This window comes from Elgaria multicarinata, chromosome 3 (assembly GCF_023053635.1).
Source record: "Elgaria multicarinata webbii isolate HBS135686 ecotype San Diego chromosome 3, rElgMul1.1.pri, whole genome shotgun sequence".
Lineage (NCBI taxonomy): Eukaryota > Metazoa > Chordata > Lepidosauria > Squamata > Anguidae > Elgaria > Elgaria multicarinata.
The window spans coordinates 107,655,688-107,799,866 of NC_086173.1; the positions used below are offsets into that span (position 1 = coordinate 107,655,688).

The 144,179-nt window shown below is 40.0% G+C and overlaps 1 protein-coding gene across 1 annotated transcript; it reads left to right on the top strand.

The window, feature by feature from the left end:
- Window positions 1–1,455: 1,455 nt before the first annotated feature.
- Window positions 1,456–119,366, top strand: SLC6A11 (solute carrier family 6 member 11). Its single transcript, XM_063121220.1, has 15 exons — window positions 1,456–1,630; window positions 2,024–2,256; window positions 7,288–7,422; window positions 9,324–9,464; window positions 11,290–11,380; window positions 33,777–33,909; window positions 59,992–60,126; window positions 101,166–101,269; window positions 106,251–106,375; window positions 109,372–109,484; window positions 110,652–110,789; window positions 114,579–114,681; window positions 115,244–115,344; window positions 116,413–116,583; window positions 119,044–119,366. The coding sequence occupies exons 2-15, from the start codon at window positions 2,037–2,039 to the stop codon at window positions 119,191–119,193; spliced, it is 1,860 nt and encodes a 619-aa protein (XP_062977290.1). The 5' UTR covers window positions 1,456–1,630; window positions 2,024–2,036; the 3' UTR covers window positions 119,194–119,366.
- The last annotated feature ends 24,813 nt before the right edge of the window (window positions 119,367–144,179 follow it).

Here is a 144,179-nt window from a genome sequence, read left to right on the forward strand (position 1 = left end):
CCCACCCCCTATAGGCACAGTGCTCCTGAGGAGCTCTGTGCCCCGTGTGCAGGTCCCGGCTCCTCACAAGGAACCAGGACAATCTGTGGTGCCCAGCCACACATTCCATGGTCTTGGCCTCATCCCAGGACCGTGGGAAAAACCAGGCTCAAAGAGTAGGGCGAGATCCCTGGGCAAGGGAGGGATCATCCCTCCCTGATCCCGGGATCCCCTGTGCATCATGTGGACGCACAGGAACAATCCCCTTAAAGTAGGCCACTGAAATTGCTGGGACTTAAGTTAATAATGCCTAACGTATGTCCCACTGACTTCAATGGATCTATGCTAAAATTAGTCCCACTGATTTCAGCTAGTCTACTTTAAGTATGACTATGTGTGGATCCAACCTAAAGTATCTCACCATAGTGGGGAAGACTGACCGGGTTCCTGCTCAGTACAGGTATTATCAGTTTACAGCCCTGGATGTCTCTTCTTAAGGTCCTGCAAAGAACAGCTGTTTCCTCCTCTTGCTTATCCCCCTCCCATCCCCAGTGGCACAGCATGGGAGATTGAGTTCACTGGATAGCGTCCTCACCACTTACTTGCCTAGGTGAGCAAGTAAAAGGATGAGGTGACTGCACCATCCATGAACAACCCTGTATGCCCAGGGGCTGAGTTCGGATGACATGCTAATCACCGTATGCCTGTGCAGTTGCTGGTGAACATGGGTGGGAGGGTGCTGTTGCACTAGAGTCCTGCTTGTGGATTCCTGGCCACTGTGTGAACAGAATGCTGAACTAGATGGACCATTGGTCTTATCCAGCATGGTTCTTACGTTCTTCTTCTAGAAGTTTCAATAAAGCAAGCTGCTCTCTCTCCTGTGTCTTTCTAGCCAAAGGTAGAAAGGACACAACACTTACCTCCTTATGTGGGGCGGTTGCGGGGAGGCGTCCTAGCAGGGGCAGGCATAAAGAGGAAAGATGGTCGTTTACTGTCTAATTGCTTCTCCTCACCCCTCGACTGGTGTTTGCTTTTCTTTGCCAACAACCGCGGCAGCAGTCAGCCTCCCTTTCCAAGCACGTGGCGCGTGTGGTTGGTTTAGGCAGGCCTGCTAGAGGTGGGCATGGAATGGGGTAGGTATGGGAGGTGGGTGTGCGGGGGAGGCTTCTGCTGCTCCTCAGCCAGGAGCGTTTATTAGGAGGTGGAGCCCCGGCTCGCGCTGTTCTCCCGGCACCCAAGCAGGGAGCAGGGAAGGCGGGAGAGCTGGTGGGACAGGCTGAGGTGGGCTGAGCGAGGGGGCGGGTGCTCGAAGCTGCCTTCAGCAAAGGCTGAGCAGTTGCAAATCCCCCTGAGCCGTGCGTGGCTAGCTCGGGAGCAACCCAGCAGCCTTTCCGGCCAGGCAGCAACAGCGGGCAGGGAGCAGACCAGGCGTCCCTGCCTATCACGAACGAGCCTTCCTTCTCGCTGCTGTTGCTGTTGCCGCCTCCGCCGTGGGCGCTCGCCTCGCCTCGCGTCTCCTCGGCTCCCCCTTCCCCACTCTTCAGTGCAACGAGGACGAACAGCGGCAGCTCCAAGGGCCGGTTCTCGAGGCGAGACTAGCACCAGCACCGAGCTCTTCCCTCCCTCAACCGCAGCGCAGGCAGAGTCCTGGGTGAGTAGCAGCTGTTGGAAGCACCCGGCCTCCTTCTCGCCGGTGGAAAGATGCAGGAGGCTGCAGGGCAGCGCCTGGCGTCCCTGACAGCCGGGTTTGCAGAGCTGACGTTCTTGGTCTGCCGAGGGATTTTGAGAAAAAGAAACAGTGCCATGCTGCCTGTCTCTATTTCTGTTTCTAACTAACTAAATAATCGACTTATAATTCAACGAAATAAGCCCAGGCAGCAGCGGCGTTGCAAAGTTTGCATCTTATGCACTTGTAGACCTTTTATGAAACACAGGAGATACAAAGCAAAACGACTTGTTGTCAAAGTAGAGAGGAATGTCTAAACATTCATATATCTTCCTTACTATCTCTCCTCCCGTTTTTTGTGTGTATATTTTCTTTCAGGCTGGAAAGAGTCATGACAGCTGAAAAGACTATTCCTATCATCAACGGCAAGCCAGAGGATGCTCTGGACCCTGAAGCCTCAAGTACCAACTTGGTCCACAGCAATGATAAGAAAGTGCATGAAAGAGGCCACTGGAACAATAAGATTGAATTTGTGCTCTCTGTGGCTGGGGAGATTATTGGGTTGGGAAATGTGTGGCGATTCCCATATCTCTGCTACAAAAATGGAGGCGGTAAGATGGCATCTTGTATTCATAGCTTGCACGTGCTGTGTAACCTGCCAACAACTCCAAAAGGTTGCAATTTCCTTAACGTGAAAAAAGATATTGGTATGTTGGTATGGTAGCATTCAGGCAGGGTGTGTATGATCTGCAAGTCACTCAGTCTGTGATATGAAATTCAACGCTGTCAGAAATATTGACTGCAGCAGAGTCAGGTGTATATGTAGACACAGGTACATGGGCTTAATTAGACTGGAAAATATAGTGAACATAGATTCATGGCATATCTTTGAAAGTTTGTTTTTCATCTTTTAATTGTAGAAATGAGTTTTAGCTTTCAACCAGATCCTTTGTCCTAGAGCTTGCCACTAAGGAACATGATAGATTTTAGAGAAAACCCAGAAGAAAATCTATGTTAGTCTGTTCTAGTAATAAGATTTCAAAGAAGAATGCATTTATTGTGGAAGGAGCTTTTGTAGACAAGACCATATTTCGCCAGATGGATGGTAGACAATGAAGGAAGATGTAATATTGACTGTAGGGGTATGTGTATCTGTGTGATACATTTGTAATCCAGCATTTACACACACAAAGTAATCTAATGCAGAAACCCCTGCACCTATTTCATTCACCAAGAAGCCCCTGCCTATGCCTAGAAGTCCAATTCTGTCCATAAGCAAAAACATTATAGCCCTTTGTTCAATTCCCTACATAGGTCAGAGGGCAGACATATGAAGCCTTGGATTTCTAAAGCAATCTTTGCTTCAGATCTGAGGTGAAGTTGGTTATGCCCTAAGGAATCTGAGGGGAATTGACCCACTTTCTAAAATTCTGGAATGGGATCCAAATCAAATCTTGTCTTTGGTGCATGCACTTAATTTATAAAAACCTGTGGATGACCATCCACTTTAAATGGCTTTAAAAGTGATTATATCATAGGTTACTAGCCATGACAGTAATCAGATATTTAACCATCAGCCATACTTCAACACAGAATTAAGTGTGCATATAAGCTGATTCCCTATTTTAGCTTGTGGCCATAACATTAATAGAAAGGAAACCACTGAATGCTTGAGACACTCAGCATGAAATGATAGTTCCATCTTGCTTTGTTTATTGGAGTCAAAGGTCAGGACACATGTGAGGATCTGTTGGATTTTCCAGTTTATTTCCTCTTTGAACAGTAAACATTAAAGCCATGCCGTGTTAAATAATAATAATAATAATAATAAATACTTTGGAAGCTGTTTCAATAGTGTTTTGCTGTGTGGGCACTGCTGTTGGAGAACGATAAGTCAAAGCTGTCTTGGGTGTGCAGAACTAGTTGCATGATTCTTTGGACCTTGTCCAGGATACTGAACTAGATGGACTACTGCACTATCATAGCATGGCAGTGCTTAATGATTAATGGAAAGAGGAAGTAAGAGTGGGTTATAGGCCAATGAAGGGACCTATTGTTACAAATTCTAAATAATAGTACATAGAGTTGTGAGGCAAGATTAAACGTAACTCAGGAAAGAAAGCAACATCCTTAGATTATGAAATACAAATATTCTAGGTGTTATTTATCGTTAGCTAGCATCACATGCATGGGATGTTTGACAGTTATGAATAAATGTGTCTTGCATGATATAGCTTCAGTAGAAATATCAATCAAAAGAAAAGACATGCTGTAGACATTTAGTATACCCACTCAAAAGTCCCTCAAACTGATTCTATATGCACATTTGTGAGAAAAGTCCAATGAATACAGGAGGAACCTTCTAAGCAAGAATAATTAAGACTTGATCTTTAAAGCATGCAACTAGCTCCATGTGTCTGAGGGGAGAGTTGGATTCTTTTCTGAAGAGCATCTTCCCATGCCATATGGTAATTAGGTTGTGATATGGCAGAAGAGTCCTGCTCTTGAAGAGGCAGGGGATAGTCAAAACTTTCACCAGGTGTGTTTAAGCTGGGCTTTCCTAACCTGGTTCCCTCCAGATGTTTTTGACTACAGCTCCCTGTATTCCTAATCATTGGTCATGCTGGCTGGGGTTGATGGGAATTCCAATAAATCTGGATGGTACCAAGTTGGGGAAGGCTACTTTAAGCCCTCAGGTGTAGTTATGTTGCCTTTTTCTATACTTGGAAAGTTTTGGATACTGCCAAAATAGATGGGATTTGGACTTATAAAACAACATGAAGAAAACAGTGTGTTAGGTAGCCTTATACAAAAGCAGGACAGAAAGTGCCATTCTTTACATTTGTTTTTTGTGCCAACAGTGCTAGAATCGTTCTTGTTGAGAATCAGCAAGATGAATTTGGCTTATTTGGTTTCCTACATTTCTAAAACGTGCAGTGAATTGGTGCATTTGTGTTTCTATATTGCCTTCTGTTGCTACACAGTAGCAGAAAAACTAGATGAAATGAACTCTTCTGTTCTAACAATGATTCTTGTTGATTACTGATTGATTATTCCTTGTGCTGTTTTTATAAGTTAGTGAAGAACCTGAATAAGGCATTTTTATGCTAGATGACCAACCAAATCCCCCCACCCCTAAGTTTAGATTTATCTGGGTAAAATAAGAAGTTAAAATTCAAACAAAGAAAGTTTCTAGTATTTAATTGACTTGCTAAGCATACGTTTCAGTGATTAATGCAATGTTAGATTTATTCAGATTTTTTTCCAGTGTTAATAATACTTCCTCAAAAATTATGAATGGATAATTTGTCATTTTATTAGCATACACATAATTAAAGAAATAAACTCTGTTCCCATTGTTTAAATCAGGGCATTAAAAAAAGCTTGATTTGAGGAATTGACACATTACACTTTTGGGGGGACATAGAGGAACATCCTTTTTGATATAAAGCCTGATCCTGAGTAGTTTTAGGAATGCAATCTTTGTAAAATAATGTAGAACAGACTTGAAAAATGAACAGGTTATACAACATTGTTTTGATGAGAGCAGTTGGATGAGCTTTTAAGTGATTCTGGAAAGCAGAATTTACCCTGATCAGATGTTCTTAATTGTGAAAAATGACATACTTGAGAAGATGGCACTTCCATGAACTTCACCATTGTGATAAACTCATTTTTTTTCTGTTCTTTGGGTTCTAAAACCCCCATATCTCCATTCATGGTCTTATTCTCTTTGTAGATTATACTCCCTTTCAGATTGTCAAGAAGCCCTTTTAGGGTACAACCCTATGCATGTTTAGGCAGAAAAATGTCCTACAGCTTACAGCATCTCCCAGCAAGCATGTAGGACTTTTGTAGGACTTTTTTATGTCTAACATGCATAGGATTGCACTCTTATTGCTTTATTTTCCTTTATTTGCATACTTATTCCTTTATTTTATGATGAGGTAGCTTTTCTTCATCTAGAATAGAACCAGAATGCTATATTTTGAGAAATCTTGAAACAGTGTGTTTCAGTAGGTGGTCAATGGAAGTTATTACAGAAGTATAGCCAAGAGTAAAAGGGATTTGTGAGTAAAGATCTCATCTATGATTTTGCCTTACACTTATTTATTTATTTATTTATTACATTTCTATACCGCCCAATAGCCGGAGTATCTTACACTGCAAGATTTGCAAAATTAAACTGCTGGTCCAAATGTATTTTTCTAAAGGAAGTGTACTTAAATGTTATTACCTATTCCAATATATGGTATATTGGGCCATGGTCATCATGGCCAAATGGGCCATGGTCATCATGGGATCTTCCATACTCCAATTTTACATTCTTTGTAGTACTGAAGTGTGGAAGCTTTCAAATTGATGGCTTGTATCTATGAAGTAAAGGCTGCAATCCTATACACACATATTCAAAAGTACACCCTGTTGAGCTCAATGAAGCTTGCTCCCAGCAAAGTGTGTATAGGATTGCACCTTAAAACCCAGTTTACACCTTACACCAGCAATTCCTGGGTTGTTTAATCCAAAAATTGTGGGGACAAAGCAGAGTGCATGAACTGCATGTTCATAATATCTGCTTTTAATTAACAACCCAGCAACACCCTGTTTCTAGGTTGTTTTGTGACATGCAAACCAAGAACCTCTGGATTGCATATGGGTTAAACAACCCAGGATTAACTGGGTTGTGAACTGGGCCTAAATACTTAGTTTACCTTAGTTATTTATTTAAAATTATTTTTAGGTTGCTTTTAAGGATGAAACCCTCTCAAGGCAGTGTACAAGATAAAACAAGCAATACAGAATAACTATCTTCTCACAGGGAGGTCATTTTTAGTGGCATCCGAATGGCCTGTGCAATATGTGTTCTTCTCTAGCTCTGTGTCAATGGCGCATTGATAATGAAACATGAAGACTGCAATCTTATACATACTAAGCAGGAAGTTGAACTTAGTGAGATTTAGTTTTGAATAGACATGTACAGTTTGTGCTGATAACAGACCAGTACAGTTTTATTTATGACATAATAAAGTAGAGTAAGTATTACATGCATTAAAGCTTCATAGAGTCATGAGGCTTTGTCTGTTTATAATGTATGTGGAGTTAGTGCTGATGGCTTTGCTGATGAACAGAAAATGCTGATTTAAAATAATAAAACTTGTCTGATGATTGTATAGTTTCTGGCTGCATCTGTATTTTACTGCTTTATTCTCCATAATATATGCATTCTGTTGCATTATGAATCATTTTAATGCTGATATGTATAAAATTGTTATAACCCACACTTTAAAGATGGATGGTGTGGAAGTCCAAAAATATTATAAATTTAATGGCCAGTTGTAGATTAAAACCAGCCTATCTACCACATAATTCTAAGGTCTAAGGATGAAGTAAAGCAAAATTTTGTCACAAAAATCAATTAATGAAAATTCAAGGCCAAAGGAAAATTACTTTGCATCATTACTTGCATGGACATTCTTTTGTGTCTGCAATGCTACTCATAAGAGACTGTTGTTTGAAGTAAGATAAGAAAGTGGTGCTATACACAGTAGTCTTGTACAATGAATGTATACATGAAATTAAACAATTTATATTTAAGGAACTAGATGTAAACTAAGTAATCCCTATGCTGTATTTCCTTCTAGGTGCTTTTCTCGTACCCTATGTGATTTTCTTCATTTGCTGTGGAATACCAGTGTTTTTCCTGGAAACTGCCTTGGGACAGTTCACTAGCGAAGGAGGCATTACATGCTGGAGAAAAGTTTGTCCATTGTTTGAAGGTACAGTTCTATTTTCCTTTTTCCTTGTTTTCTCTCTCTCTCTCTCTATGTTAGTGTGTGTGTGTGTGTATGTGTGTATATATATATATATGCCTACGTACATGTAGATACATGAAAAAGAGCGTTCATGAGTTTTGAAGATATCTTACAATTTTTTTATTTTACCATTCTACAAATGGAGGTTGTAATTTTTATTTCTACCTCCACCAAAAATAACTAATAATCTAGTTGTCTCTGTATGCACACTTCTCTGACTGGTGCCTTTAATATCCAAACTCCTCATAGTGTTGAGGAGCATGAGCTATAAACTCAGAAATCCCAAGTTCAAACCAACTACATCCATGAACATACTGAATAGGCAAGTCACAGTCTCACCTTCCTCCCAGCCCATCTCTAGTATGAGGATTATCACACTGGTCTATCTTACAGTCAGATTATGTATGAGAACCATTTGAATAATTTAGGGGAAACTACTAGTTAAATGCTTTGTTATTGTTAATTTATCATAGAATATTGAGTTGGAAGGGGCCTATAAGGCCATTGAGTCTAACCCCCTGCTCAATGCAGGAATCCACCTTAAAGCATACCTGACAGATGGCTGTCCAGCTGCCTCTTGAATACCTCTAGTGTGGGAGAGCCCACAACTTCCCTAGGTAATTAGTTCCATTGTTGTACTGTTCTAACAGTCAGGAAGTTTTTCCTGACGTCCAGCTGGAATCTGGATTCCTGTAACTTGAGCCCATTATTCCATTTCCTGCACTTTGGGATGATTAAGTAGAGATCATTGCCTTTCTCTTTGTGACAAACTTTCAAGTACTTGAAGAGTGCTATCATGTCTCCCCTCAGTCTTCTTTTCTCAAGCAAAACATGCCCAGTTCTTTTAGTCTGTCCTCATAGGGCTTTGTTTCCAGACTCCTGATCATCCTTGCTGCCCTCTTCTGAACCCCCTCCACCTTGTCCGCATCCTTCTTGATGGGAGGTGCTCAGAACTGGATGCAGCACTCAAGATGAGGCCTAACCAGTGCAAAATCGAGGGGAACCAGTACTTCTCATGATTTGGAAGCTGTGCTTCTATTAATGCAGCCCAAAATAGCATTCATGTTTTTTGCAGCCACATCACACTGTTTGCTCATATGCAGCTTGTGATTCTTCTCGCTTGTAGTATTGCTGAGCCAATCTTGTAACTCTGCATTTGGTTTCTTTTTCCTAGGTGTAGAACTTGGCTTTATCCTTATTAAATTTTATGCTGTTGTTTTCACCCCAGCGCTCCAGCCTATCAAGATCACTTTCAAGTTTGCTTCTGTCTTCCAGGATATTAGCTATCCCACCCAATTTTGTGTCATCTGCAAATTTGATCAGCGTTCCCTGCACCTCCTCGTCCAAATCATAAATAAAAATGTTGAAGAGCACTGGGCCTAGGACTGAGCCCTGCAGTACCCCACTCATTACCTGCCCCCAGTTTGAGAAGGTACCATTGATAAGCACTCTTAGAGTCTGATTCTGTGGCCAACTGTGGATCCACCTAATAAATCTAATTTAGAATGTGCCCTCCTCTTTCATTGCTGAAAGAAGGTCATGAAAAATCTCTTTCAAAGTGTTTTAACATGCCTGATCCTCCAACACAACTCATACACTTAAAACACTGCGAAGCCCTGGTTCTTTCAGCACCTGCCTTCTTTCATCCCACAACCCAATTTATCATATCTGTTCAAGGAGCCCAGAAAAACAGTACTTCCTTACAGCTTTGATATACATGTTACAATTCTGTTTTCATTTTAATGGTAAGGACTGAAACAAGTAAGGGCTGAGAATCTTAGAATTTGAACCAACAACTAGTGTCTGACTTGGTATTCTTTGTTTCCCTTAAGAGTTAAATTAATCCATGTCTTTGTCCTTTGCAGGTATAGGATATGCTACTCAGGTTATTGAGGCACATTTGAATGTTTACTACATCATCATTTTAGCATGGGCTATCTTCTATCTGTTTAACTGCTTTACTACAGAACTTCCCTGGGCAACCTGTGGGCATGAATGGAATACAGGTAGGGGCACAGTGAAGCTATTGCATTTATAAATACATTGAAAGAACAGCAGAGTAATTCTCTAATTAAATGTTTATGAGGTCAACAATATGATGGTGGAAATTAGCTTATTATTATGATTTGTGGTGCAGTATGGTATTAAACATGGATTCCAGTAATCAATGTTGATTTATGAATGAAAGTTATATATTCAAATCTTGTCTCATAACTTTTTTCTTATCACCATTTAAACATTTAAATAGTGAGTATTATTTTTTTAAATTTTTTACTGTCTTATCCATACATCATTTTTGAAAGTGATATGCAATATGCTCCTTAATTTTTTGCTAATTAAAAATTGGGGTAGTATATATTATTTAGGGTTTTTACCCTTGGTGTCACAGAATCTATTTATTCAGCTATCAGTTTTATGAACATATACCCTGATTCATTGTAAACATTAAGGGAGCTTACACTCTTCCTTTTTAAAACAACAACCAAACCCATCAATAATAAAGCCTGCCAAAATATAACGTTATGTGCCAACCAAAAGTAACATCATGATATTGTGTTTTACTATGCATGTGTTCACTCTTATAAATATTTGGATTATTAAACTTTGTATCTGGATGTTGTGTTAGTGGCCTGGGATTCAGAGAGTCTAGTGCATTTGCACTAAAACAAAGAGCTTCCAATCTTGAATCAGGAAAGGCAGGGGAGAGCAGTTTTTTTTTACTTCTGGTATTTGCCTGTGTACCTAACAGAAGTGTTCTCATGGTTCCCTTATATTTAGAAATGGCTTTTTGTGTAGTGCAGGGAGAAGAGGAGATGGAAAAGCCTTTATGCTTCTGCAAAAGACCCCACACAATACTTTACCAAACATTAATTCACCTGTGAGTTTAGTTATGATGTAAAATATAAACAGATACTCCCCCCCAACCCCGGTAACATTCAAGACCATCGTTGAATTAGTGCATTGTGCTTGAAAGTAGGGTCAGAATATCTTAAGAACGTAAGAAGAGCCATGCTGGATCAGACCCAGGGTCCATCTAGTCCAGCACTCTGTTCACACAGCGGCCATCCAGCTGTCAACAGGAACCAACAAAGCAGGATATGGTGCAACAGCACCATCCCACCCATGTTCCCCAGCAACTGGTGCACACAGGCTTACTGCCTCGGATACTTAAATTATATATGTGTTGTTTTAATCTAATCTAATATCTGTAGCCTTTTAACTTTAGTAAGAATTGTTATCTTCCACCCCCATACTTGGATTCAATTCTGGATTTTTATTCAGATCTTTGATGCATTGGTAAATTAAAAGTCTTGCATCAAGTCCATCAGAGATGATAGGGATTCAGCGTCATTTCTGGCATCTGCTTAGGAACACTTAGCCAATATTGAACACTTTCCAAATAGTATGTGTCAATTCTATTATGGAGAATAGCTTTGATCTCTTTTCCTCATTTTTCTGAAGCCAGAGATAAGTGTGTCAAATAGTAGCTTTCTCAGTTGCCATATTAAGTCTATTGTTAAGTTGCTGATGGTACAAAGTGATTCCCAAGCCCACGATAGGCACTGGGAATTGAACAGCATGCATGTTTTAACTCTCTAATAATCAGAGCAAGTCAAAGTCTATTTCTACTGTGGGTTGGTTATTGCAGTTTCAACAGAACAAACAAAAAGCAATTAGAAAATACATTTCTGCAGGGGACCGGTGAATTTCTTACCAAAATATATAACAAAATCTTGTTTTCAAACCTTTGTAGCCATAATCCTAACAAATTCAAAGTGACTTGAAAGTTTAAGAAAAAAATCACAGCATATTTTTGTTGTTCTTTTACAGAGCGTTGTGTGGAATTTCAAAAAATTAATATGAGCAATTGCACTCAACAATATTTGCAGAATGCCACTTCTCCAGTCATGGAATTTTGGGAGTAAGTATAATCAAACTTTTATTCTAAATTAATGAGGTCATTAATTCTCTTTTAAAACAAAAGTTTGGAGCAAATGTGAATAGCAAGACATCACCCTCTGGAAATGTCAGAATTTCAGTTGGAAGTTGTTTTCACATATAATTAACAAAGGTAATATTGTGGATTTTTCTGTTGTAATAATAGGAAATAACAATTGTTCTTTCCTTTGGGAATGAGTGCTTGCAATACTAAGCCACATGTTCCCAAAGGGAAGAATAATTGTTATTTCCTAATATTATAGAACATATCTCAGTGCATAACCTTTGTGAATTATATGTGAAAATAGCTTCCAACTGAAACTGCAAGCTGGGGAGAGAGAGTAATATATTTTCTTACGAATAACACCAGTAACTGCCTATTTAATAGAAGACAGGAAAATAGAATTTCAGAGATAAGGAAGATGAATGAACACGTTTATACAAGCACGTTTCATGCTTTTGGAGATAGGTAATTATTATTAACCATATTACTTTTAAGCAGATGTGAAAACGACTGTTATTTGACCATAACAATAAATCCTTTCTTTGGATTTCTGAGTATGTATAAATTGAAATCCTGTCTATGTGATTCATTACATCATCATTAATTGTTTTTGTTAAAATGTTTGTTTCACCAACTATAATAATTTGTTAGTTTATTCTGAGAAAAATAAAGTACACCACAATTCCTAAGTTTGGACAAGTTTTTAAAAGACATTTTATTGCTTTATATTTAAAACTATCAACTTATAGTGGCCTAATCATTTTTAGCAGCCTAATTATAAGACAATACAGCTAGGGATAACCGTACTTACTGGCTGGTGCAGCCCTTACATTATTAGGAGTGCACTGCAAGTCCCATTGAAAACAGCGGGGCTTCGTGTTAGTCACAGCTAACTTGTTTCATTGGGACATAGTCATGATAGCTAAAAGCTGAAGTGATTGGATCTAGATCTAATTATAACTAACTGCAATCCCATTGATTTCAATAGGTTTACTCTAAGTATAATAAAACTCATTGTCTTTAACTCGGTACTCATTACTGACTTCATGATCAGGCATTATATGTGCCAGTTGTAAAATAATGTAATTATAACAGTTGGAAGGTACCCAGTGAATCATGGAGACCCATTAAGACAAACACCAATTCAGAATTTTACTTTTTACTTAAAGCATTTAGACATTCTGTTTTGGTATGGCTGGCATATTTTGTTTTGAAGATGGGGTACAGAACTAAAGGCAAATTTGTGAAATGCTCATGTGCAAGGGGATGCCAGGTTGAATTTGATTATTTAAATGTGTTAAACACTTAAAATAGCTAGAAAGAAGAGAGATTTGCTAATTTGAGATACCCTAGTCATCTGGTGTTTTTCTTAAGAAAATGTTGTGTAGCATTACCTTTGCAAATAGTATTTTATTTCGTTTTTTGCACTGGGATTTCATCAGTTCTGATTCACTATAATTATATATACCTCCCATTTCCCAACAAGAAATAGAGAAAGCAGACAAACTAGATACCCAGCCTTTAAAAACTGAAATATTTGGGATATGGCACACTAGTGGTTGCATGTGCAACAGGAAGGGTGAAATATTTCCTACACCTCCCAAAATCTGTTCTCTGAAGTCAGCAGATGGGGTGTTACTTGAGACCCTGTAATTTCACTGAATTATCTGAGGATGTGTTGGAGGACTTTGAGATTGTGACATTTTGGCATTCCCTTCTGAGCCCAAGAGTATTAGTTGTTAGGAAATGGTGTGCATTACAATAAAAATGTTAGTTTTACCCAAGCTTTTTCTGGAGTTTAAGAGCTTTGTTGCCTTTAGTTTGATTTCTGGCTCTGGTTGCATTCTGATAGTATTCTAATTTTTGAAAATGATTATGCTAAAGTGCTGGTTTTGCTTTACTTGATTCACTGACAGTGGTTCAATGTTTTCTTTGTGTTTGTGTTGCTGTGTCATCTATGCTGGCTAAAAAAATTCTCACAAAAGTCTTTTGTAATCTTTTCCTTGTATTTTAAAATCATTAGGAGAGGGATGCACAAGAGTTTTGTTCATGTGTTATTTTATTTCAGGCCATCTGCTGCTATGAATTTTATATGGAGTATTTGCATTTGACAAAAACACAGGGAGGTGAAAGTTACCTCCTCAGGTGTAGAGTAGAGCTTCTGTGTCCTCTTCTGCTACCAGTCTTTGACTATTTACACACCATAGGGGAGGAGCTGCTCTTGTGGCAGGCACATTTTACAGCAGTCTATTGTTTTTCCAACAATTGCTTAGCCATCAGTTTTTTAAGAAAACATTGTGTAGTATTAGCTGTTTTTTTGTTTTGTTTTTAAAATAGCATAGTTGTGTTCACTACTAGCGACATAACCTAGGAAATGGATTAACTGTTAGTGCTTTTGGGACGTGTTGCATTGTTTGCGATGAAGAGATACAACCTGGACAGAACTCTATTTCTATTAACTATATGTTTTGGAGCTGTAATCATTCAGTCCAAACACAGAGCGTAGGCAATGATTCTATTAAATGACAGTAATTATGCTAAGCTAATTTCCTTGTTGTCAGGGCAGTTTATTTGTACTAAATTGCTTGTGAAAATTTGAATAATTGAAGCATTTTTTTTACCCAGAATTATATTTCAGAAGAGGAATAAATTGTGTGTATGAACCACTAAGTCCTGATTTTAAATGATTGATGAGAAATTCAAGCTTTCATTTCAATAAATGTTGGGCAGGTACTCTATGATTCCCCCACCCAACCACCAGTAGTCATGTTGTGCTCAGTAGACATAATTTTGGAAGCAAAGAGATTAAGGTATCACACCTTCACAAGTATCAGCAGCATATGCAGTAGCCACAATTTTTTTTACAAATATTTAAAGAGATAGAGAGGAACCTAAGAGGAACCTGCCAAAATTTATTTTCTACTAAATTAATACAGTTGCCACCTGAAAATAGTATTTACTATTGCTCTTGTTAACAAATCACTGTGCCACTGTTATAAAGGCATACTCTTTGAAGGGCTCGTTGGTGTGCAGAGAGGGAGAGAGGTTCACCTAAATATAGAACACACACAGTTGATTTAAATGTGTGTTTTTTCTAAACTAAAATTAACATTCACTATCATCTTGACATCTGATGGATTTAGAATGCATGGATGCAAATTCAGAGGAAATGAATATTAAACATTTGCATTAGTGGCTTGGAAAAGTACTTTACATTTTAACTTTGATTTAATAAGAGATTAAGGAAGGGAAGTAGAAATTTAGAATGAATAAAACTGTAGATATTTGCATCAGTTCTAACTAACCAAAGAAGATACATGCTTTGGAATTAGTTTCATAAGGAACTGTTCTAGACTAATATTTGTGTGTTGGGTGTGTGGAGATGCTAAGGAAGATTTTTTTATATCTGACATTAGATTGTAGTGTGGGAATGTTTCTGGAAACCTATAGTCCAATTCCGTATACTAGGGCTGTAACTGCGCTTCATTTTAAGTGAACTCATTCCCATATGTTGTGGCATGAAAGTATGAAAAAAAGCCTTTGACACAATGCATCCTGTGCATGCCAAGACTTCCATCTTTGTTTTAAAAAAATGTATGATACATAATCACCCAGTTTTCTTTACTTCTGCTTTTGTGAAATTTCATAAAATCAGAAGAGAAGAATGAGAACTCTGACTACTGTTGACAAATGGTGCTAGATTTTGATAAAGGTGGAGGCACATGAAACTGGAGAAAGTGCCCATTCCCATTCAGGAAGAATTTAATTCACTATCACACTGCACTGTGCATAGACACACATTCCATTATGGCCCACTACAAATAATACTGGTCATGTATGTCATGATATAATAGTAGGTGACACCATATGAGCTCTGCAGGTTGGATAAAGATTGAAATTGGCATCATTTTAATAAGTTACTAAGTTACTAATTCAGGATTTATACCACCTTATTTGCTAAAAATAATAATCCGGGTGGTTTATAACAATGAAAAACAAATATTAAGACATTAAAAACCAAGAACATAAAAACTACACGTTTTAAAAGGCCAATTGAAAACAATGAGTCTTTCCAAAGTCCAAGAGAGTGGAGTCCAATCAGTTCTTAATGACAGTGTTCCGTAGTTTTGTGATGATACAAACTATGCCCCACAAATGGACTTTTGTGGTTAATGGCGTCCACAAAACAGCCTCTGCTTCAGATCCTAATACTCAAGACAGACAGTTCCTTAGATAGCCTTTTAGGATTTTAATGGTTAAAACCGATACCTTGAATTGAGCCCCCCAAAACAGTTGGCAACCAGTGCTGATCTTTCATTACTGGGATGATGTGACCTTGATACCGTGCACCAGTTCATGGCTGAGCCATGGCACTTTATATCAGTTGAAGCTTTCAAATGCTCTTCAGTGGTAGGTGCACATAAAGCACAATGCAATGGTCTAAATGTTACTTAATCAAGGCATGGGTCACTGTTGCCAAGTCAGATTGATTCCGGAAGAGTTGCAGCTGGCAAACCAAATGTAATTGTACAAACACATTCTGTGCTACTACCACCACCTGAAGATCTAGGGATAGCATAGGATCAAGAAGCACTCTCAAGCTATAAACCTGATCCTTCAGAGGAAGCACAGCCCTTCAAAAATAAGTTAAATTCCAGACCAACAGCACCTCCATCTTTTCTGGGTTTAACTTCAACCCTCATCTAGCCCATTATCAAAGCCAGGCAACATTCAAGATTTAGGTGACAAAGAATTGGGTGTCATTGGCATATTGGTGGCACCTTATTCCGAAGTTCCAAATGACATCTCCAGAGGTTTTATGTAGATATTAAACAACATGGGGAACAAAATAAACCCCTGTGGGAAATAGTATCAAAAGCCAGTGAGAAGTCCAAGAAAACTGATAGGCTTGTGCTCTCGCCATCCAGCTTCCACATTTATGCCTGCCTTTTGTCATATAATTCAAGTCTGGTTGTTATATATATACCATGACTTCTTAATGATCTTATATTTTGTATTATAATGCTCTGTATAATATGTTGTTCAGTGTAACACTCCATTATCTACTGACTGACCTACATCTTCAGTTGTGAGCACTTGTTATGGGAGAATCTGTGGCAGGGTAATGTGGGAGTGTCTGGTACCAGCATGACATCTTGCAGGAATTAGGGAGGAACACAACTGGACACATACCATGTTTATAGCTTTCTCTTAGTTACACAAGGAATGAGGGCCAATGGGAATGCCCTGTCTGGATTTGCAAAAGACCAGTGAAGTGTAATCCCCACCCCTCTGCACTGAAGCTTCTTCTCTGATGCGTTGTGATGCTTATATGACAATCAAGGTCAAAGTTTTGTTAAAAATATAGTTGTAGACTTGCATCAGCATATCCAGGCCATGATGTGTATTGATGCTGCCAGTTCTTTGGGTTTTACAAGTGTGATACTGAAAACAGATAAGGTATACATGATGAACAGGATGGGGCTCAAACCCGCTTGACAAGTAAACATTCATACCAGGAAGGGAATCTTCTAGCAAGTGAGAGGGTGCAGCTGAGGGAACCCATTGATGTCATTTCTGCTTGCTGGCTCTGTTTAAGTCTTTTACCATGGCCTGGAAATAGAGCTTACTGCTTCTTAGAAAAGGAATTGGGTAAACGGAGGTGACATGGTGGTGAAGTTATTTCCACCTCAATAGTCTCCTTTGTTAGCTAAGTAACAACCCAGACCTCGGCTAAAGAAGACCTAGTTGTTAGCCTGTCATTCACTGGAGGAGGTGGCATATCCTTCGTGTTTCCAAGTAAACCCAGTGAGAAAAACATTTTTTGTCAAAGGAATAGGCACTATGGTCTGTAGACAGAAAAGGTTAAAAAAAAAAACTTCTCAAAGTCAAAAGGAGTTTTTCCTGCTTCATTCAGGTTGCAAATAACTGCAGGAGACACATTGTTACTAATCCCCACAATCCTATAAAAAGTCATTAGCAAGTTTGGGCCTGATCCTGGTGCACTTAGCACCCACACACTCATTGAGTTCCTCTGCGGACTGGGCCTTTTTTGTGTTTGGTTTGAAGAACATTGTGCTGTGCCAGACTCGTCAGTTTGTGTTCAGTTCACAGAAGGCCGTGTGAAAACATTCTTTCATTTGGATGCACACAAGTTTTTTCTCTGGGTTTTTGCCTTGAAACCATGAGCTTGCCTGATTTTATTTGAAAGCATTTTATGGGGCTGAGCTACCTTCTCTTTGATACTGAGCAAGGTTTTGAATTATAGTAAGTCATTGATAATGTGGATTTCAAATAAGCTGAGAACTCTGTTAGTTCTTACCGCAATGCACACTAGAAATTATTTCACCCAATTTTTTTAAACACAATTTTTCGAATGGAAAAATAGAAGAAAAATATTTTGCAGAACATTCAATGCAAACATTTTAATGCAGAGCCTACATCCTGAAATACTCCATTTTTATGGAATTTCTGAAATACTATTCTTTTCTATTTAGAGTTCCATGGGTTCTGCTATGAAATGAGGAGTGATGACAAGGACTTTGGGCATACAAATCTGGAAATGTTTGCCTTTTGAACACTGTCAAAATTACAAGTTTAAAAAACCTGGGACCTTAAAAAAAATCTAAATCATGTTATGTGATTCAGTGCTGTTTATAACTAAGTAGGTTTTAAAACCTATCCCTTTATTTCTGCAGAGTTTTTCTCTTTGCAGTTCCATGCTCTCAAATATCTATGGAAAGTCTGCAGAGTGGCTGGAATAATGCAGGGCCAAATGTTCCTTCCTAGCTCCATTCTTTTGCTGCAAAAAATGGAGAGGCTCTTCCAAGTTAGCAGTCACAGATTAGTGTAGAGAATTATGCTGAAGTCTTTCTTTTGGTCAAGGTCACTGTGGTGAAAATTCAGCCCAGAAGAGGTCTTTCTTTTGCCACCCTGAAGAAGACACAGAGCTTCCTGAACTCAACTTCTTGTAGCTGACAAAAATGGCTTCAGCTCTCTTGTGGGACTACAGTAGAGGTCGTCTTCTTCTCCTTGCAGATCTTGTCAGCTTTTACTTCTGTGATTGCAGCTCTCTTTCCCTTATCAGCCTTCTTCTCTTCCTCTGGACAGCCACTGCTTGCTTCTACTCGGTTGTCCCCGCTGACATTTTGCAGCTCTCAGATTTGCTCCTGCTTCAGCTTCCTTTCTGGATCCCACTAGCTTATTTCTCTCCCTCTGGCTTTTCTCTGCCATGCTCCAGATCAATTGTCCCAAAAGGATGTTCCCAGGTGTTTAACATTCCTGCCTGACAGTTCTAGAAACCAATCCGGGAATTACTTTACCAGGGTTCTTCTTTTACATCCAAATCAAAGTGTTTTTGGGATGGACGTAGGAAGAACATTTTTCAGAAGTTGTTTCATTTTCTGGGTCATTAGTATAAATTGAACAAGCAAAAAAATATTTTTAAGCCTCAAATACCATTTTTAATTCATAATTCCTTACCCCCCTGCACCTGTCCTTCTGAATTTTTGCAGGAAACTTATCTAAGATCACCTCTATATTTCATGTTCACACAAATTGACCACAAAACCTTAAAAAAATACTTTAAAGGTGCCTAGCTGTTGTGTTCCACCACTTTCCTGGCAGGGCCACACTGGAACTGGATGAGACCTTGGAGGAGGATTTTATCACTGGCCTTAGTGATTTGGGGGGTGAATCAGAGTCAGAAGGTTTCAGTGGTGATCCCAAGACCACTACCTAGGAAGATGGTAGGCCATAAAGTTGGAAGAGGAGGCCATAAAGGAGGCTTTAAGGAGGCCATAAAGTTGGAAGAGCCGAAGTGGCCTGTTTAGTCCACTGCAAACTCACCAGGATCACTCCCAGGATCCTTGGAGCACAGGCAGCAGCTTGTTCAGGTGGAGAGCCAGAGCCCACCTGGCAGCATATCAAATTTCCTTGAGTCCTACTTGTGAGGAGGAAGCATGCATTTGAGCAGGTTCCTAATGACACACCAAGAAGGGTGGGACAACAGCATCACCCTTAAATCTGCTCAGTTAGAGCCTAGCCATTGCTGAAACTACCTTTCTCTTGCTGTGCTCCTTGTTGGACAGCTCCCTTGCTAACTGGAATTTCCTTCTCCTTAGTACACATGACTACTTCTACTAAAGCAGGATTTTGAACCACCTGGCAAGAGATGCTTAGGAATGGTCCCTGCACTTGTTTGTCTGAAATGTGATATGCTTCATCCACTCAGAAGAGGCCACTATGCTTGCAAATTCCATCTAATTCTGAATAAGAATTTGTTGACTTTCCCCTTGTAGTGAAGAAAATGACCATTTGCCTAAAGATCCATCAGACGAACGTTTTATTGTATGCTCGTTGCTAGATATTCATGGATTTTCGCGGGTCCCCCTCATGAAATCGTCTGCCTCCCACGCACCTCCCACTCCTTCTAGCTTTCTTCACGCCACAAAAAAACACCCCAGTAAGTCCAACTTATTTTTAAAGATGGAAGTTGCCACTATCTCTTGCTGTGTGCAGAAGAAGCCCGTGTGATGATGCTCTCAGATTTCAGGTGAAGCATGATGTTAATTCAAGCCACTAAACTGAGGCAACTTTTTATCTGAGGAAATGAGACAGATTCTGAAGTGAATGCTTTTTTTTCTTCTTCTGTGCACAGGTCTTTTATTTAATTGGTTTCTTTAAACAAAAAGGGAATATGTGTCTTTAATGTCATTGTAAAGTGTATTCACTAGGTGGCATGGATTTTAGTTGTTTCTGGGTGGAATCTGGAGTTTTCTGTTTCTGGTGTTGCTTAACAGAAACAAGCTTGTCTAGCTTCCTGACTAGTATGCCCTGTAAGCCTTCCATGAAATTGGTAATCTAAGGATAGCTTTACTTGTGACAAGGCAGTGATGACACAGGATGGTTGTGAAGGATTTGTAAATGCTCTTCTGGATTGATGCAACTTTGAATGTTATGAGTACTTCTTGCAGACTGGACCCAGTCAACCTGGGGAAGAAATGCATTAATATGACTGAACTTACTGAATGGCTGTTAGCTGTGTTACAAGATAGCAAGCCACAACAGGTGCCTGTAAAAATTCCCAAGTCGTCTCTTTCTGGATCTCTTTATTTTCCCTCAAGCCAAAACTGTCAACAACTGTCTGTACTTGGAACTGTATAAAATGAAAATTCTAGCATTGCTAATAAATCTGCTTTCCATGTTTGGATTTCTGACTTCTGGAAAGGTATTAAACACATGCTTTTGAATAATAAGTAAATATAGACATTGGCAAAGCTGAACTCTCCAAATGTACTCTTTAATTTTGGCTGCTCCTGGAAGTATGTTTTGAAAGGAATGATTGTGGTTGCACATCTTTTTATCTTTGAGAGCTTCTCAGCATGTCAGTCTTCCTGTTGTGCAGAAGATTCAACAAATTGGGTGATGAACAACTCTTTTTATGTGTGTTAGATTTTTGAAAGCTGATCCAGCATGGCTTGTATATAGCTATATCCAGATGTTTGTCAAAGCCCAGTTTCCTGGTATGGCATATTTACAAGAAAAAGAAGAGCCTGGCACATAAGAGCTCATTGATTCTGAAATTCAGGCCTTTGCATGCTCCCTTTTGTGTAGAATCAGATAGAAAATTACATTTTAACATCTTTTAATTATTTATAAATATACTACAGTATGACAAGGAGGAGGAAAGTGTCATTTTAATTAGAAATTGAGTTCTTCTTTGGCTTACAGATTTTTCACATATTCAACTTAAAGACATAATACCTTATGGTGGGTGAGGTGAGAAATCACATGTTAATACACTGGTGCAAGTAACACACTAATCATTGTTCTAGGCCTGAATTAGTGGGATTTAAACTTAAGGTTAACTTTTGAAGGGAGCAGTTGTGCTGGAATTGTTATTCCTCCTCCCCTCTCCCTCCCCTCTCCCCTGCAAGTTGCTGCTGCAGGTTAGATTTTCTCTCCCCTTGGAAATGACAAGTGAAAGGAATAGTGGCATATCAGGAGTATTCCGGTGCTACACTGAGTCCATTTCCAGGTCTTGGCTTTGACAATGGAACATGAGAAGAAGAGTGTGAGGCATAATTAGGGCAAGAGATCCCCACTGCCTTGTGACTCTGTGGCTGACGAAATAACCGATGGTGCCCAAAGAAATAACCAATGGTACACTCCACACACAGCACAATAACCAGTGGTGGTTCAAATAACCAACTCTGCACAGCGTTGGTTATTTATGTTGGTTATTTCAGCCAAATAACCAATTGTTGGCTAAAAAACCCTCCCTCCACACAACCCAATAACCCATGGTGGGTTAAATAACCTACCGTTATTGTGTTGTCTGAACCCAGTCTATGATGTTGCTGTTGCAGGAGAGAACTTGTCCTTCCAGAATGGAAAGGAAAAGAAGGCAGCAAGTAATCAGGCATATGCCTCTGTGGCATGGGGACAGCTTCTTGGTCTCAGCTTTTAACACAAGGCCACACCTTTCGAGAGCTCTCAGGACAGACATGGGAGAATCAGGACGTAACACTCTGAAGGTCCACTGTTTTGTACACGTATAACTAAACTGGTTTGGCATGTGCTCAAGAATTATCAACACTCCTGCTGGTACTTCTTCCATTCCTTATGACTGATTTCTAACCACTAAGTCAGTGTAAAGCACTATAACATTTTATTGATTGGTATTTTCCTTTGAATTACTTCTAGTTGGAAGGACAAAAGCACTTTCCATCATCCTTGTAGAGTTTATCTTTTCTGCTGGTAGTTGAAAAACCTTATTTGAACACTCCATCGTCCTTGTTATGCATTTGCTGTTGCTGCTGCTACTAACTGAAGCACAAGTTCTGTTTTTCCAAAATTAGAGTGTGTTAATTAGTACATATCAGAGTACAGCACATTTATTTGGGGGTAAAATTCATTGTTCACAGTAAGACTTACTTCCAAATAAACATGCACGGAACAGGGCTCCACCATATTTTATTAACTCTCTTACTGCTATATATGGGGAACAGCACAAACCAGATGGTAAAACAAGTAGAATTGCAAATGTAATGGTTTATATTTTTCAGATAATACTGTTATTTGAAAAAAAATTAACTCTTAAATTTGCTATTCTACTTATTTTACTGTCTGGTTTTTGTTGTTGCCTATTGAACCATTTTCATTCAAGCTGAGGCATTAAGACAGTTGCTACCTCCATGGTTTTGCAAATTAGGTTACAGCAGTTTTCAATAAAAGTTAAAAGACACTTAAAATGTGTATACCTCTTTTTCTGCTATTGATTGTATACACTGCTGCTAGTTAAAGCATAAAGAAAGGTTATTTGATATAACATCTCTTTTGAGCAATTTACCACGGCATAAGATAGTGTTAAAGCATAATTCCATTTTCTTAAGCAAGTTGTGCAATATATTTTAAAAAGCAGGAGAACATTTTCTGAGGATTAATCAACTAACTAGTTATGCGACCCCCGAGCTGGACTCTCTCTCTCTCTCTCTCTCTCTCTCTCTCTCTCTCTTTCTCTCTCCTCCCTCCCTCCCTCCTTGACTCCTTTTCCTTGTGTGTCATGTCTTTATTAGATTGTAAGCCTGAGGGCAGGGACTGTCTTTTTTCCTAAGTGTAAGCCGCTCTGAGAGCCTTTTTTGGCTGAGGAGCGGGGTATAAGTATGATAAATAAATAAATAAATAAATAAATATTTCCTTAATGTACTTAATACAGTTAAAAATACTAATATTGATACACTTTACTATTATTATACCTGTTCTATGATGTCATTGGCATCATTCACAAGACATATTGGTTATTCTTTGTGCATTTGTATTTAAGTATGTAGTTGTTTAAAGTTGAGCTTGAATATTGCTTAGGTGTTAGAGCTGATTTTGTATGTCCCAAGCACCCCCCTCCCAAACAAAGAGTTATTTCCCTGGGAGAACAATATGGGAATAATGTGAGAACAGTATGAAAGGGGATGTTTCAGAAGTGGTTACTACGGGAAATATTAGAGCATTATTTGTGGCTGCATGAATACTGTTTTTTTTCCAGGGTAATTTGTTCTGTGACCAGTCTGGGGCTGCTGTAAAGTTGCAGCATCAGCTGGAGGCATAATGATGAGCTGAAGGGGATTAGGGTTTGTTGTAAGTGTGGTCTTTTCCTGCCCACGATTCTGCCCTGTTTCAGTTGTTCTGCCAGCATATCTTCACTGCTTCACCATCTTGGAGTTTCACTAGCATATTTGGGTTGTTTGGCCAGCATAGCAGGACTTCTACTGAATCCTATAGCCCTTCATCCAATGCATTTTCAGCATAAAATTGTACCCTGACAGAGCTTGATGAACCCTGAAAGCAGTTCTTCCACCATCTTCCCTAGAAATAACTTTCATATTATGATCTGGATTTGAAAGAAAACATAGAAGTTAAAGTACATAGCTATGAGAAGTGCTTAGAAAATCAAATGTGTGCACACAAAGTTCTCTAAGGAAGGTTCTTATCATATTTCTGCAGAGACGGGGACTCCCCTTGCTCCAATATCATGTGCCAAGACAAATTGAGTCTGCAGTCCTAAAATAGCTTACAGGTTTGCAGGGTGGGGAGTCCATTGAAATAAGTGGAACGTAATTGAACTCAGGTAATTAAAGCTGGGATGCCAATGATGCAGAATGGCATCAGAGTGAGTGAAGTGCCATTTTCAATGAGTTATGAGCTCAGAGAACACTTTGCATTCCTGCAAGTTCAATGAATCTTCAAAAAGGGTGCAGTGAAACAAAGGTTCATTCTCATACTTGACGCTTTTAAATGAAAAATTTAAAACTAGCACACCTTTGCTCTTGCAGAATGCAAGGAGATAGTAGAGATCTTAGCTCTTTTGAGTGCTTCATTCAAATAACTGACAGGGGAAGGTCACAGAAATCTTTGTGAAGTGGTATATCCTTCAGAACTGTACTTAATCCTTTTGCCATATGATTTGCATTAACATCCACCACTGGAAATTGTGCTGGGAATATTCTACCCTGCATTATGGGAATATCTATCTATCTCAGAGTGGCTTTTCAAGCCAAAAGTCATGCATGTTGAATTGGGTTCTATTTGGAATTCCTTATTGCTTGCCTAGGCCCAGCCATACACTTGATCATTAGCAACAGTAAGGGCCAATCTCAACACAACACTATTCACACAATTAGCATGTGGTAGGCTTCAATTCTTTGCCTCCTACCACCATGGTCCTGTTCTGCACTATGCCCTCCATGCCTGCGATGTGCATTGGAAGAACAGATCCCATTAGCACCAATGGTAATTTTCCTCCAATGCAAATACAAGGTTTGGGGTGACTCTTGACCCACATTAGGACAACAGTGTGGGGCAAAAGGATAGTATTTTGATGGGGGAAGTAAACACTGATGAGCACATGCCATCTATCTGTGTTCTTCAAGGAGCTTCCTATATTGCAGATTTAACTGGTAGCCTCTGAAAACCTGGCCTGATGCCAAAGTAAAATTAAGCACTGAATTACTTTCTTGTATTGTTTTAGGTAAAGTTGTGGCCTGGCCAGCTAGAAGGTATGCTATTCTCCTTAAGTATAGGACTACCATGTAGGTAGGATATTCCTCTAGAAAAAGGAATAACTGAGTTTGGAAATGTTGCTAACAGCAGATGGGACCCTACTCCCAAATTTTAAGCACGACATGTAATGTCATTCCTATAATTATTGTATTTCAGATTGAATTTTAATAATAGTCAGTTTACGTCTAATTCATAGTGTTTCTGTAAGCCATTTTTATATTTACAGCTGTGATTTCGTTTAGGAAGGTGTAAATACTGCTTGAGAAGATTTAGTGGACTGCCACCAGATGTGCTTATAGTTTTGACTAAAGTACGTCTTATCACACTGTAGGAAGCACAAAAGAATTTGTTCGATTACATTTTTCAGACTTGTGAAATATTATTGGATAAGCATATTGTTTCAAAACTTCATTTATGACAATGAAGGAAATTGCAGTTTTATAAATATCCAAGTTATCACAGATTAAATTTTCTTTGATACTTCTACTTAAAATCTTGATACATTTTTGGGTAAAGATTTTCAAAGTACGTATATTTACTGGGAATATTGATGTTCCTCATTTGGTCAGTATCTTTTAATAAGCAATTACATATGTTGATAGCTTAGCAGAATGGGATAATAAGCAGGAGTTAACATGGATTTGATGAAAAGAATTCATTCCCTATTGTTCATGTCTCCTACTCTTTGATAAAGTAATTGACATAGTGGATAGTAGGAAAACATTCAAAATTGTGTAGACAATCCAGAAAAAGTTTAATTCAGACAAGACAGCAAAGGGAATGGTGGGAGAGTCTGATTGATCTGGGAGTTTGTGGTTCTCCAGTTTTGGATAGGGTTGCACTCCCATGAAGGATCAAATGCAATGTTGCTAGATATGCTGCTGGATATGGTGTTGCTCTTGAAATCTCAGATGGTAGCTTTACCCAAGAGTGTTATTTGATAAAGTAGATTTTAACCAAAAGCCTGCTCCTTCTGGAAACCTGCATTTTTGCTCACGTTGAGGCTTGACCCCAAAAGCTCTGTATTGCAGCCACATGCAGACTTGGGCTGGTGTAGCAGGGTACATGCAGACCAGGGCTGGCCGCATGCAACATGGCCCCTATTGGATACTACCCTGTGAGCAATATCCAACTGTGTCATTCCGTTAGTGTGCTAGTGGAAACTTGGTTCTGAACTATGCGGAACAAAAGTTATGTTTGCACAAGCAGTTTTTCATAACTCTTGTGCAGCACATGCATTCCCATTGTGCAATCGGTTACGCAACTGCTTGCACACATTGTGCAATTTTTTGTGCAACTGTTGCACAACTGCTCACACAATACATTGCGCAAGTGTAATGGGCAGCTGCTTACACAACAGAAAGATTCAGCAGAGCTCTGCTAGCGCTATTTGAGTTTGCAGACTGTCATCATTGGATACTGTCCTAGTGGTCTTCCTAGCGGGATACAGTGCAGAGTTTTACATATAGAAAAAAAGGGGGGCAAATGTGGATAAGATTAAGGTGGAGTACAAATGGATGGCTAAAGTTTTGATGAAAAATATTTAGGTATTACAGAGGACCAGAAGGATAACATGTTGACAGTAGGTGACTGAAGGCTTTGGCCAATGAACTGAAGCATCTTGTCTAGGATGGCAGGAAGGTTTCTGATTCAGCGGAGCTTTTCTGCTGGCAGAATGGGAAGGAGGCAATCTTTGCTGAATCGCCTTCCCCTTGCATTCTCCTACCCTTGCGGCACTGAAAATAGGCCACAGGTAGATTTAGGTTAAGCAGTTAAAAAAAATCTTCCTTCCTTAAAAAAAAATAGTTTAAATTATAAAATTGTTTAGAGAGGCCCATCTGATTCCAATTGGATTTCACTCCAAATTATTTTTAGTGCTACTTAAGGGTTTGGCTGAAGTGATGCAACAGGCAAAACAACCTGTAGATACTTCATCCACAGATTATTTATAAAACAAAGACACTTTTCACACTGCTATAAAATGGTTAACAGACACAACAGGACTTTCTCAAATAGATTTAATTTGTTCTTCCCTTCTCCAAAGCATGAACAATGCAGTGAGTACTTTGGTACATTCCTTTCCATGAAATGCTGGCAGTGATTAAGCCTCTTGCTATTCAGAAGTGTGTGACAGCCCTACATGTTGTATAGCCTTGTTAAAGAAACCCTTTCCCAAGAAAATTAAGTGTACTCCAAGCCCATGGGAAATGTAATGCTGCGGTTACTTTAGCCAAAATGAATACACTTGAGAAAATAAGGTAAACACACTTTTGAGCCTCTAAAGTGGCAGTCTTATCTATTCAAATAAATATGTTTTTTAAAATAGCAATTTGAAAGAAACTTAGTTTCTCTTATGTTATCAGCATTCTCTGAAAATTATTTACTTAAAAGTGTTTTTTAAACTGCTTTTAAGGGCTATGGCTGTACAAAGTGCCACACAAACAAGAGCACATCAGATACCAGACAGAACAACGAAAGTGGCAAGTGTACAGCATACTTTGGGAAACTGCTTTGAAGATACATGCTGATTATGAATTTTAAAATATTTTTATCGCTACCATCTGAATTCTTTTTTAAAAAGATGCATTAATTTATTAAGACAATGTATCTGTTAATAACAACTGTAAAGTCAGGAAAAGGAAATGAGGAAAGGAATAGGGAGAAGCAAAAGCAATCGTGTAGGAGTAAGAGTCAGTGCGATATAGTAGTTAGCATGTTGGTCTAATATTGGGGAAACCCAGGTTCAAATCTCCATTCAGTCATGAAACTCACAGAGACCTTTGGATAGTCACACACTAAGCCCCACTTACCTTAGAGGGTTGTTGTGACGATAAAATAGGGAGACCATGTATGGTACCTTGAGCTCCTTGGAGGAAAAGTGGTATATAAAAGTAATAAATGCAATTAAAAATAAATAAGGTATTTGAGAGTGAGCTGAGGGCCCCACTTCTTCATTGCAGCTGTTCTACCACTTCAATGTCGGATTGGGCCCAGATTGCCCAAATGGGTAGTATTCTCTTCCTCACTGCCACCATCTCACAATGGTGGGGAATGGACCCTTAGGGGGAGGTGTGAATGGACAACAGGTAGTGCTCTTCCTCCTATTCAATACCACATCACATTGATTTCTGCAGTCAGCAGTGGCCACCTTCATGGCACATGGGCCCTGAGAGATGGAAGACCATATCAGTATCTGACGCTGGGCCTGAATGCCTCTTTGTTGCCTGATTCTCTATTTGTATATAGACTTTAAAAGGCTTATACAGAATCACTCAGTTGTTGTTTTTAATAATCTCGGAGTGGTATCCTTTGGAGCTGTTGTGTAAATGACCCCTCTCATCGATTCCCTTGTGCAAGTGGGACCCACCACTCGGGCAATGGAAATTTATTGCATATTATAGGAAGCCCTGAAATGAGTGCAAATGCTTGTTTCTGAATTGGGACAGATCGCCAGAGCCTACTTATGCGAGCTCCACTGACCATTCCAGAACCAAGTGTTTCTACTCATTTCCAGTTATTCCTGGAAGTACTAAATACATGTTGCGCAAGCAGTGGTTCTTGCTTGCAGAACAGAATCAGTGGGAGCACAGTGCCATGTTGGATGGATACTGTCCAGAGATTCCTTCCCCCACCCTGTATTGATCAGATATAAACAAAAGTATTTGTACAAGACTCCCCACCCAAATAAACCTGCTCTTGTTCACTTTGGTTTATGTAAATGTTGTACCGTAAGCCAAGCAAGCTTTATCCCTGTTCATAAGACACTTTAAACCCTGCTGGTTAAGGCTTTTGATTAAGCAGCAGTGTTTAATATGTCTTGTGTGATGCATTTTGCTAAACCCTGCTCACTCACTAACCACAGTCGGACTATCTGCAACTGAGTTAGTGGCTCTAACCGTGGCTAAAAGTGTTGCGTGCAACAGCATGGCTGGTTGTTAGGGTTAACCTCAGAGAACCACAGTTTCGCTAACCACAGAGCCTGAAGTATTGTCTGAACAAGCCCCAAATCTCTTACATTTCCTTTCAATCTAGCCATTATCCCACTGTTTTGGTACAGTGCATAATCAATCCTCTATGTGTTCTAAGAAGACTGAAAAAGCTAGTTCTTAACATGATATATTTCACATGCTAAAATGTGTGAGCTGCTATTCTTTCTCATTCTTCCATGTATACGTTGCATACAGATTTTATGGCATATTGTGCTTTATGGATTAATGATATGTTCTGTGCTTTGTGCCAATGACGTTATAAGGGCATGGGGAAAGCTTTGGATACCATTTAAAATGCTGATCTTTGAACAGTGATAATTAAAAGATCAATTAAAAATAAAAAGCACCATAAAATGGTGCCCATTGGTGCAGACAGAACATAGCAATATATATACATAGAAAAAAAATGCAACACTCACAATAATGTGGAAAGACAATTGCAGTTCCTCTTGTACCTTACAATGAAGAACAATAGTTAGAAAATGCTTATATCGACCCCAGTGGGCTGGGGGGACTTAATCAAACAATATAGCTACAAAGTGAGATAGTCACAAAGAAAAATGTATCTAAATAAGCTAGATGTTCACATAATTACCAAAACCAGGAGACAGCCCTGGGTGCTGCAGCTCCTGTCATTATGTTCAGTCCTTTGCAAGGACTCCAGGTAACATCTGCACAGCACAACAGCTTCCAATCCTAAGAATACAAAGTCAAAAAGTAGGAAAAATTCTGAGACGAATGTCCCCTCCAAATTTGCTACCCCATTTGAAGGTGGCAAAAATCAGAAGACTGTTTTGTTGATTTTTCATGGGGAATGCACCTCTTCCCCCAATTTGGAGAGCTTGCCATTGGTGGCAGGGCAGAAATGCCATTCTGGCCCTTATTATTATTTTTCACTGTTTGCTGCTGCCTGTGGTGGTGGCAGAAGCAGAGTTCATCAGAAAGTAAAACATCCTACCCAATTCCCCTTGGTTTGGAAGAGCTCATGTGTTATGCAGGTGGCCTAGGGATACAGAGAACAGTGTCTGTAACTTACAGTGCTATTTTGTGCATGTCTACTCAGAAGTAAGTCCCACTGAATTTAATGGGACTTACTCCCAGGTAAGTGTATATAGGATTGCAGCCTTAGTTGCTTTTTACTGTTCTTGGTCATGGTTTGATTAGAAGGGACAGGTTTCAGTGCACTCGCCTTCCCCTTTCCTGCTACCTGAACAAAAATGAGGAGGTAGGGGTGAGCTTGACAGGTGGGTGGGAGCTGGCAACTATCTAATAACACCCAAATAATTTTGATAATGCACTTAACAAAAAGAAAAAAAGATTCCATTATTTACCCCAAACCTCAAAGCTTCACAATCTTTTCTTCTTTTAGTGCAAAGTACATGAATAGATTTGTAAATGTGTTTGTATTTACATCAGCAAAAAGCACATGTGGATGAGAGGAGTTTCCCTATTCCATTCTTTATTGTTTCCCTTGGTTCACTTTGAACAGTGTTCTGCTTTCACTCTGTCAGCCTTCCTCAATGTGGACCTGCACAGACCATGGTCAATGATGGAGGTCATAAGTCAAAGCATCTGGTGGGACCCAGGCTGGGGAAGTTGAACTAGGGGGATTTCTGAAATTCCAAAATAGGGCATACAACAGTTTGCTACAGCTTTCAGTGCTTTTGGTTTATTTGCATATTTTTTCCTCATTTTATTTTTATTTTTGAATGTCCATTTATGCATTGTTAGAACACTGCAAAAAAGCATTCTTAATATGATAATGGAAGTTTTTTGGTGTGTGTGATTTTTAATATGTGCTCATGAAATCGGCACATTAGTAAAGTACCCCATAAAAGAATCTTGTTTTTAATCAGCTTTATGAATTTTATGGAATTTTTGTATTTAATGTTGTTCCCTGCCTCCATCCAGAGGGAAGAGGTGGGTAAGAAATAAATATATTTTGATGTTGATGATGATGATGTGCAGTCACATGAAGTTTGCTTCTTGCAGTGTTCTATCAATGCACTCAAGAGTCCATGCACAGAAGAAAATAAGTCTCAGTGCAACCATTTGATGTTATATGACATTGATAATGCTTTTGGGGGGGGGGGTTGTCAATGCATATTGCAAAGAAGAGGGAGAAAAAAGATATGAAGGAATTGAAACCATAGTAAACTGCACATACACAAAATGTAGAAATTTTTAAAATGGAGAATTCATAATGTATTTATTCCATTTTGGAAACAAAATCAGAACACTAAACTTAGATGAAACTCCAAACTCCAAAATTGGATGAAGGCAATTTTGGAAGCATCCCCAAAGTACCTTTATGGGGTACTTTTTCTTGGCATAGAAAATAACAACAACAACAATGTGAAGAGTTGTAAACAGGCACCTATATCTTATTTATTTCATTGGTTGTTTTTTGACCATCAAGTAATCAGAGTTCTCTGAGGGGTGTACATGTAAATTAAAAATATAAAATACAAAATAATAAACAATAATAAAAACACCATATAAATATATCCCGTTGACACCAGGTCGATCTTTCTTTGCTAGTATTCTTGCTGAGAGTGAAGCGGTGCAACAACCCAGTACCTGTTGGTCCTCTTGCCAGTGACAGGAGTGACACAGGAAGTGACCTTCCCCTCCCCTCTGCAGTCCCAATGACTCAATGATTCAAAGAGTTCTTTCTGGAAGTGTAGGGGGGAGAAATTCCCTATAGCTGCTCCTTTGGCTGGATCCTGGTTGATCTTCCTTTTATGCCAATGTAGGGGGGGGGGGGGAAACGCACCAATAAGCGTGGATGCTAAAAAGAGAGATTAACTCTGGTGCTTGATAAATGTGTTAAAATATTTTATTCTTTAAATCCAAAAATGCTCTGCTCAACATTTCGGATGTATTGTCCTTCGGAGGAGCTATAATAAAATATACAGTTTTTTTTAAATAACAAAACAGGAACAACACCCATGCATTACTGAAACATTTCATGTAGAAACCTCAACTATTCCTACCTACAGATTTTGTAGTTGCCACAAGTCGTGGAGACTAAAGGTTTTTCTAGGGATACTTTTGTCCTTATCCCTCCTCAGGATTACATAATGTACTTTGCTGACCTTAGTACAAAAATTCTACACTTCGAAAATCTAGGCTTTTCTGACTTACCTTATCCATGTTACTTGTACATGTTACTGGGGTGTATAATGATGCAGTGACTGTAATAGTTTATATTCTACACAAGGCATTGCCAGGGGAAAGTAAAATATCTATGGCAAGGTATCAATAGGAGAAGATAGTGATCGCATATAATCAAAAATAAGCCATTTAGTCTCCACGACGTGTGGCAACTACAAAATCTGTAGATAGGAATAGTTGAGGTTTCTACATGAAATGTTTCAGTAATGCATGGGTGTTGTTCCTGTTTTGTTATTTAAAAAAACCTGTATATTTTATTATAGCTCCTACGAAGGACGATACGTCCGAAACGTTGAGCAGAGCATTTTTGGATTTAAAGAATAAAATAGTTTTTAACACATTTATCAAGCACCAGAGTTAATCTCTCTTTTTAGCATCCACACTTATTGGTGCGTTTCCCCCCCCTACATTGGCATAAAAGGAAGATCAACCAGGCTCCAGCCAAAGGAGCAGCTATAGGGAATTTCTCCCCCCTACACTTCCAGAAAGAACTCTTTGAATCATTGAGTCATTGGGACTGCAGAGGGGAGGGGAAGGTCACTTCCTGTGTCACTCCTGTCACTGGCAAGAGGACCAACAGGTACTGGGTTGTTGCACCGCTTCACTCTCAGCAAGAATACTAGCAAAGAAAGATCGGCCTGGTGTCAACGGGATATATTTATATGGTGTTTTTATTATTGTTTATTATTTTGTATTTTATATTTTTAATTTACATGTACACCCCTCAGAGAACTCTGATTACTTGATGGTCAAAAAACAACCAATGAAATAAATAAGATATAGGTGCCTGTTTACAACTCTTCGTTGTAAACTCTTCGTTGAAACGTTGAGCAGAGCATTTTTGGATTTAAAGAATAAAATAGTTTTTAACATGTTTATCAAGCACCCAGAGTTGATCTCTCTTTTTAGCATCCACCCTGATCTTCCTTTTGCCATGGGTTGCTTTCCAGAAGGAGGGAGGGGATGTGATTTCCCAGTGGCTCTTAGTCCTCTGGCCATTGGCAGAGACCAGAGCATGCTTCCTTCTACATCGATAACGACTTTGCTTATTGGATCTCTATGATATTATGTTTCCAGGTCTACTACAGTTTTGCTGATTTTTGTGATGGTTCATTGCCACAGCAGAGTGGACACAGCACAAGGCTTATCTTTCCTTTGCAAGCCTCTTGATTATATCTCAAACTGTTTTGGAAGTGGCTTTATAATTTGGGGAAAAGACAACAAAAGGAGATTTGATAGATGCATGGAGGAAGTGGATAGAGAGGTTTCCCTCCCCCCCTCTCCCTTTCCCATAACTCTAACAATCAGAATCACCCAATGAAATAGATTTGCAAGAGATCTATTCAAAAATACTTCTTCACACAGCCAATAATTAATTTATGGAATTCACTGCCACAGGATTTGGTGATGACCACTAGCTTAAAGAGAGAGGAAAATAGAGAAATTCATGGAAGATGGACTCTCTACTATTGTTTGGCATTTTTAGAGACTGCCTTGTAACACACACAAAATAATGAGAGGGAAGGGATCATTATCAAAGATTCCTGTTTAGCAGCTTGTCAAATTTCTGGCACTTATTTTCTACTCTATGTGTCAAACCTTTTACCATTGTTTGTTATGGTTCTAGCATATTATGGTTATATTTTTCACAGACGCAGAGTGTTGGCCATATCAGATGGAATTGAACACATTGGGAATCTTCGCTGGGAACTGGCACTTTGTCTTCTGGCTGCCTGGACTATCTGCTATTTTTGCATTTGGAAAGGAACAAAGTCAACAGGCAAGGTAAGAGTAATGGTTCTGAATATTTTATGGTATTTAGTCAGAATAATGCTACTTAGTATGGATAAACAGTAACCCTGTCCTGAACATCCAAGTATTCTCTCTCTCTCCTAATTTATGTACTTGTACTCCGTGGGATGGTTTGCATGATCAAACAGCCGACCACAGCTTATTAAAGCCATGATGGACTGTGGCATGCCATTTACGAATATTCAAGCCACAAATGTGGTGTGGTGTGTCATCTGAACCTGGCAGAAGTGGGTTGTGCAAGGGTTAAACAATCCTTACATATCCCACGGCATGTTTTAGGGTTATGCAAGTGTTGTTTAAATCTTCACATTAAATCACGGTAATTGTGCAAACTACGTCAAGGTGAATATGCACTGTAGCGTATGTATATATCCTACAAACCTTTTTTAAATTTTTCAGACTTTTTAATATAAATACAACACTATCAGTTTTTTAATGGGTGGTGCCTATAGGCTACCCATTCAAAAGTTGAAAGTGTTGTAAAGTCCTCAATCCATTGCATTATAGGAGATGAGCATTTATCCTTTTAGATGTCAAAAGGGCACAGAGAATCCATTTATGCTGACCATTTGTTAATTTCCATGAAGCAGGTAAGTAATTTAAAAGGGCTTATACATCAGCGAATATTAAATGCTGTTTCAGTACAAAATTTATCCATATAATAAATTTATCCATATAATTAATCCTCTCCAAAAGAAGCAACTACTGGACATTGACAAAGCATACATTTCAAAGAACTGTTAGCTGTATTGCACCACCAGCAATTAGCCAAATTAGACAATCCCTTATTAAAGAAATGTTCCAGTGTCCAACAGCATGAATGACACAGAAGATCCATAGATGAGATAGATATAGATGCCAAACATTTTGTTCAGAAAACATGCTAAGCCACAGTGGTTAAGCACTTTGAACTAAACTTTATGGCTTAGCATGTCATGTGAACCATTCCTAATCATAGAGGCTACATAACCATGGTTTAAACATGCTCACTAACCATTTGCGGCATAAGAGTTAGTGGCTAATCATGGCTTAGTGTGTTGTCTGAACAGGCCCAAAGTAGTAAGCAGAATGGGACAATCCAATTCCCTCTTCCATTCCTGCTCAAGCCCCTGTGTATCATATTTATTCACCAATAACAAGTATTTATAGGCATGGATTGTGTGTCACTTTGCCTGACCAGCCTCAAGTGCTCCCAACGATGACAGAGACCTAGATACTAACAAAATCTGCTATTGCCTTATAGTATCAAAACTGCTTTTGCCAAAGCCAAACATGCTTATTGCTTTCACACTTTACATTTTAGTTGTGCATTTCTTTAAAAAAAATTTTTCACACAAAATAAAAAACAACACCCTAAATGTTTAAAGCACTAGCAGTCTTGGGCAATTTCATTTCTCTTATACTCTCTCTAAAATGAAAATAATGGAGACATATCATGCAGGGTTAATGTAAGAACTAACATGATAGAATTGTATAAGTTTGTGTAATGCATATTATACACTTGATATTAAGTACTTTATAAATGTATAATGATAATAAATGGGAAGAGACAATCATTTTGGAAGGGAATAACCCCCAAACATAAACAATATAGATGTCATATACATTGCTCAGATTCTTAAGAATTGGTTTATTTCCATGTAGAGATGTAAAATTTCCAGAAATGTTGAAGCCATGTAAAAAAAAACCCTGTTGTATTTTCCCCGAGGGTTTTTTGGGGGGAAATGGAAATTTTGGGAAAATTGAAATAATGCAATATTAGCACTTTTTACAGATTGAAAGCCACTTTGTTACTTTAGGAGCATAAAATGTAATTATGTCCAAGTTGGTTTGGCATAAAATTATTACATTTGGTATATTAAAAGTACAGTGTATTCAAACAATTATTACAAACTGAATTTACTTTTTTACTTTTATTTTTTTGGTAACAAATGGAGCTACAAGCTCCTGAACTGTTAGAAACACTTGAACTGTAAGGAACCTATTTGGTTTTGCCAGTTTATGAGGGGCAGGCAAAAAACAATTTAAAACAACAACAGAAGAAATCACCAACGTTAGTTAAAAAGAAAATTATTTATGTCTCCACTAGTCCTCTGCAGTGTCAAGACATAAAGCACCCATTCCCATAAAAAGAACTGAGAAAAAGCAGAGACCAAGATTCAATGAATATGCATGAAATTTAATCAGACTCATTTTCTGAGCTATTGCTATCACTATCAGTTTCAGTCTCTGCTTCATTGGCAGTGCCCCCTAGAGGCAGAGATGAATCCTGCTCTTGCATTTGAGAGTTGTAGTCTCAGTTTGCAACCTAGGACTTGCTTGTCTTTGGTGCACAGAAATTGTAATAATCTGGTTTTTAGAAATCATTTGGAGAAGTAAATATCTGAATACCTTGTCTTAAATATTTTATTCATCATGCTAAAATAAAACATCCCATAATCCATTTTTCTTCATTTTTTCAATTTTTCCTTTTTTTTTTTTTTTTTGGAAAAAATACCAAAAAAATAGGCTTAAAAAAATATGGGGGGATGACGACAGTCCCCCCCCCCCGATTTTTTCTGGCTTTTTTCCAGGCCTTTCCATGAGAATTAAGATGTATTTAATTAGGGATGGGTAAATCTGTCAGTTTTGCTTCATCCTGCATTCAAATTTTTAAAAATGTAAGTTCTTTCTCTCCCAAGTATGAAGAACTTTGGGATATTCTTATCAAAAAGACACTGAAATGAAATTCTCACCCATCTGTGCCAACCAAATTCAGGAGGTACAACTATTCCTATAGGCACAACTATAGATATATCTATTCCTGCAGCTATGGAGAGGATCATGTTATACATGCCTGATATGTAATTATTAAAGATGGGGAGTCTGTCAGAAAAAAGATGTGGCAACCCTAATTGAGCACTAACATGGTTGAAAACGTATGGATTCACACTCAAAGCCCTAAGCTTGAATAGATAAATATGAGTTTTGGGTTCTCCCGCATTCATTTTTTAAAAAGAAAATCACTGGTTCTCTTTGTCCCAAATATGGAGAACTTTGTGAAAGTTGGTAAATTCTGATCAAAACTGAATTGAAATGAAATCCTCACCCATCCCTAATATTTATATAAAAGCTAGTTTTCAAGGTTCCAACACACTAATAATACGGTATGTAGAGGGTGGCTAGACATTTTCAATGGCTCCCATGCATTCCACGGAATAGATTGTCATTTGGGACAGAACCAAATGTGTCGGAGAACCTGCCCTGAATAAGGACCAAATTTAGTGCAAGTGGTGCCTACAAGTCACACACCCTTACTTTCTCATATGTAAATGTGTATATATAGCATGTTGTGGTGGGGCAGTAACCAATGCCTCTGATTCAGGGTGCACAAACTTATATTAGCTGGGACCCCATAAGAATCTCTGTCATATGCAGGCCTTCTGACTTCACGGATCCTGCCTTTTAGGATTTATATCATAAAAATGCTATTATGGCTGCAAAATTCACATTAGAATGCATTTGAAAATATGTTGAAAAATAGGGGGAAAGGTATTATTATAGTTTTGATCTTTAAAGTGCTTGTAATGGAAGACATGTTCTTCAGTGGAGAGTCTTCAAGGAAAAGCTAAAAGGAAATATTGAAAGTACTAAAGCTAGGAGTGTGTAGATTGGTGTGATTAAGAGCAGTAGAAATTAAACAGGAATTTTCTGCTACTACTTGAAAGATATACATTAAGGAGGATTGCTTTCTGTTTATCTACCAGGGCATTACAACCACTCATGGGATTAAATGGAATATATTGACTGTCAGGGGAGAAAAACATGCTCACATAGTGAGGTGTGTTGGATTGAAAAATAATCCAGGAAGGTGAAGTTGAAGTATATAAAAAACTTATTTTATTTTATTTAAAATACCTCAATGCTGCGTTTCAGGGCAGAAGCCTTATAACTTATTTCAACAAACCTTCTAAATTCTGTTGTTGTGATGAATTGTACACTGGGAGAGAGAAGGCTTAAATAACCCTTGGGCAAGGAATGTCACATGTCTACATTTGTATTATTTTTCTCCTGCACTCACCAAGCTCAGTTCATCACTTTTGTCCATTTTTTTCTTTCAAAAGCAGTTTCAGACTGAAAAATGAACAAAGTGAAACTGACCTATTTTTGAGAGAGGAAAGCTACATTCAAAATGTACCTTGTGCCAAACTGCTTAATATTTCTGGAAAAGAAAGCTCTTTCCAAATAAAGGAAGGAGAAGTGTTTTAGATACAGTTTTGATAAATATTTACATGTCGAGGGCAGCTAAGAATATAGGAAGGTCCTTTATACCAAGTTAGACCACTGGTCCATCCAGCTTAGTATTGAGCTTTTCTACATAAGGCTGTTAATCAGCTGTTAATTCACTTTTTCTCCACGAAAAAGACAAATAATTGGGTTCTAGAACAAATTAAGCCAGAACTCTCACTAGAAGCAAAAAATGCTGAAACTCTCCTAACTTTGGACACATAATGAGAAGAAATGACTCATTCGAAAAAGCAACAATGCCAGGGAAAGCAGAAGTTAGAAGGAGAAGAGAAAGACCAAAGAGATGGATTGACTCCATAAAGGAAGATATGGACATGAAGTTACTGAATAAGGTGGTTTACAACAGATGCAACTGGAGGGTCACTGATTCATAAGGTTGCCATAAGTCAAAGTCGACTTGAAGGCACATAACAAACTAACTAGCAGCAATTATATGAATGTTTACTATCCTTACATTCACCAAGAGAATAGAGAGTCCCAGTCTGCAGTCCTATGCCACTTACTTGGGAGTAAATCCCATTGAAGTCAATGGGGCTGGCTTCTGAATAAACACATATAGGATTGCACTGTAAGTGAACCGTAGCCGAAGCTCTCTGGGCAGTTCACAAAAAATATATATTACACATCAGTACAATCAGATGTTGTGGCACCCCAATTTCTTTTAGTCCATTCCATTATCCAATGTATATTCTCAATATGATCTCTAGTGCCTCTGCCTTTCCTGAATCCATCTTGGACATCTCGCATTTCTTGCTCAACATATGGTGGAACCCTTTGTTGTGGAATCTTCAACAGTACTTTGCTGGCATAGAAAATTAGTACTATGGTTCTGTAGCTACTACACTCCCTAGAATCCCCTTTCTTTGGAATTGAGATGTATATTGAACATTTCCAGTCTATGAGCCATTTTTTAGTTTTCCATATTTGTTGACAATAATTGCTGCTAGACCAGCAAAGTTCCAAGTCTGAGTGAATGCTTTGAAACAATATGGGAAATAGTCCATACAACAAAGTTAACTCATTATCTCTATGTGAAAAAAATAATACAGAAATTGAGTAAGTTTGTTATGTTCCGATATGACCCTGCCCATGGTTTTCCTTTGAACTGCTGCCTAGACAGGTGAGATATGCTGTTGGCTAGCAACTCGGTGCCTTCCAGATATTTTAGACTACAAATCCTATAAGCCCCAGACAGCATGGCCAATGAACAGGGATTCTGGGAGTTGTAGTCCAAAACATCTGGAAGGTGCTAAATCGCCTAAGCCCTGACTTGGATGCTATAGTTGATACAGACCCAGTGGTTGTAACTTTGGCACCTGCTTGTCCTGTGTTATTGGATACTTTTCAATTTGTACAGCCCAAGGATGTGGACAGGGTCTTTGTAGAGGTAAGAGCCATCACATGTATGCTAGATCCTTGCTCTTCCTGGCTCATAAAAGCAGCCAGAGGGGGACTGGCTGAGTGGGTAAGTGGGGTGGTTGATGCCTCCCTCCACCAAGGCAGGGTTCCACCCTGCCTGAAGGAGGTGGTAGTACAAACTATGTTGAAAAAGCTCTCCTTCAACCCCAATGTATTAGACAATTACTGGCCAGTCTCCAGTATTACATTTCTGGGCAAGGTATTGGAGTGTGTGGTGGCCTCCCAACTCCAGGGATTCCTGGCTGAGATGGATTATCTTGATCCATTTCAATCTAGCTTCAGACCTAGTTATGGGACAGAAACAGCTTTGGTCGCCTTGGTGGATGACCTACACCAGGAACTGGACAGGGGGAGTGTATTCTGCGGGATCTGTCAGAGGTGTTCAATAACATCAACTATGATATCCTTCAGGGCTGCCACACTGAGATGGGACTTGGAGGCACTGTTTTACAATGGCTCCATTCCTTCCTGGAGGGGTGAATCTAGAAGGTGGTGCAGAGGGACTTCTGTTCCACTCCTTGGCCATTGGCCTATGGAGTCCCTCAGGGTTCCATTTTGCCCCCCATGTAATTTAGCGAATACATGAAACAGCTGGGGGAGGTTGTCTGGAGTTTTGGGGTGCGGTGCCACCAGCACGCTGATGACACTTAACTTCAAGGAAGCTGTTTCAGTGCTAAACCGGCTGGGTGAAGGCAAACAAATTGAAGCCTAATCCAGACAAGTCAGAAGTGTACCTGGTCAGTCAAAAGGCAGATCAGGGAATAGGGATTCAGCTTGTGCTGGATGGGGTTACACGCCCTCTGAAGAGCACGGGTTCTCTGCTTGGGTATACTACTGGGTTCAGCCCTGATCTGGATGCCCAGGATTCAGTGGTGGCCAGGAGTGCATTTGCACAGTTAAAGCTAGTGTGCCAGCTGCGCCTGTTCCTAGAGATGTCTGACCTGGCCACGGTGACACATGCCTTAGTCACATCCCGTTTGGATTACTGTAATACACTCTACGTGGGGCTGCCTTTGAAGAGTGTTTGGAAACTTCAGCTGGTTCAAAGAGCTGTGACCGGATTGTTGACCAGGGCTGGTTTCAGGGAGCATACAACTCCCCTGTTAAAACAGCTTCACTGGCTTCCAGTCTGTTTCCAGGCTCAATTCAAAGTGCAGATTATGACCGATAAAGCCCTATACAGTTCAGGTCCAAGTTATCTGAAAGGTTGTATTCTACCTTACAAGCCTGCCCATCCTCTGAGATCTTTAGGTGAGGCCCTTCTCTTGGTTCGACCACCATCACAGACATGCCTGGTGGGAACACGGGAGAGGGCCTTCCTGGTGGCTGCCCTGGGGCTCTGGAGCTCCTTTCTCAGGGAAGCTAGACTGGCTCCCTTCCTGGTGTGCTACCGGAGGCAGGCTAAAACTTTTTTCTTCTGGCAGGCCTTTGAGGAGTAGTCTGAACATCTGCTTAGGCATTGTTTATGTATTGGATTTTTTAAACGTATTATTTGTGTTTTATATGTTTTTAAATGTTTTAATATTGTAGCATGTTTAATTATATTTTTCATTTTTGTATATCTCTAACTATATGTTTTAACTGTACATTTTTTAATTTGTAAAGCCACCTTGAGTCCCAGTATTGGGGAAAAGATGGGAAATAATAATAATAATAATAATAATACGGTTTAACGAAAGTGTTTCAGAAATATTGTTAAATAAACAGGTAGGTCTTTTGCCACATTGATGAAACTATTCAGCTCTACCAGTGATATAGATTTAAAGTGATATAGATTTAAAGGAATATAGAAATAAGTAATTTTAGGAAGAATTGTATAGCTATAAACACAATTTAGCAATGGTACAAGCTGCCTGCTTCACTGGAGTTTTTCAAGATAGACTAGTGTCAGTTCCAGATTTTTGAGGGCCCTTTGCAAAAACACCCTCAATGGGTCCAATGGTGTAAATTCCACTGGTGGAACTGCTTCCATCAGTGGAACCAAAAGAGGAGCAATTCCCCTTTCAGCACAACCCTTGCCAACCCTCAAAAGTAAATGCAAGAAATCAGTCCAAATGTACATGCACACAGACACACAACTCATCATATGCAATACAAAATTACTCTTCATGAAAACTGGAAACTTAGATTTGGTCCTTATCTGCTTCTATACATTGTCCCATGGCAGTAGTTTTAATTTTTTCTTCCTTTATGAATGTTATTGAGTGTGCATCCTGTTAGTTAGGGTGCTGACTAGGGCCCCCTTTGAATATAGTGATCCTGGCTTGCTAAACCAGGGGATCATTATGTCTGAAGTGACACTGGATTTGTCACCAAAGTTGACAATTGTCTGGGCTGGGAGACAATTTATCCATTTTGTAATGCTTGAACATTAAATCAAGCACTCTTTCACAAAATCCTTCTGTGGCTCTGTTCAGACGACATGCTAAACCATGCTGCTTAACCACAAAATGGTTAACGGAATGCTTAACCATGGTTTATGGCGGCGTCTGACACACGTTTTCCCTAACCATCTGCCCCATTAACCACATTGTGGTTAGTCTCACTAACCACGTTATGCAGCATGGTTAGCGGCACTAACCATGGCTAAAAGTGTCATCTGACATGTGGCTGTAGTTAAGGGGCTGTGGTTAAGGCATAGAGCTTCTAGTACAGAGTTGCCTAACTAGGCGGGGCCACTCTAGACAGCGGGCTCTATGGCTGCTCTGGACTGCTGATTGCTACGCTCGCTGCAGCTGCCATTTCATGTTTCGCATTAGTTTTTTTGGAGCGATTTTTGCTCTTTTTAGCAGAGTGTGCTTACAGTCGAGCTTTTTAAATCCCTGCTTGCAATTTCCCCATGCAAAGCATCCATTTCTCCTACCTTGAAGTGCCAATACACCCCTCAGGTTCTAATTACTGTGGCGGCGCTGCCTGATGATGCAGCTAGCACAGCCGTCCCAGAAGGCTTCTGCCTCCCCTGTGATGACTGTAGAGGTATAGCGGACATGGCGATGCAGAAAGCAAAGGAACCGCTCACTAAACGAGGCGATGCATGCATGTAATTGATGATTTCATTGGCGCCTGCTCTAAAATGATGGCTGTAACTGCCAGGGCTCCTAGCGCTAGGGCTGCTGGGATACAGGGTGGATCAGTTGGAGGAATCAGGTGCTCCACTAACCACTTTGTGGTTAGCATGTGGTTAAGGAAAACTTAACCAGAAAAGGGTTAAAAGTATTCTCTGCAAGCATTCTGCATGTGGTTAGCGTGATCAGAGATGAACATGGTTAAGCTAACCACAAAGCCCACGGTGTCCTCTCAACCAGGCCTCTGGCTCAGAAAGTAAAGCATTCTGCACATACATAGTCAGCATTCAGCAGACCTAAGTGCCTAAAGCCAGCTGTTTTGTAGCCACATCTGCAAAAGGTCTTTTATATTATGTCCCTTACATTTATTGAAGCTGTTCTTGATTGTTGTGAAGCTGTATGAATTACCAAACTAGCCATCTCTCACCACTGTTTGATAAGATCCATTAGGATTGATTCCATTTTTAAATCATGACATTTTATGAGCCAGAATCTATTGTTAGTTTCTGGTGGATATTGGCACCTGGCAATGGTGTATTCATCCATTGATTGAAATCCTCAAACTGGCAATGACATCCCAAACTCAGTTGGAGCCCTGAGAATAAGATGCACAAAATGGAAGTTGCTACTATAGCTGGGACTGCAGATTTGGCAGTCACTTCCCACAATTCCCCTCCCCCCATTTAGTAGAAAGCAGAAGACAAGAAAAGTACCAAGCAGTGAACAAGTTGAGCAAACAACATCTGCAGATGCTCATAAAATTAAGAAATAGTGCTTGTGTACCTTTTGCCTTCTAATTTTGCAGTAGTCCCATCAGAAGGAGTTAAGCTCTGCTTGCCAGCAGTTAAGACTCAGTCAGTAGTTCCACACAGAAAATTTATTTTTTTCAATAGTAGACTATATAAAGACTCTAATGGATTCAATGAGGCATAAAGAAAGTGTAAAGGGACAGCAGAAGAAAATAAAAGAGAAAGATGTGCGAAAAAAGAAAGGAACTGAGGGCCATTGTAAGGCCTCAGGAAAAGGAACTAGGCAGCAATGATTATATCTCCTGAAGTGTCTTTTGTTTCAGCTTGAAGTAATAGCAGAGAATAGTCCTTCATAGTGAGGCTTTAACATGCAGCCCAAGATTGATCTCTGTATTCAGAGGAGGAAAGTAGAACATTCATGAGATGCATGCAGAGTTTTAGGCTTTCCAGCCTCCTTGGTCTGAAGTTTTAAAACAACTGCAATTATTTTCTTCTGCTGCTCTTAACACATTACTGAGCATTTAAGGACATCTCTGAGCTGCTAACTATGAAAATCTTTGCACAAGACTGGAAAGTATTTTTCAACAACTGCAATCAGCACTGAACTGCAATAATACATTAAAAACTTTTATTCTGCACCCCACCCCCCTCTACTTGGTTCTCTGTGACAGATAATTTCCTTTAATTGCCATTCCACTTTAGAGACTAGATTAGGCAATTTAGGCTCCAGTCTAACAGCTATGAAAAGGAATGCAGATTTAAAAAAAAACCATTCAGCAGGATTTGTTTAGATGTAAAAATACAAACACAGAGTAGTTTGAAGGTCATTCCTATGTGGGGGGGGGAGAGGGGGGAATTTCAAATGTCATCAGCCTCAATTATCCAAATCTTCTGATTATCTGAATATAATATTTTGCTTTTGTAATGTAAGTAGTAGTTTCATTTATCAGAACTTCTAATTTCTTTTTAGCCTGACTATTTTTGTTTTAAAGTAGAAGAAGTAGTACAATTAAATTGATGCTATGATATGGAAGCAAAAGAGCTCTGGATACATGTTTGTGAAGGTAAACAGTTGGAATCCTGAGTGCAGAAAAGCAAAGTTGCAGGAGTTAAACATCTATCACTTCACTCCAGTTTGCCCCCCTCCTCCCCGGTCCAAATGTTCCTTGGACTGCTAGAAGTAGTGAATATGAACTTGTTAAAACTGTGTTTACATGTTTTGTAATTTGTAATTCTGCCCCTGAGTCTTCTCTCTCTTGGAATATTGAGCTCTATCACACCTACACATTTGCCCTGGTTTGCCCTCAAATTATCCGCCTTCATTTCCATAGCTTATGACAGCCTGAGCACTTAGACCTTTGCGCTTTTACATTTCATTCATCTTTACACCTCTCCTGCACACCAGCGTAGGGCTGTTGTTCTGTTGAGATGTACTCTCAGATCTCCTTTGTACTTCCCCCTACAGTTCATTGGTTGGTGGTAGTTGGACACCTTGCCCTCCCTAGTAATTGACATGGGGCACTCCAGGTCTTGCACGGCTTTTTCCTAGAAAGTAGCTTCTCTTGTTACTGAACTCACTTCGGGAAAACTCTGTCTCTCTCCTACATACTTTCATGGTTATTCCCTATAGCCTAGGCTACCACATTCCCCTCACCCTGCCTGGAGGCTTTGGAGTGTGAACTGGAGAAGGTTGGAAGGTTGTGTAAATCCCATTGATTTCAACTGTGTTTATATCCAATTCATACTAAAATCCTATGCATGCTTACCTTTGAGTAAACCCCATTGAACAGAGACAGACTTACTAAAATGGGGTTTACTCAAAGGTAAGTATACATGGGATTTTAGTATGAATTGGATGTAAATGCAGTTGAAATCAATGGGACTTACTCTTGAGTAAGGGAACCAGCAGATTGCTATTTTTTAAGCTTGGAAATGCACAGTTTAGCATGATCAAAGGATCGATCCTTCACACTTACGGACTACCAGGAAAAGGGTTTGGGGGGGATTTAAAAAATCCTAAAAAATCAAGGGATGGACCAATCTCATTCATAATTGACGTGCTGAAAGCTCTACTAAAGAGCTATCACTGTGCCAATTTTGATCTCTTTATCTTTAAAAATGAGTGATATTCAAATACCCTAAAACATTGGGGAAATCTTTCTGGCTAAGAGGCAGAACCAAATGCACTTGTAGCTCAAATGCCCGTTTATTGCTTCCTTCCCTCACACTGTGTACTGCTGCTTGCAGTCTGCTCCTAGCAGTAATCAGTAATGTTTCTAAACTAAAAAATAGGCTTGAGGAATAACTTAAAATATAAATTTACCTTTAGGAGCCTCTAAGAACCTTTTGTACAACAACCTACAGTCCTTCAGAACGGCCCAGGTCATGTTTAGGGCAAGTCTTCAAATACCAACTCCTTACTATTAAGGGAGTGACACCAAAGTGTAAACACTATCATTACGTTTTCCTCCTTAACCATAAGAAAAAATATAAAATAATTACTATAACATATATAGGTTGAAGTAACTGCATAATCTGTCTTATGGTTAAGTACACTATTACATTAACACGTCTCTAAGTCATTCTGGAGGTTTTATCTTTTTTGTACAATACTTCCATGTATGTTCGTCATGGGTATCTAGTGGACCCTGGTTTTGTTGGTCAGATTACTCTTGACGGGACAAATTATATGTTACTTGATTACAGCTGGAATCAGTATCTTCTGGCACATCTAAGGAACACCCTGAGATGGCTTTTATATCACAATGGTTACAGAACAATAACTTTCTGTTTTCTGTTTGCATTACATAAGATCTTGAATATAACTGTTCTACATGTATCCCCTTTGGGTTCCAAATACTAGTATAATAATTCAGGCAAGCCTTGCCTCCTGGTTTAAGTTCTGCAAGGGCAAGGGCTGTCTTCTCAAAATAATATATTTGTTTCTGCTTATGAAATTCCTGCATCCTCCTTGGACTGTCATTGGTATTAAACTGTAGTAAATAATAAATTATATGCAAATTAGCTCTAATGTGCCTTTCCATTAAGAGATGACCATTTTCTAGTGGAATACTCTCAAGAGCTTCAGCTATTGGGTGGTATAAAAATGTAATAAATAAATAAATAAAAATAAATAAATCAGCAGGGACTTGTACAAATCACCACTACTATCAAAGACTGTCTTCATCAGCTTTTTGACAGTATGGATAGACCGTTCTACAAGTCCATTTGTCTGACCAAAGTTAGGTCTAGATGTGGCATGCTGAAAATCCCAGTCTTTGGTAAAATGCCAGAATTCTGCACATGAGAACTGTGGAGCATTGTCACTCAAGACTGGAATACCAGGTTGATAAATACTGTTTTTCTACTGATACTTTGCAGTGTGCATATTTCTGGACAGAGAGAATAATAGTCAGAGACTATTAGTAATCCTCGGTATGCCACATGAATAAGTCAGTTTGTACCCTCTGGTAAGCCATTTGGGGAAAAGGCTGTGATTTCAGTGTCTGTGGTGGTTGATGTGATTTCTATTTTTCGCCCAGAGGGTCGGGGTGGTGGTGTGGGTCTTTTATTATCTAGTTTGTGCCAGTTCCAGCCTCTTTCCATTCCATCTTCACATTGTTTCTCCTCCTTTGAGGTACATGTGGTGAGGCTCTTCGCTCCATTGCGACTGCGGATTGCAGTTCTGTACCGCCCCCCCAGGCTCGTCCTCAAAATTTATCTCTGATTTTGATTCATGGCTGTCCTTTTTCCTCTCTGATAACTGTCCTACTCTTATTTTGGGTGATTTCAATATTCATGTGGATGACCCTCAAGATGCTGCAGCTCTACGATTTCGCTCATTATCTTCCTCTTATGATCTTAAGCTTTGGTCTGATGCACCCACACATTCCCTTGGACACTGTCTGGATCTTGTTCTCACTCAGAACTGCTCTGTGTTGGACTTTTCTACTGCTCACTTTCCGTTGTCAGATCATCACCTAGTTTCTTTCAATATTACTCATAATCCTCCTCCTTCACGTCCCGCTTCTCGCTCTTGTCGCAACTTGCAATCTATCAATTATGAGGCTTTTTCCCAGTCTCTAGCCTCCTCCCTTCCTTCTGTCTTTTCGGCTGTCTCCTTGGACTCAGCTGTCTCCTCCTTTAATTCCTCCTTATCTTCAACTCTTGATAACCTTGCTCCATCTACAACTCGGATAGTTCGCCCTTCTCAACCCCAACCGTGGCTCACCTCTTTCCTCCGCTACCTTCGCTCTTGTTCCCGGGCAGCTGAACGCCTTTGGCGTAAGACCAGGGACAGGGCGGACTTTGTCCATTACAAATTTGTACTCTCCTCTTTCTCTTCTGCCATTTCATTGGCCAAACAGCAGTACTACTCAACGCTGATCCAGTCAAATGCTAGGCATCCTCAGCGGCTCTTTGCGTCCTTCAATTCTCTTCTGAAGCCTAATCCGCCATCTCTCCTCGCCTCTCTGTCTGCTAATAACTTTGCCTCTTTTTTCAATGCTAAAATCCAAACTATCCGCTCTGATCTGGCCAGCTCTGCTCCTCTTCCAGTTCCTGTTCCTCATCTGTCAGTTCCTCCTGCAAATTTCTCTGCATTTCCTTCGGTCTCAGCGGATGAACTGTCTACAATACTGCGCTCTTCGAAGCCTTCCACTTGTTCTCGTGATCCGATTCCTTCTCGTGTCTTTATTAATCTTATTCCTGCTATCCTCCCTTCCTTGCTTCATATTATTAATCTTTCTCTGTCCTCTGGTTCATTTCCTTCTGCTTTAAAACATGCTACAGTCTCTCCCATTCTCAAGAAACCTACTCTTGATAGGCTATCTCTGTCTAACTACCGACCTGTCTCTTTGTTGCCGTTTGTTTCAACGATCCTGGAGCGGGCGGTCTACTCTCGCTGTCTTGACTTTCTTTCTAGTAACTCTGCTTTGGATCCACTTCAATCTGGATTCCGTCCTCTGCATTCCACCGAAACAGCCCTTACTAAGATCACCAATGATCTCCTTACTGCCAAGTCTAAAGGCCATTATTCCGTTCTTATTCTCCTTGATCTAACTGCAGCCTTTGACACGGTTGATCATGATCTTCTCTTAGATTCCCTTCATGACCTTGGATTTTGTGGCTCTGTCTATAACTGGTTTGCCTCCTATCTAGCGGGTCGCTCTTTCAGCGTGTTGGCTAATGGTAGCTCGTCTTCCTCCTTTCCCCTTTCAGTAGGAGTTCCGCAAGGCTCGGTGCTTGGCCCGTTGTTGTTTTCCTTATACATGTTGCCCTTAGGCAAGCTTATTCAATCTCATGGCCTCCAATATCATCTGTGCGCCGATGATACCAACTATATCTGTCATCTCCGGAACTTTCTCCTGATGTTCACGATCGTATCTCAGCATGTCTTTCAGATATCTCAGCTTGGCTGCTTCATCGTCGTTTGAAACTCAATATGGCAAAGACTGAATTGCTCGTTTTTCCTCCTAAACCTTCTCCTCATCTCTCATTCTCTCTTACTGTCAATGATGTTACGCTTACTCCGGTCAAGGAAGCTCGTAGCCTTGGCTTTATATTCGACTCCTCGCTCTCCTTTATTCCTCATATTGAGGCAGTAGCTAAATCTTGTCGATTTTTCCTGTATAATATTGCCAGGATTCGATCATTTTTGTCTGTCTCTTCCGCCAAGACGCTTGTTCATGCGCTGGTTATTTCACGGTTGGACTACTGCAACCTTCTTCTCTCTGGCCTTCCTTCTTCTCACATCAGTCCGTTGGTTTCTGTTCACCACTCTGCCGCAAAGATCATCTTCTTGGCTCGCCGCTCTGACGATGTTACTCCGCTTCTGAAATCTCTTCATTGGCTTCCAATTCACTTCAGAATCCAATATAAACTTCTCCTGTTAACCTTCAAAGCTTTTCACGGTCTAGCTCCTTCCTATCTCTCCTCTCTCATCTCACGCTATTGCCCCGCTCGTGCTCTTCGCTCCTCTGATGCCATGTTTCTCGCCTGCCCAAGGGCCTCTACTTCCCTTGCTCGGCTCCGTCCATTTTCTTCTGCTGCCCCTTACGCCTGGAACGCTCTTCCAGAACATTTGAGAACTACAAGTTCAATCGCAGCTTTTAAAGCTCAACTAAAAACTTTTCTTTTTCCTAAAGCTTTTAAAACTTGATGTTGTACAGACTTTATACTGTTAGTTTTACCCTACCCTGTGCCTGCTTACCCTACCCTGTGCCTGTTTGTATTCTCTTCCCTTCCTTATTGTTTTACTATGATTTTATTAGATTGTAAGCCTATGCGGCAGAGTCTTGCTATTTACTGTTTTACTCTGTACAGCACCATGTACATTGATGGTGCTATATAAATAAATAAATAATAATAATAATAATACCATAGTTGCTATACCCTGATTAAATCAAGGCCAATACATCACTTTACAAGCTTGTGATTTACATTTCTTAAGGCCTGAATGACAATTGTGAATTTTCTGTAGCATTTCCCTGTGGAGGCTACTAGGTATCACCATTTGACTCCCCTTGAAAACCAGGCCATCTATCACTGTGAGTTCATGTCTGTAATTCCAGTTCTGCATCCAAGCACCATTCATGTTTCTGTTCGAGTACCTTCTAAAGAGGGACTACTGCTGTGGAGTAATTAGGGATTCATTTCCCAAGATAATCCTTCTTTGACTATGGACATGGCTTCATGTTTATAGTCAGTGTTTTTTTCATGTCTGGTTTCACACCTTCAGCAGAAATATTTTCTCTCACAAATGTCAGTTTTGTAACACCAAAAATACATTTCTCCCTATTCTCTGTTACCCATGGCTTAGTGCTGATAAGGGGATAAGTCCTCAAAACAGCCCAATGAGGAGTAAGCCTGCTCAGTGGACACAGAACATTAAATGTCTGATGGAGGAAGGGGGAATGGGAGAGAGTATCCTGGACAAGGGCATGGCTGAATGTCTGGTACTCTGAACAGAAACACTCCAGAGTGAAAATGTTGTCCAAGATTGGCTTGTAAACAAGCCATACTTGTTGTGAACCACAGTTTGTTGGTTTGTTTGTTGGTGATAAAGCAAAAGCAGAGGCAAAACCTTCTGAACACCTTCTCTGGGCTGCAAGCAGGACATGAGTGCAATAGTACTCCCCTGCCCATGTTCCCCAGCACATAACCATCAGGGCTAGTAGCCATCGATAGGCTAGTGCTCTGTGAATTTCTCCAATCCCCTTTTAAAGCCGTCCAAATTGATGGCCCATTACTACATCTTGCAGAAATGAATTGTAGTTTAAGTATGTGCTGTGTGAAGAAGTACTTCATACAGAAATATTTATGAACCCCAGCTAGTAAAGGTTTGTTGTTGTTGTTGTTGTTGGTAATTTTGATACATAGTCTGTCCTGCTCATTGTTCTTTGACTTGTGATATTGGAATCAATCTACATTTTCTTTAGCGTTTATATATAAATTGTCTTTCAGATACCATTACTGTCATGGTTCTTGCCAATTTGGCATTTGCTTGTTATGCTTAAAAAAGAACTGTTTGCAATCACTTACAAATCATCAAGACTTGGGAAAATATATCTACATTTTATGCAATCTGGTTCAAAATGCAATTTAGGAAAAATGCTTCGTGGTTGATAAACAAATCAGAAAAGTTAACAGCCAGTACTTAGTGAGGCAGCACAGTATGGAAGGAGAACAATGGAATTAATGAAATGTCTAACCTGAAATTATTGATTAGAGGGAGATTGCTAATCCTGTTTAGTGAAACCAATCTCTTTCAACAAAAACAACTCAGTATTAAGAATCATATAATGTTTCCTCTTTTCCACTGCAAGAAATCTGTTGGATTATATATCTTAGTAAATTTATCTGATGAAATAACTGATGCTAGTGAGGAGAGGGGAGGGTTTATTTATTTATTTATTACATTTCTATACCGCCCAATAGCTGGAGCTCTCTGGGCAGTTCACAAAAATTAAAACCATTCAAAGTATAAAACAACAGTATAAAACCATAATTTTTATAGACTCCAGTTAAGAATTTCAATAATTCATAGGTATTACTATGCTTGCTCAGTACATGTGTTTCTGAACATTTCTGAAGACTACTTCTCTACGATCAGTGAGTAAGTCCTAGTGGAACATTTATTTATTTATTTATTTATTTATTTACATTTATATAAATGTAAATTTATATACAGCCCCACAGCCGAAGCTCTCTGGGCGGTTTACAACATGAACTAATTGGGGCAAAAGGGTGCCAGAGTAAATATTTCTGTCAAGAAATACTTTTGTAAGCCGCCGTGAGAGTCTTTTTTGGCTGAATGGCGGCATAAAAATGCTTAAATAAATAAATAAATTTCCCAATGTAAAGTAGGTTTTGTTCTACTGGAGGACAGACTGCTGTCTGTCTGATAAAGCTGGTCCAAGCTAGCATATTTTATCCACTACACCACACCTCACCCAATGCAGCAGGGTCTCCTCACTCTCTGTGTAGCATTTTCAGGGGCCTACACGGACTGCTCTGGGAACATGGAGGCAGGCAAGTTCAGTTGCTGCAACAAAAGCGTATCATGAGAAAGAATACAGGCATAGTTTCCCATGTTCGACTCAGCTTACACTCCTTTAATACAATGCATTTTAAAGGCTATAGCACTGCTAAATTTTATTTATTTATTTATTTATTTCACTTATATACTGCTCCCATAGCCGGGGCTCTCTGGGCGGTTTACAGAAATGATATTGTTGACAGGAAACCACCTTGAATAGTTCTTAGGGGAAAAATCTGAGTTGCATACCTTGATAGAGATTTTTTGCCATTGTTTTGTTGTATATCATTCCAGTGTAGGCCTTATTAATTTACCCTCGTATTGAAGACATTAATGATATGGAAGAGGTTGAGCCATTCCTTGTGATCTAAAGCCTTCTCTGTAGAAAGTTTTGTCTTATTCCCATTCTGTTGGATTTTAAAAATTATTTTATTTTTACATTTATATCCAACCTCTTTTCCTCTTGAAAAAGAGGTGGCTTACATGGTCTTCCTTCTCTCCAGTTTAGCCTCTCAACAACCCTGTGAAGTAGGTTAGGCTGAGAGTCAGTGATTGGCCCAAAGTCACTCAGTGAGCTTCATGGCCAAGTGGAGACTTGAACCTAGATTTCTAGAGTCCCAGTGCAGCACTCTAACCACTATACCACACTGGCTCTTCTGTGGGATGGCAGGCAGGGCTAACCACTATGCCTTCTCTGTTAACTGTATCCAGCCCAAGGAAAGAGGTCTATGTAACTTTTCTTCATTCACTGTTCTTCAAACTTGTAATCTTGCATGTTCCATTTTTGCACTAGCTGTATATACTGTATTTACTACTTAGGCTTCAAGCCTATGCTCACTTACCTAGGATTAACTCCCACTGAATCTGATGCTTGTTACTTCTGAGTAGACATGTATAGGCCTGTACTGTTAGCCATTCTTTTAACTCTAATTGGGATAATTAAAGAATGGTGAAAGTGAAGATTACTCTAGAAAAGCAAGATTTCTTCAGAAGTAAAGTCTCAGATAATGCTTTCAGATAGAAATACTTGAGGGATCCAGTCCTTTCCCAATTCCGTTCAGAATTACTTGCTGATCACAGTAATGTGTAGATTGGAGCTTAGTGTGGATTAATGTGCAAATTGGAATGTATTTCTCTGTATTAAATAATGTTTTGAGGGGAAAACCATTTAAATACATAGACCCCGTTCAGACGACATGCTAAGCCATGGTGGTTAAGCATTTTGAGCTAATTATGGCTTAGCGTGTCTTGTGAACCATTCCTAACCATGATTTAAACATGCTTACTAACCATTTGCTGCAAAAGGGTTACTGGCCTAACCATGGCTTAATGTGTTGTCTGAACAGAGCCATAGAGGTAGATCCAGAACTAAGCCTGATCAACTATGCTGGTGTAAATGAACTTCCTGCCCCTTCTCCCCAGAACAGCCCTTCGAGCTCCCTGATAATGCTACACAGAGAGTCAGGAGACCCTGCTGAATGGGATGAGCAGGATCCCCCCCCCCAAATCAGGTGGAGGGATCTTCCGAGAACAGAGCCCTTCCTTTGTTAGAACATCCCTTCTTCTCATGGAAGGCAGATCCTTTATCTCCAACCCTTAGTTTTGAAAAATACACACAAGCCTTGTATCATTAATGACACAGAAACCTAGTTCCCATCTAACAAGAAGGTGAATTTCCCCTTGGGGCTTCTTTTTATGGTAACTAATATATAATATATCACACTAGTGAAGAGAGATTTATTTGTGTATTCTTTTTACGGTGGCCATTGTGAATATTTGGAATGCAGTGGGGGAATACACCACGCAAACCCAATATGAGTGGATTGTTGGAATGCTCGAACTGCCACCCAAAACCCACGGGCTGTTTTAGGGTTATGGGTTGTCAACCACCCAAACAGCCCATCCTTGCCAGGGTCACAAATAAGGAGAAGGTACAGTGCCCCCACCACACTCTGAATATTCAAAATGGCAGCCACTACCACAATTAGAAGAGACACAGTGAAATTAAGCCATGGTAGTTCTTGTTATGTGTGAACCAGGCTTATAGGTTTCAGAGGCTGTGAAGCACAGCATATTATACCCACTCAAGAGGGTTCACCAATTTTAACTATTAATTTTTACTTCTAATATTGCTGGTTTTACTAATATAGTGATCATGCCTGAGTAAAGACTAGAAGGTTGGGATATTTGGATTTGTTTAAAAAGATGTAAATATGCCAGCCAAGAAACATTTTGCAAAGGTGATTGCCATTTGAGCTTTTTGACATGAATGTGGATCCCCAAAATTTGGGCAGAGGTAGAAATGTAAAAATTTCTGAAAATTTTGAAGCCATGGGGAAAAAACTGGTTCTTTTCTGGGGGGGGGGGGGGGGTTTCGGAAAAAAATGGAAATTTTTGGAAAAATTGAAATAATGCAATATTAGCACTTTTTACAGATTGAAAGTCACTTTGTTACTTTAGGAGCATAAAATGTAAGTCCAAGTTGGTTTGGCATAAAATTATTACATTTGGTATATTAAACGCACAGTGCATTCAAACAATTATTACAAATTGAACTTATATATATATATATATATATATATTTGTAACAAATGGAGCTACAAGCTCCTGAACTGTTAGGAACACCTGAACTGTAAGGAACCTATTTGTTTTTGCCAGTTTTATTATTATTATTATTATTATTATTATTTATTTATTTATTTATATAGCACCATCAATGTACATGGTGCTGTACAGATAACACAGTAAATAGCAGGACCCTGCCGCGTAGGCTTACAATCTAATAAGTTGTAGTTTATGAAGAGCAGGCAAAAAATAATTTAAAACAACAACAGAGGAAACCATCAACATTAGTAACAAAGAAAATTATTTATGTCTCCTCTAGTCCTCTGCAGTGTCAAGACATAAAGCACCCATTCCCATAAAAAGAACTGAGAAAAAGGGAAGACCAAGATTCAATGAATATGCATGAAATTTGATCAGACTCATTTACTGAGCTATAGCTATCACTACCAGTTTCAGTCGCTGCTTCAGTGGCAGTGCCCCCTAGAGGCAGAAGTGCATCTTGCTCTTGCATTTGAGAGTTGCAACCTAGGACTTGCTTGTCCTTGGTGCACAGAAATTGTGAAAATGTGATACTGTACATAGCTTTTAGAAATCATTTGGAGAAGTAAACATTTGAACACCTTGTCTTAAATATTTTATTCATCATGCTAAAATAAACATCCCATAATCTATTTTTCCTTCATTTTTTCCAATTTTTCCAATTTTTGGAAACCCCCCCAAAAAGGCTTTAAAAAATCATTTCCCCCCCAGCTCTTCACATCTCTAGAGCCTTTCTTCTTGTGGAAGGTAGATCCTGGATCCATCTCATTAAAGTACTACTCCGAGATTCTTTAAAAATCACATATAAGTGTGGAAATGGAACAGAATTATGGGTAAAAACATGTGAAAAGGACAGAGTGAAAATGGACAGATTCACCCATCCCTGCCTTCAAATAGATTTGATAGTTCCATTCCCTGAAGTGAGGAGGAGATACCTCACTTACTCATTCAGTCATGAGGAAAAGGCACTCTTCATATTTTCAGAAGCACTTTCCCTCCTGAAATGTCCCAGGTAATGTTGTTGTTGCTGCTAGCAACTTGGTAGTTGTGGTCCCGGGAGTGGGTTGTGGATGTATGTGATTACTCAGTGGGTGTACGGTAGTGATCCTGTTCAGATGACACACTAAGCCATAGTCATTAAGCATTTTGAGCTAAATATTATAGCTTAGCATGTCATGTGAACCATCACTAACCATTTACTGCAAAGGTGTTAGCAGCCTAAATATAGCTTAGTGTGTTGTCTGAACAGGGTTGGTATGTCCAAAAGCATGCAGAGGCAGTGGTATGTTGAAGTGGCATGTGGTGTGAAAAGGAATCATATATGAAACATATGCACCCTCAGTAGAACCCCACCAACTCCAAAATCCATTAGCCATCACTGCAGTGGATGGGAGCATTCTACTAACAAGAATCACCAGACTTTTCCAGTTCACCAGTACTGAGAACACACATTACATACTGGATAATTTCTCAGTACCTTCCGTAGTCCTTGACTGATGAAATCCAGCTGAATTGTGAGGCTTTTATCTATGGTGCAAGTGCTAGAATGTTGAATATTTCAACCTAGGTTCAAATCCCTGCTAAGTCATCAGATAGTTTGGGGCAAATTTAATATTTCTCAGCCAGACGTATATTTATTTATTTAAAACATTTGTATCTCACTCTATATCACTAGGATCTTACAAGGTTTTGTTAGCTCAAAAATGCTGCTGTGAGCTGTTAGAGAAAAGGCAGCTCACAAATGTTCAAGAACTACCCAACCACAAAGGTGAGGGACTTCAAGGATTTGAGCTACACAGAAAAATCTTGAGTCAGGATGTGAGTGCAGACAGGATGCAATGTCACATGAACCAATAGGCTCCTGCAATGTCCCACTTGAGTTTTATTCTGCACTCAGTCTTGTAAGATAACCTGCCTTTCTAAGTACAGAATTTTTTTAAAAGCACACCCAATATGTTCAAAAATACATACAGCAACCTTTTCTTTCTACAATTCTTAGAATATAACTACATAATGTTGAAATGAGAAAAATCATACTGCAAGTGACCAGTGTTAGAAAATATTGCTTGGGTGCAAAGAACACAATATAAACAGTACAAAGGAGTGAAGTCCAATACAGCCAGCTCCATTTTCTTGATTTGAAGTTGCAGTGCTGTAGTATGCAAACACTGAATTGACGTGCTGTGTAGTGGCAGCCCGAGCAATTCTATTTTTAACATTTCTAGCTAAAATCACTATTCTATTCTCTCTGAACTAATTAAAGATATACTGCATTGTTCCTCCTGAGCGTATTTCTTTGTGGGGTCTCTAGAGTTAAACTTGCCGTATTGTATACTGTATTATTATTATTATTATTATTATTATTATTATTATTTATTTATATAGCACCATCAATGTACATGGTGCTGTACAGAGTAATCTAGAAGACTAGCTGCCAGTTAATATAGTGGTAATGCAAACACAGACAAGCCGGATATTTGCTCTGTTTCCTCAATACAGACTCTGACATTGCTGAGGCATAGCAGTGATGTGGAGGAACTATTTTCAGCATTGACATGCAAATTAATACACTAAGTAATTAGAGGTAATTAAAACAGGATCTAGTATAATTAGAAACTGTTTTGTTCTAAATTTATTCAGAAAAGTTTGACATATTTGGTAAAAGAAAAAGGAACAGGAAGCTCGCAGGGCTTATTAAGATCTATGCAATCAAAATAACAGCAACAAATCCCCATACAAGCAACACAGCTTAGCATGAGGCTCCAGTTCATTAAGTGGAGAATCAAAGGGTAGAAGGTTGACCCTGTTCAGAAGACACGCTAAGCCACTATGGTTAAGCAATTTGAGCTAAACATTATGGCTTAGTGTGTCGTGTGAAACATTCCTAACCATTGTGACTACATATCTACACTCACTAACCATTTGCTGCAAAAGGGTTAGTGGCTTAACCATGGCTTAGCATGTTGTCTGAACAGGTCTACTGTGTTTAAGGATGGAGATAGTATGGCAACATGAGTGATATTTTTGGTAGAAAGGTGGGATAGACTTCAAATAAATTTAAACCATGGTTGTTCCAACAGCACGTTATTGTCAATGTGCAGTACATAGTGCTGTAAATGTGCTGTAAATAGTGTGCTGAATGTGCTGTAAATAGTGTGAGCCAAAGTCCTAAAATATTACCAGGACACCCTGCAGTGAAGACTTGTCAGATGTACTGGTACCAATAACAAAGGCTTCAATATGTCTTCCACACTCATGCATGAATGGGAAGCACTTTCTTGTGGACATGGCAGGGTGGGGGAAGGCACTGTTCCCAAGCTGCAGTCTCATACAGTTTAGAGCAGTGGTTCCCAAAGTGGGTGGTACTTCCCCCTTGGGGGCGGTGGGATTGCATAGGTGGGCGCTAAGAGGCAAGGGGGCGGCAAGGGGGGCACTCGAGGTGGTCTTTTCTGAGAAGCGCCTCTCCAGAAGGTCTTAAAACCCAGGGACATTTTTATGGGAGAAGGTAGTTTGGTCCCAAGCCATATAGGGGAAGAATCCATACATGTATCAATACCGTTTAAGAAGAGTCCTTTTAACAGTGAATTGAAATGTTTCAAAAGCACCAAAACTCTAATGAAGAGACATACTCTGCTTGGTGTGCCCTGCCACGCCGGGTGCAAAACAGAGGCGTTCTCTCTCTTTTCCCTCCCTCGGCAAGCCTACGGCGGGTGCTTTGGATTTTGAATAAATATTAAATTAATTGTTGCTGTTTTGAATTTTATTGTTATTATCTTCCTTAGTAGGTCGTTGAAAACCACTATTCTGAATAATGATTTTTATAGTGTAGGGTAGGGGGGCACTGGGCATGAGTTTGTGGAACCAAGGGGGCGGTGACCTGAAAAAGTTTGGGAACCACTGGTTTAGAGGGTCCACCAGCTTTTGGTGGGGGTGTTGCTGCCAGAGGAGGGTATGAATAAAAGCCTTTGTATGAGCCTAAGCAACTACATACTACTTTGCATTCAGACCAAAATATTCGCTCAGCAATGTAATCCATACTAAATCTAACACACTTCAATTAAAATTTAATGAGCAGTATCCAATACTGCCTGCAAGCTAGCAGGATCTATTGCTAGAGCAATGGGAACCGAGCAATTCCCGAAGAATTAGAAAAAAGCAAAAACATTTCCAGAATGGTGCAGGTCAGCACAGCTCTCAGAAGGAAGCTCTACTGACTTGTCCCGTTCCAGAAATTAGCATTTATTTATTTATTTATTGTATTTATATCCCACCTTTTTTCCTCCAAGGAACCCAAGGTGGCGTACATAATCCTCCTCCTCTCCATTTTATCCTCACAACAACCCTGTGAGGTAGGTTGGGCTGAGAGTCTGTGACTGGCCAAAGTCATCCAGTGGGTTTCCATGCCGAGTGGGGACTAGAACCCGGATCTCCTGACTCCCAGTCTGACACTTTAGCCGCTACACCCAGAAATTTCTGCTCATTTCTGGGATTCCTCTTGAAAGTTCTAGTTCTTCTTGCACTAGCGATGGGTCCCATGAGCACAACGGAACCATCAGGAGTAGAATAGCAGTATTGGATGTGTTTATGATGGATGTGTCCTATGTGTTTATAAAATTGCTTCTTTTCATATGACAACACTTCATTTGCACTTGAGCATAAAGTTTATGTGAATGACCTTGTGTTTAATTTACATTTGAGTAAGATACAGCAAAATATATACCACAAAATAGCTCATTGTGTTCTGGTTGCTAGATGCTAGAGTCACTGGTGATCATTCAAGTTTGGAGATACAGTTAATGCAGAACTCTTGGATTTATCTGTGGAAACTGTGTGCTCTTTTATTTCTATTTATGAAAGCCAAGGATGAGGACAGTATACATGGAAGGGTGAGACCTAAGCATCCTACCCCTACCATTCCTTGCTGATAAAAGCAACCAGAAGAAGAAAGGCCATGTGGGTAATTAGAGTAGTAAATGTCTTATTAGAGGAGGAGATTATTCTAGAAAACCCGAAAGAACCATGTTTTACAATTTGCTACCAAAAAGAAAAAAGTCTTCTCTAAATCTCATTGGTTTAGATGATTTCCAGCCAGCTGCCAGTATTCTATTTCAATCTGCCTCGGGCCTGGTTATGTGATAGAGACAGTCTTGGATGAGCTAGTGGATGGCCTATGCCAGGAACTAGATAGGGAGAATGTGTCTATGTTGTTTCTCCTGGACCTGTCAGAGGCTTTTGATGTTACCAGCCACAGTCAAAAGCCACTGGCCCTCAAGGTAGTATATGACCATCAAGACTAGTAGTCATTGATAGCCTTATCCTCCATGCATGAACTGAAGCTGAGCATACTGTTTTATATTTAATTAATTATCTGTTCCCCCTTTTTTCTTTATAGGTTGTATATGTAACTGCTACATTCCCTTACATCATGCTCTTGATTCTGCTGGTTCGAGGAGTAACATTGCCTGGAGCCTCTGAAGGGATAAAATTCTACTTGTATCCTGATTTATCTCGACTTTCTGACCCACAGGTAGGATTGAATAACAAAACCTAATAACAAAAATGTAAACATCTACGCTTTTCTTCATACTCAAACGAATGATAAATCTCTGCAGTTTCAACTATTTATTTATTTAGAATATTTATATACCGTTCCTCATTGAAAAAATTTCAGAGCGGTGTACAAGGTAAAATGAAAATAAAAACAGAATAAAACAGTTAAAACAAAATTTAAAAAGAAGCAAAAAAACAACAACAACACAGAAATCCAAGGCTGCATGTTAAAGAAAGGCTTCTTGGAATAAAGATGTTTTCAGGAGGCGCCGAAAGGAGTACAAGGTTGGAGCCTGTCTGACCTCCAGAGGCAAGGAATTCCACAGGAGGGATGCAGAATTGTGAAACATTTCTCAATTTAATATTAAATTGTAATCCAATTGAACCTTTCCTTTGCAGAACTGAGCTTTGTATAGCTGGTGCCTTTAAAATCATGAAGCCAGCTCACCTTCCTATTCCTGGCTAGTTTGGCAACCATCTTTCAATTGTGTGTCTTGTTTTTTTTAAGTCAATCAATGAGTATTTAAATAAATAAGGGCACGATCCTATGTACGTTTAGAAAGAAAAAAGCCCTACACCTTCCAGCATTTCCCAGCTAGCCTTGCTTATGCTTGTGTTTTATTAGAATGTAAGCCTATGCGGCAGGGTCTCGCTATTTACTGTTTTACTCTGTACAGCACCATGTACATTGATGGTGCTATATAAATAAATAAATAATAATAATAATAATAATAATAATAATAGTGGACACCAGTTCCTGGGAACATGGGCAAGAGGGTGCTGTTGCACTCCTGTTCTGTTTGTGGGTTTCCCATGAGCAGCTGTTTGGCCACTGTTTGAATAAAATGCTGAACTAGATGGATCCTTTTCTGAGCACTGCTTTTCTTATGTGTTTGTGACTTCCCTAAAGTTTATGATAGAATGAGATGGAGTCGAAGGCGTGATAAAAATGAAAAGGACACTGTTTGTCAGTCTTCATTTCTCTAAGTCTCTACCTCAACCCAGTGAATTACAAAATATTTAAGCAAAAATGCATTTTAAGGTAATGTAATTCCCCAAGCTTTTTCTGTAGTATTTCTGAAGCAACTAAAATGTATCAAGTTCATTTCGCAAAATAATGGTGCTGGATATGGGCTGATGTTTAAATATTGGTGTAATGTTGATATATATAGTGAAATAAAATAATTATTATTTTCATATAGTGAGACTGCCAGAATTCAGTGGGCTCCCTGCTTTTGCTTTTTTCTTTTTTTTGGGGTGCTATAGTTTTATCATAGCAAACGACCGTTGTGGGTGGGGAGGAGAAGAATAAGGCACTTTGCGTGTCCTGCACACGTGTGCCATGCGAGGCAAGGGTGGGACGGAGCCTATAAAGGGCAGCCCCACCAAGCATCAGCCTCTTTCACTTTCTGGCTCCCTTCACCTAGAATGGGATTTAACCACTTTGGAGGGAGGGCTGAGTAGGAAATTTTTCCTCCCACTAAATGGTGCAGTAGTTTTTGCCTACTTCATACTGGAAGTTATTTTGAAGAGAGAGGATAAATAGGTTGATTTGTTGTAGGGGTATGTGGGAATTTGCTATATTAGAATAGGGACGGTGGGCACTCTGGCACTTTTTGGTGATTGGCATATCTGGGGGACCTGCTCCTAGGGGGCTATGCGGCTCCCATGGCAGGATATGGTATGCCTTTGGAGACCTTTCTGCCTCATTTACTCGAAGTCTTGGTGCCATCAGGTGGGAATGACGCGGGGCGGTCTCTCCACACTTACAAAGTGTCACAGAAGAAAGGGGCCAGGTTTACCCAACTTCTGGATTTGGAGAGTGGCTCACCCATAAAGCCAGGCAAGTTGCCTGAGGTAAGGACACATAGATTCCCACACTTTCACATGCAGATCCAGGGAGGGGTTGAATCTCCCTTATTGTTTAAATAAAAAGGCCCTTGTTTATCCCAAGCTCTGGTGTCTGTGTCTTTATTCTATGCTTCCTTCTCTACTAACAAGCAGACAAACAACCGTTTTGCACATTCCTTCTGCAATGCATATTTCAATATTCATCTCTCTTCCCTGTTCTCTATTTAATAGCATATTGTTAATATCCCTGAAAAGAGGTATGTTCCAAAACTACAACACATTTTTTAAAATCCAAAATCACAGCAATATTTAAACACAGGCTCATATCTAGCAACATTATTTTGCCAAATGAACTTCAAACGTTTTAGAGATTTAACAGTGCAATCCTATGCATATCCACAGTGTTATTTTTATTGATATTCTTTTTATTATTTTCTGTTGTACAATAGGACTGTCAGTTTTAACTGGTTTCCATGGCAGGTTAATAATTTAATTTATTAATTGGTGGAGGTCAGTTTTCATTTGTGATGGCAAATTTTAATTGGTTGGGCTGTATTTTTATTGTGCTGTGTTATAATAATAGGGCAAGAAAAAGAAAACACTGAAGATGGTCTTTCTTAAGAATGAGTTGCAGCTTTTGTTATATACATTATGAGTTATCTTTCACTTCTTCCAGTGTTTCAGCGGTGCTAATACTGACCTTTTGTTTATATGAACTTACATTTAAATATAATTAATAGGTTTAATTTTGGTTAACAGGCAGGTGATGAACCCATTAAATATGGTTTAATCGGTTGACATCCTGGTGTAGATGAATTTTATGTAATAATGATAACGATAATGATTTCAGTTCTATACTGTCCAACAGTATAGAACCATCTGTGTGGTTCAAAAAATACACACCATAATACAAGATAATAAAAACATAATATAAAATTTCTATCATAAAGAATTCAAAACAATTTAACCTGCTAAAACAGTTACAATAAGATACTGGACCTGGATAAAAACACAGACATGAAATTGTTTTATCGTTATTCCTGATATGGCTGCTTTATTGTCATTAGCCAGCTTGAATGTTTTCAGGGATAGAATGTTTTTTGGATAGAAAGGTTTTTTTAAATGGCAAAATCTGTCTGAAACTAATAAAAGTACTGTCAGATTCAAAGGACAGCATCTAATGGGTGCTTCTGCCAGCTCCAAATCTCTCCCACCCCACCAATTGCATTGCACAAGCAGCTCCCAACCACGAGTCAATCCGAAATGCTCTTTTCTCGAAGGAGACATGTCAGCAGAGCTCACCTGAGGGAGCTCCAGCAACCTGTCTTCTTCCAGAAACTAGCATTTTTGCTTGTTTTGGGGCTTCCCCCCCCCCGAAACTGCTAAATATCCCTTGCGTAAGCAGTGGATCCCACTTGCACAATGAAATTGGCAGGGAGCACCCTGTTGGTTCTGCCCACAGATTCAAAGAAAAAACAATCTTAAACGATCTTCATATTATATGCCGTTTCAGAAACATAAACTAATTAAGAAAGGAATAATTAAATGACTTTTCACGTGGGTTCCTATGCAACTAATGCATTTTGGTACTACAGTAGAAAGCCTTTAGGTTTTGATTACAAGGCTTTGTACATCTCACTGAAATACAACTGTAGTATGTATCTGCAGACACCTTTTAGAAAAGGTTCAGTTATTAATGGACTAGCATGGTAACTGCATGTCTGTTTATATCAAGGGTGGGGAAAACTTTTCGGCCTGCAGCCAAATTCCAATCTCAGAAAGGTCTCAGGGACCACATGCAAAGTGGAACTGAAAGAACATTTCCTTGATAAAAGAGAAGGGGGCTTGGGAAGATGCTAGCAGGCCAGATGGGGAAGGTTGTATATTCAATGATAATTCTTTGTAATTATTCCTAATTTGCATTATTATCCTACCTGCACTCGATAGCTGTCTGCACTTTAACACTTGCTACCATTTCATATTCCATCCTTTCTTCTGTGCAAAGAGCCATGCCCACTTTGGGTTGAATCTGAAGGTGCCCTTCTTTGAATGGCTCCAGTCTCAATTCTGCAATGAAATCAAAAGTAGATACAGCGGTTTACAGGCTCATATAGAAGAACTTGGAGCGACACATTTTTCACCAGTTCCCCTTCCCATTGCACCCTCCATGGGAAGTCTCATGCTCTCATGGACCCTTAACCAGAGGGTCCTTCAATACTGCACCATTTGTGTCATTTTCTATATGGATAGTATGTGTGGAAAATACAAAACGTGTAAACATTATGGTGATACTCTTGTAAACTTTCTGTAGCTCATGTAGATACTTGTGTGAATAGGTTTTCATGAGAGCCGACTAGGTATTAGAAAATTAGCTTGTCACTTCTGTGTTTGTTTATTACAAAATGTGTTGCGATGTATCCTGCTGCTAAAACGAGTGCTCCTCTTCAGAGTTCCAGCCAGCCATGCCCACCAAGCAGTGGCATTGTGTTCTTCTTTCCAACTTCCAATCCAGTGTTTTGTTCTTTCGTTTCTGTCACTCTATGTTCCATGATTATGGAGAATGGTCTTCATTGGCCTAGGTTTTGGGGTGTGTATGTATTTTTAGAAGATATTGTGTACTGCTATAAACCTTGCCCCGTCCTCTCCCCGAGCATACTTACATTCCTCTTGTTTTTCAGTGACCCCATTTTGGCTACAGTCCTCTTGGTGCTCACCAGTTGAGTTTGCTGTAAGAAGGAATGACAGGATGATCATTAAATCAGGGAGAAACTAGTAGTGCAACTTATTTAAAACTTAGGTGGAATTTTTTTAAAAAATGACTTGATAGTTGAATATAAATTCAGATCCTGATCCAAAGAGCCTTGTTAGATATGTGATACAACATAGATATGTGATGCATTCCTGCCTGCTTCTTTAGATCTTTCAAAATTATTTTAAAAATCCTCTAGCACACGTAAGCACACACAGCTCCCATTCTTTTTTATCTATATAAATAAAAATGTAAATGTTCGTTTGTTCCTAATCTAAAATCTCCGAAAGTTCTTCACCGATTGCTTTGAAATTTTGACACAACGTTGTATTCGAATACGCGCGTGTTTTTATGTAACTATATTATAGATGGGGACAAAAGTGTGTCTTAGAATCGAAGAAATAGGGTATATAAAAGCCCAGAGGCCTCCTCCAAGCCACATGCAAATAGGAGAGAAGTCATTGTGACATCATCAACCAGTAGGCCAATCCACTGCCTCTGCCTTCTCTCCTATTTCCATGTTCTCTCCTATTTGGCGCCATCTAGCGATGTTTCTCAGAACTGCGGCCTTCTATGGAAGTTCCAAGTTCTGAAGAAAGGTAACTGCCAGGAGATTCCGGCCTAGCAGAGGGGCCAAAACCCACTAACCTCCTCACCACACCTGTGACAGGTAAAAACATTCTTTTTTTGAAAAACAGCGCCATCTGTTGGACGTAAAAGGAACACATGCTGGTCAGGCTGGAAGATACATAAGCAGCAATGAAGCTGTATGGCGAATTATTTCATTTCCCATACATGAACGAAGTCCAGCTGTTGTTCACTTAGCAGTACATCTAGAAAATGGACAACACGTTTATTTCACAGCTGCAAATGTGCAACAAATAGCCCTGAATCCACTGGCTACAACGTTAACTGCTTTCTTCACGTTATGTCAAAATGACGCGTGCTTCGTTCGATGTAGAATTACGTCATGAACAAACTTACAACACGGGTGATCTTTTGTCGTATGTGCAATCAAATATTCCTAAGCTAACGCTTGAGCAAAATGGCATTTACGATCAAATAATGCAAACTGTCAATAACGGGGTTGGAGAAATCTTCTTCTTAGATGTGCCAGGAGGAACTGGTAAAACGTTCCTAATTACATTGATTCTGGCAGCAATTCGATCCCAAAATGACATAGCCTTAGCTCTTGCGTCGTCCGGAATAGCTGCAACATTGCTACCAGGTGGAAGAACTGCACATTCCGCTTTGAAATTGCTATTGAACATGCAATTCATTGAAACTCCCACGTGCAACATTTCCAAATCATCCGGCATGGGAAAAGTATTGCAAAAATGCAAACTTGTTGTTTCGGATGAATGCACAATGGCGCACAAAAAATCGCTCGAGGCTCTTGATCGATCATTGCAAGATTTGCGTGGAAACATCAGACCATTTCGGAACACATTAATATTGCTTGCAGGAGATTTCAGGCAAACATTACCTGTAATTCCTCAATCAACACCAGCGGACGAAATAAATGCTTCCCTGAAATACTCTACTTTGTGGCGACACGTAAAGACATTAAAATTAACTACAAATATGCGTGTCCAGCTGCAAAACGATCGATCAGCTGAGATATTCTCACATCAATTGCTGGAAATTGGGAACGGAAAGGTGCCAGTTGATCTGACCTCAGGACGGATTTCATTGCCTCATAACTTCTGCAATTTAGTGACGTCAAAAGAAGAATTGGTTCAAAAAGTATTTCCCAATATTCAAACCAATTATAAGAATCACGATTGGCTGAGTGAACGAGCTATTCTTGCGGCCAAGAACAAAGACATCTACTAACTTAACAATATTATTCAGTCTAACATTCAAAGCGAGGCAGTCACATACAAGTCCGTCGACACTGTTGTGGAAGCAGATGAAGCGGTTAATTATCCAACAGAATTTTTGAATTCACTCGATCTGCCAGGGATGCCACCGCACGTACTGCAATTGAAAATCGGCGTGCCAATTATCATGTTGCGAAATATCAACCAGCCAAAGCTTTGCAACGGCACGCGGCTTGCAGTAAAAAAATTACTAAGCAACGTCGTAGAAGCAACAATCTTGACAGCACCTTTCAAAGGTAAAGATATCCTCATTCCTCGCATTCCTATAATTCCAACGGATATGCCATTTCAATTTACGAGATTGCAATTCCCAATTCGATTGGCGTTTGCAATCACCATCAACAAAGCTCAGGGCCAATCTTTAGAATTGTGCGGTTTAGATCTAGACATGGATTGGTTCTCACATGGACAATTATATGTTGCGTGTTCTAGAGTCGGCAAACCAGACAATCTCTATATCTGCACAGACAATGGAACAACAAAAAATTTTGTATACCCACAAGCATTGTGAAATTAAACATATTAGAAACGTGCGCTTCCTCTTTTCTTTCTTTTCCATTTAACCAGACTGAGCCACAGCAACGCGTGGCTGGGTACAGCTAGTTTGAAAATAAAATGACAATTGTACTATAGAGCATGAAAAGGGTTAAGTTTAGCTTGAATTTTGGTGGTGAACTGGTGATTTCAGCTGTTTTCTTTGGGCAAGAATGCCCCCACAGTGCCCCACAAACTGCAGTCTGCACTGGAGGTCCAGCAATCAAAAATGGCCCTGGACCTTTGGAAGTTGCCCATCCCTGCTCTAAAATGTTTTAGCAGTCAAGAGCGAGATTTCCCAATACTCACATCATAGGGAGAGCCATGGGAGATAGCTGAATTCTTCATTTTTTATCAAGTTAAGTGTCCCACAGTATTTAAAAGGTGATCACTCAGAATTGGCAAAGCAAAAACAAAAGATCCTACAAATAGTGGATCATTTCCATTTTGAGAGTGGGTTAGTGACAATGGTATAAAATAGATCCATTTCTGGCCCATGACTTTTTTGTATGTGTTCACTAATAAGCCTCTCCCATTTCTTAACCAGGCCAATTATTTTTAATCTGCATGAAAATTTGCAGTTAAATAAGTATTTTCGAACATATTTTGTCCCAAAGTACATATTTCTAAACATAGTTTCTCTTAAAAATGCATTTTTAAATGGGTCTGCAGTCAGAACAATTTTTTAAACAGATCTGTTTTTAGTTTACTTTAAAACTGCTGGTGCATAGGAAACCTTTCCAAGAATCTTGTTAAAGAGATTTCTCCTTCTCCTCTTCATGTTCAGTGGCCAAAGAAAAGAAAGGCCAAAGAAAAAGGGCCACCTGATGGCAATAATGATATCACTTCTCAGCTACAACAGATAATAAATTCTGGTAACCTGTAAAAATCTCTTTATAATATGACACTGAGCCCCAAATAACTTTATCCAGAAAAACAGTCCCTATAGATGAAATCATAACACCCAACTCATTCAGCTTGTGAAGGAGGAATTCCCTCTTGATCTTGTGCATCAAAGAATTCAATAAAACATCGCTATCCATCTCCTCCACCCCCAGTGGACCTATAATGAGTCCTTCCAATTCTAAAGAATGTACTCTGAAGAGCACAATGCCATAGTCAAAACCCTAAATAGACCAACTTGTCTCATCCATTTCTACTATCTAAAAGTAGAAATGTGGACAAAAGTAATAAGCCCTCCAACCAGTGGTACCCATTTTTCAGCATTTTTTGCCATTCCCTCTTAAGTATCCACTTAACCCAACAATTGACTTTCAGGGAAGACAAAGGTAATACAGTCAATTATTCCATGTCCCAAAGTATCCTTAGCATCCTGGCCCACTATCTCATTACTTATAATTCCCCTTTGGGCTGGAATCGAACAAAACTACCCAAAGCCCATAGACCATACTTCAGAATTTAAGGACCATATTTCATTTGCCAAATCACACTTACATCCCATACCTGTATTCTGAATAGCAGCCCATCTTGGCAAAGATTTAGGTAGAATCATCTGCTTTTATCTAATCTCACATCCTTTAGCCACACCAAATCAGACATTACAGCCACCAACTCAGCCATCAATACTGAAGCCCACTCTGTCAAGTAGAAAGTTTTTCAGACTCTAGAGGTAGAGCCACAGCAATCTGCACCCACCTTTCCACCCTGCGCTTCCCTAAATCTTTTGTCCTCTAGATCTTGTTGATCACAACAAGAAAACATTATACTCCATAGCTATACATTTAGACCTTACTGACCCAAGGTGTCTTTTCCTTTCCCCATCACAAGTCAAATCTACCATCAGAATCTCTCACATTGATCCATAAAAAAATCAAACAGATATCATTGAGACAATATGATTTTGCGTCATGTTAATCTCTTACCAGGAATAAACCTTATCTACATGAGAAATTCACTTTCTCAACAAACCTTCCAGGAGCACTAAACTTCCACAGTCATCATAAATGCCAGTCCTAGGCCCTCTCTGAAGCTTCTGCAGCCTATCCCACAACGTAAGACTGAGCCATTTCCCAATCACTTCCTGCATAACACTGCAAAGAAAAGTAATAAAAAGCTCCACAAACTGAAAGGTTTTCGGATCAGCAGTTGCAAGAGCTTTGGTTGAAATCCAACTGTATCTGCCTGTAGACACGGAAACCAGCACCACTTGTCTGATTGTGAAAACAATGTGTGCAAGTGGCTTCAACTCAGCAATACTTTGTTTACTATAAATTTACAAGATGTTTTTAAATGCCTATTTGCTCTACTGATTTTAATTTCTAAAGACTCACTTTGTTGCCATGACAATTTCCAGATACCATAGTGCTGTCCTTTAGTAATTTTTGCAACACAGACCGTAATTTAAAACGATGCTTATTCCATTATGCCTGCATCTCCTTCTCATGAATGCTTTTGGACTTATATGTTGTTGTTGTTGTTGTTGTTATTTATTTATTTATATAGCACCATCAATGTACATGGTGCTGTACAGATTACATAGTAAATAGCAAGACCCTGCCGCATAGGCTTACAATCTAATAAAGTTGTAGTAAACAATAAAGAGGGAAAGAGAATGCAAACAGGCACAGGGAAGTGTAAACAGGCACCGGGTGGGGTGAAGCTGCCAGTATAGGGTCAGAACAAACTCAATATTTAAAAGCTATAGGGAAAAGAAAAGTTTGTAGCTGAGTTTTAAAAGCTGTGATTGAGTTTGTAGTTCTCAAATGTTCTGGAAGAGCTTTCCAGGCGTAAGGGGCAGCAGAAGAAAAAGGACGAAGCCGAGTAAGGGAAGTAGAGGCCCTTGGGCAGGCAAGAAGCATGGCATCAGAGGAGCGGAGAGCACGAGCGGGGCAATAGTGTGAGATGAGAGAGGAGAGATAGGCAGGATCTAGACCGTGAAAAGCTTTGAAGGTCAACAGGAGAAGTTTATATTGGATTCTGGAGTGAATTGGAAGCCAATGAAGAGATTTCAGAAGTGGAGTGACATGGTCAGAGCGGCGGGCCAAGAAGATGATCTTGGCGGCAGAGTGGTGGACAGAGACCAGCGGACTGATGTGAGATGAAGGAAGGCCAGAGAGAAGAAGGTTGCAGTAGTCCAACCGAGAGATAACCAGTGCGTGAACGAGAGTCTTGGCAGAAGAGACAGACAAAAATGGTCGAATCCTGGCAATATTCAGCAGTGTATTCTCAGATAATATTTTCTCCCATTGAAACATAATTATGATAATTATAATTTATTTGTGTCACTCTTCCTTCTTTGCTTGTTGATACTGGTAGGGAAAGAAATGAAAAACAATGAAGTTCGTGACCTGACAGTTCTGCAGAGATTTGTTTCAGTTTCATAACTGTGGAAGCAGATTATGATGATGATGATGATTTATTGCATTTGTATACCGCCCCATAGCTGAAGTTCTCTGGGCAGTTCACATAAATGAAACAATAGAATATAAATGCTATATGTTAGTGTAAATTATTATTGTTGTAGAATGATTACTTTCTATTTTGCACTTTTGCACTTTTATGTACCTACCCCCCTATTTTTCTACACAGTAAGTGTCAAACAATGCATTACATTATACACTTGTTCTGAAAATGGCCACTTTTATTTTAAGGAAAATCATCTATAGGTCTTGCTCTAGAACATGCTCCAAGGGGGATTATGTACGCTGCCTTGGGTTCCTTGGAGGAAAAAAAGTGGGATATAAAAGCAATAATAAATAAATTAAAATAAAATAAAGTTCATCAACCTTTTGCCTTTTGTTTCATTTGCATTCCATGGTTTGTTATAAGCAATTTTTCAGATATAATTTTATTTATTTATTTATTTATTTATTACACTTATATACCGCCTCCATAGCCAGAGCTCTCTAAATGAGGAAAATTTGCAGGAATTTTGGTTTCATTTAGATGTGTTCTCAACCTCCTTTTTAGATGACACATTTTCAATATGTGTAAAAAAATACCTCTATTCAAAAAAGAAGATGACAGTTTTGGGTTCCTTGTTTCTGTCTTGCTCCTGCTAATATTTTTTTTACCAATTTTATTTGAGTGGCCCTCAGGTTAGTTTTTTTTATTTTTCATTGTACATCTCCAAACTCCAGTCATCTATTTTGGTTCTGAAGTCTGAATATTCATTTATCATTTGTCTGAATATTCAATTAATTGCTGATTGGAGATACTGTATCTCATAGTATTAGCTGGTTGTCAGTTTAGATGGTGCCCAGATGTTATTTGGGAATACTTATTCCCAGAGACATATCTCAAATAATGAAGCTTAATCTGAATAAATTGATTAGTAGGAATTCTTGGGATTTAGATAAATAGGCATCTTTAAAGCTGAATTTGTGGTGCAAGATAAATACACTCAAGATGAATACTATACCTTGGATTTTTATGTTATATGTGAGATTCTTCTATTTATACCTTTTTGCCACAATTATCTTTGAAAAGGATGCGACTTCCAATCAAAGAAGGTTGTTTTGGTTTTCCAGATCTTGCTTTATATCATTGGGCTTATTTGGTGTATTAAATGTTGGTCAATACCATTTGGATCAGATTTTCCACCTTGGTCAGTTTTGGATTTTTCTTGTCTGGACCCCCTCTCTAAATGGATGAGATATCCATTTAGCATATCAGAATGGGTAGGGTTCCTCCCACAATTATGGGTGTTAGAGATGTGTGGCATACAATGTCACGTCAATAACATTTTGATCCATTTTCTCATGCTAAATAGACACTATGGAAAAGTCCAGATTTAAAAATTGGTGAGAAAATTACCAGTTGGTGGAGCTTGCTTAAGGGGGTTCCGGTGATCTGTCCCGATTCAGAAATGAGTGTTTCTGCTCGTTTGGGGCTTCCTCAAGGAAGTGTTAAATCTCTGTTGCATAAACATTGTGTCCAGCTTGTGCAACGGAATTGGCAGGACCCACTTGTGCAACAGAATCTGTGGGACCAAAGAGCACTGATGGGGGGCAAAACCCCACCAACACTGGATTCTTCCCTTGTTGTATTATTGAATTGTTTTAACTGTCTCTTCATTTTTAAAAGTAATTTTTAATTGCTGCTTTATTTTATTACCTCCTCCCACTGTTTTAGAATGCTTCCAGATGAGGCTTTTATTGTGCAATCACCTTGCTTCATTTATGGGGTTTAATAGGGAGTATAGACATTGTATAGACATTGTCTATACTCCCATTTGCAACCCTCTCATGTTTTCTCACAACTTTCTTCCATCTTTTTTCTTATTTGTGAACCGCCCAGAGAGATTTGGCGGTCTAAAAATGTAATAAATCAATCAATCACAGAAAATCCATTAAAGTGGAAAAGACAGAATAACTGGACAATATCTTTTGATTGGTTACACTAGGAGCCATGCATCTGGAAGCACCCTTAGTGTTTGATTTTAAGGAAAGTTTTTAAAATGTTATTCATTGTTATTATTGTTGTCAGCTTGAGCTTTTCAGAGGAAAGTCTGGGCATTTTTGATAAATAAATAAATAAATTGTTAGGCCAATTCTAATAAATGTAGCGGCAGGCAGGCAGGTCTAACCCTTTCCCCTGTGCCACAGCTTTGATCCAAATTGCCCATTCCAAGCTACTATTAGAGTGTTTTCAGATGGGGGAAATCGTGTTTCCCTACCGTCACTTTGCCTCCTGCTTCTCTACCACAGTAGGGAAAAGCAGCTCCCTCTTTCTTCACACAGGGAAGAAGAGGAAGCAAGTAGTGACCACATGGTCCATTTAGTGGCCGTTTTTATCATGCAGCTTCTGCACATAGCAGGAAATCGTGCCAATTATCACCAGAGCCAAGAAGAAACAGATTTTCCGGGTTCTATTTTGTAGCGCAAAAAACAACAGAAGAAACGGGAGATGTGCAGGAGGATTGCTGCATCGTCAAAATGATCTGTGAATGGCCAGCCATGAGTGTGCAATAAAACACTCATCTGAAGATGCTCTTAGAGTGCTTCTGTTTTTCCTTTTGCAGCTGATAGCAGCTCTTGGAAGCGGGGTGTTGCATTGGGGAATCAGTGCAAGAAATAAGGGTTATTATTTTCCTACAAAGCTTTAACTTTAGACTCATTCATATCTCTGCGTCCAGTAGTAAGAGTTCATTAAATGGCACAATCTGTCAGTTGCACAGAGACTGTAACAGTGACCTTGCACATTTTGTGATAGTGATTGCCACTAACTAGGATGCCTTGCAAAGGGGATTAGACACATTCATGGGAGATAAGGCTATCAACGTCCATTAGTGATGATGGTTATACATTACCTCCAGTATATTTCTGAATGCCAGTTGCTGAAGAACACAAGTGGGAAGGTGCTGTTGTGGTCTTACAATACACATCTGGTTAAGGTGGACTGCAAAATGCTGGACTATATAGGCCTTTGATCTGATCCTGCACAGTTCTGGGGAAAACCAGTTCTGTATGTTTGGCACAGAATCCAGTGAAATACTGCATTGATCAGTGTGCATTTTTAATGTAATGAAACAAGCTCCACCCCTTCCCAAGAGCAGGTTTTTTTCCGTTTTTTTAAGGTGTGTGTGTATGTGTGTTGTGTTCTAAACTTACTGAACAAATATTAAATCAGATAAAGTTTCAAATGGCTTTTTGTCCTCTTTTAACACTATATTTGTACCCTGCACCCTAAAGGGGGAGATCTAAATGTCTGGCAAGACAACAGCAGCCATATTTGCTGATCAATATTCACAGTGGAGCTGGGGTCATTGACAAGGCAGATGTTGCTGGTGGACCAGTGTATAGAACAAGGATTAAGAACTCACTTTCTACCTAGGGATGTCCTCCTGTCACCTCCTGATTGCATGTCAGCGAATAGTGAGTTAACAGTCCCATGATTTGCTGGAATGTACACATATAGCTTTCTTGAAAGAAATGCTTTTACACTCAACGTGTTCATTGAACCAACTACACATGTGAAGATAGCATGCATTTAGATCTAGAGTACATTTTTTGTGTTCTACCAGCTGCTTTGTTTAGCAAAGTCAAACCATTCGCTTATTTAAATCAATATCTCAATTTTTTGAAAGAAGCAATGCCACCTTGAGGTAAAGATTTGTTAAAACACACCAAATCAAACAATTATTATAATTTTTTTAAATATCACGAATAGGACATTTCTGTTTCACTTTAAAAGGGGAAATTATGCAAATATTGTAACTTACACTGCTGTTTTCTTAATAATAGTAGCCTCAATAGAGTAATTATTCCTAGTACATGTGCTTTACTCGGATACAGTGAGAATCTATTGGTACCAAGAAGGAGAAAAACTCTTTGTGGGCAACAGTCTCTTTTTTCATTTTGCACCTGCGCATAATTGTTACCAGTGTACAATTCTCAATTGAGAAAACTAAGAGTGTGGTTTTTTATATATAAAGCATTAAATATGAAATGTATTCTGTATTAAAATAACCAGTCACTTGTGACTGAGGTAAGCTGCTTTTGCAAATTAAATTCAGGGTGTTTTTTAAAATGTTTTCCTTAGTAGTGTTAACAGTAAGTGCAGCAGCCCTAGTACATGCGTCTTTCTGCAGTAGAATAAGCTCATAGCAGGCTTTTGCTGTGTTTCCTTTAATACACCTTGTGGGGTTTTCTTTCCTTTTCATCTCATTTTGCAACATGCCATTCTGGAGTATTCTTCTTTTGCTCTTTGTACAATTACAGTCTGCAAAGACTGTTGGAAAATCATAAAGTACCTGGATAATTGAAGATATCTTCTACACTGCCTTTCAGCAGTCATTTCTCTTAAAAGCACCTTGCAGTTACAGACTCATCAACCAACACAGCTGGTATAGATTCTTTTAGGAACCTCTGTGACCTGAGGTTCCAGATGTAGAGATGGGTCCAAATATTCTTTTTACATACTTCTTCTCCACTCCCTTCCTCTACCCCAGTGAAATCACACTATTATAAATTTCCAGAAGCTGTTATTTTCCCCCTTTTCTTTTACATTTCTCCTTTCAGACTTGCAAAGTAAGAGAATGGGAAATTATCTAGCCAAGTCCATGCCGCGCCTCCCCATTTGTGGCTTCTCTCATGCTATACCATAGTGGGAACAGTGGTTTCTTGCCAAAGTGGACATGACCTTTGATGCAGCTTTATCACTTGCAACTACAGTTCTTCGTGGTCTCTGTGCATCACACATATGGGCTCTGCGGGGAAACTTCTATAGCTGAGAAGATTCGGCGGGAACCCTTTCCCCACTGTCCCCCTGCCCCGTCCTTCAGTTCTTCGTTGACTGCCATCGTGGCAGCATCGACTAACAACTTCTCTCTCCTAAAATAGTTTTTTGATGAGGAGATTTCTCCCTTTCTCCTTTCTTTGTTTTTTCTTTCACTTTTTTTACCTTTTGTGTTTTTCCTTTTCAGTCTCTTCCAAAGCGATCTTAGATCACACAGTGCCCATGGGCGCCTGGCAGTTAAGGCCCCATTTAGAAAGTGTGCCCGTTGCAGGACAGCCACTTGCTTTGTGTCCTCTGCCTTGGAGAAGGGCACATTCTGGAAGTGTGCCATTATTGTAACCAAACAGACTTGCAAACACAAGGCAGATAGACTTTGTTCCCTCCTGTGGGAAAAAGCGTTAAAAGCTGTAAGTACTCCAAGGAAGGCACCCACTCCGGCCCCTACGATGCTGGCTTCTTCCTCCTGGGCCAGAGATGGCTCTAGCAGAGCGTGCACACCTCAGTGAGAGCGATATAATTCCACCTGCTCAGCCAGCACAGGCCCTAAACACGAGCTGGTCTGACCCACCACTGACCATGAGTCTGCAACTTCAGCAGCTACAAAAATCTTCAAAAGGGCCAGGAAGTCCAAACACATGAACATTCAAAAAAAGAAGAGAGGGAGGATCCCAGAACATTCCCCTCCTACAACACAGAGGACAATCCCAATGCCTCCGTCATTGTTTCGCTCTTGGATCCCAGTCGAGCCTTCTGTACTGACCTCGGTACCACTACCTGTTGCCTCAGTGTCAGAAGGGGAAATCCCTGATTCCCCTCCAGTACCAACTCAGCCACCTACTAATGATGTCATTAGTAGGATTGCAGGGGATTGCAGAAGCACTTTCAGTCATTCTCCATACTTCACAACGATACCATCATGATCGCCATTACCAACAACAGCAGCCTCAACATTTGAAGTGCCAATCCTTTGGCACCTCCAAGTTCCCTTCTTCCTGTAAGAGGTAAGACTATTCAAAGAAGCAGTGCCTTTGACTCCCTCCAGCTCCAACTGCGGAACTTCAAACCCCCCTGTCTTTGGCTCTTATCTACATCATTTCAAAGATGCCTGGGCAACCATCACCATTGACATCTGGGTCCTCAAGATCGTAGAATTGGGATACCAAATCAAATTCGACAGCTTTCCCCCCATCTCAGGCATATGGGTAACACCCTATCCCCAGTCCTCACAGAGGAGATTGAGAACTTAATCTCGAAAGATCAAGAAGCACACACTTGCATTATTTCACCATCCCCAAAAGGGACGGCCACATATACCCTATTCTAGATCTCAGGGGCATAAACTTGTTCATTCCCCCCAAAAAATTCTGAATAGTCACTCTCCGAATAGGCACTCTCACCTCCATCCTCCTACTCCTAAAGAAAGGTGACTGGTTCATGGATTTTGATCTAAAAGATGCTTTCTTTCATGTAGCCATATGAACAGAAAATCAGCCATTTCTTCATTTCGCAGTCAGAGGCAAGTACTACCAATTTCAGGTTCTACCTTTCAGACTCACTACAGCCCCCCCATGTATTTACAAAGCACATGGCAATGGTCTGTGCACACTTAAGACTTCAAGGGGTACAAGTAGACGACTATCTGCTGGTGACTCAATCCAGCAGCCAGTTAAGTCATGACATCTGGACCTTGCACACCCTCGAGCCCCTTGGCCTCTGTATCAATATGGAAATATCAGTCCTAACCCCTTTGAGGGTCATTCAATTCATAGATGTGTCCCTCTGTGCCATTTATGGCTGTGCTTTCCTCCCAATGCACAGAGCAGAAATAATCTCGGCCCTTACTGCAGCCATTCGCTACCATGCGAAAACTACTACTTTCAATATACAAAGGCTCCTCAGGCTCATGACCTCGACCACAGCCACAGTGCCTTTCACCCGTCTGGAGATGCACCCCCTACAGAATTGGTTCTTCAGAGCCTACTACCTTTGAGGAGACGCCAAAAGTGTCACACTCCATTTGCTGCAACACATCAATGCCTTGATCAAGTGGTGGGAACACATCCCCAACCTCAAGTCGGGAGTTCCTTTTCATCAACTGAGGCCTTCCAAAATGCTCATGATGGATGCCTCACTATCAAGGTGGGGCGCGCATTGCAGCTCCCTCACTGTGCAGGGCACTTGGTTGACCACCGAAGCTCACCACCACATCAATTATCTCAAGCTTCTAGCTGTTCAGAAGGCGTTACGAGGCTTTGAGCTTGTCATCCACCACTGGCAGATACAGGTCTTTTCAGACAACACCTGAAAAACAGCTGTTTTTCATCTGAACAAACAAGGGGGCACACATTCGACCTCCCTTGTGAACCTATGAAAATATGGAACGGGGGCATTCAGAGGAGAATCTCCCTCACAGCCATCCATATCGCTGGCAATGATAATGATGTTGCCGATGCACTCAGCCGGTCCAGCTCCACATTCCATGAGTGGGAACTGAACCTGGGACTACTGAAGGAACTCTGCCCTCTGTAGATCTCTTCACCACAGAAGCAAATAAAGTGTGTGATGATTTCTGCAGCCACACGGGCAAGGTCATCCACTCCATGGTGGATGCCTTTGCCCTCCCATGGTCAGGAATGACCTTTTACATTTTTCCAGCATTCCCACTTCAAAATAGAAGATGATCACGCACCTTGCATAGTGATCTCCATGTGGTGGCCAAGACAGCCAGTCCAGACAGACATATCTCCAACTCCCTTTGATACCGAACCTCATCTCCAGGGACAACAGTTGGTTTGTCACCCAGATCTTGACAACCTGCAACTAACGGCATGGCTGATTCACCAGTAGCCAGTAACACTTTACCACAACCAATACAAGACATCCTTCAGGAATCCAGGCAACCAACTACTAGAAAGTTGTACTCTCAAAAGTGGAATGCCTTCGCCACCTTTGCAATATCATGCAGCTCCAACAATACCTCTACCTCACCTCACAAAATACTGCAGTTCTTATACTCACTTTATCTCAGAGGTCTTAAATTTTCTTCCATCAGAGTTTACCTCACAGCTGCCTATCAGAATGTTCACAGTGTTCACACATCCATTAATACATCAGTTTCTGAATGGCCTTAAGAATCTGGTGGGGTCCAGCAGGATGCCCCTACCAACGTGGAGCCTGTCTGTTGTGTTCCGCATGCTTACCAAGCTCCTCTTTGAAGCACTAGCAACTGTCGACATCAGGCTCTTAACCTTTAAACTAGCGTTCCTAGTCTCAATTACATTTGCTCAACGAGCCGGCGAACTAGCTGCACTATGGGTTGACCAGCCCTACCTTAATTTCCAAAGAGACAAGGTCACTCTCCAACCGGACATCACCTTCCTGGCTAAAGTGGCTTCTGATTTTCACTTGGCTCAGGATATCATGCTTTCAGCCTTTTTTGCATCCCTCTCATCACTGCTTGAGTCCACCATGCATACTTTGCATGTTATTTATTATTTAATTACATTTATATACCGCCCCACAGTCGAAGCTCTCTGGGCAGTTCACAAAAGCTAAAAACAGTAAACATTAAAAATATACAAAATTTAAAAACCATCAGAGACATAAAAACAACAGTATAAAAACAGCAGCCTTTTACAAAGGGCGCTAGCCTTTTACAAATCATGGACAGGATCCTTTTGAAATTCCCCTCGTCTATTTGTCTGCTACAGAAGCAAGAGTAAGGGGATGTGCGTCTCTTCCCAAAGGCTTGCCTCTTGAGCAGTTCAAACCTACGAGCTATCAGGGCTACAGCTACCAGACCAAGTGAAGGCTCACTGTACTAGAGCAATGTCCATGTCAGCATGTGGAAGAGGAGTGTCACTCCCGGATCTTTGCATGGCAGCAACATGGGCTACCCCATGTTGTCAAGTAACAATGTTCGAGCATGGGCCGATTGCTCCTTCAGAAGGGCAGTACTGTCAGAAGTTCTATGCTAAGACACCTTCCCATCTCCAGGGTAAATTAGCTTGCTAATCGCCCATACGTGTGATGCACAGAGACCATGAAGAAGAAAGTCAGGTGGCTTACCTGTAATTGTAGTTCTTTGAGTGGTCATCTGTGCATTCACACAACCCACCCACTGTCCCCGCTCGGTGTCTATCACTACTTGTAACTTGATATCGACTCCCTCCGCACCGGGAGGCCACAATAGTGGTCTCCTTGGAACTGAAAGACTGGGCAGAAACCTGCTGGAGCATGAGCAGTGGAACGGTAGGGGAAGGGTTCCCACCAAATCTCCTCAGCTATAGAAGTTTCCCCAAGTCGAGTTGTGTGCAGGTGCAGAGCCCATATGTGTGAATGCACAGATGACCACTCAAAGAACTATGGTTACAGGTAAGCAACCTGATTTTTTTATCTTTATACCATGATTTGATAGCATATTATACCATTCAAGTGGAACTACAGGCCTGGCATGGCATAATTCCCTCCTCCAGTTTAGTGTCAGTACTTACTACAAATACTCAGAGTAGTCACAATATCACTCACAATACCTTATCAATTATTTATCTGACAGAACATATCACAGTTCTTATCACCAACATGACCTGCACACAGTCACATCATCTCCTACATAAAGACATGGAGCTGGTATAGATATAGCATTGACAAGTACTTAATCATGATTAAGAGATTATAAACAGGCTGTAGGATAATGCACTCTGTCTCCCTTCCCCTCCTCTTTCATGCATGACCCATTCCCCTTTCAATCTCAGCCATGCTTGCATTGGCACTAACTTGAACTATGGTTAATAAAATTGTTATCATCATACTTAACAATAGTTAAACAGATGTGGGAAGGGAAGGGAGGTTTGTGTGCAAGAGGTCAAGGGCTTGGGGTGAGAGTCCAGGATCCTGCATCCAATATTTAATGGAAATCACCAGCCCATACACTCTCTCTCATGATGATGTTCTTCTTTTCTTTGAAGTCAGAATAGCTTACAAATAAAACCCTGCACTGGGTTCACACATCACAATAAGCCACAGTGACCACCCACCACAATTTTCATAATGGCTGCAGCCCACCGTGGCTTAAATAATCCACGATAGGCTGCGGTGGTCATATATGAAGTCTTAGTTTGTCAGGGGGACAGCAACCAGCTCTTTCAAATAATTAAGAAATAATTTTAGTTTAGAAAGAAGTTGAAATGGTAGTAACAAAAGAGCATGTGGGCTCTTATCAGAATGAGAATGAAAGTAATAAGAACAGTGAACAAAGCCACAGCTGAAGAAAGCACATTGGTGCCAAAGAAAAGAGAAGGATTATAGGAAATACAAGTACCTACTACACAATGTGACTGCAACATTTTAGTCAATACCTGAAGGTAGAAGGCAGATAGGAATGAAAAGAAATAATTACTAAGTAAGGGTAATGATTCTGAGCTTGCAGAAAATCTACGGTTTACTCATAAAGTGCTAAATGCTATCATATGTGACCTTCGGCTATTGGGCGGTATAAAAATGTAATAAATAAATAAATAAATAAATAAATATGATTAATCTGTGCCTAGAGGACTAAAATGTCAAGTTTCTGAAAGATTAAAGTGTATAGCTTTTATCAGTAAGGCCCCAAACGTTTGTTCCCTGTGTCATGCCCATTCACAGAAGGGAGGAAATGGTTTTGATGAAATTCTGCTGCACGTGTAATTTACAAAACAGTACTGGACTGAGGTCCTGAAATGGGAGCAAAGTCACTAGAAACTATGGGTCCCTAATCCAGTATCTTTAGGCATATAAAACTGGTTCCATGATTGGGTGGGGAAAAGTTCAGGGGTAGAACACATGCTTTGCATGCAGAAGGTCACAAGTTTGGTTCCTGGCATCTCCAGTTAGGACAGGAAAAACACCTGCTTGAAACTAGTCAATGTTGACAGAACTGGGCTAGATGGACCAATGGACTGACTTGGTATGAAGCAGCTTATGACAGGAAAGGTTTAATTAATACTTTGTATATAGCAGTGGTCCACTGCAATCTATAAGAGGCACAGGCAAGTGGTATAGCAGTTCTGTCATTCTAATACTAGTAACCTGTGGAAATTCACATTGCTATATAATTCAAAGGATCAGTTTCCTTTTCATGTTATCCCATCAAAAGCTTATGGCACTGCCTTTCAATCAATAGCAAAAGAACCATTACTGCTGCTGGATAGTCCCAGAGATACTGAGATGGAAAATGTTTTACCCTATGAGGGTTAAAGATGCTCAGTGAAACTCATCCCAGCAGTAAGACCTTGTCAGGAATCCACCATTGGCATCTTGCTGGAATGTTAACAGGCAGAGCTTTGGGAAAGTCCCAGAACAAATTTGTTTCTAGAAGCTGGCATTTCCACAGTTGTCCTGGTATGGGGAGTAGTATTCTAGCCCGAAATGATCAAGCCAGGAAGAGATGGGGCTGAGAAAAATGGCTCCATTGTCAAGGTGATGCTACCTCTCATGGTGATGCTGCCTCTCATGGGGCCAATTCTTGCCATTTTGTGGAAGTTGGGAGATGGGCGGGGTTCTTGCTGAGTTGTATAAAAGTATTTAAAACACTAGCAGGCTAAATGCCAAAGGGGGTTTCCTTCTATTATCCTAGAGCCCAGAAAAATTGAGGAGGAGGTATATAGGTGAATAGGAGGCAAAAGGATATTTTGTTGGCTATGAGGCTATCTCAGGAAGCCCCATTCTCAATTTCATGTTGATCACTAGCTGTGTTTGTATATATTATTTATTTAGGAAAGTAAGGGCTTGCATTGCAATCAAGGATTCCTAAGGTAAGGAACAATAGTTAGAAAGTTAAACATTTTATTGTAATTCTAATTAGTAGTTCAGTTGTGAAGCAGACTGGAAAAGTGGGCAAAGAAGAGAATGGACAGCAGAAGCACAAGGTAGGTGGAACTGTTTGAATGTTCTTATGCCTTAAGGATTATCCTTTTAGGAAATAAAAATCCAATTCTCAGCTGGCAAACAGCACTAAAACTGTAATTGTCAGTGTCTTTGCAACTCCTCAGTTCTAAGAGTTCAAATCTTCTAAATATATAACTCACGGGATCTTACTAGATCTCCTTATAGAAATAAGATATAGGTATATAAATTAGATATAAGATATGGACTATTAGTTGCCATTTTGACTCCTGTGTTGCCCTTCAAGCTTGTGGAAGACTAAAAAGAAAAATATTTAAATTACCAGAATGTTTCACCCACAGTGATGAAGCCGCTGTGCAAACAGCTGTAGAGAAATGATGCTGAACCACAGTTGAACTACAGATACTTGATGAACTGGTACTTAATTGTTGGACTAGCGATTACTTGTATTTCTAACTTGACTATGGGAACACGAGAAGAGCCCTGCTGGATCAGACCAAGGGTCCATCCAGTCCAGCATTCTGTTCACACAGTGGCCAACCAGCTGCTCACAGGACACCCACAAGCAGGACATGAGTGCAAGGGCACCCTCCTGCCCATATTCTCCAGCAACTGATGTATATTGGTATACTGCCATCAGGTCTAGTAGCCATGGTTAGTCTTATCCTCCATGAATTTGTCTAATCCCCTTTAAAGCCATCCAAATTGGTGCCCATCAGTACATCTTGTGGAATTCCATAGTTTATCTGTGGGCAGTGTTTGTTTAACTGTCCTGAATCTCCCACCATCCAGCTTCTTGGGATGACCCCAGGTTCTAGTATTATGAGAAAGAAAAAAATCTTCTTTGCTTTCTTCACATGATGCATAATTTTGCCCACGTTTATCATGTCTTCCTGTACTCACCATTTTTTCCTAAGCTAAGTAATTCAAGATACCTTCATCACACTGCTTAAATGCCTTGATCATTTTGGTTGCCCACTGAGTGTGGTGGCCCCATAGATTTGTATAAGAAGAGTAAGATCTTGGCAGTTTTATTTTAAATTTCTTTTTTAATTATACGTAACATGGAATTTGCCTTTTTCACAGCCACTGCACACTGGGTTGACACTTTTATTGAATTGTCCACCACAACTCCAGGTTCTCTTTCTTGGTTAGTCACCGCTAACTCAGATCCCATCAGATTATACTTGAAGTTGGGAATATTTTTTTGCCCCAATATGCATCCCTTCACACTTGAACACCATTTGCCATTTTGATGTGTGTTCTCCCAGTTCTGGAATTGCTCACAATCCTTTTTTGTTTTAACCATCCTAAATAATTTGGTGCCATCCGCAAACTTGGCCACTTCACTGCTCATTCCTAACTCCAGATCATTTATGAATAAATTGGAAAGCATTTGTCCCAATACAGATCCTTGTTGGGACCCCATTATTTACATCCCTCTATTCCTGCTCTCTGCTTTCGGTTCTTTAACCAGTTACTGATCCATAAAAGGACCACTCCTCTTATTCCATGACTGCCAATTTTGTTCAGGAATGTTTGGTGAGGGGCTTCGTCAAAAGCCTTTTGGAAGTCCAAGTAAACCATGCATTCTTCCTGTCCATATGTTTATTGACTTTCTCAAAGAACTCTAAAAGGTTAGTAAGACAGAAGTCATGCTGATTCTTTTTTAGGAAGGCTTTTTTAATATGCTAATTAATTTTATCTTTAATAATGATTTCAACTGAAACAGATGTTAAGCTAAGTGGCCTGTCATTTCCCAGAACCACAAATATGGTTCTGAATGGTAAAAGAAATAATTTAGAAGCAGTTGACTTGTAGAAGCCGAAGTATTTTTGGGTTCTGTGCTTCTTATAAGATGCTCAGCCACTGCCTGCATGCTTTAAAAGAAGAGTATGCTCTCTTTACCTCCAGTGGAAACAGCACTTACATTTGCACTTAATTTGCTTTTGAGCCATTATGCCTTTTGGCACTTTATAAAAAAAGCAGCATAGGTGACGCTTAGGAAGTTGTTTGATAACCATTGTTCTCTTGGTTCTTAATGCACAGTGATAGGAGGTGTAATATCTTACTATGAAATCAAGCGATTTCAAAGACGCCACTGTGAAACTAATAACAGGCAGTGCATTTACCACCTATCCTAATTCCTCTTTTACACTTAGCGCTACAGAGTATCAGAGTATCCCAGGAAAAGGGACCTTAACTCAAGGTAATTTGGTCATCTGCATGGCCACTATGCCTTCTGTAAAACTCTACCTTTGTGGGCTATATAAATGTAATTAACATCAGCTGTCAAGCTAACATACTCCATCTCTAGTCAACTCAGGATCTAATCTTATACCTACTTACCTGGCAATGGCATTGAACTCCTTTCTTAAAGAGATCTGTGTTAAGGTTTAAGGAGAGTGTAATTAAAATGGCTTGATCAAGTGAGGAAGTTTCAGAGCAGCAAGCATAAAATGGTTGCCCATACTTACTTCTAGGTAGGCAGACATGCAGTAGGATCATGCTTTAGTCACTCTGTTAAGATGTTTGCTCTTTTCTACCATTGCTCATTTTATATTTTAATTTCTTAATATTTTGTATTCATTTTGTTCTGTTCACAGGATTGCCCCCGTCATATTCCTTTCTTGTATTACACCATCATGTTCCTTCTTTCTTCCCCCTTTCCCACCACCCTATGTACCAGATAGTTGATGTAATTTTGATGTAATTTCGTTTTATCTGTTCAGGGATTTAAAATGGAGAAGGCTATCAATGGCTACTAGCCCTGATTGCTATGTGCTACCTCCAGTATCCAATGCAGTAAGCCTGGGGAACATGGGAGGGAAGGTGCTGTTGCACCATATCCTGCTTTGTTGGTCTCTGGTCAACAGCTGGTTGGCCACTGTGTGAACAGAGTGCTATACTAAATGGACCCTCGGTCTGATCCAGCATGGCTCTTCCTATGTTACGTTCTTATGGGAGTGACATTGGTAAATACAAATAAAATTGAACAAGGGGGGAGGTATTTGATAAGATGAAGCAAGCTGCTGTGTGGCTATTTAACACCATCTTTTGCGGATAATTCATATTGGTTTACAGCTGTTGTAGTACACTTCAGATCTTCATGTTAATCTGAGATATAGGCCTTTTAACCATTCCCATCTTTAAATAGCAAAGAATCACAGTTGGGCAATACCAACCAAAATTCCACAAAAACATGCAAGCTTTTTGTGGATTTTTGGTTGGTCCTAATAAAGGGATTGTCTTCTCATGGAGCAGTATGGCTATTTTTTTTCTTTTCTTTTTTTTTCTTTTTGTGTGTGTTTTTAATAGAATATTTGCAGCAATAAACAAGAGGAATGGTTGTAAAATTGTTTTCTGTGTGGATAAGATTTAGCTATGCTTTCAGTATTTCTTTAAAATTTCATCAGGCAGTGAGAACACACTCACTAAGGTCAGTTGCCTGTCAAAGTAGATCAGTGACTGTAGAGCTAAACTAGTCTCAGGCTCCTCCCAGAGGAATGGCTCAGATTGTTTTTGTGGTCTGAAATGAACCTTCTGTTTGGAAGAAGTGGAGAAGAGAACAGAATCTCATTACATACTCTTCAAGAGTTTGAGCTTTGTAGCATATTCCCATTATTCTCTCCCTTTTGTTGTAATTTCCAATCAAAATCCCGGCTTTATCATCCAGCTTTACCTTTAAATATGCCATAGACATTCTTTTCATATCATGAATAAAAAGGCATCTTTCAGTTTATTTTAGAGATGAAGGCAAAAGCATACTGAGCAATCCTACACACAAATTAGGCTGATGGGAGAAATGTAACAGTGCAGCACCTGCCAAATCGAATGCCTTCCCATCCTAGAACAGAAGGAGAAAACACTTAACAGAGCAAAAATGACACCCACAACCCAGCATCCATGGAAACACCACCAGTGCCCACTAATCACAAATATCCAACAGCAAGCCCCACTCCACTCCCACAACTGGGGATGCATGGTAAAAGTATCTCACATGGAGAAGCAGGGAACTGAGAATCCATGTACCACAGCTTTAGCTACTTCCCATCTCCCCCACCCCCTTGCTGCATGTGAAGGCTATGAGGGAATCTTCACAGCAATGGATTAAGAATCACTTTCTGTTTTTCTCCACTTTTTCCTTAAATTGGGTTTTGCCGATACTAAGCTGAAAAAAGTAGATTATGTATAGGGCTTGGAGAATTCTTGTGGGGTTACCTTGCTACCTTGTGTAAGAGGGCCTTTAAGGCCCTGATTTAAGGGTGGGGAGAAATGCACAATTTCCCCAAGGCTAAGGAAATCACATGTTTTTCCCATCCACTCTAGTGGAGGGAGAAAATTCCTCTAGGCTTGGGGTACTTGTGTATTTTCCCCACTGCATTAATGGCAGCCACCATTAACACAGCTGGGGAAAAGGAATAAAGGGCTTGGGTCAGGGCAGATCCATGCCCGACTGCTCTCGAGTCACGTGTGGGTGTGTCCTAGCACTGGACGGGTCTGCTTGGACCCATGAGGACTGGATGCAGGGGTGTCCATTGCCCTCACAGGCATAGGTGGATTTTGATACAATGCTAATTTGCCCTTTCCCAAATCCAACAGCTTTCACAGGTCACATTAGTTTGAGTTGATTTTGGCAGACTCCCACCAGTCAAAATGAACATCAACCAATTATGAGGGGCTTGGTCCCTGTCCTACTCTTTCCCTTTGCTCAGGGACAGGAAATGTGTTGAAGCGATATCTTGCATCCCTTCTGTGCTTGTTTACTCAGAAGTAAGAAATAAATCTTACTCCCGTGCCGTGAATCTCTAACATATCCATCTCAATACATATGAATGCACAGTATATCGCTAAAGCGGTTTAGTGCTTTAGCAATATAGTGATTTAGTGCTATAACACGTTAATTATATGGTGATTTTAGCTGTATAATGTTTTGTGATCTAATATTTTGGAGGTTTAACAATTTGCAGACTTAGAGATTTAGCGATTTTAGAAAATTTGGCCGGTCTTTTACTTTGGAGGGGTAGAGAAGGGAAGAAGAATGAATTACAGTGGGTGGCAAAGTACAGAAACTTGACCTATATCTGTGCAGGCTGCTGCAAAACCATGGAAAACACAAGAATGAGGGAAAACAGGGAAGGCCCCACCTCTTGACCAAGGTCACAGCCAGGTGAAAGACACACCCCTGTGCACACCCATCATGCCAGATTGAAGCCAGAGGGAGGCACACAACAGCTGAACCGCATAGCACTTCAAAGCAGTAGTGTAGATCCTGCCAAAGTCTGCTTCTGAAGTAAGGTTTTATCCAATGAGAGAAAGGAGAGCTGGTAGTTCTTGGAAAGATTATGTTCAGGTTGTAAATTCCAAGGGGAACAATGTAGTAATGGGTTAATGTCAAGTCTTTACTATATTGGATTGGAGCTACAGATTCCACCCTCAGCCTGTTCTTGTGTTTTTACTTTTATTTTCATATTCAGTGCAATTTGGTTTGTTCCTCAATAAACGTATTGTGATTTGGGCTTACAAAAACGAGTAGAATCTGATTTCTTGTAAAAGCGAGGAACTTAATACTGGGAATTGTAGGACTTCGTTCTGTCCAAACGTGCATAGGATTGTGTCCTAAGTGAAAGAGCCCCCCCCCCCCCGCCCCCTCGTTTGGCTAGACAGACTCTTACTCTGGCAGTTGACTTTCTACATTGGTTGGCACCACAAAAACATGACACTTGTGTGACTTTTCTTCCAAGAAAGGTTTTGCTTCATTTAAAGGAGAGGTAGGTTCTTACTAATCATGCCTGGACAAATTAGCATTTAAATATGTACAAAGTATTCTGAGCTATGGTGCTTGCTTCTGGAGGAAGCAATGAATAAACAAAACAAAACAACTTTAAGTAGTTAGGTCTTTCTCTCCATCAGTTCCCCTTTCTCATAATGAATATGCTGTATTCATTGGTGTCTGTAAGTAAAATTAGCAGAAGGTAGGAGAAGGACTGCTTAGCAACCCATGGAAATCCCAAAGAGAGGTGGAAAGGAAGTGATTTTCATGTAATTATTCACTGCTACAAAAGCTGTTGTCAGGTAGACACTAGAAACATAGCTGTTTTATTATTCCCTTAACCTACTTTTAATCTTTTCAGAATCACTCCCATTAAAAGAGAGGAAAAGAAAGAGCTTAATTCAGCCATTTTATGCCTAACTATTTAAGTTCTGTTTTCTCCCTTAATGAAGCCCTCTGCTTACAGAAGCTGTGTTGTTGTTTTTAAAAAACCCTGGGTAGTAAAACCCAGAAACAAAATGAGTCCTGTATCCAAATACATCACATTTTCTGTTGTTTATGTTTGCAATGTAGAGTTCATATTTTGTTTTGCTTTATTTTCCTGTTTAATTAACAATGTTTAATGGCAAAGCAAAGTGAATGGGTAAAAAGATTATACGTACACATGGCAATGAAAAACTCGGATTACTGTGGTATAAAGTTAAACTTATTTATCTTTGATTATGCCAGAGCTATTTCAGTGCTTATAACACCACTGAGGGCACGATTTCAGTTCTATCAGTGAGTTTGTGTGTAGCCTAAAGTACTGGTCTTGGCTTTGAATTTCATATTGATAGTTTGGTATCATATTATTGATCCTTGAATGTCAGAATATAATAATCTACTTCTTTGCAAGGATGTACTTGGTAGGTGGATTATTTCAGCTTTGAATTTGTTGCTATCCTAATTTATTTATTTATTTATTTTATTACATTTATATACCGCCCCACAGCCAAAGCTCTCTGGGCGGTTTACAACAATTAAAAATAGTAAACATTAAAAGTTGAAAGAAAGAGTATTATTAATTAGTAAGTGAGAATGCTGTGAAAATATGTAGATGTAGACAGCACATCAGTGTAAAATCACACAATGGCAGAGATTTTAAAAAAGGCTTAAGAGTGAAATTTTTAATTGATAGATTAAGCAACTAAGAATCCTCTGACCCCTAGGCAGTGTCTTGAGTGGTGGAAAATAGGATTGTATGTTTTTGGGATGTGAGGTCAAAATGAGGGCTCCGACCTCATAGCCCCAAAACTGTGCTCCCTGTCCGCTTCCCCACCCCTTTGTAGCTGGCATGGTTCTTTTTGCACTGGCTATGTCTCCAGTCTCGAAAACTGAGTGTGGAGATGAGGGAAAGGGGATGGTTTTGGGGGTGGGAGGAGACCATGGAAGCTGCTTAATGCAGCTTCCTTTCGGGTCTCCAGGTTCCTTTTCTCCCCCTTTCTGAAGCCATAGCTAGATGGGCAAAATTGCCTATCTAGCCAAAATGCAAGGCGGCTGGAGGACGGAGGAGAAGATCCCCTCTGTGCGCCAGCTGCCCTGCATAGGATAGTCAGGAGGCTCTGATTTTGGAGGCTGGCAACTGTTCAGATAGAATTGAGCCCTAACATTTTACATATACATGGCAGGGTTTCATTTATATGGGTGAGGACAAATTGACATCACTGTCAATAATTGACATATTTATTTATTGAGGGTACTTTGTTGCTGGTGTAGTAGGGAAGGAAAAAGGAAATTTTAAAGATGGCACTTTTAAAGGGGAATGGTAGTTTCTATTTGTTAAATTGTAAGTTTGCTGATATCTTTTTCAGTATCTTACTTAAGGTTTGGAGGCTTCCAATCATTCAAAGCCCAGCAGTCTAGCAAGGGTGCTTTGGAAAGGGAGGATGTAGGAAGCTAAGGATAAATTTAATCCTGGCTTCTACTGTCTTCTCCACCCCCCTTGCTTGTCTAGGTAAAGTTCTAGCCTGTTCTCCCTTGTATGTGGGATGGGTTTCCAGAGCCTCAATCAGACTTGGAGCCTGAAGAAGGAGTGGGAGAGGAGGAGGAGGAGGAAAAACAGAAAGTGGGAAAGAAAATTGTCCAAGACTCTACAGGAGACAAGGATCTTCTCAGGAGCTTATCAAATAGGAGGACCAGGGTCAGAGATCATCCTCCCTGCCCCTGGGAATTCAGTCTTTGATGGGAGGGGGAACATTGGAGTTGACAGACCCCAAGCCCACCACAGGTTCAAGGGGGTGGAGTTGAAAGGAGAGTGGGAGGCAGTCCACTAGATTGGCTTCTCAGCAGAGGCTTCACCTTGAAGACCCTCCCTGAAGGAGGGTTTTAGTAAAAGGCTGTTGGGCACTGTGGGAAATTATCCATTTAGTTGTTAGGCAACTACCTTGATTTGTTAGGCTAAATAAATGTAGAGAAGAGCTCCTAAACTTCACACTCCCTTCAGGTGTGATGTCTATTTACTTAATAAAGCTTTATGAATTGCATGGCAGACCTCTTTATTGTCTCACATATTGGCAGGAAAGCTTGGAATCATGACATAGCCAAAGCAACAGCAACCTCAGAAGAGAATGGGTGGAATGAAGTGGAAAGGGTGTGTGCCAGTAGGCAGGGAAGGTAGTGGAAAGGAGAGGAATTGCAGGGGGTAATTCAGCTGGTCAGGCTTAGGGGTCTGTGGAGGAATGAGCCCTGACTGGCTCTTGTCCTTCCTCTGGCCCTGCTTGGCTTTTGCTCAGAGGGTTTAGGGCAGATGGATAGATCCAATAATAATCCAGAGGATTACGCTGTTAGTCACCTTGTCTTTGCCTTCCTTGATTATTGCTTGACTGAATTTATTTCTGTTTATTTCATCATGTTCTTGTGATTTACCATTGTTAAACACAGACAGACCTGTCAGATTCAGTGACTAAACCTTTGATGCTGTGGCCTTTGGTGTGCAAAAGCACTGAGAAAATTAGTTTTGTAAGCTGGTTTATTAGTTTTGAAGCTTGGGGTCTCTCTCTGAATGAAGCTACAATATATGGATTTTTGAAATCTTTTTGGCTTCTCAGTTTTTTTTAATACCTGAGAATGAAAGCTAAGTCTTTCAGGGCATTTAGCACTAAGGCTCTGGCATCTCTCCAAGAGCAAAGCCTTTTTCGGGGTGGGGGGGAAGGGGTTATTTCACTGCAGCACTTTAACTTGTACAATAAGCAGATAACATTTTCTCCTCTTAGGCATCAGATTTTCACATACTTTCATGGAGGTAGGGAATTGCCTGCAGAAGGTATGAAGGGGTGTACATCCCCCTGAGAATCACTCACATGAAGAACATATGTAGCCTATGCATTATGTAACATCTGAAGCCAGTCTGAAATCTGAAAACATCAGAAATGGGGAAGAGAACTTATGCAAAGCCTTTGAAGCCATGACATGGTCAGAGTGTGCTTACTCCCTTATTCCTTGGAGGGCAAAGGGAAGCTCAAAAGTAGACTTTTAAAAACAGCCCTCCCCTTCCACAACTCCAAGAAAATTGCTATTTAAAAATGTAAAATTTAAGACTCATCAACGGGTAATGAATAATTTATGCCAGTCTTAAACTATAATATCATTATTCATTCTCTAATAAAAACAAGCACAGTAAACAACTTTGTAAGTGTTTGTTTTATATACTGTAGCAGCAGATCTGAATTTCATTATATGTGCTCCTGAAAAAACATGATGTGCTTGAGTTGAGACATTCTTACAAAAGGAACTTTTTTCCAGAAGTTTTGTTTTGTTTTGTTTTGTTTTAGCCCCATTTAGCCCCATAGTTTAATGTTCATTGAGCATCAGAAGAAGTGCATTTTAGGGCAGGGGCTACTTTGAATGAATGTGTTTCTGTAATATAATTATACATAAAGCGTTCTTTATCGATTCATTTGGTGGATGCCTCAGCAGAATAATTCAAAAATATTCAGATTGTGTTGGCCTTTATTTTGCAGGTTGTGAATCGTGCTTTAGGTCTAAGGAAATGTGAGAAGTAATTGGAAATTATGGTGTTTGGGTTAGGGTGAAAGTACACATTAAAGACAAAGTTCAACCTCTATTCTAGGAGAATAAATTATTTCTAGAATACTTCATCAAGCAGAGTTAGCAAGAGAGAATAGCAAACAGCAAATCATTAAGAAACCTTTGGAAAAGCCAATCAGTATTTCACAGTTCTAGCTGTTATTCATTAAATTATTAATTTATTATTAGTTTTTACTACTATTCACGTTGAATTAGACAGAAAAATATAAGTACTTTGAAATTTAAGCACAACAATGTCTTAATATATAACAATACACTTGCAATGTATTAAACTAATATCTTAAAAGCAGCCAAAATGGCACCAAGAGGGGCAGTATCCACAGACTCCAAGAAACATCAAGGTTTGCAGAAATACAAAATTATATATTATTGTTATTGTTATTATTATAAAAAATAATATATTTATTACATTTATATATTGCCCCATAGCCGAAGCAGTTCAAAGCTCTCTGGGGGCAGGGGGAGCGGAATTCTAAGGGAGAAAATAAAACAAAACAGCTGAGGGAGGGCTGAACATACCAATTGGGCACGGATAACTGGATAACTGGATGAGAGGGAGGATGGAATGCTGGACCCTGTAAAAGAAGGAAGAGAAATAGAGACATAGATATAAAAAGGTAGAGAATGCCTTCTTTTCATCTGGATAGGTCATTTCCTGGCCCACAATGAGGTGCTATTTTTTTAAATATCCTCAAAGACAAGAGAGGTGCCCATTGAAATCACTGGAGAAATCCAACATTTTAATGCAGTTGGGATTGTCCACACCCCTTTAAAAGAAAATTGAGAGAGAGAGAGAAAAGAATTCTTACTGATTCTAACTCCATTCTTATTTAGTGTGAAACATTTTAAAATTAATTGTGCTAATGCAAATTCCAAAGCCAATGCCCCCATAGTACAGCAGTTTGGTAGTTCAGCTAAAGCTGAGAGAGTAACTTAAAACAATCCTATAATGTTAACTATTGCAAGAAGGGTTGAGAGAGTGCTATTCAGCAATCCTGCAGTGTAGTCCATTGTTAATATTGCAAGTCAGAGGTGTAGATGAGTCTGGTTATGATTCCCAATCAAAAAATTCCCGTTGTCTCAGGTTTCAGCAAAAGTCAATTTACTTCAGTTGCCCACTCAGACCTCCTCTAAGGTCTACTTGAATACGCAGTTCAATACAGAAGCCCCATATTCAATTTACTTGTATGCAGACTAGCTGTACTTTTAAATGTTTATAAACTAAATGCACGTCATGTAAGACCCAGGTTAGAGCAGACTCTCCTGAATTTGATGTTAGCTATTGTTTTTTCAGTTCCCTCAAGCTCAGGTAACATACCCACACCAGAAATGTATTGCAACATTTTGTTTTCGGGCTTCACTTGTATATTCTAATAACAATCTTAATTATTTGATAGTTGGTCCTTATATAGCCAAAACAGAACCTTCCATGTACAAGATGGTGAGACCAACAAACTTGCAGAAATCCTGAGGTTTGCAGATGGACGACCTCAATCTCCATTAGAAAATTAATCCCAATGAAGACTGACGATGCTCAATGGTCAGAAAATATGGACTGATTGACTGCTTTCTAGGGTGGGATGGGGGGAATACAATGGAGAACTCTGGAAAGAAATATTTTGTTGCAAGTCGCACCCGTTATTTAAATTCCCAATTTGCCTCATTGTAGAGGGACACAGTGGAACAAACTTTCTTTTCTTCTTTTAAAGGCATTTTAAAACTAGGAGAATTTTGCCACTAAGTTGCTCGGCTAAATGCAGTTGTTATTAACTAGGGATGTGCTCCGCTTCTAATCAGACCGTCGAAATAGAAGCGGAGCGGGGTGCTTCGCCTCCCCTTAAGGCGGAGGTGAAGAGGATTGGGGGGCCGGCGGAGCGTGGCGAAGAGGATCGAGGTGAAGGTGGATCCTTCGCCTCGATCCGGAGCTCCGCCGGAAAGGTAAGTGGGGTTTACCGGGCCCTGCCGCTGTCGCCCATGCGGCGACAGCGGCAGGGCCCGATAACCCCCCCTCCTCTCCCTTACCTGCCTCCGTCCGCGGTCCCTCGGCTTCTTCAATTGAGCCCGCGGTTCAACCAGGAAGTCTGGGCCGCACTTGTGGCCCAGACTTCCTGGTTGAACCACGGTCTCAATTGAATAAGCCGACGGACCGCGGACGGAGGCAGGTAAGGCCCCCCTCCCCCTTGGTCACTTACCGGGCTCTGCTGCCGTCGCCGCACGGGAGGCGATGGAGGCAGGGCCCGGTAAAACCCCCCCCCCCCCGCCCTCCTCTCCCGGCCTTACTTGGCACCATTCCCCTCCACTGCAGAGCTCCGATTCGGAGCCGGAGCTCCGCGGCGAAGAGGAGCGGAGTATGGGCGAAGCGGAGCGGGCCGATCTGAAATTTTTGGATCGGCCCGCGGGGCTGAGCGGGGTGTCCGTGCACACCCCTACTATTAACACCAGGCAACTGTAGAAATATTGTATTTATTTATTGCATGGTTTTTATATATTTGTTTGTTTGTGTTTATTGCATCTGGAGCTTATTTCAGTACACACATAGGATGGTGACATTTCTGTTTGAAACAATTGTAATTGTTAAGAAGTGACACACTTGCATCTACAGTTTCATCACTCTGCAGTAAGTCAGGGAAGATCAATCCAGTTGCCTTGGCAACCGTTCTTTCCCCCTGAGCAAGAGAAATGTAGCTGTGTTTGCCCTCAATGTGGATGGATGAATCGTTCTGTTTGGCTTTCTACAAGTTTAAAACTTTTTGAACCACAAGTACATTCTACCACATTTCTGCATCAGTTTGTAAATGTTTTGATAAAATGTTCATATGAAGTGCATATGTATTTCATATGAATTTCTCCTAATGTATGCATTCTTGTACCTCTTTCTCCTACTATATGTATTTTTCTGAACTGTTTTTGATCCAAGAAATGCATTGCAAAATTCGAAAAAGAGCAAAAACCAAGGCATTCTGGTTCACGTTAGCTCAGGAAGTTCAAATCAGGTTGTTTCATATTAAAATGTGATCCCTACAATTTCCCCACCAACCTTAACCCTCAGTGATGTTAACATGTAACCAGGTCAAATTGGCCACTTAGCATTGTGATAGCATTTGACACACCATATGATTCTTAATTGCCTGTGATTGTGCAGTTGGATAGAAGTATTAGGCAAAAACATTGGATTGAAGTAGCAGCAGAGAAGGGGAAAGAGTGGTTCTGAAAAGTGGTGGAAAATAAAGAACGTTAGACTAGTTGGGAGGGGGGATTTTGAACACCTTGATAAATTCTATTTTTTGCCCAGAAAATATACATAGGTGAACATTTGTCTTACCCTTATTCTATCCTATTGTTTAAATACATTCTGACTCGTGAGATTAGACTCACAGGTACAGTGATAAAAGAACTCCATAGCTAGTTCTGGCCTTTGGTTTTGAATATCAAAACTATTATTATTCCCATGCTTACAGAAACAGAAGTATACTTCTGTTTTTGTAAGCATGGGAATAATAATAGTTTTGCTACATTTACTTAAAAGACTTTCTCCCAATATATGTCTCCCAAGAAATTAATGGAATCACCTCCATTCTGTGAAACCTATATGCTCTTTGTTCTTAACTGTGCCAAGGCAAAAACAAACACACACCTTGCGCTATATGCAGCCTGTGTAAGAGGCTGTTGTAATGGGGAAATTAAACGTAATGAACATACTAAGTACTTTACTTCTATTATAAAATAAAGGTTTATTAATATGTTTTTATATTATGGCCAATTAAGTGTACTTCCTGATTTTTTGCTCATTTAGATAATGTGCCCGTTCAGGATGTAGGAGTTTACAATAGCTATAAGTTCAGGGAAATAAGTCCATCAACAAGGGTGTTCAAAAACCAAATGTACAAGACATTACATACTCACTTGCACAAGTGGTAGAACATATTCTGGACCACTGCTTCAGCTTGAAAGCTGTTTTGATGGTATTGTTACCACATTGGCATGGATGTTTTACTCTGTGGGTTTTCTGTATATAATCCTTTGTAGATTCACATTCAAAGTGTGCTTTTACAAGTGTTACCACTAAATTGATTCTGGATAATACACTGCGGAATAAGGAGTCTTGCTTAATATCCTTGCAAAAAGGAAAGTTGTAATATTTGGACTCCCCTTCCTCCCATTGTGTTTGAACTCGTACGACATAATAGTGTGTAACAATATGGAAGCGCCACTGGATACAGCCTCAGTGGGTTGTGTTTCCTGGGAGGAATTAGGAACTACTTAAGAGCAACATCCACTGCTTTTGGCCTGAATAGAGAAAGGCCACAGACTGAGAGAACTCTGTGGAATAAACTGTTTTAAAAAAACTTTATTTTGAATGCTGTATGCCCATCACTCTAAAATTGTACAGAGGATTCTTTAGATAGAGGAAGTTGGGCATGCAATGTTCTTGGGGTCCTGAAATTCACACTGGCCAAAAAGACATCACAGCATAAAGAGCTCATATTGAAAGGGCAGTCAGAGCCATACGTCTTTGTTCAAACATTTTAAAATGTAGGGTTCACTCCCAAATGCATAGGCGTTAAGTCATTGAAAATTGTTTCTCTCCTTTAAACCTGCAGTGGGCCTGTTCAGATGTGGTTAGCAAAACTAGTTCTTTGGGGTTTGCACTAACCACAAGCCATGCTGTCGCACAAGACACTTTAAGCCATGGTTAGAGCCGCTAACTGCTGAAGATGGTTCGACTGGAGTTAGAAAGTGACCAGAGTTTAGCAAAACACATTGCACACAACACCTTGAATAGGAACTCTCCAATTCTTAATTTGCATTTGCTGGTCTATTCTCCCAAACTGTTGTGTGGATTTTATGGAAACAACGATAACAGGGAACTGCTTCTCTAACTATGAGCCTTTCTATATAAGGCTTTTATTTTGTGCTAGCAATTCCTCACTCATGGTAGTTTGCAAGTTCTTTACATGATGTTGTCATCCTCCAGGGCCTCTCTTGCTCTTTGCAACCATTTCCTTGGGTTTTTTTAGATTGAGGAAAGTGTGGTATTGTTTGGAAATGGCAAAATGAGACTCTTGTATAGTTGAGCGATTCCAATATACCACAGTGCCACCTAGTGGTTGCGTAATGAAACATATAGAAAGGTAGAGAAAGAAACACCCTGAAAAAAAAACATGTGTAAAGGAGCTGATCTTAATCCCTAAAGAATCTGGTAGCAGAAACCTCAGTAAAGCCCCGTGTAAAAAAAACTATTACACAGTCAAACTGCATGTGGTAATAACTACTGATTATTGGAATAGTACTATAGAGAAGCCTAAGACAATATGTAGCATATCAATTATATATTATTCTGAAGAGTTATATAAAACTGAAAATGCATCAAGCATAACACATTTTGGAGTGCGTCTATAAATAGATTTCTTAGTGTCTTTTGAGGTTCACCTCACTTGATTGAATTTGGAATCTGGCGCTGCCATCCTTTTTCTTCTTATGAGCGTTCACAGGCAAGAGCCTACTCCAACTGCTGCATAAGAATCATACCAAGTTATGTTTAACATATGCAGTATTACACTGATTCATCCTGATCCAGTGTATCCTTGTGAATGTAGAACATCTGACAAACACAGCATTCATTGTTCACTTCAGTGGAAAGTGCTACTTTAGGCATAACTCACATTGGGTGTGAGAGTGACCCACTCAATTAAACATATGTGAAAATCTGGCCTCACAAGCATTCTTCCAACTTCCTTGTGCTTATCAGGAGTTTGTGGAGCTCTGGGCAAGCAACAAATTCTTAGTAGAAATTATTATTCATCTGACAGAGACTGTCCTTTCAAGCTACCTTGACATTATTGCTAATACCTCAGTGCTGCTTCTAATGCAATGATATTCTTACATTGCTGCACATGTTAATTGCCAAAAGTAACATCATTATTGTATGGGCAAACTATATGCTTCAAAAACCATTTTTAATTTTTTTTTTCAGTTGACTTATACTATATCCAACTTCCTGAGACTCCCAAGACTTTGTACTCTGTCAAAATGTTTTACCTATATACTTTCTCATGACCAAGTAGACAGTTTTAGAGACGTAATCATCAGCTGTATTTTATTCATCCTGACAGCAGTGAAACCATATAAACTTCTGATGCAAATTAAATGTGACCCTAATGGTGTTTCTAAACAGAAGCACTTCCTGCTTTGAACAACTTGAGAAATCAACGCCTCCTAGAACAGTTGTATGTAAAATATGTTCCCTTATTTTCATGCTTTTAATTTCCATGATAATTAAATGAACTGTTTTCTCAATTTAATCCAACTGATATATTGCACCAAGAACCATGTTATAAGCTGTAACAGTTAATTGAACTGCAAAGAGAAGACATTGCTAGATTGGAGAGATATTTTAATAATCATGATGGCTGAGACTCAATGAGCTAATTAGCCACATGCAAGAGAATTGCATTAATGCTGGGGTCCCCAAACTTTTTGGACCTGTGGGCACATTTGGGAATTTGAGAAACTACTGTGGGCAGCACCACAAAAGGGCTCCTATGGTGGATGTGGTTAGTGGGGGTCTGGCTAGTCAAAAGAAGTGCAAAAAGCCTTATTCACTGTGGTTAAAGTTGTGGTTTAAGGTGCCTTCTGAACAGGGCCATAGTGAGGTTAGTGGCTATGAGGGAGGAGAAACTAGCAAGGTAGAAGGGAGAGAAAATGTGAGGATAGAGGATAGTGGCAGGGAGGGGAGAAACAGTGACATAAAGAGGTGGGAGGAGAAATAGCAACAATAAAGGGGTGAGTGGAAGAGAAAGAGCAAGGCTAGGAAGGGACAGGAAGAAGGGGAGGGATGGAGGGGAGAGAAATAGTAAGACTAGAGGCTGGATGTGGGGAGATAAGAGAGGGAGAGCAAAGGGAAAAGGTCTATGCGAATGGGAAAAGAGTGGGTGGGGGGAAGTCGCAGCCCTTTCCTTCTCTTTCTGCCTGGTGAACAACTGATCAGCAGGTGCAGAAGAAGGAAGGGGAACCTGGCACACTGACGTTTGTCAAGGCTTTTAGTAAAAAAACATTTTTTGAAGGAACAGAAAGTGGAGGTCCCCAAGGATGCTATGGCACCTGTGGGTGCCATGTGGCAGACCCCTGCAATAACCCATTGGATTTTGTTTTGTTTTACTTTATCCTGACTTCTGTGCTGTTTTATAAAATGATTTTGGAACTCCCAGTATTTAACTGAATTGTCACACGGGCACTATCCTGAAAGTTAAGGGCAACTTACTAAAAATGAAAATCACTTGTGGTATGTTGGGGCTGATATACTCGTATAAACAATGAACAGATTACATTGTGTCCACACCTGGGAATACTTTGTGCTGCTTCCTCTTACAGACTCTTAGTAGTGGCTATTTGAACCCTTAAGCGATAGCCATGGTTAAATAGTAAGGTTCTGAATTTACTGTGGGAACTTACTGTAGACTCATAATGGAATGAATTCAGTAGCACACTGAGAGGCATTCTAGGAAGCAACACGCTGGCAATTTTATGATAACGGGTTAGAGGAAAGATTGGCTATAAATATAATAATTAAATTATAAATATACAGAATGGGAAAATCCCAGTACATGTGTACGTAATTTCCAATCTGAACATCTGTTAAGGACCAAAATGTATCTCTCTAATAAATACACAAGACAATATTTTCAAATTATGTTGCCAAGTCACAGGCTTTTCATCTGGGGTCAGTGAACAATTGATATGTTAAAGCAGTGTAGTGTTACCGAACATCCTTGTTTATATGTGTGTATGAACTTGCGTGTATGTCCAATTAACTCGGAAATCTAGGAACTTTTTGCAGAGATGTTATATGCTCAGACCTTCTGGTCCTAGTTATTAATCTGGTTGCCACAGTTTGCACAAACTGCAGTCTTCAAGGGCATACCCACATAGATTGTATCGGTGTAATCTAATTTGGAGGTTACCAGAAGGCAGATTACTGAAATAGGTTATCCCTGTCCAGATAGAGGTGTAGCTGGGCGACCAGCCAAAGCTGGTAGAAGGCAGTCTGTACCACTGAGGCCAACTGAACCTCAAGTGACAGTGATGGCTCCATAAGAACCTGCAAGCTACAAACCTGCCCCTTCAAGGGGAGTGTAATCCCATCCAGAACAGATTGAGCACCCTCCATCTGGTCAGAAGAACCATCCATTAACAGTATCTCAGTCTTGACTGAGATAAGCCAAGTATCAGGCTGATAAGCCAACTCCAAACCTGCAGGGAGAACCAGAACACGGTACAGCTGGTAATTGTCTGAGCCGTGTTTGCCTTACTTGGCTAGACCTCCTCCCATATCTCACTCTACTCATCACCACAGTGATTGGTTACCACACCACCATACGCCCCCCACACCAGCCCTACTCCATCCCAGGCACATATTCAGGCACTAAAAAGAAAACAATCCCCAGCTTATATTTACAGGCCCCACATCTCCTTAGCCTGACCCATCTGTTGAATTAAAGTCCATTGCTGTTGCATCATTTTGTCTGACCTCTCTCCAGAGCTCTTGATCCACTGGGGAAGAGGCCTTTGGCTTGCGCTGGAGGCTTGTGCATCCAGCAAGCTGGAAACTTGATATACCTACAGAACTGGGGCAGAAACAATCTCTCAGCTGGTCCCCAGCTGATTCCACCCTCTCCCTCAAAGTCCCCAGCCACTTCCCAGCATTTTCTCCAGCAAGCTGGAGGCTTGATATACCTGCAAAAGTCAGACAGAAATAAACTCTCAGGACTGATTCCCCAGCTGATTCTACTGATGATGATGATGATGATGATGATGATGATGATGATGATGATGATGATGATGATGATAGAGGAAGGCCAACATTCATTTCTGTCACACTGCTTTGACAAATGTAATATTTGCAACTTCATGTGGTGTACCAAGTTGGATATAACTGGAGAATCTGACAAGACTTCTTGTAATAATTCATAAACAAATTACCCTACATGATTGGCAAAGAAAAGGCAGTGTTTTTTCTTTTTCTTAATTTTTTTTTTTTTTTTTACATTTTGTGCTTACAGGTCTGGGTGGATGCTGGAACACAGATATTTTTCTCCTATGCCATCTGCCTAGGATGCTTGACAGCTCTAGGAAGCTACAATAACTACAATAATAACTGCTACAGGTAATACACAATTATATAATTTTTAAATAAAGTAGTGCATACCTAGTTTGGGGAAATATATATATAGGTGTAGTATGCTTGTGTATACTGGTGCACACAAGCACATCATTACTTTTGAAATCATTTGTTGAAATTTGTAATTGGAGGGAAAAGTTAATGTTCTGTTTGTTTATTTATATTTATTTTATTTATTTGTTACATTTATATACCGCCCCATAGCCAAAGCTCTCTGGGCGGTTTACAAAATAATTCTGTTATTAATTACACTTATAAAAGCAAATGCTGAGTAATAGAAAATGTGTTAAAACCATATTTTAAGCATGTGTCGTAGTTCTGCATGATGAAAGTATACATAATGTATTTAACTAACAAATGTGCTCCCATTTTTAAAGGCATTTTTTGGAAGTTTATTTTTCAGACATTATTCAGAAGTTTGTCTTCCCAGGCCCTTTTGTTTTTAATGCCTCATGACAAAATCTGATCGGCAATTCCAGAAGTGCTGGAGTAACATTTACAGCCACGTTGCTGTAAAGCATGATTTGAGTTGTTATGCTGCTCCACAATTTGTTCATTGCATAATAGTTAGCTATATACTACTGGCTCGGTACTTTCTTATGCTACTTGAAATCACATGGAATTGCTGATATTCAAATTATATATTTGGGGCTAAAATACATGCTGCCCCTTTGGAAAATCTGAATCCTTGTGTGTGTGAAATGGCAGTTAATAGAGTAACACCCATTTCATTCAACACACACACGCTCACAAGAGCTAGGAACATTAATCTTATATTCCATCAGGCAATTTGAAAGTAGCATATTGGCTCCCCCTAGTGTAAACTCTATTGGTTATCCCCTTTATCTCTAAAAGCTGCATTATTAAAATACTCTTTAGATTTGGAATGGTGATATTTTTGTATTGATAAAGTTGACTAATCACAATAAATATGTCTATTCTAACCTGACTTATAGGGGACGTCTATTCCTAGCATGGATGTGCCTTCAAATGTGCCTTCAAGTTCTGAGCATCTTTTAAGAACGCTAAAAACGTAATTTAAGAACACCATTTCCCCCCACGAATTCTAAATGAATTCCTAATGCTGTCTTCATTATATCATATTGTGTGTTTTTCTCCAAGATCTGGACACACACAAAATTACAGTATTTGCATTCAAAGATTTGCATTGCATTTCTTTTGGGAGAAAAGCTTTAAATTTTGTTGTTATTAAAATTGCATGTCCAATAAGGAATTCATGAAAGTAAAAAAGAAACTCCCCAAATTTTTCACAACCTACAAAGAAGTTTAATAATCCACTATCCTATCCACACACTTTACATATCGGACTACACATTCAGCTGGTATATTAGCTTGAATTTAATAGAATATAGGGAAAAGACACCTGGATATTACCTTCAAAAATAGCAATGCCCAGTTTAAATGAACAGCATATAATTATTGTAACTGATACATAAATCTGAAATACAATCTAAATTCCCACCCACCCTATTCACATGTATTTATTGGCTCACTTTGTATGATCACATCCCAGCTTAGTAAAATGATTGGACTGCATAGTAAAATGTAATTGAAATCAAATGTAGTTGGAGCCAATCCTGGACATATTTTGCTAAATTATAAAATATGCAACCATCACTTGTATTTAACAATTATTCCGTAAATGACGGTCACGATATCAGCCATAATATTCATCAATATTGTAGTGTTCTCATGGGATGGAAGAACATTTCTTAACTGAGCCTTGAGCAAAGATAACACATTCCTCCACAGAGACATAGCAGCAGGAACAACAATATCTTGTGAGACCTTAAAGACTAACAAATAACCTGTTAATCTTCAAAGTACCACAATACTTTTTGTTGTTTGTATTTCTCAATATGATTTCCCTTTTTTAAAAAAGTTCCTGATTACTGTGAAATGTTAAATATTATCGTAAACATTCCCCCACACCTCCCATACATTAGACATCAAGGAATCCGAAGCAGAGCTTTGGAAAAGAGGTGGTTTATCAGCATTCCATTTCCATTGCCAAACTTTTCAGCTGTCTGAAGGATGTCAGTGGTAAATTTTGTAAAACAAAGTTGGCAATGAAAGTGCCTCAGATAGCGGCACATAATAATTTTTTTTTGCATATGCTAAAATGTGTACTGATGTTGAAATTATATATTAATTCTGAAGGCCTTGTGGCAGTTCTTATAATATCAAGAGCTTTCTCTGTGATCCTTGATGTGTATTTGTATCATTATGTGCTCAATGATGTGAACATAGAGATTCCACAAAGTTAGTAATTATGGCTCCATATCAGATGGCTGCTGAAGCTCTCTTGCCAGATAATGAGCAAAGAGTGAGAAACAGTGGAGAAACTGTCTGCCAAGTGGGAAGTAGTATTGGCAAAGTATGCCAATACAGAATACTTCTGTAGTGCCATTTTCACTACCAAGTCAGAATAAGAATAGATCTTTCCCATGCATGCAGTTTAACTAGATGATCTTAACATACTCTGTTTAGTCTGGCCAATAGGCTGTGCAGAGAGAGGTAAGTTTCCAGATCCTAACCTGATGAGAACTCTGGCATCTTCAAGGCCAGGGCAGTTGTGGCTTTAGGTGACAGGTCTAGCCTCCTCTACACAATACTGATGAAATTGTTTCACATACTAGAGCCTTTAAACATGATAAAACATCCCAGCAGCATCCTGCTATTCTACTTCCGTAGTGCCTTCATCTATTCACCCTTTCCTTCTTTCCATTTTTTTTAGACTATAGTCCTGTGCACATTTACTTGGGAGTAAGACCCATTGAACTCAGTGGAATTGTCTTCTGAGTAGACATACATATGAATGTGCATAGCAAGTGCTGGCTTTTCTGAAAACCACAGTTCGGGTTTGGCAATACTAAAAACAACAACAACAGCAAGCTGGTGGGAGAACACTTCAGCCTCTGAGGACACTCTGCCACTGACCTTAAAGTGGCTGTTATGGAGCAAAGGAGTTTCAGAGGGAGATTCAAGTGGGAGACTGCTGACTTAGAATTCATTAACAGGCTTGAATCATCAAAGCCTGAATTGGAATAATGGATTTTTATCACACTATGAATTAATTGGCATATTAGTGTCAGAATGTTTGTCAAATCAGCAACAACACACTGTGAATGACCATTGTTAAAATATGATTGCCACTTTTTAAATTTAATTTCCTTCTTAATTCATGGTTTACAGTTCTGTTTCCCACAACCCCCATATGTACTGTCCATAATACTCCACACATCTGATGAAGCAGGCTATAGTCCACCAAAGCTTATACTAGAATACATTTGTTAGTCTTTAAGCTGGCACAAGACTCTGTGTTGTTTTCCCAGTTGGAGAGCAGCTCCTGACACAGCCTAATTTCTGTGTTAATGCCATAGTTGATGCATGACATAAGAACATAAGATCCGTGCAGGGTCAGACCAACGGTCCATTCTGTTCACATAGTAGCCAAACAGCTGTTGGCTAGGAACCCACAAGCAAGACACGAGTGCAACAGTAAACCGTCCAGAGAGCCCTGGCTATGGGAGCGGTATATAAGTGTAATAAATAAATAAATAAACAGTACCCTCCCCTCCATGTCCCTCAGCAACTGGTGTATATAGGCTTATTGCCTCTCCTTTATTCCTCATATTGAGGCAGTAGCTAAATCTTGTTGATTTTTCCTGTATAATATTGCCAGGATTCGATCATTTTTGTCTGTCTCTTCCGCCAAGACGCTTGTTCATGCACTGGTTATTTCACGGTTGGACTACTGCAACCTTCTTCTCTCTGGCCTTCCTTCTTCTCACATCAGTCCGTTGGTTTCTGTTCACCACTCTGCCGCAAAGATCATCTTCTTGGCTCGCCGCTCTGACCATGTTACTCCGCTTCTGAAATCTCTTCATTGGCTTCCAATTCACTTCAGAATCCAATATAAACTTCTCCTGTTAACCTTCAAAGCTTTTCACTGTCTAGCTCCTTCCTATCTCTCCTCTCTCATCTCACACTATTGCCCCGCTCGTGCTCTTCGCTCCTCTGATGCCATGTTTCTCGCCTGCCCAAGGGCCTCTACTTCCCTTGCTCGGCTCCGTCCATTTTCTTCTGCTGCCCCTTACGCCTGGAACGCTCTTCCAGAACATTTGAGAACTACAAGTTCAATCGCAGCTTTTAAAGCTCAACTAAAATCTTTTCTTTTTCCTAAAGCTTTTAGAACTTGATGTTGTGCAGACTTTATACTGTTAGTTTTACCCTACCCTGTGCCTGCTTACCCTACCCTGTGCCTGTTTGCCTTCTCTTCCCTTCCTTATTGTTCTACTATGATTTTATTAGATTGTAAGCCTATGCGGCAGAGTCTTGCTATTTACTGTTTTACTCTGTACAGCACCATGTACATTGATGGTGCTATATAAATAAATAAATAATAATAATAATAATGATACCTGAGGTAGCATATAGCCATTAGGACTAGTAATCATTGATATCCTTCTCCTCCAAGAATACCAGGACTTGGAAAAAGAGTGTGTGTGTGGAATAGCCAAAATTCTAAAAGATTGGTAATGTGGATGGAAAAGTAGAAAGGAGGAGCAGGTAGGAGGAGAAAATTAAGTTATAAGAACGTGATGTAGAGCAACCATGGAAAACATGAAACTTACAGGAGAAAATATCTATGAAAGAGAAGGAGCCATCCCCCCTTGCATTGTGTGTGTGTTTCCCAGCTGGCAGTTTTGGCTCTCTGTCCAGCAACTCTCCCAATCTCTCTGTTGGTCTGTCTGTCTGTCTTATTCCTTCCCTTAAACAAAACAACAATGGCACAAAACCTATTCCATCCTAGACTGGGAATCCTTGCCAAAAGGTGGGGGGAGAACTTTCTGCCAGAAAAAGTTGCAAGAAGTACCCTAACAAACATGTGAAGTAAACCACATGCTTCGAATAAAACAGTGTTTTCCTCTTTATTCCACAGAGACTGCATTATGCTCTGTTGCTTGAACAGTGGCACAAGCTTTGTGGCTGGTTTTGCCATATTTTCTGTCCTTGGCTTTATGGCTTATGAGCAGGGTGTGCCCATAGCAGAAGTTGCAGAATCAGGTAAGTTCTAAAAAGCATATTTGATAGTAGCCTCCTTGTTGCATACTTCCTTAGGGAGTAAGATTATTGTAAGGGAGCTGAGAATTTGTATAGGGAAGATCTTCCACCCACCCTCTAGTTCTGGGGGGAGGGGGAAATCCCTGTAAAATTCATATGCAGTAAAATGGTTGGGAATTAGGTAAAGAAGAACATCTACAGATGTTTCCAAAATTTCCAAACATTTTGAAGGTGGGCTCTCCTTTAAAAAAATAAAAATAAAGGGGATTTTTTGATTGTTCGTGTTTTTAAGGAAGATTATTAGAATCCAGCAATAATTGTTTACCTGTAATATTTTTCTGCCTGTAAACATTTTGCCAATAATTTTATTCAGAGTAGGTGGAGATGGAGGGAGAGAGAAACGTCTTCTGAAAAGCCCCGATATATCTCTTTCTGTTTTCGTTCATGGATATTTGCATTATCTGTTTTCTCCTATTCTGTTTCTTCTTTTGCTCTATTTTCCCCCTTCCCCTTGATGGCACCATGCAGCCAGTCATACTTATGATGGAAAATGGAAACTCCATTCTAAATGGGTGCAGGAAAGAAATCATTAGCCCATGTGACATGAATCAAGTCAGCTGATATTCCGTGGTTTGTAGCATTGTCCTACCTTGGTCAGGAGTGGGCAGAAAGTAGATTCAAGATGGTCTGGATGTCAACTACCAGAAGCCCCTGACAGCAAATAGTCAGGAATGCTAGGAGTTGAAGTCCGAAACATCTGGAGATCTACTCTCTGTGCAACCATGACCTAGGCGCAGATAGTAAGATATAACAGGGACTATCTTGTGTTCTTTGCCCCCTGTAAACTCTGACATTGTTTTAAGCCCTGCCTGCTAGCTACACGATCCAAGGTTTGGCCTGGAGATGGGGAAAGACGCTGTCCACTTTGCATGGAATGCAAATCTGTGATTATGCCATCACGGGATTTATGCACCTCCCTGTTGAAGATCCAGTAGTAACAACTAAAAGGAAAACTGTGCATTGAGTAGACCAGGCTGTAGGAGAATGTGTTGCATAAGCATCATGAATTTACTGTTGACCCATGTATATTGATGCCAATGTTGGTCCCCAATGTTTATGTAAACAATTCCAGCATTGTAATGTAAAACAGCATAATTATAGGAAGATAGGAAAAAGCCTGTTACAGTATCAGATCACTAGTCCAGCTAGCTTAGTATTGACTGCACTTAATGGTGGCACATCTCCGGAGTTTCGGACAGGAGACTTTCCCAGGAAATGCTAGGGATTGTACCCTGGGACCTTTTCATCCAAAGTATATGCTCTACCACTGAGCTACAGACCTTTTCCCAAATCTGGGGTACTAAAATGATTGGATCGTGATGGTTTTATGAAAATCGTGAATACTCGTGATGGACGAGGTCACCTGGTTCAAACTGAATTGTCTAAAAAATAAACAGAAGTATTTTCTCCCAAAATCAGGAAATAGTTTGTCCTATTTCTGAACCGGTCTGAATTCAGATTAAACCTCGTAAGTCCATAAATCTTCTCCCTTCCAGTCCTATTCCTCCCACTGCCACCAATTCTTAAGCTGCCTCCTTCTTGCCCTAATTCCAATTATATGGTGGCTGTTGACATTCCAGTGGTTAGGGCAAGCAAACAAAAGGGAGTGTGGCTTCTTTCCCTCCCAGCACCTAATATGTCGCTATTTAGTATGTCAATCACCTTGCATACTGATGCTTTAAACCAAATAGCCCCTGAGAAATGCAGTTTTCATAAAGACTATTGGCTTTGCATAACCCTTGGAAAAACATCATTTCCGGGGGGCTACTTGTGCACTGCATAGCAACATACCATAGCAGCAGAGGGGAAAGCAAGGAGAGAATCAGTAGATGAGTGGGAGAAAGGGACAAGGTGAGAGGAGGTGGTTTGGCTGAGTAGAAGTGGGTAGGAGGGGGAATTGTTCCCCAGTTTGGATTGGGGGAGTCATAATTCTCATTTGGTATTTCAAGTGACTATTTCAAAAAAACCTAGACTCACATATTCAAGTCCAGGAGTACAAATGTTGGTTATATCACTAAAGAAAACTACTATAGCCAGGCAACAACTCCTTCCATGGAATCTTTCATGGATGCTTCCTGATCCCCTCATACTTCTTTGTAGTAGTAAAAGAAACTTCAAATGTCATTCTTTCCATCCAATCCTCAGACACTTTGGACATTACTGAGAAGTGCTGAGATCAGGCCCCTGTCCTTATGGAGGTGCCTTGCTCCTGCACTTGAGTTCCTTCCCAGCATCTACATGGGAAGGAATGCAAGTGCGAACATTCCTCTCTTTAAAAGTAAAAAAGGGGGGAGGAGAGAAATGGGGCTGTTCCTCTCCCCCTTTTTTAAAAAAATTACGTATCTCTGCAGCTGCGGAGATACAGAAAATAAAAAATGGGAGGAGAAGGAACAAGGCAGCCAGAGGAGGATGCGAAGAGGGGGCAGGGACTCAGGGCAAACCACCTCTACTCCCTCTGGCTGCTCATTCCTCCCCCCCATTTATTTTTATTTTTATTAAGTGTATCTGCACAGCTGCGGAGATACAGATAATAGATTTTTTTAAAAAGGGGTTCCTCTCCTAACCCCATTTTTATTTATGTCATCAAAGACATTACCAACAGTTAATAATTTCTAATTAAGGTTTCTGTAGCAATTAAATCATTGGCTTACTTTATGCAGCCAGTGGAATGTGCCTTCAATTTGTTGCTATATTTGAATGCATCTGCATCGGCTGGTTTTATGGCGAGTCAACAATTGCTGCTACATTGTGACCAAGTCCGAAATCATATTAGGCTTTTTCAGAACTGCTCTTAAAATGATTTATTTGGTTATTACAATTATTTATATCCTGCCTCTCAGCATATAAATGGAAGGAAGTTTACTAGCAACATAATATTATCAGCATAATTAACATATATTACTAAAATATAAACAATTCCTGCTTATTTTCTTTTTCAGGACCTGGACTTGCTTTTATTGCTTATCCAAAAGCTGTAACGATGATGCCTCTTTCTCCATTATGGGCAACTTTGTTTTTCATGATGCTCATATTCCTTGGATTAGATAGTCAGGTATGAATGAAAGATAACTACAAGATAATAAACATAGAACCAAATCCTTTTGAATGTAAATTGAGCTAAAATGTCAATTTCAACTGAGAAAGAGGATCTTCCTGAAACTTAAATTGCCAGCTTATTATTACTTACTGAATATTTGCTTCACTGTGCTTACAACAGTAGAGGTAGGTAGAAATCGCAAATGTCAATCAGCTGGATTTTCTTTCCATAGTGTAGGGGAAAAAATTACGATCTAAATATTGGCAGTAAGGACAAAAGGGAAATGAGAGGTAATATGGTATGAATCAGAAGGTATGGGCCTCAATCTTATACTGGATGTGAGCATACATAGCTCTTTCTAAAATATCAGAGGTGACAGAAAGGGAAGAATTTACACATGTCTTGAGAAAACAGAGGAAACAATCGGAGAGGTTTGTTTAGCCTGCGCCCTACAAAGGAGAAAATTTTGGAGTGCTGTTCCAAGTGAACTGCTGCAAAAGAGATATGGCAGGATTTCCTGTTCAAAATCTAACAGCTTTCATTTTCAGTCACTCAGTCCCCAATCCCAAATGGAAATATCCATCTTCATGTTTACGGTTTGCAAGTGCTAATTTGGAATGGCCCCGCTCAGAAGACACCTTAAACCACAGCTTTAACCATGGTGAATAAACCATGGTTCCTTGGTATTAGGTAAGAAAAAAAAAAAAAGAGCAGCAAAGTTGGGTGCCATCCACATATTTGTGGTACTTTTCTTCAGACCTCTAGATGACCTCGTCTAGCAGCTTCATAGAAATAATATAACATAAGGAAAATCTAGAACTCTGGAACACTATAGACCAAGCAGACATTCTCCAGCATCTGGACATGAGCCAACCAAATGGTATTGCCACCAGGAACCATTGCCATGCAAGGGGCTCTTGCTAGGTATCCCAAAAGTGTGCCCAGTTCCTCCAATACTGAGTGCCAATACCAGAGTTAGTATAGCACTTCTCTGTCTCCTCTGCAGAACATATGATCTGCTTTGCCTTGCTCCAGTAGAAGATGAATCCTCTGCTGTAATTGTTAAAGCTCTTTATAAGCCTGAGCTATAAATGATGAATATATGGTCAAGCATTTTGGGTACTGACAAGGGCTATAGAAGTGACACTTTATTTTGTCTCCTTTTTTCTGCATTTGTTCCAGTTTGTGTGTGTCGAAAGTCTTGTGACAGCTGTAGTGGATATGTACCCAAAGGTTTTCCGGAGGGGATACAGACGAGAACTATTGATTCTTGCACTTTCAATTGTATCATTCTTCCTTGGTCTAATAATGTTAACAGAGGTAAGATAGAATTATTTGCATTCAAAGCAGTGGGCCAGAAAAAACTGTTTCCTTCCTTTTTTAAAGCCAGGAATTCTAGGCAATGGTATTTGAGGACTGATCAAATATTGGAACAACAAAATACTGATGAAATCTTGCTATGTGATAAAACACAAAAATATATGGAAACATGGCAATTTCTTCTCAAAGGCACCATGGAGTCAGATGAGATCAGCATATACTTCCTTGTATTTTGCTAGGGAAACGCCTTCTACCTCACACCACCCCCCACTATGTGATGTATGGGAATGTAGAAACGGTTATCTTTGGAGGCTGGTTGATGAAGAACTTAGTAGCTTGAATGTTATAATCACTTCCTATATTGAAATTAAAGTGTTGGGGAAATTTGATAAATGTATACTTAATAATCACATCCCCATCTTTCAAAAAAACCCCCTACAATTATGATTAATACTAAGCATTAATTTCTTGATTTGAGGACTTAGCTATATGGATTTTAGTCTTGTTGTCACAGAAAAAGTGCTGGGAAAAATCCAAGCTAGATTGACTCCATCACATGTTGGGCCAGTAGCATGCACCCCGACCCCCTACCTGAAATCAAATTTCCATTTACAGCCCCCAATTCACCCTAAATATGACTTTGTGGTAACATGCCAAAAGCTGAATTCATCACATGACTGCAGACGCACATAGCTTTGCATGTACTGGGAGCAGCTCAGAGTTATCAGGCTATTATTTTTCTTTGTCTCTGCTTGTGGAGGAAACATATTGCCATTTTACAAGGGACCCAGAAATACAATCCAGAGTTTGGGGGGCTATATTTTCGCAACTTTGCTGTTTGCTATATTCTCCCAACTTTGAAGCAAAATTCATCTTGTCCCTACACGTTTGTTAATCTTCTCAGTCAGGCACAAACTCAAAGAAAAGGAATAATTGGATTCGTTTTGGTTTTAGGTTGGCAGTGTAGCTTGATATTGGCTGATCAGCTCTATTTCTTGGCATTTTATTCATTCCCCTACGCCATTGCCCACAATGGAGCCACACTACCTCTTTGTTACTATTGTACTACATACTCAACCACTTTTGATGGGCTGTAGGAAAAAGAAGAAAAGTGTTCCAAAACACAGCATGTTGTTGCTGTTGCTGCTCCTTTGGTTGTGTACAATGTGCCCTCTGAAACATACACTATAATATGCAATGTAAACCAAGTTGCAGTATGTATCATGGGCCACCAAATGGCACTATTGTACTACATTTTATCATGTAAGGCTCTTTATTAGATGCCTTTCCAAAAAGTCCCAATGAGACAGGGTGAAGAAATTTGCTTCTGTTCAGGAGGCATGCAGTGTGCATTTCTTTAGTGTGTAATTTCTTGGGAGCACTTTAAAGCAATGCTGAAGTGGTATTGTTGTTCATTGAAGTTTACTCTTAGTGTCCCACTACAGAGCTTAGAACTAGGCCAGCTCTCAAGATGGCCTCAATTATTAACTCAAAAGATAAATAACTAGTATACCAGCATACATTTCTGGGCTTGATGTATTGGTGAAGATTAACTGCCCAGAGAGCCTTGGCTAATGGGCAGTATAGAAAGGCATTTAATTAATTAATTAAAAATAAATTTTTGACTGGGAAGCTTTATACTATTCACAAGTTCCTCGTACACAGTACACTCAAACATATCTGGGCCAAGCAGAATTCTTCTAACATTTCTTACTTGCTTTTATTACGAGAGATACTAATGTCAGCAATTCAGTGGGACCGTCACATTTGTTAAGACTTTGATCTACTCAGAAAAATATAGGTAACCTTCAAATTGACCCTTTCACAACAATATTCCATCTGGGACTGGCTCTAGTAGATTTTATCTCAGAACACTATCTGTGGTTTCATACTTATATAAGAGCCAGGCAGCTGAATACATCTGAATATTCATATATAGTGTTTCAGTGACTAAAGCTGGATTGCATTGTAGCATGTATAAGATTGCATTGTAAAAGTATTTGAGTGATTTAGAAATTGATAGTGAACCTGAATATAAGGATATAACTGGGAGTACATTTTGAAAGGGAGTGATGCTTTTAGTGCTCCAACATCATAAATTAAAACATAATGCTATATACACCTCTGCTTGTGTTTCCCCTTCCATTCCAGATGTTTACTATGTTTATGGGAATGTGCACTGCTGATGTACTATAAAGCTCTTTGTCAATTTTTTATTGCCTAAAATTATGGATCACCAAGCAATATAGGAAGTTTCTTAACTGCAACCTTGTTACACTTTTGGAAAAAAAATTAAATATAAAACAGCAGGAATATATAGTGTAAAACATAGTTAAACAAAAGATTGCTTAAGGCTAAAGTAGTTGTGATGTTAAGTGCATGCTTCTATTTCATATGCATGTTTTTAAAATGCAAACTGCATCTGTGTGTGTGTGTGTGTGTGTGATAATTTATTTTATTTATTGCATTTTTATACCACCCAATAGCCGAAGCTCTCTGGCCGGTTCACAAAAATTAAAACAGGCATGGAGGAAGAATTCAAGTTTATCTTTCCCTTCAGGTCCTGAGGAAAATCCCTCTTCTGACACATGATTCTCATCTTTCTGAGGCCAGCTCCCTTCAGCTGACAATTTGTCCGGGTTTCCCTGTAGAAGTGCTACTGGATCTGCTCTGCCAGCAGATCTTCACAGCTTCTACCTTCTGTCATTTTCCCAACTACACCTCCTCCACCTCCTCCTCCTCCTCCTCCTCCTCCTCCTCTTCTTCTTCTTCCTTTGCTCTAATGCCTTCTCTCTTCTCTTCCTGGCTCCAAATTCTCAGCCTTAGACTGGCAACCTCCCCTGACTGAACTCTGTTGGATTGGCCCTTGTATGCTCTTCAGCCTGATCTTCCTGATCAATAGAACTTTAACATCTGACTAACTGCCTGTCTGGCCAATGCATAAGGGTTAATGAATGTAAATATAATGTTGTCTCATAGACCCTAGCATGGCCTGACCTTTTCGATTCTACTGTCCAGTATAAAAACTACTGGATCTGACTGTAAGTGTACTAAGGAACCTAGTCATCTCCATGGTAACAGAAACAGCTTTGCTGACTCTTGGTAAGCTTCCAAGGGTAGGCCACACCTTCAGTGTAACTGTTCGGCCTCAGTTAAAAGTTAACTGTCAAGCTTTCCCCCTCTCACAGTTCACTGTTCACAGTCCCTATTACATTATATTTTATAACACATTCTTTAATTTTAAATTTACACAACTTTCTCTGAAGGATGTATTGACTCTCCACCATATGCAATAAGGGCTTTCTCCATCACAATGTATGTGCAGAGCATGTTACTACAGTTATTTTTAATTTTTATTTAAATTCTGTCCCAAATGCTTGTGATAGGTCAAAGGTTAAATGCACATAACCTCTGACTAAATAAGGTTTAGATCCTAAGACAGGTCAATGGAAAGAAGTTTGCAGAAGGAAAACTGCCCATCCCATAGTCTTCCCCTTCAGTTGCCTGCATTCCTGAAAAGTGAAGACGGGACATGGAGGGCTGCTGGGGGTGGAGAAGGCAAGAAACCTCCCTTCCATGAACTTCTTTCCATTATAATAAGATCAGAGCCAATGTATGCTGAAATCCAAAAGCCGTAATGAGCTTGAGTGTAACCAACCAAATCCAGCCCAAATAAATAAAAATGCCTCTGAAAATAATATAAAGGTTTATGAGCAGGGAAACCTTATTTCAGCTGCAAAATATCACTCTCAGCACTTTTTTTTTAATTTTTAATTGTTTTTCTTCCAGGGTGGGATGTATGTTTTCCAACTGTTTGACTCCTATGCAGCCAGTGGAATGTGCCTTCTTTTTGTTGCTATATTTGAATGCGTCTGCATCGGCTGGTTTTATGGTGAGTCAACAATTGCTGCTATATTGTGACCAAGTCCGAAATCATATTATGCTTTTTCAGGACTGCTCTTAAAATGATTTATTTGGTTATTACAATTATTTATATCCTGCCTTTCGGGATATAAATTGAAGGAAGTTTACTAGTAACATAAATATACATTAATAAAGCCACAGTAAACAGTATTAAAAAGAAGCCATCAGGATCCTTCCACAGGGCAATTGAAGGAAGATAGCCCTGTGAGGAAGGGACAGTCCAGCTGGAACTGGAGCAGACACTTGCTGTTAGTCTTTCCTGCATCCCTCAGTCTCCTGGGGAGGGGCTGTAGCTCAGTGTGACAGAGTACCTGCTTTGCATGCAGAAAGTACCAATCCTTGGCATCTCCAGGTAGGGCTAGGAAAATATTCTGCATGAAACTCTGAAGAGCTGCTGCCAGTCAATGTCAACAATAGTAGGCTAGATGGACCAATGGTCTGACTCAGGCATTGACTCCAGAAACGTAGTTTCTAGTCCTAGGGTATTAGTGTCGCCCATATTCATTCTGTGTTGATTTTGATTTATACAGGAAGCAATCGTTTTTATGACAACATTGAAGATATGATTGGGTACAGACCATTAGGATTGATTAAATGGTGTTGGATGTTCCTCACCCCTGGCATTTGTGCAGTAAGTAATAAAAGTATAGTTAATGTGGTAGAGAAGTCTCTAAGGTTCTTGGCAAGGCTTTGTGTCAGATGTTTTGTGGAAAATATTTTGCAGAAATAGACAATAGAGTGTAGTTATGTGTTTATAAAGGAAGTGCAACTCTAAAATCTGCAAAGTGGTGCAATATTTCCTTATCCCAGTTTTTTTTTAAAAAAAAAAAAAACCCTAAATGAATTAAATGAAAAAATGATAAAATCTTCACAAGTTTTCTCAGCCAATTTTATTTTATTTTTTTAGGTATTGTTTTACTTTATGATTTACTTTAGATCCCAGTAGTCCTCATATTATCTTTCCTTTCTTCCTGATTCAGCCTAGTGCAGATAAAACACAGCTGTATGTGGTGTCTTTAAATGTGATCACACATTGATTTTCATGTCACAGTGTCATTATGCATACAAAGTGTCTATCGTAAGCCCCTGTGCAAGTATTACAGGAGCAGTCATATGCCATTGTGTTTTCACTACTCCCACAACTGAATTTAACACAAATAACTACGCACTGTATACTAATTACAGCTATGATATGCTCAAGTTACACAAATTACAGTTGCAGTTTGCGTATCTTGCCATTTTTATGCGGGGGGGGGGGAGCAGATATCCACAAGTTCCATCTAGAAGCTCAGTTCATAAACGCAAGCCAAGCTGGGGGCTCCGGGGAAATCTGTCAAGACCTCAAAGCAACAGACATCCCTATTCCAAAGCTACATTGGGGTTCAAAGCATGTGCAATTTGACATGCGGGGGTGTCTTTGCTACACAATTGCGATTTGACATTAAACTGAAAAGAAGAGCCTATTATTTGGTCCTTAGATAAAAGCTAATTAGGATTTAAATGTGAAAGAAGTTCATTACTGTGAAAGGAATAGAGGTGCAAGTTATTTGAGTGTACCGTTGAGAGAAAGGGACAATGCTGGCCTGCTTTCTGGCTGTCTTCAAAGTTTAACGCAGTATTTCAGTTAACTGGGTGAAATGAGCTTTCTGAGCACTTACTTGATTTTTCAAACATGGATAATTTTTCCTCTCTATTTTAGGGAATCTTCATCTTTTTCCTGGTGAAATATAAGCCTTTAAAGTACAACAATATTTATACGTACCCAGATTGGGGCTATGGCATTGGTTGGATGATGGCTCTCTCCTCCATGATTTGCATTCCTTTATGGATCTGTATTAAATTGTGGAAAACAGAAGGAACCATTCTAGAGGTGACGCATGTTTTTGTAACAATCTTGCTTGATATATTAGTGAACAGTGGCAGGGAAAGGATCTAAGATGAAAACTAGCTTTTTAAAGCTTTCCTAAGAATTTTGCCTATAATTAACAATTCAAAATCTATGAAAACTACAGATGTGGAGAGAACTCAGCAACACGCTTATCCATTTCAGCTTTGGTTCTGGGATGGGTCATAGTGATAACTATGAAGAAAAAATTACTGAACAGAGGTCCAGTGATTAAAACATGCAGCTGCTGGCTGCAGACACGCCCACCACCATCACACAGACTCCACAGGTTATACCTGAGGGAATGTAGCCCTTGACAGAAAATGTTCTTCCATCCCTGAGCTAGAAGGAAATTTGGATCCATCAATAACTAAGAAATTAACATACTATACAAAAGATAGAACTAAAAAGAAGAGGATAGTTCATTGTAGGCCTGCACAACTTGTAAATCACCAAGTTAAACGTAGGCTGCAATCATGTATTACATCTTGCTAGTTCCAGGCAGGTGAGACATAATACATTGCTGTTGGGCTGAATTCACTTTAGTGGGTCAGGTGATGTAGACCAGGACTAATGTGTAACATGCTATAAGTGAGGCCAGAGCTCCTTCTTTGGGGCACAGCTCAGCAGAAGAGTGCATAGTTTTCATGCAGAAGGTCCCTCGTGCAATCCCTGGTATCACTAAGAGGTTCAGACCTCTTCCTGAGAGCTTGGACACTGCCAATCAAAGCAGACTGTACTGGAATTGATGGATAAATAATTTTTATATGATCTAAATCAACTTCCTATATTTCTTATGCTATATAATATATATAGTATGATTTGTATGACCCATTCAGATGATCTGACCTAGGAGACTCATGGAATCCAATGGATTTCTGAATGCTCTCGGAGATTTCCCACTGGCTAGTTCTGGTGATCCAGCCAAGCCCCAAGTCGCACTGTGGAACAGTGAGATGAGGAGGGTTGTTGACTCGATTGTCCCTGAGTGCCCTCTCCAGCCTTGTAGAGCCCACTCTGCTTCTTGATATACTGGGCAGCTGCGGTCAGTGAAACAGGCTGGACATCAGCTAGAACACAAATAGCATAAAACTCGAAAACGACCACACAAGCTCAGCACATAATTATGCTACTTGTTCAGTGGTGCCTGCAGCAAGAGTGTGGCTTACTTTGCTGCCAATTTCAGTTGCTAGGGCCTGATGACATAGACGAGGTGTTTGCAGCAGTGTGACAGACTATGTGCCCTCTCAATCCTTACCTCTCCTGGCTAATAAAAGTAGCTGAGGGAGTATGACTGGGTGGGTCCAGGGAATGGTAAATGCATCTGTGTGTGAAGGGGTGTTCCTGCTGTCCTTAAGGAGGCAATAGTGTGAACACTCCTGAAGAAACCACTCTGGAGCCAATGGTATTTCACAACTACCACCCATTCACAAATACCCCTTTCTTAGGGAAGTTACTTGAGGGGTTCATGGTGGAGCAACTGTAGGCACTCTTGGAAGATACTAATTATCTAGACCCATTCCATTCTGGGTTTCTCCCTAGTTATGGGACTGAATCAGCCTTAGTCGCCCTGATGAATGACCTTTATTGGAAGATGGACAAGGGGAGTGTGACCCTGTTAATTCTGCTTGATCCCTCATTGGCTTTTGGTACCATTCACCATGGTATCCTCCTGGATTGATTCCGTGGGCTGGGCATTGAAGGCACTGAGTCAGAGTGGTTCCAGTCTTACCTACGGGGTCAATTTCAGAGAGTAACACTGGTTGACTATTCCTTGGCCTCCTTGCAGTTGAGCTATGGGGTTCCGCAAGGTACCATGTTGTTGTCCCCAGTGTTGTTTAACATCTATATGAAGCCACTGGGAGCGGTCATTAGGGGAGTTGGAGCCAAGTGCCATCAATATGCTGATGACACACAGCTCTGTCTCCCTGTGACATCTGAATCAGGTGAGGCTGTGCAAGTCCTGGATCAGTGCCTAGACTTGGTAATGGGCTGGATAAGGGCCAATAAACTGAAGCTGAATCCTGGCAAAATGGAAGACCTGTGGGTGAGTGGTTTTTTATTCTTTTTATCTCTTATTGTTCACTGCTCTGGAATCTGTCTAGAGCTGGAGTGGTATATACTGTAACTGTGGTAAATAAAGATCTTGGTTCTTATACATTGATGGTTGCAATGGGAAGCAACACCCTTGTTTTATTTTACAAAGACTTTAATGTAGCAAAGAATGCATCTTGCAGGTGTTAAACAAGAAAGTGTGCACACACATGCGTATATAATGATGTCATAATCTATCTAGAGAGAGTGTGTGTGTGCGCTCATGCATGCGTATTAGAAAGAGAGAGAGTGACACAGAAATGGCTTTGGCTACTGGGCGGTATAGAAATGCAATAAATAAATAAAATAAATGGCTAACATTTTCATTTTCTTATTTTTCCCCCACCCCAGAGATTCAGAAAACTGATTGTAGCCAGCCCAGACCTGAAAATGAGAGGGAAACTCAGAGCAGGGTCATATTCTACAGTAAATGACTGCGATGCCAAACTGAAAAGTGATGGCAATATTTCAGCCATCACGGAAAAAGAGACACACTTCTAAAAGAACTTTCTTTTGAATTGTTTTTATATAAATAAATAAATAAATAAATAAATAAATAAAATACTTCACTTAATTATATAGGCCAGCTTGTTTTGCACAACTTTATTAACAAGTTAATTTTAAAGTGAACTTGTATACTTGTTTAAAAGTGATTTTTAATTATTATATAAGTAACGATTATATATTATATATATATATATATATATAAAAAATGAAATAGAATTGTTGTTAGTGATGACTTGTAATATGGTGATTCCAGTAAGTGCTTTATAGATCCTAGAAGAAACTGTATAATGTATTGTAAAAATTTTATACTTTGGTGTGTGTGTGTGTGTGTGTGTGGTGTGTGTTTAAAGGCATGGTGTTGTATAGCGATACACTTTCTAATTTGTAAGCATTTCAGACCATTTCAGCTTCTACTGTATGTATATAAAGGGGATCACAGTGTCCTTATTATGTTAATATCTAAGTCTTCAGATGTGTAGCTTTGTTTCAATATTGTTTCCTAAATTTGGACCTGATCAAACCTGGTTTGCATGATACAACAGCCCACTGTGGCTTAATTTAGCTGCGAGGACTCTCATGTTCTGCTGGGCTTACCATGGCTTGTCATGTTGTGTGAACCCAGCAGCATGGCTTGTTAGTGGGAGTGGGCAGCAACTGAACAAAACCCCATGGCTTATTGGAGGGTTGCTACCCACTCCAACAAGTCATGCTAGTCAGGTTAACAACCTGCGTCGGCAAGGGTAATTATGCAAATTCCACCAGCCAAGCTGACATTTGGCAAACCTGCTCTCACAGGTTTGGAGGCAATGCCTTTGTGAACAAACCTCTGAATCTGATACCTGCTTTACCCATTGGACACAATCTAGATAACTGTGTGACTAGCTGGGTGATAAACCTAGGCTTTGGACTTGTATGTCTTGAACAGCAGCCCTCACACCTCATGGAAGTCATCTTTGAAGCTTTCCTGAGTTTCAAAAGCAGCTTCTAATATATCATGGGGCCTTCTGTTCCAAGAAAAAAGGTACATGTATAAACATGAGATAGCTCTTGACCATGATGTCTTAATCAGGATTATGGATTATATCTTTTATTTGTGAAGCAGAGAAGGCAAATCCTCTTTCTGGGGTGGGGGGGGATGGGAAAAACACATCTTCTAAATTTCATGCTACCCAACCATTTGTCACACTTTTAGAAATGTGATGGAAAGAATTTATCACCGAATTACTATTTTTTTCCTGAACACACTATAGAAAATATTTTCATAAATAAATGAGCTATTAATAGAGTCGTGACTTTAATAGAGTTTGAATTCACAGGTGCTGTTTCATGGAATTTTTAAAAGTTCACATTTATTTTTCTTTGCTTGGCCCTAGTGACCGCATCAATTATTTCACCCTTTTGGATTTGTTTTCACAGAAAAATATGTACGAGTGTGTGCATGTCGCACTTAAAGAGAGGTATAATTGGTTGGCAGGGAATTATGTAGTCAGACTTTAGTACCCTTAAGCACTCTTAAAAGCAGCTGTTCTTTAAAACATTGATGAATGTGATTGTGATAATATGTAGCATAGATATGGCATTTTAACACATCCTTGTTCTCAATATTGTTTCATCAATAATAGCTACCGCCTAGTCCAGTATTCACAATTACTAAAATAGCCTAGAATCTCAGATTCATCCATAAGCCTACATGTTGTAATGCTTCATAGGAAAATCCACCAGTCTACCAATCAAGCAGCCTGACTATGGGTAGAACAGGGCAGCAGGTTTGTTAAGAATACTTTTAGGGATAACTATGGCTGCAATCCTATATCACTTACCTATGAGTAGATCTGCATAGGATAGTGCTGCAAGTCACATTAAGACACCTCAAGTATCCCTGGACTTGATTATATAAATCCGCCACAGGCAGAATGGGTTTTGTTTAAGTAGTACTGAATTTGATCTTCATTTAGGAATGGTATGCTTATATGCCCCATTTTAAAAAATGGGAAATTGAGACAAGGAATTTCACCTGAATTGAAAGAAAATGGGTTTAAACTCAGGAGCAAATGTTACATTTCATTTTGTCATCAGTTGTATTGTTTAACGGACTGGTTTCTCACCCAGACTACTAGACTATAAGCAGCTTTCAAAGTGAACTTACTTCAATATGTATGGTACACTCCACCATGCATACCTGTATATAACCAAAGCACCAATTTTCAGACTATTTCTTGTAACCATCTAAAATAGCATACCGCTGAAAAACAACCATGGTATGTATTACTTCAGGTGTCTTACTAAGAGTAAGCTCCTCAGAAATGCATTAGTATGTATGATGGGGAGTATCATGCATACCAAAAACCATGTACTATTAGTATGGTAGGTGCACGTTCAAAGATGTTCTATGTCAGTCTGCATCTCACTTATCAACTGTATTGGATTAATTACATCTAACTGCTCAAAGTATATGAAAGATGCAAGTTAAAGGAATCTGTTCACTGCATCCCTGCACTTTTATTTCTTCCTTCCACAGATGCTATAGGTTCATAAATAATTGGGAAGGCGAAAAAGACAGATTTTGACATCTATATGCATGATTTGTTCTTCTTGACTCTCTTGACCATAATAATTAGTGACAAATGTATACTATTGACTCTCTTTTATTTATTTGCGCTTTCTTGTTGGACAGTTATCCATTGCTAGAATTAGTGCATTGTCTTTTTTAAGTTCTAGAATGTAGTTAAATACCAGACAAAAGAAAACCAAGCTGTTAATTTGGAATGCAGTTCTGCATTCCTGAACATCCTGATGTACTGTCTTCCTATTACTAAATGTATGGTGAACAAATGAGAAATTCCAATATGTGACTTATAAGCACTGGGAAGTAGTTTTAAGTGATCCTACTCATCAAAGCTAGTCACACATAAGAGTCTTCCTAAGTGTACAGTGATGTGTTTCAGTGCGTAGAGTTTACTACTGCAACATCAACTAGCAATGGTATGATAATTTCAGGCAGACCAAGATCTCATTTAAATTAAAGCATCTTTCAGCCCAGTCCTATTCAGGGCTACTTGGAAGTAAATCCGCTGTATTCAATGGGCCATCATACCAAGTAAATGTGGATACAATTTCATTGTCAGTGAGAAGATAATTCATGGATATGGATTGTCACATATATAATGTTGCTTTCATCCAAGTATCCCAACATACTGTTTATGGAATATGATTCCTATTCTGCTGCTATGAACTGTTTCACCAATAGCTTTATACACATACATGTGGTTTGGCATGGTCTAAAGCAGTATTTCTAATTTGCTGTGCTTGTAAATGTGCACATTTACTACTTGACTCATTTAACACTTGTACTTACTTTTTTTTAATGTATTGGGAGGGTGGGGAGTTGGGTTCATATTCCCAACTAGTTCTATGATTTGTTTTTTATTTGTTTTTCTGGAACAAAATGTGAAGAGCAATGATATTATGATGACTTTTTTTGTATATGCAGCAGGAAACAATAATGCCCTTTCTGAAGTATATGCAGTATTATTCAAAAGTAAAGAAGAGCCCAGAATTATGTACTGTTTTACACAAAGGAAGTTTTTATTTGGTTTTCATGAAAGCACAACATTTTGTCTGCTTACTTCTTTTTGGAAAAAAAATTAAAATGGGCAAATATACTGTGCTTCGTGTACTGTACTTAGTATATTGTGAGCTTGGCTTACATTGCTATGTCTGTATAGCCTTCACTGTAATATTTAAAGATGGGACTGAGTATCACAATTTTACAAATATGTAAACACCACAACAGCACAAATAGAGATTTTGAGTAAAGCACTGGCATAACAAGCCCAATTATTATTGGCACTAATGTGCTATTGTCCAAATTAGATTCTGGCATAGAGTTGCTTTATCCATTCCACCAGCACTAACTGGGATCTTAGAGCTCCATCACACCAGCAATTTATTGCACACCTGCCATTCCTAGTATGTGGATTTGCAGTACAGTACTCACATGACATCATCCCTGCCTTGCACTCATCTTGCCCTTTTCACCTCTTGTTGCATTTTATTTTGGTGTGGGGAAGGTCTGGATTATTTCCCCCTCTCATTCTTTCCTTTCCTTTGTTGGGTGCATGTGCTAATAGAGTCTTGATGATGAAAGGGGTGGTTCTCCAACACAGTCAGCGTAGGGACTTGTTAGTCGGTTGAATGGACTTTTTAGTGTTCCGCCCGCCCCTCTGCAGAAACAGAGCCCAGATGAAACTTTAAAAGTAATTGCTAGATAACAAAGCCAGAGCAAAGGTGGGGGGGAGACCCCATGCCCATCGGAGTACCACAACCAATGAACTGGAGGAGGAAGGGGTGGGGTGGAATGGAAGAGAAAACAAGTGGAAACCCACATGAAAGGAACCATGTGTGAGAGAGTCCTTGAAGCACTTATGAAACGGAGGTTAAAAAAAACTCTGAGACAAACCAGAGGGGAAAAATAGGTATGATGGAGCCTTTAATGTTGAATCCTATGAACCACAGTAGGGTGGTTTCCAAATCAGATCTTTTGATAGCTGTAAGGACATACTATTACCTTTGTACCTTGGCAGTGTTATTAAACAAGAATGAAAACAATAGCCAAGAAATTAAAAGAAGGTTATGATTGGAAAGGACTACTGTAAGAGATATGGGGGGGGAGGGGGAATCCTTAAAAGTAAAGATACAACATTGGAAACCACAGCCAGGATTATTCAGACCATAGTCTTTCCGATCTCCATGTATGGATGCAAAAGTTGGACAATGAAAAAAGTGGCTAGGAGGAAGATCAACACAGGAGAGTTTTGCAGATACCATGGACTATGAAAAAGACAAATAAATGATTTCTAGAACAAATTAAGCCAGAACTCACACAAGAAGTGAAAATGTTGAAACTGAGACTATCCTACTTTGGACACACAATGAGAAGAAATGACTCATTACAAAAGACAGTAATGCTGGGAAAAACAGAAGGTTGAAAGGAACGGAGGAAGACCAAACAAGAGATGGATTGAGTTCGTATAGGAAGATATGGACATGAAGTTACAAGATCTGAATAGGGAGTTATGAATCAGATATGAATGGAGGTCGCTGATTCATAGGGTCACCATATGTTGAAGCCAGCTTGAAGACCTATAACTAAATGACATACAATTCAGAGTGATGATGTGGTGAATATGGGAACATTAATACTTTTTTGTTTGTGCTTTTTTTTTTAAGCATGGCTCCTCTCATGTTCCTAACCCATAGTAAGCTTCTTGCTCCTGCCAGTAGCTGCTAATAGTATGTAGGAGGTAGGGAAATGTGTTATGATGGCAAAGATTCATACAATGCATGGTGCTAAATATTTTCCTCCCAGTGGCAACCTTATGGGATGCCTTTCCAGAGGATTCACATTCTCCATGGTGTTCATGGGGCTAGAGGAAGTAAGAAGCCCCCATGTGAATTGAGCACCTTGTACAGTACTTTACTTCCTGGGCCATCTTGGCACTCTGATTCCTCCATAGAGCAAGGTATGAAAGCAGAAGACAAGACAAGATTTATTTTCCTTCTCATGGGACTCTGGATAGAAGATCATGCTCTTTAAAATTATTTGGGAACATCCAGCACCCTTCTAAGACATAAGAAAGATGGAGTCACCTCACCTTGCACTTAACCAATTAAAAGGATTGCATCAGATACTACTAGAGATGTAAACATAATGACTGGGTTCGCATGACATGACAACCCATCATGGATGATAAGCCATGGTAGGTTATCGTGTCGTGTGAACCCAGACTGATTCCCCCAGGGCAGCTTGTGCATGGGCAGCCCATGGCTTGTTATAGGGGACGTTGATCCCACAATGGGTTGGTATGTCATCTGAACCCAGCACTGCCAAGCCATCATAGATTGCAGGCCTCACTGAGCAAGCTGCTTGTTAAGACTGCCAGAAAACTTTGATTCTTACTAGGTGATCTCACCTGTGAGCGAGTGACAGCCCTCCAACAGTGGACAAGCCGTCCTTTGGAAGGGCTGCCATTCATTCACTAACCCCCTTTTAAATTATTATTTCTCTTTTCCATAGGGAGTTTTTCCACAGAGATTTCCACTCCACCCACTTTTCACACCCATTCATTCTAACCACAGCAAATTTTGCTGTCAAATGTAGCCACGCTTACTGCATAAGAGTGAAAAGGCTGGTGGTTTGTAGATAATACTTTAAACCCTGGTGATCACCCTGCTAAGGAAGTGATCTGTACCCCCTTTCCCCCACTTACCAACTGTCAAAAGCTGTAAAATCAGTGATATACAGTCTCCTCTTGTCAGTTACCTTGTATGTTTGACAGCTGAAATGTACAAGGTACCAGACAAAGCAAGCCTATGTATTTTGGACAGCTGGAGTTGCACCTTTGTGCAATTCCAAAAATCTGACATTTGCATACATCACCAGAGCAAAAAACAACAACAACCCAAAAACCTTTGAAAACTTCTTTGACCCCTATTTGTGGAAATTTTTGGAGGGATTTATTTTTTAAAGCTGGGAACCGCAACTGGGGTCAAAGTTCCCACAGACAGGAGGACTTGGCAGCACACAAGATATATTCCATTGCCAAGTCTACTGGGATACCTGCCAGAGGAAAGAGGGGGAAGGAGGGAGAGAACATCCCACAGTGATTCTGTCAGGCTCACCGTGGGTTGTTCCAACAACAATCCACACTGCGCAGTTTATATTGCAACATGGGTTGTCATGTCATGTGAACTCAAACATTCTTTATATACAAGAATGGGAGTTTCTCAATGGTTTAGGTTTTCACACACAAAGGAAACTGGCTGGGAGAGGAAGACCTACATTTCCTACCTACTCACTCGCCCCAATAGACTGCTTAAACTTGTCTGCACCTGCTATTTACATAAGAAAAAAAGTGCATATTAAATGCATTCAAACAATCGCAGGTCAAATTTGGCCCTCAGCAATGAAGTTTGGCATAGAGTCTGTAATGGTAACCAGCTTCTGATCTTTGCAGTTTTAATAGTCACATGTCAGAAATGTTGAGCAAGCTAACCTTCTGCCACCACAGTGTGAGAGGGGGGACGGGACCCCACACCTGCCAAATATTTTGCTTACTATCTGTGGTGAAAGGTATAGGATCCTTCTTGGGGCAGGCACCAGCAACTGTAACGAGGCTGTAATTGCTCAGTGCAGTTTGATAGTTCCAATATAATAGGATAAACTTTTGCCTCAAGAGGTGTCAACGGCAAGTGACTCATGAGTTATATTATGCTGAATTCATAGCAGTTTTTCTATAAACATTAATCAAAGTAATACACAGTCTCTTAATGAGGAGTCAATGTCTTTGTTAAACCTCTTTATTTTAATTTTAGAAAGAAAGAAATCTCCACCATTCTCTTATAATAGATGAATCACTTTTTACTGCCTTCTGCCAAAGGTGAGTAACATACCGGGGAAGGCAGAGTTAGAGGCAGGCCACGCTCAAGAGAGCAGGCTACAGATATTCACTCAGACACCCCGAAGGCACAGCTCTAACTTGGGCTCTTGCCACTGATGTGGGCTTGAGCTCTGCTCTAGTCACTCACCGCCATCATGACGCCTGGCACTTCACTGCTTCACAGGCAAACACGCACAGTCTGAACCAAGGGTACTCAAGGCAACAGCACCACAGCCAATACAAACCCAGTAGAGCTTGGGAAAGTTGTGCGTTCTGCAGCATATGGAATAACACTAGGGTGACAGTTGCATAGAAAAGGAAATTTCAGCAGGTGTCATTTGTATATATGGAGAACCTGGTGAAATTTCCTCTTCATCACAACAGTTAAAGCTGCAGGTGCCCTGCCCTCTTTTAAAACTGGTCACTCTAGTATAGCTACTGCAGCTTTAACTGTTGTGATGAAGAGGGAATTTCATCAGGTTCCCATATATACAAATGACACCTGCTGAAATTCCCTTTTCTATACAACTGTTAAAGATACATGAGCCCTGTCCTCCTTTTCGTATGGTCACCCTAAATGACACTTCATGATACAAGGTAGAATATGATGACTAGTTTGGGAAATGAGAATTCAGTTAGGGCTATTTTACACATTCATTCCGCTCTTACAGAAGGGGGGGCATGTAATCAAACTGGCTGTATTCACTTTGGGAAGAAAAGACTGGAGAACTCATCTGGTGATCAGAACAGAAGGCAGCGAATGCAGAGTGCCCTTCTAGCATTAACTTCTCACCTTGCTATGCCACGGACCCTCATCCACTGCAAACCTGTTAATGTTCTGGTGGCAGCAACTCATCGCTCACTCTGGCACACAAAGGAGCAGACTCTTCAGCTTCCCGCAAACCAAGATGTGTGACTGATTTTACCCATGCATTTGCCCAAAGGAGGCCACCAGCAGCTAAAGGAACCAAGTGGTGCTGCTACCAAAGATGGCTGAGCTCATGGTGGTTGTGCAAGTGGAAGCAGCAGGTGATTTCATCTGGCTGGGAGTGCAGGGCCAGTCCAAGGGGAGGCAAATGGAATGGGGGTAACAACATCAATAATGACAGCTGTGGAGAGGTTTAGAGGGCAGAGGGAGATTCCACCTTCAATATATGAAGCCTAAGTGACAATGTATGTGAAACCTCTCAGGGGTAAGGAAAGCAGTATCTATCCATTTAACCACCACCACCCCAAAGAGCTCCAGGCAGCATACATGGTTCATGTAAGAGCAATTATGCTCATGACATGAGTTACAGGGCCTTACAGTAGCATCCCCCACCCTACCTGTGGAACTCTTTTCCCACTACAGGCCCAGCCTTCAAGCAGGCCCTAAAGAGTCATCTGTTTATCTTGGCCTCTAACAATGTTAGGCCTCAAATTGTTACATTTGATCATCTATCTGTCATTGTTTTATTACCTTTTTTGGTTCTTAAGTTTCATTGGGAGGGTTACTCTGAAAGGCAGCTCATAAATCCTTAAAATAAAAAAGCACATTCTTCCCCACAAATGTACACTCACAACAATCCTGTGAAGTGGGTTAGACTGAGAGAAAATGGTTGGCTCATGGTCACCCAGGGGAATACATGGCTGAGTGGGGATTTGAACCTGGGTCTCCCAATCCTATTTCAGTCCTCTAAGTGCTATATGGCACTGTTGAAGATGTGACAGAGTTTACCGTCACCAACATATAAATGATTGGTAATAACGAAGCGCCAAAGCAAAGGTAAAAAGCAGGCAGCTGACAGAACCAGGGGAAGAAACACAGTAGAAGAGGGGAATAAAAAAAAATCAATGTGAGTTAGGGAGGGTGGTTAGAGACTATTCAGATATTAAGAACACCATTCAAGACTTGTGTCTATAAAGCCTAGAGAGTTTAGAGGGGGAAGGCTGGAAGGTTGACATTACGAAAAAGGTTCAAAAAAGGATAGGATTGTTAGATCTAACAGTAAGGAGATGGTTAAGTAATCTTAGCAAGTTCTATTTCAGCAGAGAAGAAAAAATAAAATGGATCAGATTATATGGGCCTAACGACACATGACACTAATGGTGTTGTTAGCAAGCACAATGTTGTTTTTCAATTAAGTGCCAGGGGTAGTGGAAGGGGTGATAGTAATTGACACTGCAGCACATGGGGACAGGAGACTTAACTTCTTCCCACAGCCTCAGTAAAAATCCCATCCCATGCCACCCATCCTGCTAACATGGCAATTAGCATTAGAAAAAACCTCCCATTGGCACCAATGGGAGGTTCTTCCATAGTGCTGCCAGAGTGAAGGCGCCGAGGTCGTGGCTGGGGAGGAAAGGGTTAAATCTCCCCTCCCAGTCCTATGCACTTTGTGCCACCTCCTTCACCATGTCCGGCAGACATGATTCAGGATGAGAGGGGCTTACCATGCCAGCTGGAGACGGTGGTATTTTATTTTTCTAACTACGTTAAATTGTGATGGCTTATCACTTTCAGCAATAAAGATTTCATTCACTGATTCACTCCCTTTTAAAAACACACAAAACATTTAAAGGCATTGTCCTTCACAGTCACACTCTGGAAAGGAAGGATGGCAATAGTGGTGAGAGGTCCTCTCCTGCCACGTCAGCATTTAAAACTTAATTTTCAATTTGCAGCTAATTTGGCAGCAGTCTGATCAGAGACCAAGGATACTCAACTGGCATCCCACACTCCAGTTCCACCCAATGGGGATTTCATACTGCCTTGAGCAGCCTTACCAAAGTTGAATGAAGGTTTGGTAAAAACAAAACACAACACAACAAAAAGCCCTTTGTCTTATCGCTAGATCCATCAACTTTAATATGGGGCTTGACTACTCTGGCCCTCAGACCACCAGGGCCTAATCTACACCAAGCAGGATATAGCACTATGAAAGTGGTATATGGTATGTGTCAATGGGCCCCAACAGTTGTCTGTGCACTTCAATACCACTATAAAGCAGTAGTGTGGCGCCTGCCTTTTAAATACTGCTTTCATACCGCTTTCATAGTGCTATATCCTGCTTGGTGTAGTTTAGGCTTATGAGAGCAGTAGAGCTCACAAATAATAAAGCTGGCCCCCTTGCCATAGACACCTTTCTCTATTTATGTTTTTACTGATGTTAATGTTTAAATGCCATGCTGTTAGATAGATGTGCATCCTTTTTTTCTTTCACATGGACATACCAAGGAGCTATAATTGCTCTAGAACTGCTCGATGTTTATCACAATAGAAATTAATATCATGCTACTGCGTACCATCAGATAAACTCCTGGAAGTGTAGCAAAAATAGTAACTAATCCTTGATTATATTCTATGCAAATGTCATGTCTTTGAGCATTGATAGATTTTTCCACAGTCACTTTCTTCGGGGTCAATCAGAAGTCAAATCCATAACTATGACTTGCCATGTAGCGCATTATCCCAGAGCAAAACACAGCAGTTCAGCTAATTGGGTTTAACTGCCTGCCCCCCTTCTCCTCAACTTTGATTTGAGATGGACTGTGCACCCTGCTGATGAAACGCATGTTTTCTGTGTCATTAGGTGGCAGCAAATGCCAGCAGAAAAATCATTCGTTCCACCCTGGAGCAAATGAGTTGCACCAGTGGGAGAATGAGCATTCATTTAGTTTAAGCTGTATTTTACCCAGGGAAGAGAATAGTATAAATGACTCTGTTGGCATTTACAAGGAACCAATGTAGACATTAGACGGAATCTTGTCATCTTACTATCCTGTTGAAAAAAAATTCAGAGTTGCAACTGCAGAGGCTTACAAATTCATTCTTACGAACCTAAGTGAAAGGGAACCCATGAAAGGGAAAAGAGAAATATCTAAATTCAGTTGTATAGGTGTCTTAGAAAGTTCATGAACTATTGAATATCTTGCTGCTAGCTTCCTGAAGTATCCAAGAGCCATCAAAGGACACTCTCAGTGGAATCTCTGCATATGGAGAATAGTGGCACTGCAATCATGATCCTGTGGTGTGACTTTGACTTCTCTTACTTGTACAGAGAGTTGTGTTGTTTGTTCGTTTGTTCTTAAACCATAGACGTGTGCTTGAAAAGCCTATTGCTCTAAAATTGGTAGTGGGTTCTTCTCATTTCTAAGAGTTCAGAATTGCAATTGCAATGGTAATACAATTCCCTCTTTGTTCCTTTGTCCTTGAGCCCTGGGGTTAGGTAGCTCAATCAGTCCACAGTGGCAAACACTCACCACTAAGAAAACTCATATAGTTTAACGTTGACTGTGACAAATTCCTGAGCATTTTCCGAAGATGTATTCACAGGCCCTTTAGACAATCAGTTGAAGAGGTTATCTAATGTCATCACCAATTCAATTGCATTCATGGATTTCTTTGCAATCAGCTAAGTCGTTAATACTGTACAACCAATTTGCCACTCAAATAAACATCTATGTCTAGATTTGAATATTTCCAGCTACAGATTCAAATCCATTAGATTTCACCACATAAGCAATATTTTTGTTGCTGATCTTAACATGCTATGTAAGTTCATATATAAGAACCTTGAGCTAAAACTTAACAGAATGCTATCATTGTGGAATAAAAAGACTCCAACTTTAAATCAATTTCAAAAGAAATTACTTTTGAGACAATGATCAGACAAGTGTAAGACTAGTGTCTTTCATGAGAGGAAGGTACCATCACAGAAGGTACCTCCAGCCAATTTTGGGGAATCCTTCTTCCCCCTCACTCCACAGCTCAACCCATTCATCACGGTCTTCTGATCCTCTATACAGCATTTTCAGGGGGCTGGAGGGGCTGTCATGGGAAGGAGAGGGCAAGGAAGTCCCCCTCCACCAGCATAGTCAATCCATCTTAAGATCTGGGTCCAACCCAAGATGCTAAATCTACAGTCATGAACATACTTACTCTTGAATATTGAATTCAACAGAGCTTACTTTCCAGTAGACATGTGTGGGGTATTTTTCATTCCTAGGCCCTTTCTACACCTAAGGATTATGCCAGGAAAATGGAGAGATCATCCCTGCCTGCTCCGGGATCCCCTGTGTGTTATTTGCATGCACAGGGATGACCCCGGGATGATCCCTCGAAAAAAGGCAGGTGTAGAAACGGCCCTAGTTTCAGATTAGCTTACAGAGCAGATAGAGTAACAATTCCAGGCATCACAGGCTACCCCCTTGTGGGGTCTTCAAAAGCACCACATGTTTGCTGCGGCCTCTTCACAGGCACTGAGAAAGGTAGGGGCCATGCTCCAACCAATCAGGTAGTGGTTGCATTCCGTTGCAATAACATCCAACAGGGCTGACCTTCCCATGACTTCGTATGAATACCAACCTCAGGTGAATCCCCACTTCAGGCTGCAGATCCTAGGATAGCTGAAATCACCCACTGCTGCCTCACACACCACTTGCCAGACCCTTGATAGCTGCCCAACCATGTTGGATGGTTGGCAAGCTGTTGGATGGTCTGTGAGTGTCCAGTGCATGGCATCCTACTGCACATGTTTTTCTTGCGGAAAATCGTGGATAAGCTATTTACGTAAATTGTGATTTTGTGCAAAATGACAGCCATAAATAGCACCATTTATACAACATTGCAGGCATAAAGGGTCTAATTATCCTACAAATATTTGCATGTTTAAATATTTGAAAAGCTAATTTACAAAAAACAAAAAACAAAAAAACCCATCCATTTTCCCTCAATAGAAGCAGAAAGATTACAGTGACAAATGACGATTTCTTTTCAGCTATTTCCAACAAGAAGTGGTAATGAAAAAAAAAAGTTTTGCATTGCGCTGAACATTGTTAGAACATAAGTAATGCCATGCTGGATCAGACCAAGGGTCCATTACTTTTAGTATATTGGCTCTTAGGGTAGTCTGATTGCTCTGTCAAAAATATGATTTATTTAGCAATTATTTTAAAGATAGAGATTTTTATTGGACTAATAATGACCCAGGTGAAAGTCACATAAACTGACTTGCTGATCCATTCTAATGCGCACACAGCTGCACATGTGGGAGGGAATCCCCACAGGGCTCAGTAGAGGCTCTTTCAACCTCCCACTTTTTGCAAAAACACTGGCACTACAGCATGCTAGCCATTATTTTCTATGAGAGGAGACCCTTAAACATGTCCAGCAGCTCTGCTCCTCTATAAGACTATGCTCAAAGGCTACTTGTGTATGGAACAAAGACTGAGTCATGGATGCAGAATTGCAGAAAATGCCTCCATGCACTCACCTAATGGCTATTCATCCACTATCAGCTACTGCCATAGAAACCTATGCACATAATATTTGGCAATATGGTGTTCCAAAGAGCACTGCTTAATGAAGCACAGTGGTATCAACATAGCCCACCTGCATCACAAATTGCTGCTGCAGTCATGTCCACCAGGCTCATTGATGTGTTTTTGCAACTGCACAGATCATGGGGATCATGTTGCCTCCTGTCATGCCTATCCTTTGTAGGACAGCCAACTGTCTTCTTTTACAGAGGACAGCTTTCTATTTGAAGAGCTGCCATTTTAAAAGTATCTTCTGTTTCAAGGGCTGTGTCCTGTTCTACAGCATGTAAGTGCCCTAGGCAGGTTTCTGAGGACAGTCAGTCGAAACCAAGGTCATCTTGAGGAAATTCCAGAAGTGCAACAGAAGACAGAAGCACGGTCAAAGCAGTCCAGAGGTCACTTGCCAAAAGGTCGTGGAGCCAAGCATAGCAGCCCGTCGGGGGTTGTCCAAAAGCATGGTCAAAGAGGGTGCTGAAGGTCCAGGAATCCAGGAAGCTGAGTCTCAAAGCAATGCCAAGAAGCTGGGTGAAATGATGGTTTGCGTGCAGCAAGGTGTGCCTGGTGTGTGGCTGATTTATAGCCAGCCGCTAATCAGTACAGTTGGCTCATTAGGGCCACGAGTTGCTCTTAAGTGAGACCCCCCACTGTGCTCGGCTTCTTGCCTTTCACTCCTCTTGTCATTTACTTTTACACCATTCAACCGGCTGAACTATGTTCCTGCACTGGAGGAATTTCGGGAATACTGCTGGATATGCTAGGCTGCTCTTTCAGAAGCCCTGGGGGAATGCTGTTGGCCAAAGCTTGCAAATCTCCACCTGGCTCTGGCTGTAGCACATTGGACTGGCTCTCTTGCTCCTCTTCCTCATCGGAGAAATCTTCTTTGAGGTGAGGCATGACAAGCTTCCAGTCCAAGTCTGGGTTAAAAAGAAAGAACCACCAGAGGGCAGGAGTTGTCCAGCAGCAGCAGCTGGATAGCAGGCTGAGCAAGGCACATAGGACACCTGGTCACAGACTTCCACAGTGGGGTGAGATTATAGCTGTTTTTATAAGGATATTGTTGTTTTTATCCTTTTTATGTTTTAAACTTTGTATATTTGTTTTTAATGTTCACTGTTTTTAACTTTTGTAAACCACCCAGAGAGCTTCAGCTATGGGGTGGTATAAAAATGCAATAAATAAATAAATAAATAAATAAATAAATAAATATAAATGTATATATGATTTTAATTATAATAACTATTTATACATTTGAATCTATACACATGAGTTAGCATCTGTTTTTGGTGTTGCATTTCCTCCCTTTTGTTCTTTCGTAAGTGACTACCCTACGCCTTTGATGGGTCTGTGAGTGAACAATAAACTTTGACTGATTGAAAATAAGATTCTTGGCCAGCCTCAACCTGACAAAATTCTGATACAAGGAAAAATAGCCATGGATTTTTAGCCCATGTCCAGAAATAAGTCCTTTATATAATTTAAGAGATACACATTTTCCTGAAATTATCAAAAATAAAATCCAAAGACCAGGGACACAAGATAGTTTATGTTGAGATTAAAATTTCCAAGGCTGTATATTGCTTTGTCACCCCCTCATAAGGATATTTTCTGTCTGCAGACCCAAATGAATCTGTATTCTTTACAAATTTCACATGAGAAGGCAATTACGGTGCAGTATTTGAATAAACACCTTGATTTGCAATCATAAAGAGGCCCTCCGATCACTACATCCCATAAACAACAGCATGAGAGGGGAGCTATTTAAAGTTTCACATCAACTTTGCATTTGTCTTGATGGGGTTGTACATCGTTTCTGACATGCAGAGTGACAGTGTTGTGGCATTTTGGATGTTCCAACTGCATTAACAATGTGATCCGCTTTATAAACACCATTCTTACAGCGGCAGACACTGACTCACACACAAACAGCTGAAAGCAAGATTTGGCATTTGTTGTCCATGTGCTGCAACTTGACTAGTTCGTTAGCCTTTCTATAGATTTTAAGGCTGACATGAGTTATTTTGGAAAATGCATCAAAACTATATTTTGAGAAAGATTTGGTGGTGGTGGTGGGGAAATGTACAGAATAGCAGAAGTGGATAACATGGTTAACCTCCAATTCATACTGCTGCACACTTTGCACTGCCCTGAGGGGTAAGATGTTTCGGTAGTAGAACTACTAAAGTTTGACTTCCTTTTGGAGGGGACATGAGGTTGGAGCTTTGTTGCTGCTGCTGCAGTATTTGCATTATTTCCAAATATTCATGTTCAGATGGAGTGAAACCTTTCATATTCCTAGCCCTACATCAGATTGCTAGAGAGAGGATCCCAGCATCTTAAGATGCTTTCAGCATTCAGCTATCCAACCCCCACCTCACCCCCATGACATGTCTCTCCTTCTTGGTTCCTCTCTCCAATGGCTTTTCTTTCTACAGACACAGACAGGACCCAAGCATCTGTTGCAGAGTTGTTGCTTTTTTACGAACTGGTAACATGTCCCCCACACACATACCATGATCCCGCCCCATATATAGAATCTCATAAGTCATGAAAGAAAAGTTTCCATTTTGATTCTATATTTTCTGCCTTTCTGACATTACATCACGGACCACACTGGGGCTTTTCTACCATATATCCCTTTTTGCTGCTTCTGTTTAACATTACAGCCAAACTGAAGAAGAGTCCTACAAAACTGATAATTTTGTAACTTTGGGTTGATCCTAATTGAGATATGATCCTATGAAGGCTTTGATATATTTGTTCTAACGGACCAATGCAGCTGCAAACATTTTATAAATAGGCCCATTCATTTGAAAGCTTTTTTTTCCTGGACAACTTCATTGCAAAATCATGAATTATCCCACCAAAGTCAATTTATCTTGCAAGTTACAATTTGATAGACAAATAGCTACATGGCTTAAATGTTCTTGCACCATAGTGTAACATTGTATTTATACCGAGTTATGGTATATGGTATGAGTGTGTGAAATATCATCACTATTTATTGATTTCCCAGTGACAGACAATGGGGAGTCCCAAAGTGAGATTCAGATTTGGCTCTAAGTCAAATCAAGTAGCTTCCAAAGTAGTCAAAGCTGAATCATGGTGAAATTGTTGAATTGATGTCTGAACCATATCTTGTGCTAGGTGCATATCCCTAAATTGAATTAGCCTAGATCTTTTGAGTATCCTATAAGGTGAGGTTTGTTTGTTTGTTTGTTTATTATATTTCTATACTGCCCAATAGCCAAAGTTAAATAGTTACCCTGGCCATCAATTCTATTACCTTATTCAAATATCCAAAACGATAAAATTGATATCCGGAGTTATTCCAATTTTCTTAAGTGGGATAGTAGATGTCACACAATTATTATCAACTACACCAATACATTTTTCTTAAATTAATAAAATTTTGCCAATGATTTTGATGAGAGCAAAATTAGATCCTGGGTTTTCATACTTATCCACATTGTGTTTTTGATGGATGAGCACTGCAAATGTCCAGGAATGAGAAGAAGTCATCAACAGCTTCAGGACAAATGCAGAAGCCAGACATAAATGAACGATTATGAGGCTGAATAAAGGAACAAATGAGGACACCAGCAAATGGAAGACACAAATGCAGATACTGAATTGACAGCAGTATTACTTTAAGTTATCTTACAGTGTCTCCTATTAACCAAGATGATGTCTTTATAAAAGCAATAACTAGTACTAATAACTCTTTGGTGTGGCAATATATATATATATATATATATATATATATATATATATATATATATCTTTTTTATACATACATTAAAGCTAATAGCAATAACATAGTCTTTGCCTTGGATGCTAAAGTAAGTGAATAGAAAGAATTTCTCCTTCTCCTCTCTGTAGTGTCATGGATCAGAATCCTGAACCATCCTTAGAAGCTCCCAACCCCTCGTCCTCAGAGGAGGCTTCCCAGTGAACTGTTCAGAAGGAGGATTCAGTCATGGAAAGATTATTTATTATTAAAACATTTATATCCCACCCTATATCACAAGGATCTCAGGGTGGTATACAGATAAAATCATACACATAAAATAGAACTAGGTCCCCAGGACCTTTTCCCCAGAAAGAACCCAGAGATTGGCTCCCTTGCATTCATGAGGACAGTCGCATGCAACAGCCACTCCATGTCATCGCAGTTTCAGGCTGCTAAAACCAACCAAGCCCCTTTAAGAGACAATGCCTCAGTGAATCCAGAGGCAGAGGCAACCCACCCAAGTGTAGCCAAACTGCTACTTCAGGCTCAGTCTGATATGCTCCTTGTTGGAGCAACATACAGATAGCCCTGTCTAGCCACCTCCAGTACCACTCAGAGCTTTCCATTGTGCTGATGTTTCCCTATCTTGCTTTCCTGAGAATCTTAATCTAACCTGACCCCTGATAAAGATCTGGCCCATAGCAGAATCCTGCAATCCAAGCTATAGCACAAGTCATTGAAAGAATCCACAGCTTGAAATGATACATGCTTCCAGCTCTACCCATTTGGCGTGATTTCCTTCTTCCAGGGTACTCATCCCTGCCCCATCCCACTGATATTTTTCTGCAAAAACTCAGAAGAGCTTTGTTTTTCTGAGAGTTGAACCTTATCTAATTAGCTGCAGAGATCCCTGCCCATCTCTATGAATCAAAATTTTGATTGTTGATGAGATAGAGTGATGCAAAGAGGCAGCTGTTCTAGCCTGTCCACTTCCTACACAAACTCCTTTGCTTCTTCCTCTTCCTACTCCTCTTCTTACACAAACTCCTTTGCTTCTTCCTTTTGGAAGGGCCTGCCTTCACCCATCTTTTCCCAAGCACGGCAAAGTTGGATAGCTCCTAGGAAGTGATGTTTGCATTCCGTGCAGAATTCTTGGGATAGTGCTAAACAGCCATAAAAGGGTGATGCTTTATCAGTACTGACCTTCAGTTCAGCCAGTGACCTAAAGATGAAAAGGCTATGGATCCCGTTATAAAGCTCATCTAAAAAAAATCAATAAGCCATCTCAGCATAATATAAATTGATCAACTCTCTTGATAAATGTTGAAAGGCTGTTCTATAGCCATCCACTTGCCCCATTTATTTAAATATAGCCAGCTGAACTAGTTATTCATCTAACTTCAAAGCCATGGGGGGTTTCTTTTCAATACATGCATAGTTACTTTTTAAGGAGGAACCTCATGGTATCCAAGACCAAGATTATAGACACAAAAGTCCAACAGCTTGAGACACAGCGGTTGACCTGTAAAGCAGTGCAGAGGTGTAGATTTAGATTCCTGTCTCTGAGATTAGGGGGTTGTGTGTGCCAAGAGGCTGCTTCACCCCATCTACCTTTATTCTCATCAGCCCTTTGACCTGTCTCCTTCCCACTGTACACTGCCACCATGTTCCCAGCAAGATGTTTAATGCAATGTTCATCTCACCAGCAGCTGTTCCATACAATATTTGATTCCTGGTGAGACATAACATGGAAGCTTTCAGCTCCCTGCTAGCTAAGGCCTTCTGTCTTCCTGTTTGGTATAGGCAATGCTACTGCAGTTGACAAGGCTTAGAGAGAGAAAATAAGCTTTATACTGTATCTGGGTGAAAATATGTGCAGATAATGGGCTGGATCAAGGTCTTTCATTCTGCCAGTGAAAGGACACTTGTGGAATGGGAAACCTGTGTCTTCTTCCCTCTCCTGCACTTCTCCATATCACATATCCAAAAGCATGTGCATCTATACTTCCGTAACTAGTCCAGCACCTTAATGACTGGAATGAGTTGTTTGGGAAAGCACTCACTAGCTGGTGGACTTTGGTCTTGCAACCGGGCCATCCCACCTCTTCTGTAGCTTGCTACTGCTCTATGGTAGATGGTTTCCTACCTCCCTAGAGACTCCTTTGCTCTAGCTATGTTCTTTAGAAAACTCAGTCATAAGAACATAAAGCTGTGCTGACCAAGTGGGAATCTACACTGGTGTTATTCTAACGTTTTGAATGGGTTACTGTGACACACAGTGTCACGTGACCCTGGGTCTCCAACATTGTAAATGAGTTGTACTTACAGGTTCTATTTCTTAGTTCCAGTGTGGCTACAGATTCATGTGTCTTGTTCTACCGGTAATTTTCCTCTCCCAACTCAGAGCTGCTGGGTTTGCTCCGCCCACTTCCTGTTCTCCTTCCTTTGCCCCGTTTGCTATCTTATCTGCTACAGCAGATAAATCACACCAGCGTTATACTGTGCAGTCACTGACAATTGCATGCAAAGGACTCAGAAGTTTTCCACCTTAGAATCTGCTTTTATTGTGAAGTACTCCCATGCATCCTGCCTTAAAATTTGAATCAAATTGGGTCATCGGTTAATTTTTTATGATTTTTTTTTAACATTTCCCCCCTCTTTGCAAAGGAGCTGAGGAGCACTCAAAGGGTTGCTGTAGCTCTGTGCAGGAAAATTAACAAGGGTCTCTTGCTCCCAGTCCAAAACTCATGACCAGCGGGGCTTAAATGGGGCTGTTGCTAAAACTTTTCAATTTGGTTTCCCATCCAAACCCTGACCAAACCCAACCCTGCTTAGTTTCAGCAAAGTGGCTGGCTCTTATGCACTCAGGCTATTCCCTGGGACTTATGTTAAGATGTTTTGGGAGGAGGTTTGTGTGTGCTTATGACTATTGCCCTGCACTGCTGGCTAGGAATGAGGCAGGCAGTGGGCGGAGCAAACCCAGCAACTCTGCTACTCTCAGAGGGAGAACAACGAAAGGATTTAACAACGTGCCCTGCAGTAACGTTACAGCTAATCGTAAGTCACCCTAGTATGCCCTGTGATACAGAGAACCGATACAGAGAACCACGTTAGAAAGGGACACTAGCAACTTTATAAGACTAGTGTAGATCCGGCCCTAGACTGATCAAGTGATATAAGGCTGGGACTGATGAGACGACATTAGCCAAGGACCAAGAGGCCAGGTGAAAAGAGGCAAATATTTAATAGTGCTGTAATTATTCAGAAACATATTGAAGCCTCATTTGAGTGACTAAGGCTGCCATCATATACACATTTACCTGGAAGCCAGTCCCACTGAATGCAATAGGGTGTACACATGTATATATTTGGACTAATAGGCTGCCACCCTATGCAATCGGAAGTAAATCCAATTGTTTTTAATAGGTCATACTTTTGAGAGACATGAATAGGATTTAGGATCTTTAAAAGGATGTTACAGATTATCCTTTGGGCTGCCTGCTGCTCAGAGTCCTCCCTCAATTCCATAACCTTGAGCCGGGTGTTGAGATCCTTCTTCTGAAAGTCAGATGACTCTTTGCTCTAGCTCCCTCTATTGCAACAGGGAGAGGCCTTGCCTGACACATATATCATTTGCTCACATTCTCCCCATTTCAGGTGGTAGAGCGCATGGATTCATCACCATAGAACCAGAAAGAGGGTGGCTGCTTCCATTGTCCTTTTCTGAACCTGCTCCTGTTAAGTCTCTTGTGAATGTACCTTAAATTGGGATGTGATCGAAGTCTACATGAAAATGTGAAGATGATAATAAAGAGAGATTACTTCCTCTTCTCCAAAGTACAAAAGCAAGGATAAAATTGAGTGGCAGTAGATTTCAAGCAAATAAATGGAAGGAGGCTTGTTTGCTGTAGCGTTTCTTGCCAGGAGATATTGTGATGGAAAACATTATAGTTGGATTTGAAAAGCATCAAGAAAGGTTCATTGAGGATGGGATCCTCAAAGGCTACTTGCCAAGATGACCAGGAATATGACCTTATTTTACATGAGCTTTAAACTCTTATAAACTGGAAGGGACATAACAAAATGGTCTGGTTTCAACGTTCTTTTATACTTCTTCTCTTGCAGTATATCTGAATGTGCCTAAGTGGAACTGCATAAAATATGCTCTGTTTAGTTGTTACCAATGTTTCATGAAATAATGGAAGTTTTCAGCTAGGAATCCAGCTGTATGTATGGATGTGTCTTTGTTTTTAAACAGGGCAGGCCTCTTCACCACAACAACTAAAGCTGCAGGAGCTATACTAGAGTGACCAGATACAAAAGAGGGCAGGGCAACTGCAGCTTTAACTGTTGTGATGAAGAGGGAATTTCACCAGGTGCTGCATGCATACAAGTAACACCTGCTGAAATTCCCTGTTAAAGATACAGAAGCCCTGTCCTCCTTTTCATATGGTCACCCTATAAATTACCTCCAAATACATCCTAGTTCTCATTAGATATTCCCTGGTCCTGCTAGTTTGGCAGTGTAACTCATAAATGCAAACATAGCTATTTAAGTTCAAATTATCTAAACATCAATATATACTCATTTGGTTTCTCATGTAGTGGAAATGTAATGGAAAATAGTTTATTTATTTAAACATTTTATACCCCACTCCATTTTATGCACACTACTCAGAGTGGCTAACAATGAGTAAAACCAATAATAAAATACAAAAACACTCCAAAGGAGGGGGGGAATAGTAGTGGAATTGCTTCTCTTTCTTTTTCAAGGGCACAGTTCAGCAACTGTAGATGGGGAACAAAACCTGGGCCATGATCCAGCTACATTGCACACTTGCAATCATATACTCATTAACTTGAGAGTAAGTCCCATTGAGACCAGCGGAGCTTACTTCTGAGTAACCACATACAGATTGCACTGCACTGTGTTAGTAGGAGAATTAAATAAGTGGCGAGCTCTTTCCCAGCAAAATCAATGGGAGTTAAATATGGATCACATTTTCTGCATCCTGCCACAGATTTTGCTCAATACCCAGGGCTGCATTGGTCAGAATGTACTCTTCAGTTTACTGTAACAAACTACCCAATAAAGGATTGTGCAGAATTAGGAGCAGTAAAAAAGAAATTAACAAGAGTTGACATTATCAGAGCTACTCTTTTGCTTAAAGCAAGTATAAATGATGCATTTTGAGTGTTTCAAGCTTAATTCATTTAGACATTAAGCTACTGAAAACGACTTTACTTAACAGTGACATAGGCTTATTTGTACAAAGACCTCAAAAGCTGACAATAGCAGAATACCTTATATCCTTTAAAACTTATTTTTGTGGTGGTTGCTGAGGGCAAGTAGTGCACAATTTTTCATTTCCTTGCTTTCTGGAATTTAAATTCTCTTAATCTTATGATGTAACTCTGCATTGGATGGCACCTTACGCTACCATTGTTCAGTCCAGACTACAGGAGGTGTGACATTGACTGTGCAGCCATTAGCATCTACTCAGAAGTTAGCCCCACTGAGTTCAATGGAGCTCACTCCCAGGGAAGTAGATATAGGACTGCAACATGAATGTCTCTTAGCATTTAAAGTATACCTTTAAAAATGCAAATAGCAGCCTTTTGTAGGACTGGGGCTGATAAATACCAGAATCACAGCAGGTGGGGAGGGGGAGTTTCCCTCTGCTGTACAGTCCTGATGAAAATTGCTTCTCTGAAGCTACTACGAGCCTTGTGAAGAAAGCTGCCATGGACACCAATCACTGCCAAAGGCTGCTATTTTTTTTAAAAAAATGTGGAACTTCAGTGCAAAGATGTATTTAATGTTGTATCCAGTTTTGTCCTTAGACTGCAACATACAGTGAGAGTAACCTTGCTCTCTGATGCTGACAAATTTGTGACTGACAGAGTTGCAAGATTCGTAGTGGCTGCCCAAAAGTTGAGAAGAAGGTTCATAGAGGTCGATATGGTGAACTGTAATGATGAAATTTAACATGGAGTTTTAACATGTCAGTAGTATTAACTTTTATACATTTATGGACCTTTTAATGTAAATTCTTAGTGTCTTTTATTTTAATTCTTCGTATTAAAACAAACTTTTACATATTTGTGGGCACCTTCTAATGAAAATCTTTTTAGAATTTTTCTGTATTTTACTTCTTTGCATTGTAGAGTTTTTGTGTGCTTACCTGTATTGCATCTAGCCTATGCGGCAGGGTCTTGCTATTTACTGTGTAATCTGTACAGCACCATGTACATTGATGGTGCTATATAAATAAATAAATAATAATAATAATAATAATCTGTAAAGTTGATATGACCATGATGGTTGAAGCAACAAACAAACAAGCAGTGAGAGTAGCCTTTGCCCTACTTGTACCTGAATGGAATGTTGTTGCCCCTACATGGCACTCACACCTGAACATCAGAAATAGGGGAAACAAGTGGGTCCAGTAACAAAATGTTGCAGAGGACAGCTCTTCAGCTCAGACTTCAAACCACTTCATACTGCACAACGAGACAAAATGAAGGGCTTTTTCAAACAGTACAAAACTTAATTGGCTTTAAAAGAGAAATTCAGGGAGCATAATGCTATCAATGGTAGGGTGACCGTATGAAAAAGAGGCCAGGGCTTCTGTATCTTTAACAGTTGTATTGAAAAGGGAATTTCAGCAGGTGTCATTTGTATTTATGAAGCACCTGATGAAATTTCCTCTTCATCACAACAGCTGCAGGTGCCCTGCCCTCTGGTCACTCTAGTATAGCTCCTGCAGCTTTAATTGTGGTGATGAAGAGGGAATTCCACCAGATTCTTCATATATACAAATGACACCTGCTGAAATTCCCTTTTCTATGCAACTGTTAAAGATACAGGAGCCCTGTCCTCCTTTTCATATGGTCACCCTAATCAATGACTTCTAGTCATGATGGCCTATACATTTTACTTCACAGACAACAGGCTTCCACTGAATACCACTCACTGGGGAACAACGGTGGGAGAGGGCTCTTGCCCTCATATTCTGCTTGCACCCGTGGGCTTCCCATAGGCACTTGATTGGTTGTGAGGAAAAAGGTTGTTGGACCAGACAGATCTTTGGTCTGATCATCTTCTTCAGTTCTTATTGCCCATGCCCCTATCCCCAGTTTTCTTTTTTCCCCTCCCCACAACTGTCAGTATTCTGTGCCCACTGAACATGCTCAGGCCTCAGTGGTCTGTTTGGGTTCCCTCCCCCATAGATTTTCTTCCTAAATATTTTTTTACCTCTGCAAAACTGTAGCATTCCCTTGAGGATGCTGATACTTCCCTCTTGTGGTGCCATTTTGGGTACACAAGGACCAGCACTTGGTGAAGTGAGATCCCTAAATGCTATGATAATTTCAATGTAAAGCTAGTACAGTACTAAGAGAAAGTCTACCAGAATAAGTATTTGATTTCTATCTCTGTCTTAGCTCTGATTTTATGGTGCAATATGTAGTAAAACTACAGCTTGTCTGATCTTAACTCTGTCATAGTT

Coding starts and splice junctions, on each gene's coding strand:
- SLC6A11 (XM_063121220.1), top strand. CDS start 2,037: ATGACAGCTGAAAAGACTATTCCTATCATCAACGGCAAGCCAGAGGAT. Junction 7,423..9,323: donor AGTTTGTCCATTGTTTGAAG/GTACAGTTCTAT, acceptor TGTCCTTTGCAG/GTATAGGATATGCTACTCAG. Junction 101,270..106,250: donor TACAATAATAACTGCTACAG/GTAATACACAAT, acceptor TTTATTCCACAG/AGACTGCATTATGCTCTGTT.